The sequence below is a fragment of the Phaenicophaeus curvirostris genome, chromosome 6, assembly GCF_032191515.1.
Source record: "Phaenicophaeus curvirostris isolate KB17595 chromosome 6, BPBGC_Pcur_1.0, whole genome shotgun sequence".
NCBI lineage: Eukaryota > Metazoa > Chordata > Aves > Cuculiformes > Cuculidae > Phaenicophaeus > Phaenicophaeus curvirostris.
The window spans coordinates 36,145,266-36,289,444 of NC_091397.1; the positions used below are offsets into that span (position 1 = coordinate 36,145,266).

At 41.3% G+C, this 144,179-nt stretch overlaps 4 protein-coding genes across 9 annotated transcripts; 1 reads left to right on the forward strand and 3 right to left on the reverse strand.

Moving 5' to 3' along the window:
- Positions 1-7,833: 7,833 nt before the first annotated feature.
- On the reverse strand, positions 7,834-16,633 carry LOC138722051 (succinate--hydroxymethylglutarate CoA-transferase-like). Of its 2 annotated transcripts, XM_069859775.1 has the most exons (6): positions 16,469-16,633; positions 12,625-12,676; positions 12,456-12,529; positions 9,185-9,270; positions 8,341-8,391; positions 7,834-8,141 (listed from the first exon to the last, which is right to left on the reverse strand). In XM_069859775.1, exons 1-6 carry the CDS (start codon positions 16,623-16,625, stop codon positions 8,136-8,138), a joined length of 426 nt encoding a protein of 141 aa, XP_069715876.1. In that variant the 5' UTR covers positions 16,626-16,633; the 3' UTR covers positions 7,834-8,135. The 2 variants fall into 2 exon arrangements, with proteins under 2 accessions (XP_069715876.1, XP_069715877.1); XM_069859776.1 differs by lacking the exons at positions 7,834-8,141; positions 8,341-8,391 and adding an exon at positions 8,778-8,853.
- Positions 16,634-32,445: 15,812 nt separating this feature from the next.
- Positions 32,446-40,559, forward strand: MPLKIP (M-phase specific PLK1 interacting protein). Its single transcript, XM_069859777.1, has 2 exons — positions 32,446-32,832; positions 37,777-40,559. The coding sequence occupies exons 1-2, from the start codon at positions 32,497-32,499 to the stop codon at positions 37,978-37,980; spliced, it is 540 nt and encodes a 179-aa protein (XP_069715878.1). The 5' UTR covers positions 32,446-32,496; the 3' UTR covers positions 37,981-40,559.
- Positions 40,560-59,252: 18,693 nt separating this feature from the next.
- Positions 59,253-106,913, reverse strand: CDK13 (cyclin dependent kinase 13). Of its 5 annotated transcripts, none has more exons than XM_069859789.1 (14): positions 105,678-106,913; positions 95,130-95,735; positions 91,720-91,887; positions 91,327-91,466; positions 87,534-87,704; positions 77,890-78,079; positions 75,306-75,362; positions 72,477-72,578; positions 72,282-72,359; positions 70,004-70,120; positions 68,943-69,074; positions 66,555-66,706; positions 63,030-63,410; positions 59,253-61,923 (listed from the first exon to the last, which is right to left on the reverse strand). In XM_069859789.1, exons 1-14 carry the CDS (start codon positions 106,847-106,849, stop codon positions 61,067-61,069), a joined length of 4,323 nt encoding a protein of 1,440 aa, XP_069715890.1. In that variant the 5' UTR covers positions 106,850-106,913; the 3' UTR covers positions 59,253-61,066. The 5 variants fall into 5 exon arrangements, with proteins under 5 accessions (XP_069715890.1, XP_069715887.1, XP_069715889.1 ...); XM_069859786.1 differs by having other exon boundaries at positions 63,030-63,590; XM_069859788.1 differs by having other exon boundaries at positions 66,501-66,706.
- Positions 106,914-120,544: 13,631 nt separating this feature from the next.
- Positions 120,545-130,248, reverse strand: RALA (RAS like proto-oncogene A). The gene is made up of 4 exons (XM_069859814.1): positions 130,093-130,248; positions 129,062-129,270; positions 125,306-125,480; positions 120,545-122,501 (listed from the first exon to the last, which is right to left on the reverse strand). The coding sequence occupies exons 1-4, from the start codon at positions 130,204-130,206 to the stop codon at positions 122,379-122,381; spliced, it is 621 nt and encodes a 206-aa protein (XP_069715915.1). The 5' UTR covers positions 130,207-130,248; the 3' UTR covers positions 120,545-122,378.
- Between the last annotated feature and the right edge of the window lie 13,931 nt (positions 130,249-144,179).

The following is a 144,179-nucleotide window of genomic DNA, read 5'->3' on the forward strand; positions in this document are numbered from 1 at the left end:
GCTTCTCATCCCCTCATGAAAAGCTATTTAGCAATATTTGTGTCAATGGGATACCTCAGATTTTTTAAATGAACAATTATGTATGTCTCATCATCTGTCTTGAGCATCACAATCATCCAACTATAGATAAGCCTGAGAGTAGTGAATGTCAGAAGGAGTAAAGAAGCTAACTCAAAATAAGTTTGAAGAAAAGATTAGTAGAGCTGACAGATGGTATAGCACTTGAAGGAAATCACGACTTTCCCCTCCTTCCATCACTTGCTAAGGAGAGATTATATATGAGAGTATCAAGAATATCAGCATTCCAGTAATACTTCATTCTGACCAATGTATGAACACCCATGAAGCCATCTTACACTCCCTCCATTTTAATCCATCCTGCTTCTTGGGACTGCAGCATTCATCCCTGTGATTCTCTGTTTCTAAGATGGATCGTGGGAACGCTCTGTCTTTTAAACTGACCAGAAAGCTGCTCAGAAACATTAGCCAGTAGGCCATGCAGTTACGCATCTTTTGAGCTGCAAAGGCAAATGAGAACATGTCAGAACATTTCCCTGGAGCTTAGTATCTCCACATTCAACATTCAACATTCAACATGCTGGTCAACAGCAGGCTCAGTATGAGCCAGCAGTGCATCCTGGCAGCCAAGAGGGCAAACTTCATTGTGGGGTGCATCAAGCACAGCATAACCAGCTGGTCAAAACAGGTGATTATCCTGCTGTATCCAGCATTGGGGCAGCCTCACCTTGAGTATGCTATGCAGTTCTGGGCTCTACAATATAAAAAGGATGTGATGGTCCTTTAATGTACCCAGAGCCAAAGCCAGGGAAGGGGCTGGAAGGCATGTCTTCTGAGGAGCAGCTGAGGAGACAGGTTTGTCTAGTTTGTAGAGAAGGAGGCTGAGGGGCGACCACACTGCTCTCAACAGCTTCCTGAGAAGGGCAAGCGGAGAGGGAGGTGCTGAGCTCTTCTCCTGGTACCCGGTGCACCAGGGAAGGTTTAGGCTGGACAATAGGATGCTTTTCTTTACCAACAAAGTGGTCAAACCCTGGAACATGCTTCCCCAATAGGTGCTTGATGCCCCAAGCCGGTCAGAGTTTAAGAGTCATTTGGAAATTGCCCTTAATACCATGCTTTAGCTTTTGTTGAGCCCTGAATTGGTCAGGCAGTTGGACTGGACATCCTTGTGGGTCCCTTCCAGGTGAACTGTGCTAGCCTATGCTCATCTATGCTAATCTATTCTTCTTCCTACCTCCCCCTTCCCCTAGCAGTACATGCTGGGGAAATCTCTGATGACGCCTCTTCCCAGCCCTGCCCTAGCAGAAGGCATTGAATGGGCAGCCGTGTCTCAGCCCGGGCATTGGCTCAGTCGTGCTGTGGGAAGGAAGCACGTACCTGCTGATGGAGGGGAGGGCTGTGGATCACCTTGAGATAATTTGACCATCTGAACAAATTTGCAAAAAGCAGGTGTGATGTGCAGTTTTTGAAAGCCTTCTGCAACCATCCAGTTGAGCTGGGTTTCCCCAGGACAGCAAACCTCCCACATCTCTGGCACTAGCTAGGCTCAGAGACTGAGCCCTCGGTCTGAAGCATGATAGGCTCCTCCACTAAATGGTTCCAAATCTTGTTGAGGTGAGCAATACCTGTTCATTTCCACATGGATTTCTTCTTTTTTCTCCTTGTGCTCATTTTTAGAAATGCCTGAGCTGCTTCCCATGGAAGAATTTACTCAAACAAAAGAACCTGAGAACAGGAGTACTCTATCAGAGTGAAGGTCCATCTGGCCCAATACTCGGTCTCCAAAGCAGCCCACCATAAATGCTCGAAGGAGAGGATATGAGCATTGCAAGGCTACTTCTGTCAGGGTCCTGGCAGGGCTCACAGGCCTCCGTGCCTGGCACTGGACTCCCCTGGGACCCCCACCCTCCTCACTATCTCCTGCCAAGGGCCCAGGCGAGGTGGTGTCTCAGCTCAGCCTGGGGCCCTCAGCCCCTGCCTGAGCGATGCTGCAGGGGTGCCCATCTCTGCCCCTGTCTCCTGGATGGACCTGAGACATACAGTGCAAGGAGCTGCTCTCCTGGGTGGAGCTCTCAGTCCTAGGTCCCCTTTCCCCTTCTCCTCTCCCTCTCCTCCCTCTCCCTCTCCTCCCTCTCCCTCTCCTCCCTCTCCCTCTCCTCCCTCTCCCTCCACTTGAGCCAAATAACAATGAGATTATTTGCCTGAAATGCCAAAAGATTTCAGCTCCAAAAACTATTTCAAGAACACATAACACAAATGATACAAGTGGAAATGGGATTTTATTTTATGTTATTTTCTGTTATTTTTCTGACTCTGTTTCAGAGCCGATGCTCACAAGCATTAACACAACGCATGTGCAGCCTGATGTGCTCTTTAGTTTAGCTTGAAAAAACATTGCTGGCAGCCTGGCACAGGCAAGCCACGGGGCTACAGAAAGTAGCAGCAGGAATACAGGCCAAATGCTCCCTGTTTCCTGAAGAGCAAGAATGTGACGAATGAGGATCAGGAATGGCCACACACACAGAAGAGAAGGAAGAAGTAGCAGAAGTAGCGTGTGGTACCAGGTGACATTTTCAGAAGCCTAAGATGTATTGATGACAAGCATACTTTTTTCCTTCCAAAACTTGCTCCACTGTTCTTCTTCACTGGTGATGCATGAGAAGCACTCTGGTGCCCGTCCGGTGCTTGTCATGTACCCAGGGAGGGCTGGAAAGCATCAGCTCCTGATGGTGGGGCGAGCCAGGGGCCCTTCCAAGCACAGGGTGGTTTGCACAAGCAAGAACCCGTGGGGAAATGGAGGCAAGGGAAGAGCAGAGCTCACTCCTGCTGAAAAGTTGCAGTGGGCGAGAGCCAGAGAAAGCCAGGGCACAAGCGGTGCCTTGGGGATGCAAGAACAGAGGGCAAGAAGCCAACTGAAAAGGCTCAAAGGAGCCCTGAGTAGGGACTGTGCTCAATGCTACAGAGGAAAAGAAGCAATTCCCCCAGGCCACCCTTGGGGCCTGCGTTGGGACTCTAAGAAAGATTCCTCCCCCCAGATGTGGGGCACGAGGGCCGTGTTCGTGGAGCACGAGCAGCAGGCACCCAGCCAAAATGGCCCAAAGAAGCCCTGGCAAGGGCCTGTGCTCAGTGCTGCAGAGGAAGGCAAAAAACCCCCGGGGAGATTCGCTAGCCCACCGTGGGGAAAAAAAAGCCTTCCTCCCCCAGCTGCAGGTCACAACAGGCCATCTTCATGGTGCATGAGCAGCTGGCAGTGACGCAGACACAGTGGACCAGAGGAGCCCTGACAAGTGGTCACGCTCAGTGCTGCAGAGGAAGGCAAAAAACCCCCAGGGCCAGTGCCAATCTGCCCTGGGGGAAAATTCCTTCCTGACCCCAGAACTGGCGATCGGCTATTCCCTGAGCACTAAGCAAGACCTGCTTCCTCATCCTACAGGCTGGTCACGCCTCCCAGGAGATGCCCAAGCCATGTTCTCCCTCAGCCTTGAGCTGTGTCAGGGGCCTTCCAAGAGCGGCCTGATGGCCCTGGACTGATCAACCTTCTCTGATCCTCCTCCAATCCCAATCTCATCCTCTGCCAGTCCTGTACCTCTTCCTGTCCTCTGCTCCTTTGTCCCACTCTTCTCCTCTAGCCTCCTTGCTTCTGCTCGGCTCCTGTCCTTTTCTGCACTCCTCTGCTGTTCGGTTCCTCCGTTTTCTGTGCTCTTCTGTCTTCCTCCATCCCTCACTGCTCTTCTGATCCCCTTCACAACCTTCTTACCCTTCTCCTCACTTCTGATCTTAGCTTTTCATTCCTCTTGCTTCTTCTCTTGGCCCTTCTACTCTGCTTGTCTTCTCTGCCATCTGCTCCGCACTCTTGTGATCTGTGGTCCTTTGCTTCTCTGTTCCTCTACTACCTGTACTCCTCTCTGGCCCTCTGCCCTCCTTCCTGGTCTCTTGCACTCCTCTCTGTGATTTTCTCTGCTCCTTTTTCCTCCTCTGTGTTCCGCCCTGCTCTCCTACCTGCTCTTCTGTGCTCCTAAATGCACTCATCGCTGCTACTCTCTGCACTCCTCTCTGTTCCTCTACATTTCTCTCTGGCCCTCTTCTCTCATTCCTTCACTCCTTTCTGCACTCCTCTTTGTGATTTTCTCTAATCATTTTTGCTCCTCAGCATTCCTCCTCCATGCTCCTCTTTGTGCTCCTACCTGATCCTCTGCGTTTCTTTCCAGCCCTCTTCTCTCATTCCTGTACTTCTTCCCACACTCCTCTTTGCTCCTCTGTATTCCTCTCTGGTCCTTTGCGCTCCTACCTGTGCTCCTCTCTGCCGTTGTGCTCTCCTCTCTGGCCCTCAGCTCTCCTTCATGCATTCCTTCCGGCACTCCTCTGTACCATTTTCTCTGCTCCTCTTTGCTCCTCTGTGTTCCTCTCACTTCCTTTGCCTCTTCCTCCTCTGCACTCCTCTCTGGTCCTCTGTCTTCGTCTCTGGTACTCTTCTCTCATTCCTTCACTCCTTCCTGCACTCCTCTCCATGACTTTCTCTGCTCCTCTTGGCTCCTCTGCGTTCCTCTCTTTTCCTTTGTTCTCCTCCATGCCCTCTCTGTGCTCATACTTGATCCTCTCCATACCTACCTGTGCTCCTCTCTGCAGTTCTTGTCTCCTCCCTGCTCCTCTGCTCTCCTTCCTGTACTCCCTCCTGCTCCTCTGCACTCCTACCTCTGCTCCTTCCTGTAACTCTCTCTGCGCTTTTTTCTGCTCCTCTTTGCTCCTCTCTGCTCCTCTCTGTTCCTTTCTCCTACTTCATGCTTGTCCATGCTCCTCTCTGCATTCCTACCTGCTACTCTGCACTCTTACCTACACTCCTCCCTTCTGCTCTGCTCTCCTCTCTGCACTCCTCTCTGGCCCTCTACATTGTAAGAGTGAAAGATACCATAAATACCATGAAAGAGTCCAAATAATCTGAAAAGGGGGCAAGAGCAAAAGGCAAGAAGCCAGCTGCAAAGACCCAGAGGAGCCCTGGCAAGGGGCTGTGCTCACAAAATAAATCTCACGGGCCACTATTAAACCAAATAAATTTAAAATGCTGTCAAAGTCAAAAAACAACCTAAAACACCAGAACACCCTGAAAATAACATGAAATAGCATAAAAGGGTCAGAAAACAACCTAAAACACATAAAACAACAAAACCCTTCTCAAAACATCATTAAAGATTGCAAGATACAACCTCTCAAATACCACAAAAGAGTGAAAGATACCCTTAATACCATAAAAGAGTCCAAATAACCTAGGAAAAGGGGGCAAGAGCAACAGGCAAGAAGCCAACTGAAAAGGCCCAGAGGAGCCCTGGCAAGGGGTTGTGCTCACGAAACAAATCTCACGGGCCACCCTTGGAGCCTGGGCTGGGAGTCCAAGAAAGCTTCCTCCCCCTGGAAGTGAGGCACGAGGGCCACCTTCAAGGAGCACAGGAAGCAGGCAAACAGCCAAATTGGAGCCCTGGCAAGAGGTCGTGCTCAGGGCTCCTCAGGAAGGCATTCCCTTGCTCTCCAATCCTATCCAGCTGAAAAAGCCTGACAGCCTCAGGCACCTCCATGAGACAATGGCTCTCCTCACCTCCATCACCTTTGCCCAGCCTCTAGGTGTCCTTCCTCATTCCCCTCCATGGAATCCCACTAGCAGTTCTAGGGCTTCCTCTCTGATGTGCTCAGGCTGCCTGCCTGGCCAGGTCTGGCAGCAGAACACAGGATGATGAAGCTTTCTTTCCCCGCGAGGCATTGTGATGTCAGCGTTGCCGGGTGATGGCCTTGTGACATGGAGGTGACTGGCCCCCGCCATGCACAGCCCCATGTGCCCACTGCCCTTCCATCCATCATCCTTTCGAATAAGGCCTCTGGTCTCCTCACTGCACTCCTTGCTGTGCTCCCCTGACATCAGGCATCAGGCACGCCAAAGCAGTCATTAAATTGACTAAAAATAACAAATGATAATAACTTGATGAAGCAAACTATCCGTATGTTTTGTTTGGGAGGTTTACAGGGCAGGGATGGGGTTGCTTTACTACACAGAGGAGAATGCGTATACTCACACATATGAACATCTACACTCACATATATATATTTATATGTGTATATGTGAGAATAGTTTGCTTTATCAAGTGAGTGCAGAGCACGCGTAAGACATGCTGACCAATCAGAAAAAGGCAATGGAAGGGAAGGAGTGCCGTAAGCTCCCAGCCAACTAAATCCTCCCAAGTCCTTAACAAATAAATAGAAAAAAGTTGATCACTTAAGGCCAAACAATGTCTCATCACTTCAGTCCACAATGTTACTATATCACATACAAGGATGCCACTGATGTAAGAAACAGAAAGCTGTAGTGGTTTTGAAGGCAATTTTAATAAAGGATAGAAACTATAAGAAACAACTTGGCAACGAAACTGTCTTGTCCTCATTTGTAGGTCTGTACTGCAACTCTTGCAGTTGCTTTCAGTTTTTCATTAGTTAGGTTTGGGAAAGAACTTTGGCACAGGAGATCTCTTCATTGGTAAATATTTAACAGAGTTCTCCCACTGGAAATTCCGTAACATCAGATCTTACGAAATAATTATCATACATGCTTGATTATTTAAGTGACATCAAGCTAAGGGAAAAACTAATATTGCCACTGGCAGGAACCGTTTGTCTGCATCTCTGCGTACTCCTACTGCCAGCTACCCTATCTTTAGCATTGTGATAGCTCTACGTTACAGTGGTACAAGAAATCTTACCAGTACGAAAAGGTTGGTAATTCCAGCATTGAGCTGAGGGGATGCTGCTTTTGCATGATAAATGAGGGCAAGTAAGATCCTGCTTTGATTTTAAAATTAGGTGGGATTTCATCTCAACCAAGCACCAGAGTCTAAAGCACAAAGGGTATGTTGCAAATTCTTAAGTCCCCAGACATTCAACTCCACAGACCATAAAAAGGTTCTCCAAACTGCAAGCAGAAAGTTATACATTTAAAACCAGAATCAAGCCGTTATCTTCCCGCACAAACGTCAAGGTGAGAAAAGGGGAACTTCCTAACCACAAAGAGTGGCAGGCACACAAGAAGCTTAGGCTGAAGCTATCTTTTCTCCAGCTCACCTTGATGACCACCCAATGCCCCAGCTGCCCTTAAATCTTCAAAGAGGTCCAGCACACATACGTGGAATCAGTGGACATGATGCACAGTTTTTCTTTCAACATTTTTAAAGGTCAACTAACAAGCCAGTCATCTTACGAGAGGAACATTTTTTTTAGCCCTTATTTAGAACGTGACTAGTTTATCCAAAAACACATCTCTGTTACACCCTGCAAAATTACTCCAAATGACAGCATCTGTTTTCAGAACTTTTAGAAGATAAACATATGGCTTCATAACAAATCAAATAGTTCTGTTCTGCAAAGAGAAAAGGCACTGCAGAATCCTTGACTTACAAACTCAAAAAAATTCCATATGAAATGCATTTTACATAGCTGACACCAAAGAAAAAAGGTCAAAAGCATCAGGCAGTTTAATCTATTTCCATTTCATGCAATATTCCCCCCAAAAAAGAAAAAAAACACTAGCATATATCATTGCAGGACATATAAAGTCTCACTGTGGAAAAAAGTGATTGGAACTGATATTGAAACAAACAGTAACAGAAGCCAGCTCACCCTATCAGATGGGTTAATAAAAACACAGCACTAGCAAGTAGCAGTTTCTCAGTAAATAAAAAAAAGGATGACAAAGCACAAGTTTCATAAGTGAAACAGGATGCTTTTATTTACTTTTCAATGGAAAAATGGATCTCTCTTAAAAGACTATTACATTCTGCACTCAAATACTGGGGTGGGGAAAGTAAGTTTGACCTACAGGACAGTATTTCTCAGAAAGATGTATAGCAACTTAGGTCACACATGCACTGTAACATCCAGAAAACTACAAATAATCCTACAAAACCTACAAATCTCCCCTTTGTAAATTGCTTACCAACTGCATCAGACTAGTTCAGCTTGAAGCTAGTGAAGTAGCACAGCAAGATCAAATACAGCAACAGTAAAAGGAAAGCAGTAGGCTGTTAGACCTTTTCCTCGCAATACTTCATTTGAAGCTTCTGATGGAGGTTTTCATCTAGGTTTTATATCTAAAATCATCAAAAATTACACCGAACATTAAGTCCAAAAGCACAGAGCACAGAGGTTATATACAGTGATTCAGCAAGTTCACTACACACATACAAATTTTAATTATCAGATATCTAATTAATACTTGAAATACAGAGTTAATTGCTCAGCATCAAACCAATACAAAGCAGCCTGAGTTCTCATGCTATCAATACCTACCTCTCTAATTAGCTTTGCTCCTTTTGAGTCCTTCATGTTGATTGCTATACTCTGAGGATAAAAAAAAAAATACAATAGCAATTTATGTGAAAGCTCTTCTGGTGATTACTAGCCTCTTCTAAACATAATCAGCAGTCAAGTTTCACACTACAGCTAAATCAAACAAGTAAATTTAAACACACACCCCATCACCTCCTGCAAAAAAACTTCTGCTGGTACAGCAAGCTGAACTGTCACATCAATGGATCAGGCAAGGACCACCACAAGCCTGACAATGTGCACCCGCGGGTTAGACTGCAGCCAGTTCGCTGTGTGTTTGCACAGTACCTACTACTGCAAGTACACATGGAGACCCCAAAAACATTTGTTTCAACAGCAACAAGCCATTAAACAGCTCAGGTATGTCATGAAACCAATTTAATCCTCAAGTTTCACAAGCTACTCTTAGACAAACTAACTGCGGTATGATGACTCCTCTCCTCCAGCTGCAGCATGTCAGCTGAACTGATGCACCTGAAAAAAACAATCCTTCAAATAAAATAACCCTTACTTTCAAGCAGGGTTCATTTTCAGTCGATTTGCACCAAAAACTGAGGACTGGCAGGGCCACTGTTGCTTTTCGAATTTGCCTCAGCTGACCACAGCAATACACCCAATACATCAAAGGCCTGCAGCCTTTCTTGTTCAGAACTCTGTTTTGCTCCTGAAATTTATCCATTGTAACTTAAGGCTGATATAACTACTGCTCCATTACACATGTTAAAAATCAAACAAAGGAGAAGTGTTATGTCATCAGTTGTCATTACAGTAAACAGACTAATGTTCAACATCACACTCTACTTACCTTTTTATTTCTATTGACGCTGAGGAAATAAACACTTTCTTTCCCAGCAAAAGGTGGGCCCCAGGCTCTTGTATCATCACCAGCTCCTGAAAGAAATACCAACATATTTTCATAGTTGTCCAATATCACACTGACAACAAATAAAAAGACTTCCTCCAACACCATATTAAATCACCTAAGGTTCACCTAGCAGGCAGGAGAAAATTCATTCAATATCTAAATTTTAGGATGTTTATGTCAAAACACCTAAAAATGAACATGATTTATTAAAGTGAATATAGCGTTTGCTAGTATTGAGATTACTTTCAAGCTTCAAAATATTAACATACAGCCACATGCACCCAAACTATTTGGGGGAAGGAGGGCAGAGGGAGGTTGCTTGGTTTTGTTTGTTATTGATTGGTTTTGGTGGGTTTGGTTGGTTGGGGGTTTTTTTGAGGAAAGGGATTGGTTGTTTTGTGTTGATTTTCATTTTGGGAGGTTTTCTGTTGTTTCGTTTAACTTAAGAACAGAGCTCGAATGTTGTTCTTTAAGGCAATCCAGAAGAATCAATCAATCATAGAATCATAGAAGCTCTTGCTTTGCACTGAGTCACGCAGTGCACACTGTCAATAAGCCATTCCTGAAACACTCTGGACACAACATCAAGATATCACTGAGAAACAACAAGCTGCGTGCTGCAGGAACACCCGCAAAAAGAACCAGCCCTTCCAGAAAGGCAAGATGGCATTAAAACTGTTGCAGACACTAATGTCACTGTATCATTTAAGCTTAACTTCCAATTTTAAACTTTTCTTACATGTCAAAGTCTGGCAATCTATTTTAATTAGAATTAAAGTTAAATTTAAGTTCAGATACAATCATCATCCCAAATGCTAGCAAGCATGCACATTCCTGTATGTGTTTCACTACCTACACTTTATCTACTTGTTAACTTCATGCAAGTGAAAACTTTCCTTAGTGCGGCAACGCAGAAGACCGATACTATAGCACAGATACGTAAACAAGCTGAAGGACCTTTGGTCTTACACAGTATACCTTAATTACAACAGTAGCTATATACTACAGTAACACAGTCTACAGCCATTTAAGATCAACTGTGGAAAAAGTTATACAAATATACAAATATGTTAATTACTCATCAACGTGTGTACTGTTCAGCGTCTCAAATAACTATTTTGGTTCAACTGGGAAGCTGGGGAAGAGGCAATATCTCTTCCATATGTTACCACTTTAAGACATTAACACAAAAAACCCCCAAAACCACAGCAATATTTTCCAGTGTGGCTACTCTCCTTTACAGAGTAATACTTCTGTGAAAGTAGACAACCTCTCACAGAAAGAGCCAACAACTCTGATTCTAAAATGTTTGAAATTCGGAATTAGTCTCATCTGAGAGTACAAAATTGATGCAGCTTCTGACCTGTCAGAAAAGTGGAAATGTTTGAAACAATGGTCCGTGATTAAGGATGACCCAAAAGCTGATGTGACAACACTTCCGTTAGACATTCAGTGTTTTGTTCAATGTTCAAATAGTCAATATTTCATATTTAAAATAAAAAAACAGGGAATGTAATGTGGCTTAGTATCTCAAGTGTATAATTATCTTCACCATCTCTTTTCAAAACTATTAATATCAAAAGAAATGAAGTTAAAAAATGGAAACTTAAAGAAGAAAAAATTACAGGACAGTGTGCACCTGCTAAGGCATAATTATATGCCTCATATGTGTAATGATGCATGATGCAAATGCAGGAAATATTCCTAAAAAAGAACCAAATGCCACGCAATTTGCTTCTCTTCTCCTATGGTCTTATGAGCTAAAAGGTGTAGCTATTCCATAAGAACGAAGCAGTTTTGACCATAACCCAGCCCTCAACAACTCTTTATATAAGAGGTGCATGTGCTGAGTGGAAAAAGAAAACCATGGTGTTAAGCTAAAATACATAAAAATAAACTTAAGTCTCTTTATGAAGCTAATTACCCAGAGTTCAAGCAGACTCAGAAGGAGCTACACAAGTTTCTGCACCTGAAAACACATGCTTGATGCTTGTTAACCTTTGACACTTTCAGCACTAGCTTGAAGATGCAAATACAGAAATTTCCCATTTCCAACCAGCTCCCATCTCTACCTACACAGGAACATCAGATCCGGGACTTTAAAAGATACAGCTACCTCATGCAGAAAATAACTTTTGTTTACTTCACACAATTCCAAAGAAAGATTGGTAATTTTTAATTAACAACCTGAAACTGTACCAGCATATTAAAGTTATCTGCAGGAGAAAGCTGATGTAACATGCCAAACCACCTTATACCCTACCAGTCAAAACATTTGCCACCCCGTAAGAGTAGTATAATATGACACAAAAGCAGTGCTAACAAACTATACATACTTTATAAATGCTCATATTAAACTTCTCCCTTATACTAATAAAAATTCAAGCAGCAAGAAGAGCCTCTGTTTCCAAAATTAAAGTGCCTGTTATTTCACCAGTACTGTCATCCTGAGAAATAAGATGCATTCCTATTTAAAATTATCTAAGACATTTTCACTCAGAGGGAACTGAGCTGTAGATTCCGAATTCCCAAATGCTGGAAAGATTTCTATGTTTATCAAATTTTACATGTCAAATATTACACTTCAAACCCTGTTCTACCCTCTCACAAAAGAGCCACCACACACCTAAGCATTCACAAGCCCAATATAAAATCTAAGCAAAGTTCAAACAATTCAAACAAGATCAATGTAGCTTTGGGTGATGGAATAAGGCACTTTAGGAACTCATGACTCAGTACTAGTTCGTACAATAATACCTAAAAAAACAAACAAACCCCAAAACAAAAAAAAACACCCTCAACTTACCTGATCAAACTTCTTACACTATTTTCTAAATACATGCATACGCTTCTGATCAAAACACACAGAGCACAGTGTTAAGCTTCTAGCAAACAGATAATAAATGTATAAGCAAGCATACTAATAACTACCTCTCTAGGACACCAGATATAGTACGAGGATGTAAAATGCTCCCAAAATATGAAAACTGATTGCTCAAAAAAAATACACAAATTTCTATGAAACTCATTTCTTAGCGCAATACCATACACAGTGTCACCAAAAACCAAATAAATGCAGTATTGTGTCTCTAAATGTTTCCAAAAGTTTTTAACCTCGCATTCTCAGTCAGCTATTACTTAAAATAGATAAACAAATCATCGTTAAACCTTCCCACATTCCTATTATATTTGAAATAGATAAACATTTTACCTGGTCTTTCCACTTTGATAACTTCAGCCCCTAGATCTCCTAAATTCATCGTTGCAAAGGGCCCTGCAAGCACCCTGTAATCATAATAAAAGAAATAATCTTCTCAGTTTTTCCTGTAAGAATCTTTGCATCTAGACAGACTGTTCCAGATTACAGACAAAACACAAACCTCGTTAAATCAAGTATTTTCACACCATCCAAGGGCTTTACATTACCAGCACCTGACAAGAAAGAGAAAACAATAGCTTACAAAACAAAAAAAATAATCAAGCATAAGATATCTTCCTCATTGGTAGTTAGAAACACTGTTTTTATGACACTCTCTCAACACCCACCCTCATCTGCCTCCACAACTTTCAAGGGCACTAGCACCTGCAAGACAGCTATTAGGAAATCATAATGCTTTCCGTCCTTTCCTTCTGCCTTTTCAAGGCGACTAGCTCTAAGAAACAACAGCAGCAACAATAAGCATCACAGACAGAGTAAGCATAGTCTAGACCACAGATTTTCCAGCTACCACCTATTGTCTTCTATTCAGTGTATTTAATCACAGGCTAGGGATGCAAACACATTATCACCCCAAGTGGATAATAATTTCATTATTATTACTGTTTTTATTAATTATTTCGAAGGTCACCCCATAACACACAAAAAAAAAAAGCTGCACCTGGCTGAGAGTGCCACAAAAAATTACACAATATTAACTTGTAGTAAGCATCTCTTTTACATCTTTCTCTTACCTGGACAAACACACAAAACATTTTGGGGGCAGAACAAAAAACAACCAATTAATTCAAGCACAGACTGCCTTACAAAACAAGAGGAGAAAAAGACCACAGGCCCCCAAAGGGTGCAAAGTAACGGGGTGCATCTCACAGGTCACGCAGCATTGAATGCCTGTGTTACCTGCTCCATCCTCCCTCCAGTGGACCTGAGCAACCCTTTGGTCACCCCTGTAATCCTTTCTGTTACCTCACTGTATAGATGGTAAGAAGGAGACGGAGATACAGAGAGAATTAAAACCTACACAGACACAAAACAGCATCAGGTGTTCAGGGTGTCTGCTAAAATGTTTTCATTCAGTGTGCTGCTCTCAATGACAGCAATTGCATCTGATTCTTCAAGACATTTTCCTCACTTATTACCAATTATTCCAGACGAATTAAATAAGTTTGGGTTTTTAATACAACACGCAGAACAAGCAGTATGTTGCAAAGGTGCTTATCTAGGAGTGGTCATGTATTTTGCACATTTCAAAGCCTTCGGGAAAACTCAGGCTGCCACCTGGCTCCAAGGCTGCACATCTCATCGAGAGTTCCAGGTGTTGGAAAATACTTGTGCTACTGCCAGGTAAACACCACAGAACCTCCAGCAAAACTTCAGTTTTAACAATTTGGCTCTAGTTGAGCCAACACTTAAGCATATGCCTGTCTACTAAGGAACCAAGTGCACCGTTCGCTTCACAGTGGCATTATTCTATGTTTACAGAGAATACATAAACAAAAGCTTTACTGAAAAACAAAAATCATTTAAGTTAACAAAAAGGGCTCATCTTCCTATATACTTTCCACATCTGTTCTTACCAAATGGCTCGCTCACACTCTTCCTGGGCCAGCATTCCGTGTTACATTTCTCCCAGATACACTACCAGAACAGCAGCTTTTCAGAGCCAGCAGGTTCTCTACCTGTGGCTAATTCCAGGAATTCATCAAGGTATTTCTCAAAGGGGCCTATAAAGTGTTAAGATTAGCCTGTAAATATGCACTTATGCATAACTCAGACTGGTAAACCCTTACTTATCATCATATTGCTCACATTATGGTAACATCTAACGCTCCGTTCAAGGATTAGGACTCCTCTGTAATTGTTATTTCAGAGACAAACAAATAACATTGATGTTTCTTTAATGCCAATAAATGACACTGACGTCCACAACGATTAGCAAATAAAAGAATGAACAAAAGCTTGCTCTTGAAAATCTTAAGGAAAATGCACCTGTTAGTCTCTTCAAACTAGAAGAGCACAGATATTCACAAAGGAAAACTTATGTGACTTGGATTTGCATTCCAGCAAGACACTCATTTGCTGAAACAATTAGAATAGACAGCCTTTTGACTATCAGAGAAACAGCAGTTCTGGTACTCTGGTCCCAAGCAGCACAGTGCTACCAACCCTTTATTCCAGGAATAAACAGAAACAAAACCACAACACAAATAAACACAAGAGTTCAGAATTGATAAGCATTGACTGGGAGCAACTCCTGGGTTGTCTTCCTTCCCCTTGCGAGCCTCCTATTAAGAACATACCCAAAGCTAAACTTTCCCCACAGTGTGCTTTCTGTTGGAATTCCAGCTCAATAGCCTAAATTCCCTAAAATGCAAACTAACATTTTCTTTTGTACTTTTGCTTTTAATTAATCTAGCCACTTGATGATTGAAGGACAAATTCACTCTCCCAGCTCTAACTATATCCTATTGCCAAACTTTCTATTCCCATGATTTACTGTAAATTAAACAGCCATGGGTATCAGTTATAAGCAGCTTTGATGAAAAAAACACTTTTGAAGCACTCATTCCAAAGGCATTTTAAACTCTTGCATTAAGCTCATTAATGTTGTCGGAATGTTGGTCTAACATAGCGAAATGAGTGAGCAGCCAACAGAGATATCATTCTGTGGAACAGTACTTAATTTTCATGCCATATTCCCAAAAAAAGCTGTCCTTTATACTTGTGACAGAAGAGAGCACTGAGAAGACAGATGACTCGCACACCTAAAATTTTTGCACCAATGCAAATTAACAGTAAGTAAACAGATTCCACTCCAATTAGAACACATCCAGCTCCAGGGGAGATCATTCCTCAGGTCTATTGTCTCCACTTTGATTGCGCAACCAATATCTTTTAATTCAGACATGCAGAAACTTACAATCGAGTCCATCACCACTATGGATTAATTCACTGTCAGCAAGTACATTCCAAGCAGGGACACACACCATGTTCGCCTTGAGAAACAGAACTTCAAACCTCCTCTGATTCCAATGCAATCAACGCAATTGTTAGTATTTTCCTACGTTAGTCAATAACAGAAATTTAAAAGCCAGAGGAAAATTAAAATTACTTTGCTGAGAAAAAGTGAAGCCTAGAAGTGGACAGCAGGCACTGCTTCCCTCATCCTCAGCCACAGCTCCCAGATGTGCCAAGTCCACTGCGGTTCACTGAACCGGGGCAACCACCAGCGGGGCAGGGATGACACTGAAAATGCCAGAAAAATAAACTCTAAGATTCATTTTGGTGTTTCAAAAAGCAAGCATCCTTTAGGAGACCTGGGCAACATGATGGAGTGATCTCCATCCATCGTGTGCAGCCAGATGAGAGCTGCAGACAGGAGGTATTCCCCACTTCCGTGCACATGGATTAACTCTCCCAGAAACCTTACGCATCTTCCATTACTTTCCAAGGACTAAGTTTAATGTTATTACGACCTTCACAACAGCCGAATCTCTCGCTAGTTTGGAGGTCTGAAGCCAGCTCTGCCCGACCTCGCCTTTGAGATGGGGAAGAGACTGCGACCAGAGGGGATCGCAGAAGACATTCTGTTCAGCAGGGATCAGACCGCACACAAGGTGCTGTCATCTCCCAAGAATTAACAGTGTCTGGGAAGATACTGCTCCAAAGAAAACACCGTCTCAGAGGAGTCTAACTTGGAAAGAATACAATTACTTAGAGGAAACTTAATTCCACTTCGGCTTAAAGCAAAGATATCGCACTTCTCGTCACAGTGACCGCTTCTGGCGCCGGGACAGGCACCGGCGGACGGAGCAGCAAGGCGACGCCCTTCTCCCACCACGATCTCGCCTGTTCTCTCCCTGCGAGAAGCCTCTAAGCCTCTCCCAGGAGTTCGCCACCCCCTCCCACCCCTCGAAGCGCACAAAGCCCCATCCAGGCGGGACGCAGGGAGACGGAGGAGGAGGACGAGGAGGAGGAAGAGGAGGAGAAGAAGGCGGCGCGGCTACCTGCCGGGGCAGCGCCTCCGCCCCGCTCCCCGCCGCCGGGGCAGGGCCACGCCGAGCTCAGGGCTCCGGGGCAGCCGGTAGCGCCGGGGCACGGTCTCCTCCAGCTCCCACCGCCGCCAAAACAGCGGCTCCTTCTTCCCAGCCCGGCGCGCAGCATCCCCGACACGCCGCGCAAAGGTGCGCGCCCCGCGCAAGCGCTGCTGGCCACCGCCCCCTTCCTCCCCATTCCTCCTCCTCCGGCACCGCCCCCGGGTTGTCCTGCCGCGGGGTTGGAGTCGAGCGTCGCGTCGCTCCTCCTGCAGCAGCCGGGAGGCTCCTCTCCGTTGGCAGGAGTCGCTAGGGCTGCTCTAAGAAGGGACAGTCGTGACGGGGAGGTCGCAGCTCCACGTGGTCCCACGGATGGCCCCCAGGGTAACCGAGTTAAAGCTCTGTCTCACGGGGAATTACGGCGCTGAAGGAAGAAATGATCTGTTGCAAGTTGCTAACCTATTATATATTTCGATAGTACATAGAGGTTTTCTGATTTTAGAACTGAAATCTAGGATTAGCTTGAATAACAACTTTTTTGCTAGCCTCTGCCTGGATACTTTGGCTATGTCAGTATCCCAAACCAAATAATCCAGGTCCTGGAGTTACGTAAGGATCTGGGGCGTACCATCAGAACAGCAGTCTTCCTACTCCGGTACCTCCCAGCAAGGATACTCCAGTGACAAGGTCTCCACCTTCCAAAGCACAGCGTTTCCCTTGAAGTTCAGCATGAGCCTTTTTCACTTGTGTACAGTATCACGAAGCAGAAGCACGGAACACAGGCAGGAGTCTAGAATCATAGAATCACATCATAGTTTGAGTTGGAAGGGACCTTAAAGATCATCCTTTTCTATCCCCCTGCCATAGGCAAGGACATCCCACCAGACGAGGCTGCCCGAAGCTCCATCCAGCCTGGCCTTGAACACCTCCAGGGATGGGGCAGCCACAACTCCTCTGAGCAACGTGGGCCAGTGCCTCACCACTCTCATGCTGAAGAAATTCCTCCTAATGTCTAGTCTAAATCTGCCCCTTTCCAGTTTATAACCATTCCCCTAGTCCTGTCACTTCAAGCCTTTGTAAGCAGCCCCTCCCCAGCTTTCTTATAGGCCCCTTACAAGCTTAAAATAAGAAATTTTAACAAGGCTGCAGCTAGAATCATAGAATCATAGAATAACCAGGTTGGAAGTGACCCACCGGATCATCGAGTCCAACCATTCCTATCAAACACTAAACCATGCCCCTTAGCACCTAGTCCACCTTAAACCCCTCCAGGGAAGGTGACTCAACCACCTCCCTGGGCAGCCTGTTCCAGTGCCCAATGACCCTTTCTGTGAAAAATTTTTTCCTAATGTCCAGCCTAAATCTCCCCTGGCAGAGCTTGAGGCCATTCCCTCTCATCCTGTCCCCTGACACTTGGGAGAAGAGGCCAGCACCCTCCTCTCGACAACCTCCTTTCAGGTAGTTAGAGAGAGCAATGAGGTCTCCCCTCAGCCTCCTCTTCTCCAGGCTAAACCACCCCAGCTCTCTCGGCCACTCCTCATAAGGCCTGTTCTCCAGCCCCTTCACCAGCATCGTTGCTCTTCTCTGGACTTGCTCCAGAACCTCAACACCCTTCTTGTGCGGAGGGGCCCAGAACTGAACACAGGATTCAATGAGCGGTCTCACCAGTGCCCCGTACAGAGGGAGAATAACCTCCCTGGACCTGCTGGTCACGCCGTTTCTGATACAAGCCAAGATGCCCTTGGCCTTCTTGGCCACCTGGGCACACTGCTGGCTCATATTCAGTCAGCTCCTGTCTAGCCTGGTCTCAACCCTCTCCCCCTTCACATCTAGTTTAAAGCTCGGTTTATGAGCTTAGCTAGGTTTTTAGCAAGGGCTTTAGTCCCCCTAGGAGACACACGTGTCCCATCCTTAGTAACAAAGCCTGGGGGTGCGTGAGCCACCCCATGATCAAAGAAGCCAAAGCCCCTCTCCTCACACCAGGCTAGGAGCCAGGCATTAATTGAATTCTTCCTGACTTCCTGCTCCTGTGTATTTAGCCTTGGGATGGAGCAGAATACTATTTGAGCCCCAGAACCCTCCATCATTTTCCCAATGGCCCTGAAGTCTTTCTTAATGGCTTTGGTCTTTCTGTTTACTAAATCATTATTACCAGCTTGGACTACTATCAGAGCATAGTAGTCTGTCTCGTGGACCAGGGAAGGAAGTTTTCTAGCTACCTGCTTCACTGATGCCCCCGTCTTTCTGCTTCATAGATCATTTATAATGATTTATTTCCTTTTATTCCCAGTTAGTGTGGATAAACATTTCTCCAGAAGACAAAACACTAAACCACACTCTGGCATTCACCTTGATTTTCTGGGAGAGGTTGACTTCGGCAAAGTGATCTGCGGCTTCATAGGAAGAAAGAAAAAAATCCATTTCTGAAAATCAAGCCTTTCTTTTAGAGAAACCCATGCAGTTCCCATTTGCTGACTCTCTTCATGTGTTGCAAATGAGTGGGGATGGCCTGAGCCCGACTGTTTCTTTCTCATTACATTTGGGACGTGTTTGCTTGCCTCGTGGGCTGTGTTTTGAATGTGTTTGTTTAGTTTCTCACTGTTTGCCATACTGGCTTCTTTATTCTTTCCCTTCTGAGTTTGCGGCATATTTTGTCTTGCATCTGCATTCTGCTTTGCTCAGCTGGGCTTAGCATCCTGATTGTATGAGGATATGTCTTTTGTCACTTTAACCTCTCGAGGGTTAGTGCTCTGTTGAAGAGACACACTGCAGAGATGAAGTCCAAAAATCAAAACCCTAAAATGAAGTCCTACTGACAGCAAAAAGAAAATTAAAAACAAAACCAAACCCCCCAAAGCGTAAATAAATAAATAAATAAATAGAATTAATAAAATCCATGAAACAGGCGCAGGATCAAAAAAGCTGCATAATTTCTTCCCATGGGCATAATGCAGATGTTATTCAATAAAAGAATCATGTTTAAATATAAAAGAATCATATTTATTGCATTGTATAATCACCGTGGTTTTTAATTCAAGAAAAATATGAAAAATCCAGCTTCAGTAATGCACACCTTTCACAGGAGTCCAGACATTTTTTAGCATAGTTTATGGCCATTGAGCAATATGATCCTCTTATCTCCGGTAAAAGTCTACAAGGTTTATCAGCAGCTTTTGACACAAATGAACTTAAGCTCTGCCTGCTTCTCCACGGAAATTACATGGGATCGGTGGGCTCATTCTAAAGTTGAAAACTATCTGCACTCCCTGCAGAAATATCTGAGAGGGTCATATTGGTTATCTTCCTTGCTTCTCATCCCCTCATGAAAAGCTATTTAACAATATTTGTGTCAATGGGATACCTCAGATTTTTTAAATGAACAATTATGTATGTCTCATCATCTGTCTTGAGCATCACAATCATCCAACTATAGATAAGCCTGAGAGTAGTGAATGTCAGAAGGAGTAAAGAAGCTAACTCAAAATAAGTTTGAAGAAAAGATTAGTAGAGCTGACAGATGGTATAGCACTTGAAGGAAATCACGACTTTCCCCTCCTTCCATCACTTGCTAAGGAGAGATTATATATGAGAGTATCAAGAATATCAGCATTCTAGTAATACTTCATTCTGACCAATGTATGAACACCCATGAAGCCATCTTACACTCCCTCCATTTTAATCCATCCTGCTTCTTGGGACTGCAGCATTCATCCCTGTGATTCTCTGTTTCTAAGATGGATCGTGGGAACGCTCCGTCTTTTAAACTGACCAGAAAGCTGCTCAGAAACATTAGCCAGTAGGCCATGCAGTTACGCATCTTTTGAGCTGCAAAGGCAAATGAGAACATGTCAGAACATTTCCCTGGAGCTTAGTATCTCCACATTCAACGTTCAACATGCTGGTCAACAGCAGGCTCAGTATGAGCCAGCAGTGCATCCTGGCAGCCAAGAGGGCAAACTTCATTGTGGGGTGCATCAAGCACAGCATAACCAGCTGGTCAAAACAGGTGATTATCCTGCTGTATCCAGCATTGGGGCAGCCTCACCTTGAGTATGCTATGCAGTTCTGGGCTCTACAATTTAAAAAGGATGTGATGGTCCTTGAATGTATCCAGAGCCAAAGCCAGGGAAGGGGCTGGAAGGCATGTCTTCTGAGGAGCAGCTGAGGAGACAGGTTTGTCTAGTTTGTAGAGAAGGAGGCTGAGGGGCGACCACACTGCTCTCAACAGCTTCCTGAGAAGGGCAAGCGGAGAGGGAGGTGCTGAGCTCTTCTCCTGGTACCCGGTGCACCAGGGAAGGTTTAGGCTGGACAACAGGATGCTTTTCTTTACCAACAAAGTGGTCAAACCCTGGAACATGCTTCCCCAATAGGTGCTTGATGCCCCAAGCCGGTCAGAGTTTAAGAGTCATTTGGAAATTGCCCTTAATACCATGCTTTAGCTTTTGTTGAGCCCTGAATTGGTCAGGCAGTTGGACTGGACATCCTTGTGGGTCCCTTCCAGGTGAACTGTGCTAGCCTATGCTCATCTATGCTAATCTATTCTTCTTCCTACCTCCCCCTTCCCCTAGCAGTACATGCTGGGGAAATCTCTGATGACGCCTCTTCCCAGCCCTGCCCTAGCAGAAGGCATTGAATGGGCAGCCGTGTCTCAGCCCGGGCATTGGCTCAGTCGTGCTGTGGGAAGGAAGCACGTACCTGCTGATGGAGGGGAGGGCTGTGGATCACCTTGAGATAATTTGACCATCTGAACAAATTTGCAAAAAGCAGGTGTGATGTGCAGTTTTTGAAAGCCTTCTGCAACCATCCAGTTGAGCTGGGTTTCCCCAGGACAGCAAACCTCCCACATCTCTGGCACTAGCTAGGCTCAGAGACTGAGCCCTCGGTCTGAAGCATGATAGGCTCCTCCACTAAATGGTTCCAAATCTTGTTGAGGTGAGCAATACCTGTTCATTTCCACGTGGATTTCTTCTTTTTTCTCCTTGTGCTCATTTTTAGAAATGCCTGAGCTGCTTCCCATGGAAGAATTTACTCAAACAAAAGAACCTGAGAACAGGAGTACTCTATCAGAGTGAAGGTCCATCTGGCCCAATACTCGGTCTCCAAAGCAGCCCACCATAAATGCTCGAAGGAGAGGATATGAGCATTGCAAGGCTACTTCTGTCAGGGTCCTGGCAGGGCTCACAGGCCTCCGTGCCTGGCACTGGACTCCCCTGGGACCCCCACCCTCCTCACTATCTCCTGCCAAGGGCCCAGGCGAGGTGGTGTCTCAGCTCAGCCTGGGGCCCTCAGCCCCTGCCTGAGCGATGCTGCAGGGGTGCCCATCTCTGCCCCTGTCTCCTGGATGGACCTGAGACATGCAGTGCAAGGAGCTGCTCTCCTGGGTGGAGCTCTCAGTCCTAGGTCCCCTTTCCCCTTTTCCTCTCCCTCTCCTCCCTCTCCCTCTCCTCCCTCTCCCTCTCCTCCCTCTCCCTCTCCTCCCTCTCCCTCTCCTCCCTCTCCCTCCACTTGAGTCAAATAACAATGAGATTATTTGCCTGAAATGCCAAAAGATTTCAGCTCCAAAAACTATTTCAAGAACACATAACACAAATGATACAAGTGGAAATGGGATTTTATTTTATGTTATTTTCTGTTATTTTTCTGACTCTGTTTCAGAGCCGATGCTCACAAGCATTAACACAACGCATGTGCAGCCTGATGTGCTCTTTAGTTTAGCTTGAAAAAACATTGCTGGCAGCCTGGCACAGGCAAGCCACGGGGCTACAGAAAGTAGCAGCAGGAATACAGGCCAAATGCTCCCTGTTTCCTGAAGAGCAAGAATGTGACGAATGAGGATCAGGAATGGCCACACACACAGAAGAGAAGGAAGAAGTAGCAGAAGTAGCGTGTGGTACCAGGTGACGTTTTCAGAAGCCTAAGATGTATTGATGACAAGCATACTTTTTTCCTTCCAAAACTTGCTCCACTGTTCTTCTTCACTGGTGATGCATGAGAAGCACTCTGGTGCCCGTCCGGTGCTTGTCATGTACCCAGGGAGGGCTGGAAAGCATCAGCTCCTGATGGTGGGGCGAGCCAGGGGCCCTTCCAAGCACAGGGTGGTTTGCACAAGCAAGAACCCGTGGGGAAATGGAGGCAAGGGAAGAGCAGAGCTCACTCCTGCTGAAAAGTTGCAGTGGGCGAGAGCCAGAGAAAGCCAGGGCACAAGCGGTGCCTTGGGGATGCAAGAACAGAGGGCAAGAAGCCAACTGAAAAGGCTCAAAGGAGCCCTGAGTAGGGACTGTGCTCAATGCTACAGAGGAAAAGAAGCAATTCCCCCAGGCCACCCTTGGGGCCTGCGTTGGGACTCTAAGAAAGATTCCTCCCCCCAGATGTGGGGCACGAGGGCCGTGTTCGTGGAGCACGAGCAGCAGGCACCCAGCCAAAATGGCCCAAAGAAGCCCTGGCAAGGGCCTGTGCTCAGTGCTGCAGAGGAAGGCAAAAAACCCCCGGGGAGATTCGCTAGCCCACCGTGGGGAAAAAAAAGCCTTCCTCCCCCAGCTGCAGGTCACAACAGGCCATCTTCATGGTGCATGAGCAGCTGGCAGTGACGCAGACACAGTGGACCAGAGGAGCCCTGACAAGTGGTCACGCTCAGTGCTGCAGAGGAAGGCAAAAAACCCCCAGGGCCAGTGCCAATCTGCCCTGGGGGAAAATTCCTTCCTGACCCCAGAACTGGCGCTAGTAAGCAAGACCTGCTTCCTCATCCTACAGGCTGGTCACGCCTCCCAGGAGATGCCCAAGCCATGTTCTCCCTCAGCCTTGAGCTGTGTCAGGGGCCTTCCAAGAGCGGCCTGATGGCCCTGGACTGATCAACCTTCTCTGATCCTCCTCCAATCCCAATCTCATCCTCTGCCAGTCCTGTACCTCTTCCTGTCCTCTGCTCCTTTGTCCCACTCTTCTCCTCTAGGCTCCTTGCTTCTGCTCGGCTCCTGTCCTTTTCTGCACTCCTCTGCTGTTCGGTTCCTCCGTTTTCTGTGCTCTTCTGTCTTCCTCCATCCCTCACTGCTCTTCTGATCCCCTTCACAACCTTCTTACCCTTCTCCTCACTTCTGATCTTAGCTTTTCATTCCTCTTGCTTCTTCTCTTGGCCCTTCTACTCTGCTTGTCTTCTCTGCCATCTGCTCCGCACTCTTGTGATCTGTGGTCCTTTGCTCCTCTGTTCCTCTACTACCTGTACTCCTCTCTGGCCCTCTGCTCTCCTTCCTGGTCTCTTGCACTCCTCTCTGTGATTTTCTCTGCTCCTTTTTCCTCCTCTGTGTTCCGCTCTGCTCTCCTACCTGCTCTTCTGTGCTCCTACATGCACTCATCGCTGCTACTCTCTGCACTCCTCTCTGTTCCTCTACATTTCTCTCTGGCCCTCTTCTCTCATTCCTTCACTCCTTTCTGCACTCCTCTTTGTGATTTTCTCTAATCCTTTTTGCTCCTCGGCATTCCTCCTCCATGCTCCTCTTTGTGCTCCTACCTGATCCTCTGCGTTCCTTTCCAGCCCTCTTCTCTCATTCCTGTACTTCTTCCCACACTCCTCTTTGCTTTTCTCTACTCCTCTTTGCTCCTCTGTATTCCTCTCTGGTCCTTTGCGCTCCTTTGTGCTCCTCTCTGCACTCCTACTTGCTCCTCTGTGCTCCTCACTGCTGTTGTGCTCTCCTCTCTGGCCCTCAGCTCTCCTTCATGCATTCCTTCCGGCACTCCTCTGTACCATTTTCTCTGCTCCTCTTTGCTCCTCTGTGTTCCTCTCACTTCCTTTGCCTCTTCCTCCTCTGCACACCTCTCTGGTCCTCTTCTCTCATTCCTTCACTCCTTCCTGCACTCCTCTCCATGACTTTCTCTGCTCCTCTTGGCTCCTCTGCGTTCCTCTCTTTTCCTTTGTTCTCCTCCATGCCCTCTCTGTGCTCATACTTGATCCTCTCCATACCTACCTGTGCTCCTCTCTGCAGTTCTTGTCTCCTCCCTGCTCCTCTGCTCTCCTTCCTGTACTCCCTCCTGCTCCTCTGTGCTCCTACCTCTGCTCCTTCCTGTAACTCGCTCTGCACTTTTCTCTGCTCCTCTTTGCTCCTCTCTGTTCCTCTCTGCTACTTCATGCTTGTCCATGCTCCTCTCTGCATTCCTACCTGCTACTCTGCACTCTTACCTACACTCCTCCCTTCTGCTCTGCTCTCCTCTCTGCACTCTTCTCTAGCCCTCTACATTGTAAGAGTGAAAGATACCATGAATACCATGAAAGAGTCCAAATAATCTGAAAAGGGGGCAAGAGCAACAGGCAAGAAGCCAGCTGAAAAGGCCCAGAGGAACCCTGGCAAGGGGCTGTGCTCACGAAACAAATCTCACGGGCCACCCTTGGAGCCTGGGCTGGGAGTCCAAGAAAGCTTCCTCCCCCTGGAAGTGAGGCACGAGGGCCACCTTCAAGGAGCACAGGAAGCAGGCAAACAGCCAAATTGGAGCCCTGGCAAGAGGTCGTGCTCAGGGCTCCTCAGGAAGGCATTCCCTTGCTCTCCAATCCTATCCAGCTGAAAAAGCCTGACAGCCTCAGGCACCTCCATGAGACAATGGCTCTCCTCACCTCCATCACCTTTGCCCAGCCTCTAGGTGTCCTTCCTCATTCCCCTCCATGGAATCCCACTAGCAGTTCTAGGGCTTCCTCTCTGATGTGCTCAGGCTGCCTGCCTGGCCAGGTCTGGCAGCAGAACACAGGATGATGACGCTTTCTTTCCCCTGAGGCATTGTGATGTCAGCGTTGCCGGGTGATGGCCTTGTGACATGGAGGTGACTGGCCTCTGCCATGCACAGCCCCATGTGCCCACTGTCCTTCCATCCATCATCCTTTCGAATAAGGCCTCTGGTCTCCTCACTGCACTCCTTGCTGTGCTCCCCTGATCTCTGTTGTACTCTATGCTGCTGTTCATTGCTCCTTGCTGCACTTCTCCATGCTCCTCTCCACTCTGCTCTTCTGCAGCACCTCTCTCCTCTAGGCTCCTCTTGGCTCCTCTGCTTTTTTTCCTCCTCTACCTGCCCCTGTCCTCCTCCATGCTTCTGATCCACTTTTTCTGAATGCACCATGCTGCTCCAGTCCACTCCTCTGTGCTCCTCTCTACACAGACTTGTCCTCTCAGCTCCTCGCTTACTGCTCTGCTCCTGTCCTTTGCTGTCCACCTCTGTCCTTCTCTATCCTCTTGCACTCTTCATTCACCAGCTGTGCAAGGCAGTTGTCTTCCACACACTCCAGGAGCCTCCTAGACTGCTTCCTTTCTGCTCTGTTGTACTTCCAGCAGATATCAGGAAGATTGAAGTCTCCCACAAGAACAAGAGGCATTGATCTAGAGATTAACCCCAGCTGTTTATAGAAGAGCTCATCAGCTGCTTCTCCTTGGCTGGGTGGTCTGTAACAGGCTCCCATCACAAAATCTACCTTCTTATGGGCTCCTCTGATTTTAACCCACACGCACACAATCTCCTCATCGCCACAATCCATCTCACTGGTATCCAAGTCCTCCCTTACATAGAGGGCTACCCTGCCTCCTCTCCTACCCTTCCTATCTCGCCTGAAGAGTTTGTACCCCACCACAGGTGAACTCCAGTTAAATGAGTCATCCCACCACGTTTCCATGATGGCAATAACATCATAACCTCCTTGCCCTACAACAGCTTCCAGCTCTTCCTTCTTATTCCCCATGCTGTGTGCACTGGTGTAAATGCACTTCAGCTGAGCTGCTGAGCCTTCAGCCCTCTTAGAGGGAACAGAGTTTGTTCCCAATTGCCTGGTAACTGGAGTAGCTAGCTCCAGAGTGCCTGTATCTCCCTTACCACCCCCAGGTGTGTTCTCCCCCACTTTCTGTGTGGTGATGTACTGGTGGTCCTCACCAGCACACTCTCTCTGAATCACCAGTGCCCCATGTCCAGGCTCGCTCCTGTCTAGCCTGGTCTCAACCCTCTCCCCCTTCACATCTAGTTTAAAGCTCGGTTTATGAGCTTAGCTAGGTTTTTAGCAAGGGCTTTAGTCCCCCTAGGAGACACATGTGTCCCATCCTTAGTAACCAAGCCTGGGGGTGCGTGAGCCACCCCATGATCAAAGAAGCCAAAGCCCCTCTCCTCACACCAGGCTAGGAGCCAGGCATTAATTGAATTCTTCTTCCTGACTTCCTGCTCCTGTGTATTTAGCCTTGGGATGGAGCAGAATACTATTTGAGCCCCAGAACCCTCCATCATTTTCCCAATGGCCCTGAAGTCTTTCTTAATGGCTTTGGTCTTTCTGTTTACTAAATCATTATTACCAGCTTGGACTACTATCAGAGCATAGTAGTCTGTCTCGTGGACCAGGGAAGGAAGTTTTCTAGCTACCTCCTTCACTGATGCCCCCGGCAAGCAGCAGACTTCTCTGTGGAGCGGGTCTGGTCTGCAAATGGGTCCCTCCATTCCTTTTAGGAGGGAGTCCCCAGAACAATCACCCTCCTCTTCTTCTTAATGGAGGATGTTTTTATCTTTTTCTGAGGGTGGTGCAGCCTAGGGAAAGATTCTAGGCTGTTGGAGCCATCATTCTCAGGATTGGATTCTACCTGCAGCACATGGTACTTTTTCACCAGGGGGATCTCAGGTTTTGCTGTCTGGTTGTGGGGAGCAGGTTTCCTTCATCTGGCAGGAACTTGCTGCCATTCCCCACCTCTTGTAACCCCAACCTTTCAGTTTGCAGGTGGATGGTGTTTGGACACACCAGCTCCAGCAGCCTGCTGAGTTAGTGAGAGGGCACTGCTCCACTGGTCCATCTCCCTCTCAAATGTTAGAATGTGACTGTATCTAATTAAGCCATATTACAAGGACTAGCACAATGATAAGAAAATGAAAAGCCATCTAGGACCAAATGCAACCTTGAAGAGGTGCCCAAGGAATCTAAGAGCATGTGCAAGAACGAGAGTTGAAAAGTTCAGCTGTGAGGGAGACCTACGGCCTTCATCCAGAGACCCTTGAAGACCCCAAAGGGCAGAGGGCATGTGCCAAGGGGAGGGCGCTTATGTAAATAAACTCCAGGATCTGATTATAATAGACACACCTGTTCCAGGAATAGTGATGGATATGTGTGCTTTGACTGTATATCACTGCAAAGCCCGACTATGCTTCTTTCTTTGCCTTAAACATTTTGTCTGAAGGCTGCCCATTTGTGTGTTCATTTTGTGGCACCAGCAAGGAACAATGGAGGTGATGCAGCAGCAGAGCTCCCCAAGGATGGAGCTTGGGTTATCACCTGAGGGCCTTGTCTGTGGAGCCGCACAGCTTGGCTCTCACTCCCACACTCACGCTCTGTCTCAAGCATCACTTTGATTGGACCAGCCTGGACCACGCAGCCTGGAAGAAGCTACTGCTGCGACTATATTCCCCAGGAACTGCCGCTGCCATTGATGTGCTGATTTCTTTCCTTCCCCTTCTCTCTCTTTCTCTCTGTCTCTCCCATTACCTTACGGTGTGCATGTCGGATCGGATCCAAGTGACTTTGGTTGCGTTCAGGGATCAGATTGTGATCTGAACAGGTTGGGATTCGTTTCTGTAACTTTGGCATATTTCACCCTGTTGTCTTGGCTGTGCACTCGAGTCCTGGATGCGAGCGTGTGGCTTGTGGGTCCAGGACATGACATTCGACTTTGTGAATTGTACTGGAACTTGCACGCACACTAGGTGGAGAGATCCCCTGCATGCCCAGCGTTACATTGAAGAATAACTTACTACTCAAATTGGCATTGATTATTGAGTCTGGCTTTTCACAGCATCAGCTGCTTCCTTGCTGTCAATGGACTTCACCAGACCATTGATAGTAGCTCTAAGGTGAAACAGAATATGGCAATGATCTGTGTATTATTGTCCAGTCCTTAGTCCACAGGTGAAATAGTTGGGTACCGTCAGGCAGCTCTAGGGAGTGGGTTGCCACATTCATGACTACATGTCATAAATATGACACAAAAATTAAGCCAAAACATCGTGCAATAGGATGCCATTGTGTTAGCAGTATGTACTTAACACCAAGACAGATTGTGACTGTATCACCTAGGTTCTGCCTATACTGAGCTCATTCCGATTCATGTCCATATCAGCCAGAACAGTGTGTGTCTGTACCAGCCATGTGGGTGTGTTCTGTACTTGTCAATGTGCACATCCTTTTGTTTACGCACGGATGTGAACAGCTGTAACATCTCTGTAACTTCAGCTATGTACCATTGCGGTTGTTAAGCAACTCTTAATTAGATAAGGGACAACATGGTATCTCTTAATGATTATAACAAGTCATGATGCGCTCACACCAGCCATGTCAGGTAGGCAGGCCACCTCTAACATGGAAAAGGATCATATACCTTGCACGTGATCACTAAATAGTCTCAGTTAAAAGGATGTCTCTCCTTTTTTTCTTAGTCTGCAGGACATGGGTGGCTCAGCTTTGTAAACAGGGAAGCATCTTGCAGATTTGTGGCAATTATTCCAGCTGCTGTGTAAAACCCTCAGTATTTATACAAAATAGGCTTAAGGTTTTTTGCTGCGACATCTAGTTCCTCGACAAACCAATATTTGATGGCTAGAAATGTGTACATCTAGTTTGGTGTACAGGCTGTGACATACAACATTGCCAAGATGGACTGAAAGTAAAATATTTCTGTCACCATTTTCCGCACTTTGAAGGCAGGGCATTGTCCTGAACACTGTTAGATCCCCTCACTGTCACATGGTAGATTCTTTGTCTCAGTTTGGCTTCACTGAAGGTGCAATGTTACTTACAGAGTAAGCTGTATTTTCAATTGCATATAACTATGGAAGGGTTAACTGGAATTGACCTTTGAATGCTTCTTCCCCTAGCTAAGTACTTTCAGACTATTTTTAGTTTGTGTTAGGACAGAGTGGAAGGCTTGTCATATATGAAAGCTATAGTGTCTCTTGGCTCTGTAATAAGACAAAAAAGCCTGCACAGAGGCTCAGCATTTATTTATGAGGAATACACTGCAAGGGTAAGATGACAGCTGCATCTCAAGAGTAGTTAAAACTTCTGGCTGCTTGAAAATGAGCATTATGAATAGCACAGTCTCAGCAGGGTTGTGTGACAGAGGTCCTGTATGCTGAGGAAGGACATAAGGAAAATCTTCTACATGACAAGTTTGTTTGACATGCTATGTGTAAAAAAAAAATAAAAAAAAATTATGTGGATGCTTAGGAACCAAGAAGCAACTGAGCTTTGTCAACAAGGAATTCATCAGCAAAACTATCCTAGTATAACTCAACGTGTATATAAGTATGTATTTCCAATTTATTTTGTGTAAAAAAATGTTAAAATTAAAAGATGCACTTTTCTGGACTAAGAGTGATCAGATAGAGAAATCAATGCATTGATAAACTATCTTCTGTGGACATGGCATTCCTTCTGTGCATAACAATAATAGCAAGTCTGCCTTCTAGAGAAGATAAAACAGTGAAAGATTAACAAAAAAAATCTAAGTAGGCAGGTTTAGTCTCTGTTCATTTTAAAATTGCAAACATATTGCTCCATGTTTTCACTGGGAGGTTTTAAAACAGTGGAGAGTTCACTGAGACCAGAAACTGACTCATCTCCCTTTACCCATCCTACTCTCCCCGCAGGGAACCTGAATGAAAATCCACCTGTTTAAAGCCAAAGAAAAGCAAGACTTACAAAGTCTTGAAACATCCTGCTTATTTTATTAGGGAACTCCTGTTTGCTGCTGTTATGAAAGGCCTGTTTAACTTTTATACATTGCAATGTCCTAAAATCAAGTAGTGCTTTGTTGTACTGATAGAAATCAAAACAAAACCCTCTTTAATATTTTTCACCTGTTAAGGATTTGCATTAACATAGCTGAGAACAGAACAGGAATGCTAATAAATAACATTGTTCAATTGAGCTTACGTCACTAAACATGAGGTTCTCCTCCAGGAGAGCATTTTCCCTTGAGTTTATATGGGAAGGTTTCATTGCCTGGGCTACCAATCGGCTGAAGAATTGCTGGCAGTTCAAACTGATTTTAAAAACGCCTTTCCATTGAAGTACTCTATATGACTAAATGTTATAAAGACTACAATGACTAAATGTGCTATTGTCTGTGTTTTCGATTGGGATTGCTGTAACATATGTAGTATTTGCAGGCTCATATACTAAAAGACTACACAAGAAAGGAGTAAAAATAAGCATATAGGAAGTTCCACAAAATGTGAGGCCAAGATTTCTTTGCTTTACAGAGATTGATTTTGTTGATTTTTATCAGCTGCAGAACCATGGGCATTCACTTACATCTACAGAGAGCTCAGAAATACCAGGGTTTATCATTCTGCCTGACAGTTTAACAGGCACAGCTGCTACACCTCTCTAAGCCTTCCTGAATTCAGATTATTAAAAGGGGGCTACAGGAAAGCTGAGGATGGGCTCTTTATCAGGGATTGCAGGGACAGGATGAGGGGTAATGGTTTTAAGCTGAAAGAAGGGAGATTTAGATCAGATATTAAGAAGTGGTGAGGCACTGGAAGCAGTTGCCCAGAGAAGTTGTGGATGCCCCATCACTGGAGATGTTCAAGGCCAAGTTGTATGGGTCTTTGAGCAGCTGGATCCAGTAGAAGGTGTCCCTTGCCCATGGCAGTGGGGGTGGACCTGGATGATCTTTAAGGACCCTTCCAACCCAAACTATTCTATGATTCTTTGATAAAACTGCAGCAAACACCCTTTTCCCTTGTGCGTACCTCCCTTGGATCAGTTTTCTTTAACACAGTGCTGAAGTGCTGTGTGATTTTACTTTGCCTTTGTTGTCATGCATCTTGGAAGCTGCCCTATCCACGCGTGGCTTTCTGGGACATAAGTAGGGAAAAGGAGTGCTCTTCTAAGAAGAATTAAGCTGAAGCTCCTTTAAGCAGAAATGAGAGCATCTGTTGGGAGAAGAGAGCATCCATTTGAAGTCTTTGCAGTGCAGTGAAGGCTTTAATTTGTATAAAGTAGTTTTCTGAGGAGCTGTCAACAACAGGTTCTGTGAGTAATGTTTCTTTCAGATGGTTAACTGACACATGCAGTGCAGACAGCGATACAGTCTCTCCCCTTCTAAAATGCAAGGTCCAACAGAGAGCTGGGGCCAGCTCAGAATTAGCAAGAGTTTTGGCTGTTGTGAAGTTCATAGTAACATTGAAACAAGTCCTTGGAAAGTAACAGAATATGCATAAGACTTATGGGAAAATTTACACACGTGCAGGTAAGTGGGGAATACATCCTATCCCAGGTCTTGTCTCCCCGCACACGATGGATGGAGATAACTGCCTTGTGTGGCCCTGGCTTGATAAACGATGCTTGCTTTCTGAAACAAGTCTTGGAGCATTTAGTTGTTGGCATTTTTGGTATCAACATTACAATTGGTCCTTGGAAAGTAATATAACATGCATAAGATTTCTGGGAGAATTTATCCGTATGCATTTAAGTGGAGAATACATCCTTCCTCAGCTCTTGTCTCGCTGCGATGGATGGAGACCACTGCCCAGCCCTAATGAAGGGTGCTTGCTTTCTGAAAGTCCAAAACTCCTTCTCCCGAGTGACAGGCGATAGGACGAGAGGGAACGGCCTCGAGCTGCGCCAGGGCAGGTTCAGGCTGGACATCACAAAAAATGCCTTCACTGAAGGGTTCTCGGGCACTGGCACGGCTGCCCCGGGAGGCGGTGGAGTGCCCATCCCTGCGGCTGTTTAAAAGACGGGCAGGTGAAGCGCTCAGGGATAGGATTGTGGACAGGTGCGGCTGCGCTCGATGACCCGCAACATCTTTTCCAACCCAGCGCTCCCACCGTTTCCCGGCGCTCTCGACCCCGCCCCGGCCCGGAACCTTTAGCAGCCGGAACGTCGGGGACGGGGGAGTGTGGGAGTGGGGCCTGCGCGCGCCACCCGGAAGCGCTGAGGTGCCGGCGGCGGCTGCGCAGGCCTCGTCGCCGCCCGCCATCGCCCGGCAGGGCCCGCAGCCATGTACCGGCCGGGCCCGCGCCCCTCGCCGCCTCCCTACGCGGGCGGCGGGTTCCGGAGCCCTCACTCCGGCGGGAGCCCAGCGCCGGTCTCCCCGCGGGGCTTCGACAGCCCGCGCCTCACGCCGCCCTTCGCCCACCGGCCGGGCCCCTACGGCGGCGGCCCCTCGCCCCGCGGGCGGCTCGGCGGCGCCTCGCCGCGGGGGCAGACTCCGCACCGCCCGCATGGCGCCAGCCCGCGATACCCGCCTCCCTATGGTGGTGGTTCCCCGGCTGGGGCTGCCCCCAACCCGCTGCAGCACAGGCGCTCGCCCGGGGGCTTCCAGAGGCACTACCAGGTACGGGACGAGGCAGGGCTACGGCTCCGCTCGGCGGGCCGGGAGGGAGGGAAGAAGGGAGGGAGGGAGCTCCGTATTTGGGATAAATTCTCCCAGAAATCTTCTGCGTTCTCTGTTACTTCCTAAGGACTAAGTTTAGTTGTAGAATAACTAGGTTGGAAAAGACCTCTGAGATCATCGAGTACGACCGGTCCAGTCTGCCACTAAACCACATCCTTAAGTACCTCGTCTTTTAAGCATCTCTAGGGATGGTGACTCCACCGCCTCCCTGGGCAGCCTGTTCCAGTGCTTGATGACCCTTTTGGTGAAAAATCTTTTCCTAATGTCCAGTCTGAACCTCTCCTGGTGCAGTTTGAGGCCATTCCCCCTTTTCCTATTGCCTGTTTCTTTGGAGAAAAGACCAGCACCCAGCTGTCTACAACCTCCTTTCAGGTAGTTGTAGGCAGTTATAAGGTCTCCCCTCAGCCTTCTTTTCCCTAGGCTAAACAACCTCAGTTCCCTCAGCAGCAACCTCTAAAACTTGTTCTCCAGACTCTTCACCAGTTTTGTTGCTCTTCTCTGGTCATGCTCCAGAACGTCAAACAGCCTTCTTGTAGTGAGGGGCCCAGATTTGAACAATATTATTATGAATTTCACAGTAGTCAAAACTCTTGCTAATTTGGAGCTAGCTCTCTGTCTGACCTTGCATTTGAGATAGGGAAAGGCTGCAAACAGGTGATTACAGAAGGTGCAGCATCCATTCCCTCTGCCACCGTTTTCAGGGGAGAGCGAGACTTGCACTGCACTGGGCAACATATGCCTTCCCCTCCTTCTACCCCTGTAGAGAGGATGGAGTGACCCCTACTCAGTTCAGGAAAGGGAGGAGGGCCCCTGGCCTGGCAGAGGCTTCTTGCGAAGATGCAAGGACTCATCAGTGCAGCGTTCTTCCCTTTTATGTTCTGGCTTGTGATGGTAGAGATAAAACTGAACACTGCCCAGGGAGGTGTCCCTGCCCATGGCAGAGGGGTTGGACCTGGATGATCTTTAAGGACCCTTCCAACCCAAACTATTCTATGATTCTTTGATAAAACTGTAGCAAACACCCTTTTCCCTTGTGTGTACCTCCCTTGGATCAGTTTTCTTTAACACAGTGCTGAAGTGCTGTGTGATTTTACTTTGCCTTTGTTGTCTTGCATCTTGGAAGCTGCCCTATCCACACATGGCTTTCTGGGACATAAGTAGGGAAAAGGAGTGCTCTACTAAGAAGAATTAAGCTGAAGCTCCTTTAAGCAGAAATGAGAGCATCTGTTGGGAGAAGAGAGCATCCATTTGAAGTCTTTGCAGTGCAGTGAAGGCTTTAATTTGTATAAAGTAGTTTTCTGAGGAGCTGTCAACAACAGGTTCTGTGAGTAATGTTTCTTTCGGGTGGTTAACTTGGGGGGTGTGAGTAAACAGTGCAAGTATGCATGGCAGTTCTTGAGATGGTACCGCCTTTATATATGTAGGTGGCTTTATGCAATAGTAGGGAAACATTAGAAGTGTTACATGACACATGCAGTGCAGTCAGTGATAAAATTTTCAGGTGCTCTTACTGACAGTTTAAGGATTAAAGTGTAATAGAAATGAAATCTTAGTAGCAATGAGTAAAATCTTAATGTATCTGCACTGCGTAGTCACCTTTCCATTCAAAAATAGTCTTTGGTTACTTTTTTACAGTGTAGATGACTATTCTTACAGGAGTCTCATAGTTAGTGGTAGGGGATCGTTATGAACCCTCTATATCTTCTATAACATGACAGCAAAGGCTCTCCCAGTGTGGAAGCCTTACAGGTTGCTTAACTTCTGTACGTGTTGAAAAGGCAAAGGATGTAGGGTCTCTGCTGCACATTCTGGAGGGATGGTTTATGTCTCCAATGTCTAGACAGATCAACATACTCAATTAAGATTGTTTTTTTAAAGCCTGCCTTAAATAAACTGTGCAGAAGAATACAGAGGGATCCTTTTGCCTCTAGTGTTAGTAAGAACTGTTTCATGTCAGGATGTGTGGGCAGGAAAAGCCTCGGAGGTTTCATCCTTAGTGTTAAGTGAAAAAACTGACATAAAGTACAAGTTTGAATCCAGTCATAGGCTGTCACAACCTTTTTCTTCTCCCCTTTCCTTCTTGCAGATCTTGTGAATAGTTTAGGAGCACTGATTTGATGGTGCTTTCTAAGACTATGTCTGTAGCTTTGCCTCGGACTGTGGTAATGTGTATGTGTGTACTTTACGTGTATACACATGGGTTGTTTTGCCTGGGAGGGCAAGAGAGGCAATCACAGAGGAGGTGTCATAAACCGGGAGTCTCCATTCTCTTTGGCTTGGGCAACAAGAATCTTGGTCCGTGAGGCCATGAGTAGATACAGGCAGAGTGATTTTTTTTTTTTTTTTTCATTTTCTAAGCATTACATTTCTTGTGAGGTAAATGGCTTATTTCCTTCTCTTCCGTAGATGCTGTGGTTAAAAGACTACAGTGATTTTGAAATGTATGATGCTACAGTCACCTTTGAGCTGAAAATGTTAACTGAAAATATTAATCTCATCAGGAAGTCCAAAAGGCAGTTTATGCTCACTTTAGTGTACTATTAATGACATGTTATCAGTGTTCTGTGCTCAGACTTTCATTTTGTGAAATGAAAGAAAACTTTAAGAAAATATTAAGCTTCATTTTTCCAAAATGTCTGTCTTGAACTTTATGCGGCCAGTACCTTATAGAGCTTTCCACTTTTTTTCCAGAGCTGCCTTTGCTTTGTTGTGTATCTTGAATATCTCCTCTTAGAATTCATTTAGGTGTAGTGTTTCCCTTTCCTCAACAAGAGTTAGTGAACTAGCTAGTAGCAGCAGCTAGTAAGGGATGATAGGTTGAAAACTATTACAAAAAGTAAAAAAAAAACCCCTATCTTGTGAAATAGTATAAGTGTGATGTCTGCATTTCTGTGCATCTGCCAGCAGGTAAAATTACATCAAGTGAAAAAAGCTGATAAAGGGAGTGATTGTCCTCATTTCAAGGCAGCGTTACCACTTTCAGTAACATATTGATAGCACCAAAAGATGGGGTTTTTCTCTATCATAGAGAGATTTGTTTTCTTAAAAAAAAAAAAGTATTGAGCAGAGATTGACTGTTCTTTAAGGAAAGCTCAGTGAGAAAAGGCTGCTGGCACCGGTGACTGCAAAATATAAAATTTTTTTTAAGGTATCTTTGGAACAAAGCGGTTTCTCTCTCACAGAATGGTTTCACTGGCATAGGCAGGACTGTTTTCCTTTTCCACAGGCCTGTAATAGGAATAATCACATTTTGGTTTTTTTAACGCTTATCGAAGGATCTCAATTTTGTATTACATAATAATACATTCCCTAGATTTCAAAAGTGCAAGAATGCTGTTACTGGTGGTCTGCATTATATTGTAGTGAAATTTAATATTATAAAATAAACCCCTCTGAAAGAGTCTTACTGTTGAATTATTTTATTCTGTCACTGGATATCACGGATCATTGTGTCAGTTGAATTTTCTTTTGAGTGCTGCAGACTAGATATAATGTTAAATAACTCCATGCTCAAACTGTTTTCATTGTCAAAGTTACAGAGTCTCCATTATACCTGGTGTTTTAAAGAGTTGTTTGGGAGTTTTTTATTTTGAAGATAGGATGCACTGTATACTACTGCTCTACTACAAATGCTTTGTAAGTAAGACATGGATGTTCCCGCATTTGATTGTGTATCCGTTATTGTCAAGCTTCAGGAGTTCTACAAAGGCATTGAGACTGCCCAAGCAGGGTCCTGCCGCAGCAGACTTTCATGAATAGTTTCAAGGCTCCACAGTTTTCAGTGGAATCTGTTCTGGCTAAGTGTAGGAGCCTTCACCGTATGGCACCACTTCTCAGTTTTATCCAGAAATTTTTCTATGTGATCTATTTACAGATATTCTATAGGGCTTATTAGTCAAATTCAAGTACCTTCACTGCTGGTCCAATAAGTCAGGGGATGGGGAAAGCAACCCTTAATCAGTGCTTTTATGCTCCTTTACAATGTCAGAGGCTGTTAATCAGCCTCAAGTATTCCAGTTCTTATAATCATACAGAATGCAACAAATGTGTTCAGAGACCTAACTACTGTGTATCTGTAATATAGCTTGTTTAACTTTGGCTGAGGCAAATGAATTTTAACAAATACAGTTTTAGACAAATCTTACTCTTTAGGGAAGTGAATGTCAGGTAAAGAACAACGGATAATGCTAACAGGAGAAAAAGGTTATAGCAATTTCCTTTATGTCATAGCTTGCTCTTATAGTTGCAGATTTGTAGCTGGTTTACAGAAACAATTATGGTGATCCTTGATCGTTTGGTTTTTTTTTTAAAAAAAAATCAAATATCAAAAGCTCCGTGCAAAAGATTTTTCTTTTATGCAGTATCTATTTAATCACTTGTTACCATTTTTGTTGCTTGTTTGAATTTATATCAAATAAAGTAACCTGTCCTCAAATTTCACGGAACACTAGTTTGGCTAAAAAAGGGTTGTTTTTCCAGTTAGTTCCTTGGGTTGCTTGTATCTATTCATTTTATAAATTGCTGTGTTAAGTCTGTAAGTACCTAATATCTGACTTCTACTCTCGTAAACATAATCGACTCTTTCTCAGCCTCTAACTCTTTATTCTGTTGAGAGTTAGATGTGTTGCTGATTTAGGCATCATATGAAAAAGGGCACAAGGAGCTTCTCTGTAGTTATGTGCCAGAGTGACGTAAACGAGTATTTTGGACATGGGTTTTTTCCTTACTCTACTCAATTATCAGGAAGATGTGGGTGAGGAGTAGAAATTATCATTAATAGTAAGCTTCAAAGCTCTGCTACGTTAGAAGGAAACTACTTTGGGGGTTTTTTGAGTTTGAATTAGTCTATTAAATGTTTCTTTACCTGATGGTTTTCTTCCGAAGGGATCACCCAGGACATCTACTCCATTTGGTACAGCGCATGGCAGAGAGAAAAGAGTGTCTAATGATGTGGAAAACTATTACAGACCTTCAATGCTTGAGGACCCATGGGCTGGCCTAGAGCCAGTTTCTGTTACAGACATAAACCAACAATACAGCAGTGAGCAAACAACATATACTGGTAAAAAAGGGAGGTATTTCAGCTAACACTTTTAAAGGCCAAATAACTCCATCTTGTCAGGAAAACTTTGGGACAAAATCTGTACAGTTACGTAAGATGAACAGTAATCAAGATCTTAGATAATGCTTTTATTTGATCACATCTCCACCTTTTTATCCTACTTTTTTTATTGCATTGGATATTTTTATGTGTGGGAGGGAAAAGGAATGGTAGGAAAAATTACATTTCTGGCTACAGGGAAGTGCCTACCAGCTTTGAAGAACAAAATGTTCTTTAATCACCAGCGACTGATTTCTGACTGTTAAAACCGGTTTCCATATATTTACCTTTTCCATGCCAGATTGTTAGCTTTTTTATTGTAATCTTTAGGAAATGGTATTTTTTTATGTTTCAGCATTTTTAGAATGAAGTAACTTGGAAATAAAATAAAGTTTTGTAAATCCTTGTTTTGTAATGTGTAAAGATTATTTTAGAACTTCTGTTAAGGTGTACACATTAACACCAATCGTACTAGTGAAATTAGGTGACTTCTGTAAATGTATTTGTATGCTGTAGGTAACCTCTGATTTTGTGCATAGTATTTTTTGTTAATTGTATTGTAAAATGAAATTGAAACATGAGTTTTGGCCATCTCAGGAAACAAATGTATTGTCTTTGGAAACTTTAATTTGTTGAACCAGCTCTTGAATCGTAAACATAATTCTGTAATAACTTCTGTATTTTTTTAAAAAATCTTATTTGGAACAAAATTAGACATCGCTGGATTATAACAAGTCTGTTCAGTGGCAGTTTAAGTCTAAGGAGCACATAAAACATCAAGATTTAATAATGGTAAATGCACATGCTGGATCCATCTGTTAGAATAGCAGCAAGTGAATGCAAGTTTGTTATACCGTTGATGATAGTACATGCATTGCATTTTTTTTTTTTAAGTTTCTTAAAATGTGTTTTTTATTTTTACCTATGGCAGGTGTATTTGCCCAGAGAAGTCTTGGTTTGTTTGCATGCATGCCATATTTTTATACTGAAGAGGAAAACAGTGAGGTTTTTTAGAGCTTGTCTATGCCTGGAAGATTCATTCTTAAATCCAGTAGGAAATATTGTAATCAAGAATAAATAAGAAGTAATTCCAGCTGCAGGCATGTTAAGCCTGCAGTGGATATCCAAATTTTTGTTGAACCTACTGTTATTTGTTTGTTGATCTTGGCTTTTTAAATAGTAGGTAGGGAATGAAAACTTAGTTAAAAATAAATAAATAAAAGCATTAGTTCAGATTTCAAAACATATGTTTTGTTTTAAAGCTTTGTATATACTTCACAGGAAACATTTTTGTAGTCCTGAAGCATGGTTAGCTAGAAAAGCACAGGAAATCACATTAGACTGTTGTTAGTAACTTGTCTTTTACTGAGGTAGAATAGTCCTATGTTCTCCTTTATCTCTTTCAATCTAAAATGTCTTGGTTTAATACCACCCTCATGAACAACTTCAGACTGGAAGAGGGGTTAACATGTTGAAATGTGCTAGCTGACAGTCTTGCACTTTTGTGACCATAATCTAAAGTTTGTCACTTGTCTTTACACAGTTGATCTAATTGTTTTATTATTACACCCAGAAAGGCTCCTTGGTGAACTGGGAACGTGATGCCTACTTGATATCATTAAATCCATATTGAATGGTTAAATCTTCATCCCAGAATCAAGCCCACGCCTTAAAGGCAGCAGTCAGTATTGTTATCTGTTAACATATACCAGCAAAACTGAGATGACTTGACAAGTTGTAGATAGAATTTATAAATCAATTAATTGATGTCATTGCAAAAAGATATACATTTTTCTTTTAAAGCACCCTTGTCAGGTGCTTTAAAGCTCACAAAGAAAGTTACAGGGTGCTTAGCCCAGTCATCTTTTTTGTTACTACTTTCTCTGTAATACAATGCAGTTTACTTTGCGCAGTGTTTGGTGATTTTGGGGAAAGATACGACGTTATTTAAGAGACTAAAGTTTTGATGTGTTCCCAGTTAGACGTGAAGAAACTGGGTTTGGAAAAGAGAAAGGAAAGGAAAAGGATTCATGACAGAAGAAAGACTCTTAGAGATGGGACTGCCTATACTGTAGCCAATATCAGCTCCCCTTGCACATTGCAAGGATGCATTTTTCCACTTTGGCTTTGCAGTTGACCCAGGGATCAAAGCCATCTCCTCTGGTAATAACTGTTAACTCCTGGAACCAGGTGTCAGACATCAACGAAGGTAAATGTTCCAGAAAGAGAATTGAGGAAATAATCTTGAAGCATTGTTTAATCGATACAGGCCTTCCACAATGCCATCTGTTAAACTGCTGCTCCAGTGCACTTCAAGATATGACCCAACAGTTATAAGTACATCATACTGCTAAAGCCTCCAATACCTTGGTCAAGAATCAGCAAGGAATTAAAATGTAGATGTAATAAATGTGCTAACCTCATCATGCTGCACCAAAAACTTAAAAGTGATTCACCTTTCTGGCTTTTCTACAGTTATATTAAAATTTCAAAATGTTGTTGTTGAATAGCTGTAAAATGCATGAACACATGTTCAGAACTATAAATATAATCTACTTAAAGCAAATTTAAGCTTTGCCTCTTCTGCTATGATATCCAGGAAGCTTAAGCACTTCCTTCCTCTCTGATTTTTCTCCGTCCCGTATGGTGAACATTTTTTCCCTCACATGTTTTTAATGCAGCTAGGATGTCATTTCCTCATTTGTTACTGTGAAGTGGCTTCATTAACAGTATGGCTCTAGAAATAGTATTTGATGATTAAAAAGTACAGCACAAATATGTCCTTTCGTTGTGAGTCAATGAAACAATAGTGTCTGTGTCTTGTTAACAAAGGGATTCTTCTGTAATGAACACACTAAGAATACAGGCATTGTTCAGCAGACTTCTTAGACTTAAAGGTAAGTCATTTAACTCCCTTTTTCAGAAGTTTGTATTGATATTTTTTCCTATTACGTTTTGTTTGTTTTGTGTTTGTGTGTGAAGTCTGTCTGACTTTCCCTTAAGTTGTTGTAAAGGAGTTGTGTAACTCGTGACTAACTCTCTTCTAGCACAAGTTCAGTTTCATTTGTTGCTGTTTGCTGCTGTGTTTAAGGGCAAGCTGCATCGCTGCTACATTGTGCTAATATCACAGTAAGATATCTTAAGTCCTTGGGGTACTGTTCTCTTTAACATGGAACACACTGGGTGGGGAGTTACCCCACACTGTATACGGTATAATAATTCAAAGATAGTTCATGTTTGGGTTTTCACTGCACCTTTATGGTGCAGAATATTCTTCTTTGGCACTTTGGAGATACTATTCCACATTGAAATTGTGAAACAACTTAGAATGTTAAAATTTCAATTAAAATAGGATTTTAAAAAGTCATGTCAAACTTAGCAATAAGGAATTGAGATGTAGGGTTTTTCTAATGTCAAAGCTAGCAATGCTCTGCAGGGGAAATGGTCAACAGAATGGGTAACTACTTTTACAGTCAGGTTGTTTTTCTTTTCTTGTTGAAGGGTATCTTTATGTGCTCTTCACTTTATTAAATGTGTTAATTAGATGGCTGAGGGGGAGCATTTGAAATCTGCATTATATAGGAAGTCTACGAGTAGCTGTTCAGTTCCCTTCTAAAGAAAATTATAGTCTGGGTTTCAGGCTGTGCTTTTGAGTAATCTCACTGGTGTCAGAGGATTTTCACGTGCAACCAAGATAGGTAAGTTTTTTAGTGTTACAGTTTGAAAATTGTAACATCCCTTTGTCTGCCAGTGCTTTTTACCAACTCTACAATAAACTGCTCTGTTCAGCAATTGCTCTGGATTCAAGCTCATACATGTGCTTTGATGCCTGAGCCAAGACCGTCTCACAGTGAATTAAAGTTGGTTTTACAACGTTATCTTGAATTCTCAAGACTAACAGTTTTGTTCTCCTTTCCCCAAATCTCGGCACCTACCTTCCCCTCATTTTCCTTGTACTAGAACAGAAAAGAGAGGGTTGCCTATCCCAGTTGGTGAACAATGGTGCAATGTTTTTCATGTGTTGGGCTTTTAGAATCTCGTGTACTGATGTACATAGGTAACTACATAAACTTTTATATCATTTGAGATGGCTCAGACAACTTCATACACTAGAAGAAAGGAAAGAAGTTGTGTTAATGCATAACAGTAGTATAATTCCAGCGTTCAGCAGTTAGTTCACAGTTAATATTTTTGTCTACAGTAACTTTTCATCTGAGTGTCTCACTAAGCACAGATTGAATCCGTTTCATTTTCTGCAATTTTTCACTATACTATGTACTTTGCTGACTCAGAGTTCAAGAACACTTCCTCAACCTGGACTTAAAGAATTTTTACAAAACTAGCTGCTGCGTGTTATACCTCAATTCTAGGCCTTCCCTTTGAAGCATTTTAGATCTGGCTGAAAGAGCTTTATCTCATCCTCATTACTTCATGATGACACTAAGAAACCTTTTCCTAGCCCAGTAATCACAGTTGGGGCCACAACAGGATCATCAAACTACCCTTCCTCTCCAAGAGGTTACTCATAGTTTCTTGTCATTCCAATGCAGTGGAGCGCCGGAGGTGTTTTGAGCCAAATACTCATCCATTTCATTTCACCAGCTTTATTTGGGTTACAGCATTTTAAATCATATCAGTGGTTTGCAAAGGGCATATCCTGGATTTTATATTTTTTCAGTGTTATAGATTCTGTTTTGTAATTTAACTCCTAAAACTGCTGCACATTGTATTCTTTTGCAGTAGAACCGTAGGTGAATTCTACTGCCCTTTGTTCACTGATCTGTGGCTGTTGCACATTCTTTTTCTGAACTATAAATTAAACATTCGTGTACGAGAATGTAGTTTCTGTGGCTAAAAGGCTCATACCAGTACAGTTTCAGAGTGGAATTTTTGATATTATTGCCATTAAAATAAGTGATTCTCTGTCCCCTTTTAACAAGACAAAAGTGAAGCAAAAACTTAAGCAGTTGAGATGCCAATGTGGAAATTGCAGTCTGTGCAGTGTGAGATGGACTGTACAAATAGGGATATCATTACTCTTCAGTGCATCCTCTATTAACCTGTTTCCAGATTACAGCTAGAATAGGTTTTTAACAGTGAGCTGAAAAAATGCTGTCCCACGCCCTAATAAGACACAAAAAAGTATTTCTCAAAAAATACCTTATACAGAGAAGAAAAACTCTTGTGCAGCCTCAAAATTCTTACACGGCCTCACAAACTATGAGACCTGTCTTGTTCTTATTTTTATTCTGGAAGTGCTGACTTCTTACTGATAACTTCAGGACTTCTCGTGACATGAACTTCAGTCAAAGTCATCAAATCGCCATTTAATCTGTTCTCTGACAAGAGTGAAAAGTCTGTTTTACATAGAATATTGGACATAATGCAATTTTACAAAACAGTAGCCTGTACTATTCACTGGATTTAGAAAGATTTTGTAACTAGATTAGTGTGTATTTATTTCTCAATTTTTTAAAGTAAAGTATTCCTGCATTTTGATTTCAAATGTCAGTATTTTTTGGCAGTTAAAATGTGCATTGAAGTTCTCCCACAGGATTAATTCTCCAATATTAAAATTTGTTCCTGGGTTTGCCTGTTTCTGACTACTCATTTTTTCCAGGTAACAGTGACAGGATTAATGGGGTTTTTTTGTCCATCCCTCCTCCCAAAAAGAGAGAAGCTTAATTAATTTCATTTGAATGTCATTGTTAATTGAAGCATCCCCCCTCCCAAAAAAAAGTTTAATTAATTTCATTTGAATGTCACTGTTAATTGAAGTAGTGATGGTGGTTGCATATTATTGTACAAAAGAATCTGAGGCTCCTTCCTTTCATACTTGAAAAAGGATACATTTCCCAGAACCAGCAAATGCAGCTAGCTCACTTCAGCATGCTAGGTCAGAGCTTTTACAGTTGAGATGCTGGGATGGAAATCATGGTCTGCGCAGTGCCAGATGGACTAGGCGAGGAGGGACATCATTGCAACTTGGTGTAACCTGAATTAGCCTGTTTCCAGATAGCAGCTAGAAGGGGATTTTAACAAGGACAAAACAACCAAGACCTCTTCCCTCCCACATACATGCAAATGCGCCTCAAGGAGTTTTTCTGAGTTTCTGGTGAGCCACTATGTTATTGGGGTCAAGGATAAGAGAATTTAGATTGTTCTTTCATATGTTCAGTAGTGACCGCATCTTAGGATCCAAAGAAATTGACATCACATCCAGCTGAAATTTTTAAAACGCTTTTTTTGAAATGGGCTGGACCAAAAGTCTACGTGAACTACTCTGCTTTTATGGGCAGTGGTAGTGCTGCTTGATGCGGTGTTAAAATAACACTTAAACCTTCTGGTATCCACATGTATTTTGCCACAATCTAATTGCTATGTAGTCAGGATAGTTAAAAGCTGTTAGTGTTGGGTCAACAAGTGTTTGCTGTGGGTTTAAATCTTTGTAGTTTGCATGAGGAAGTTCCTAGGGGTTCAAACTGCTGAACATGATGTTGGTGCAACTATTAGTATAAATACTAATAAATGGAAGACCAAAACCTCTGATGCCAATGCAAGCTGTTCCCTTTTCAAGCATCACACAAGCTAATGCTGAAACAGGGAAGAATAATCCAGCTAATTGACAACTTCTGTGGGTGACTATACAACATAAACCACAAGTAACAAAGCAAACATAAGCTTTAAAAAACGCTGATTTCCAACTGAGGAGTAGTATCAACAGTTATTGGATTGTAAGCAGGAGTTGCACAGAACTTTTAAAGTGAAACCACTTCTTCCTGTGGCTTAATGAAGATTTTTAGGTTAATGTAAAATAAGACTTTGAGCTGTGTTCCCTTTACAGATGTTTGGAATATACGTGTTACTATTTCTACAGTGGAGTTTGCAGAAGAGAATAAGTATCTTCACCACTTGTCTGTGAAGTCTAACATCTTTGCGTAAGTCTCATTTCATCAGTATTTTTTCAAGCTGAGGTAAAACACTGCATTTGAAAGTCTCGGGGACCTTCAAGATTGAAGAATTAATGCCTGCAAGTAGTCCAAGTGTACAACTGGGTTGGTAACTGTAAGAAGGCACCAAGGGTCCATCTATCAATTACTTGCCATTCCACTTTCCTAAAGTTATTTCCCTTGTTTTAATAGCTTCCTGGTTGCTCTGGCAATTAAATTACACCAGGGAAGGTTATTTGGTTGTTTATTTCCAGATGTTAAGAAAGCAGCATGTGCACAATGGGTTGAGAAACTGCTGTAACTTCTCAAATGAATGAACTGCCAGATTGTGTCTCTGTTGAAACTGAAGACAGCTCTCACTACCAGCAGTGTTCCTGTACTTAGAATAGCTTCTAAAATCAAGTTCCAAGTATGTAGTAAGGTTGCGCAAAGAACCTTTATGTCTCCCTTTTCAGGGTATCTGTTGCATCTGGTTGCATTTTTCTGACACTATTTAATTTCCTCTCAGAATAATTGGTGGGTGTTTTATACATTGACTCTCCTGTTGCCTGTCACCCTCACTAGTGTGAGGACAGGAAGAAATAGTTACTGTCTCTCAAACAACTGGTAATAGCCTGGTTTAATTTCTCTCTGCTATTAAATCTCCCCAGTAAGCAAGTGACACAACTCTGTTTTCATTAACCAAATCTCTGTCATTTTTCTCCTTACAGTTTCAAAATAATTTATTCTAATACATCAATAAACACATCCACAAGGCTTTGTGTACTCTGTATCTTGGGCAAACAGTTTAAAGAGACTTACCAAAATCGAGTAGGGGATTTTTTTAATGCTCTAACGAAAGAAGATTATTGGGGGAGTCTTATTGTCTCATTTTCCCCCTCCTTTTTTTTTTTCTCAGAGTTGTCTGTACACCAGTTATAAGTTAACACTTTTCTGCTTAGATTTTCCATGGAAATAAGCCTGCCTTTCCTGCCTCTTCCATTGGAATAGGCTTGATCCACCCTTCAGGGCTTTACTACCAGTAATTGTCTGCTGGAGGGCTTGGTAGAATCAGTGCTCCTCTACCACCTAACATACCCAGTACACTAAAGGACCTGTTTGGGCACTGGAACAGGCTGCCCAGGGAGGTGGTTGAGTCACCTTCCCTGGAGGTGTTTTAAAGATGGCTGGATGAGGTGCTGAGGGGCATGGGTTAGTGATTGATGGGAATGATTGGACTCGATGATGCGGTGGGTCCTTTCCAACCTAGTGATTCTATGATATTGCTGGAGGTGATGGAAGTATGTCAACAAGTAAAATGCACAGGCATCCTCCAGACTCATCTAACATCCTGTGTAGGTTGGACTTGGTTGTCAGATGTGCAAGGCAGACATGCCTCTGCTCTAGTGGCCAGCTGTTTCTAGATTAAGAAAAAGTTTTCTGAACACGCAGATAAGTGGTGCTCAAATCTGTGCTGAACATTGCAAAGATGCACAGTTACGCTTGAGAAGACAACAGAAAAAATGTGTAGGAAAAGGATGTGGGAAGGTACTGTCATGTTGACCCCAGTTCTTCTTGGTAGCTTCCCAACACAACCATCTCTTAAATACTCCTATTTCCACTCAGCATATCGTTGTTGGTAGTAAACCAAGTTGGAAGGAGGAAAAGTTCCTCATAAAAGCATAAAATCGGGTACTCTCAGCAGCCACAGAACATTAGTGTTTTTAAATCCATGAATGACAAGAAAGCAGATGTGCGTTTCAGAGAGAAGTGAGTTATATCAGCAGCAAAATATAAAAAGTCTATGTGCAGAGACCTTTCCTATTCAGTGTATTTTTCATCATTTACTGTCCCTTAACAAAAAGATAGTTCAATTTCAGACAAATCCCAGTTACTTCACTGCTAAATTCTACTTCAGAATCTTTTAAACAGCCAAAAGATGTGCAGAGTAGCTGTTCTCCATTTACAATTGTAATTTTTCCAGTGGGTAGAAGGGAAAGAGGGTAACTGTATTGATATATCAGAGAAAAAGAGCAGAAACATATCTAATCAAAGTATATTCCTTTACCACAAGTAGTGTGTTGCTATGTAAGCATCCCAAACCAAATAATCCAATTCCTGGAGTTACGTAAGGATCTGGGGCGTACCATCAGAACAGCAGTCTTCCTACTCCGGTACCTCCCAGCAAGGATACTCCAGTGACAAGGTCTCCACCTTCCAAAGCACAGCGTTTCCCTTGAAGTTCAGCATGAGCCTTTTTCACTTGTGTACAGTATCACGAAGCAGCAGCACGGAACACAGGCAGGAGTCTAGAATCATAGAATCACATCATAGTTTGAGTTGGAAGGGACCTTAAAGATCATCCTTTTCTATCCCCCTGCCATAGGCAAGGACATCCCACCAGACGAGGCTGCCCGAAGCTCCATCCAGCCTGGCCTTGAACACCTCCAGGGATGGGGCAGCCACAGCTGCCCTGGTCAACCTGTGCCAGCGCCTTACCATCCTCATCATGAAGAAGATCCTCCTTACGTCTAAATCTGCCCCTTTCCAGTTTATACCCATTCCCCTAGTCCTATCACCACAAGCTCCTGCAAAAAGTCTCTCCCCAGCCTTCTTGTAGGCCACCTTCAGGTACTGAAAGGAATGTGCTGCAAGGAATGTCGAAGCAGTTCTTTTCACTGGCATCTCATTCCAGCATTTAGTGTCTTATAAATATGCCTGATTTCGTTGGTTTCTTATGTGCGATCTTGCATTTCACTGCATTAAAATATTAAGGTGCATGCTCCATGATCCTCTCCATTCCCTCATCTCTTAGTGCAATGGTTAAAATAGCACCTAAATGAAAAATTCCTTGACTACCCCAAATACAATCACTGTAACACTCCACACACAAACATTCCTAGGTTTTAATCATTAGCTACCACATCTTTGATGTCTTTGCATTTGCATTTGTTGTCCCACAAGCAGAAAGATTTAAATTAATTCACCAGTTTTTCTTGATATTTCCCTCTCCTCTCCCAAGCAAGGCAGGCCAGGACTATTCTGGCCTCACATAAAGGCAGAAATCTGCTTGCTGTTGCTTTGTCCTTCTTTTAAATTTGTAAGAATACAAAGTATCGCCCAGTGGGATCAGGCCAGTTACCATCTAGCCAGGCACTCGTCTCTCCAGAGGTAGATGCTGCTTTTAAATGCCTCTCGTAGCTGATTTGATAGCAGATTTTCTTACAAGACTTCATCTATTTCCCATGCAATCTTGGTGCCTGTGTTAGCATTCTGAGCAACTAGCTGGCAAGATAGCAGCGCCCCTCCTGGATAGTAAAAGGTGTTCTCTCTCTTCATCCAGTGTAAGTTTTCTTAGATAGTTATAATAAGGCTGATCAATGAGAGGAGAAGACTTTTTATGTAGTCATTTTTTGGACAGTTAGAACCTGTCGTCATCTAGTCCAGTGCTCATCTACCCGCCTCTGGGGACAGAAGCAAATGCTGTTGAGAGAGAGCATCTCCCAGGCCACTTTCTGCTGGCCCTTCACATTCCCAGGCATCCCGGGGCACAGATGTCTGTCTACTCTTTGTTAATATTCTTTCATGGACCTGTTGACTGTGTTTGTATAATTCTTCTTTGAAGCCAATGATTTTAGATCATAGTACCAAAACCAATTTATCTCTCTCATAAAAAATTACCAAGTAAGTCCAAGTTTTCTAAACTGAAATCAGCTAAGCATGTATGGGAAATGTGAAGCACAACAAACGTTTATAGCATGAGGACCTTTCAGCTGAAGTTACTACCTGGAGGAAAAAAAAACACACTAATTTCAAAAAAAGTGTGGTATTTTGGTAGAAATTACAACTCTCCATCTCCTGTGTGTCTATTCAGTGCAAATGACTCCTTTTTATCAGATTTAGGAATCGGGCCTCATCTCTGATTATCTTGCCTCCCTGCTGCTCCAGACAGGCCAGTGTGAAAGATCTGAGCAAACAGGAGAACAATAATGCACATTTTTAGAAATAGCTTTAATCCCTATATTCCTTTAAACAGAAATTTACCTTACAAATATGGATGTTGCTTTTAACATAAAGTTAAACCAATGCATTAATTACATTTAGTTAAGCATCACATCAGCCCTTAGAGAGGCTGACACTATTATTCCATCATTTCACAAATAGGAGAATTAAAGAATAGCAAGAGAAAGTGTCTTGGTTAAGCCTCAGTACAACTAAAAGACAGAAGAGGACCCAGTGTTTTGCATCTCCCCCACTCCATTCCTTAAAGCTGATTAATCAATAAAGATTTCAAAGCAAGTTTCAAATTCATCACCTTCCTGGGAGGAGGGATGCCAGCAGAAAGGCAGCTGTGCTTTCCAACACATACCAACAATAAATATTAGCTGTTTAATTTTGTAAGCATCTCTCTCTGTGCCACAGCTATTCATTAGATGGTCCGGATTCTGATATATCTGCCAAATAACTTTTATTTTCCTGAGCATTTTTCAGCTTTGCTCTAAATAATACAAACAGACTCAGAAGCATTGCTTTTAACAAAAGAAATCCACTTCTTTCATTGTTAGGACACAAGGACTTGGAACAATTGAGAATCTCCATAATTTCTTTAGTAATCCACACATCTGTGAGGTTCACAGCTCTTAAGGAGAGTTGCATTTCAAGTCTGCCCTGGACAAAATGAGTATGCCAAATTGTACAATTTTTTTTTTAAATTGAAGGTAGTTTTATAAAAAAAAAAAAAAGGGGGGTGTGTGTTAAAATTGTATTCAAAAGCAAATTCTGTCACTGGAGAATTAAGTGGAAATCCCTGCTGAAGCTAACAGGGGTTTGGATTCCATCCTTTTTCTGACCTAAAATCCGCAATGACAGCAGGAGCAATTTCAAACTAAGGTAACAGTCTGAAGTTCTCATGCACAGCACTATAGCAATGGAGGTCACAGACTCCTAAGAAATAGAGGATACTTGTATTATTGAATTTCAGTGCATATGGAAGTGGTTTATGCTGTAATCAAAAGTGTAGCCCTTTCCAGTGGAGGATTCTCAAGCAATTATCACAGAGTAAACTAGTCTTCAGCTCCGCTAGCCAGTAATTTAATGAGGCACATATTTTATGACCAGTTTTTTCATAATGGAAAGATGCCTGATCTGGCAAAGCATCTGCTCACTCATCTTGTGGAGGCAAATGTGGTTCAGCTTTTCAGATTAATGAATGAGAAAGCTACACATGACACTGCTCTAAAGTACCTAGTAATAAATGTTCTGTCCTTCAAACCAGAAAAATAATTCATAATTTCACTTTCAGAGTTGAGGTTTCTGTTCTTCAAGATTTTTGGTTGGTTTGACTTTTTTTTTTGACAGAAGCTGTAAGTGGCACAATCTCTTTCTAGAGCATAAAACTGTTATCATAATAATTATGAGTGCTTAATGGATCTTATTTTTACAAAGCTACAGAAAAATCAGACCTAAAAATATTAATGCACCTCTAGTCATGTTCAATCTGTTGAAGCACTGAATTTAATGTTCCAACAATATGCAATATATTGTAGGATGTTGATGGTGTTTTGCAGAACACAGGGTTTAAAACAAGCACTATAAACCTGTTTTCTTGCTTCTTCTGACTAACTAAAGAGCATTTAATGCCAACTTGAGCTTTTTCATTCCCACTTACGAGCAGTTTTAGAACTGTTCTGAGGAACAGTAGGAGCTGCCAACTTTTCCAGCAGAGTTTAGTGCACCCACTGTACAAATGAACTACCAAGAAGAGATCTAATCCAATTTGTTGGGTTTGTTTATATGCTTATGAATTTCATAAGGCTATGGCATGTGTTATCTCTCTTGTCCTGTGGAATCCTCCAGTGGAGTCACACAACTTGTCAAATGTCATGGAACCAATTGCTAACCTATTGGAAGAGGTTGAGCCAGTCTCTGCACAGAAAAGCGCATGCTTCTATGTTCTTTGTGTTCATTTTGCTTTGTCAAACTGTTGTCTCAGCGTTGTGTGTTATGTTGCTCAGTTATCCCTTTTTCCTACAGCAGAAGTTGTTTTGAATCTTGATTGCGCTTAAAACAACTAGAAATAGAGCCCTTCAAATGGAGTGACAGTGAAGCATCTGCAGTTGATGTTCTTTCTCTTCTGTGTGTGTAATCCTGACCTTTTCGTGTTATCTGCAGCCTCTCCTGTTGTCAGGAAAGTTTTAGAAGTTTTCACTTAGGCAATATAACTGATCCCTCTCATTCTCATTACATTTTTCTTCCCACTTCTACAGAGGCAAATGATGACCTTACCTCATATTTAAGCTACCAGCGTTCTTGTTTTGTTAGACTGCAGTGACTCTGTTTAATTCTACTGGATGCTGGTTACTCCTGCTCTGCCCTTGGTACCACAAATATGTCATACACTTGAAATATTTAGACAGAAACATATTTTAACCAAGACAGGGGGAATGTCTCACATTGGGACTGTCTCTCAAGTCATCATCTGGTTTTAGAATTTGATGGAAATACATATTCAATAAAAGAGATTGTTTAGGTAGTCATGCCAGTTTCACCAAAAGATTTTGGTGAAAATTATGTTTTCTTTAAAATGTTGACATTTTCTCAAACATTTTTTCCATTCGTCACTTCAAAGAGAATAACAGATGCTTTTAAACAAATGTTGCCTCAAAAAAAGTCATTGAAAAGAATCATTTATTTTATGAACTACCTGCTGTTACAAGGTATGGCTCCTTTTAATTTTTTCCATATGAATTTAATGCATACAAATCCACATTTAAATGCATTGTATGTAATTATGATTTCATATAAATTGCACACCTATGTGCCCATACTCCAAGCATACTAAAATAATAGGGACTTATAGTTAAAACTAATTTCCTGTCACAGACTTCACATTAGTGTATCCTTCATGCGTTTCACATTTATCTTTTCCGTAAAGTCAAGAGCACCTTGTTTTCATCACACTGTAACTATCTGCATTTTAAATAAACCCAGAGAGCACTGGATTTCAAATGCAGAGTTATGTTTGACTTACTGCTTCCCGTATTGAAGGACATAATAAAAATATGGTTAGAATAGAAAAGTTCCATGGTGCAGAAACCAATTGAGGTATGAGAAATGAAAAGGAAGAGCCAAGAGGCTGCGAGGTGGCAACAAATGACAGGCGCTTAGATAAAGCATGCAGAAGGTTTCCCTGGATGTCAGTGAAGAGTTTACATTCTTACAGTTAAGACTTAATGTTGTACTTAAAAAGAAAAAAAGAAAAAACCAAAACCGAGCCAAACCAAAACACAGAAAAACCCAACCCCAAACTGGAGCCTCCCAGGAGATCAGTTGAAAACGGCAGCCGTCTCCGGTTTATCTGATGCTAGAAGCTGAAATCAATTTGAATTTCTCATAGAACAGGTCTGCAAAATTCTGTGGGATCTGGGTTTTGGTTTTGGGTTTTTTTTGTCATTGTTCCCAAGAGGCAATATTGTCATTGCAAGTACAGTTTGCAAATAAAAATTACTACTAGTGCCTGCATGTCTTCTTTCACTGTCTTGCATAATTGTGCTTGCTTGGAAGTCTCAGAGCAGGATCTGCAATCCATAATAAGATAGAATGTGGGGAGAAAAAAGTGCAGAGCTTCTAATAAAGTCTGCCTGGTTTACAGTAATACATTCCTGATGTGGAATCACCTGACCATCTGCAGATAAGTTTTTAACTATTATTTACTACCCCACTTCTCATATACATCATTAATAGATTTCCGTTCATTTCCTGTGTCATCTGTAGTTCTTGGTCTATTTTTACCCCTGCAATGAACAATTTTCACCAAAAAAAAAGGAAAAAAAATGGTCACAATTAATCTTTGTTCTGCAATAGCTGGATAGCAGGCAGGAAGGTGCCTGGGCTACCAGGCAGCCCACTGTATTCCTTATATTGAGGGCAAGGACTCCAGCCCAGAGGTGACATGAGTTTCCAGGAGTATTTGAGAGTGAGGGAAGGTTTCAGGGCTGCACAGGGGTGACTTCAGCTGCTGGTTTTGTGCACTGCACACAGCATCCTTCATTTTCTAGTATAAGGATGTGTTTTCATTTGAAACTCTAGTGCAGGAAGGCAGGGGGAATGACCCTCTCATGTAACACCCACATATTTTTTGCCATGAGGCCAGCTGCACAGCCGAAGTCGAGTTCTCCATCATATACAGCTTTGCAGGACTGTAGGTCAGAAAGTCCTTAAGTGAAGGAAGAAGTTCAGCATTTTTCCAATGGTCCTTTAGTGCTTACTAGCACCTTTGAGAAAATCAGGCAATGCTTTTATTCTGATGTCAGTCCTGAGGGACAGAGTACAACTATTTAGTCATAATTTATGGACAAGCAATGAGGCACAAAGAGGCTAAGCAACTCGTCCAGGATAGAACAAGGAACAATTACATCTAACCTAAGCGTTGGTGCTCTGCCTTCTATTTTGGAAACCATCAACATCCACTGGCCTGGTGATGGAAAATGGGCAACAGCAAATGCTGGAGCATCCAAACCCCACTTTTTCCATAAAGAATAAAAGAAAGTGACATAACAAAAGGTAACATGAGCAATGTTGTCATTAAAGGTGCTAGACAGCAATATTTGGGGCTTTTACACTACTGTAATCTAAACTTTCTGCAAGAATAGCAAGGTCATTGGAAAAGCACTTTGGAACTTCCTCCAGTTTCTCAGAGCAGAGGACCTCTGGTTTACCGGAGCTTGCAATTTAAAGACATTTAAAGACAACTGGTGTGGCAGTACAACCCCTGGACCACCTGTGTGCTCATCTTTGCGCTCACTGCTGTAACCCAGGCAGAACAAACAAGAGACACCCATGTTCTGCTCCTGACTTCACTGTAGGCATCCTGCACAACCTCAGACAAGCCTTCTTCTCCCAGATTCCCATGTGAAAATCAACATCATTCTTCTAAACCCCCTCCCCTCCAACATAATGTGAAAAGAAGGGTCATGGCGGGCATGGAGGGGTCAGCCCCCACAGCCTTGAGCCGCTGAGAGCAGCTGCAGGATAAAACACAGAGATGAATGAAACCGCTGCGCTGTGCTTGGGTTTTGTCATTTCATCGGTGGGTGTTCATACCCCAAAAAAACCTGCTACAGAGACTTAGCATTTCTGTGCCCTGTAATGTGCGCATTCCATAATGGGTCACAGCCCACGGCGGCAGCGCCTGGAAAGAGGGAGGTACTGGGGACAGCAGGGACCATGGAGGATTCCTGTACCCTCAGCTTGCCCTCTCCTGTAGCCAGGTAGAAGCAGCGCTGCTGATGGAAATGTGAAGCCACTTTGTAGCCCACGTGAATCCCATTTCCACTTCGTTTCAAATTCTCATCTATTGATTTTCTCACACTGAAATACAAGATTTATTTAAAAAATGAGAGAGGTTGTTGTTGGATGAAGTCCCAGACGTGGTGCTTTGTCTGTGTAGAGGCTGAAGTGTGTCACAGTGGAAAATGTGTGGAAAAAATGCTGGTAAACAATGCTGGCCACCTTCGGGCAAATGCATGGGGAATCTTTGGCTTCGTAAGCATGGGAGGAAGGCACTGCCCTTACATTTTACCAGAAAGACACACTGAGCTTTCCACTGTTAAACACAATTTATATTCCCCAGCTAGAAATAAAAGTGGATTCTGCCAGTGAGCGCATTGCCCAGGAAAGCCGAGTTCAGCCAGACAGGTGAGGCTCTTTTCTCACCTGTACAAGTCAAATGCTGACTGCAGAAACCAGTTAATCCCCCTGGGCTCCCCCAAGGGCAGCACACAGCGGTCAGATCTGCTTGCAAGTACCAGAAGCTCCCAGGCTGGTTTCAGTAATGCTCACTCTCAAGTACTCTCTTTTCTACCCAGCTATGGCTCTGCTACACTGTATTTTTCTAATATTGAAAAAAAAAAACCTCTTCACAAAACCTCTTTGCAAGAAGTCCTATTAAAGACGCATTCATCACGTTGTGGCAATTTGTGATATCAATAGTACGGCCAAAGTACCCACAGGGGAATTTTTGAAGCGGAATCGAAGCTGTGCTGTGAAAAGCGATCCAACTATTGCCTATTAGCAAGGGCTGCAATACCTGAAGAAAAACATCACTGTAGGCTCGGACTCAAAAGTTCCTTCTGAGTTAAATCACACTGACGGCAAATTTTCTCCATGGGCAATAAAAAGCCCCAAATAAGCAGCCATAATGAGCAAGCGGCTTTAAAAGCAAACCCCTCAAGCTCCGTGGAAGTGCACACAGTTGACTGGGAAAAGAAACAGTTCCTCTCATTTGTCAAATGAAGGTCTCTCTTTCCTTGTTTGTGGCCACTGCCAAGAGCTCTGACTTGCATTTTCTTCCACGTAACGGGGGAGTTCGGTGGTTGTAATCCCCTTCATCCGGATAGCCGGTCAGAGCTTATAGGCACTGCTTAAAAATAGAAGCAACCTAATCCTAGTTCAGCTAATTTAACACAAGTTTCTGCAAAACTGCAAGGTTCTTCCAAATCTAACAGGCAATAAGTTATGGCTCTGACGCAAAATGTTTTGCTTCCTCTCCTGCCACCAATTTCACAGATGCATTCTTTGCTCTGTGTCGATACAGGCTGTTCTGCTGTAATTGCATCCCCTCTTTCACTTGATGCTAATGTATTTACAGCCGAGGATGCCAATTCACATGCAGACCCCATTGGAATTATTACTGGTACGTTTTGTTTCTGCACAGCTTGGTGGCAGTATGGCTCTAACAGATGAATGAATGGGATGCAGCACTGTTCTCAAACCGTTACAGGTTTGTACCTCATCATAAACCAGAGCCAACTTCATGTCACTAGCTGAAATAGCAGCCTTCATAAGAAAAACTGAGCAAACAATTAGGAATTGTTTCATGCATCTGTCCAATCTGCTATGTGCAAGTCAACATTCTACATAATACAGCCTGAACTGGTCATGGGAAGACAAATCCAGGCTTTCATTGCAGCTGCCACCCAAGTATTGTCTCCAAAGTGCAAACGCTTTGGGCTACAGCTACACATTTTGCCAGTTCCGTGTCGAAGGACACCAACTTAACTGGTGCTGGCCCGAGCACCTTCCTATTGCCCCTCCACCACTGACTTTATCAATGACAAGTTCTTGAAGCACTGGCAGCAGCACTAACCTGGAGTTTAAGAGAACTGAAGCCTTTGGCAAGGGGCGTATGTTTGGATGTAAGCATAGATACAGCAGCAAACTCGCAGTAGAAGGTGTCCCTGCCCATGGCACGGGGGTTGGAACTGGATGATCTTTAAGGTCCCTTCCAACCCAAACCACTCTATCATTCTATGATATGAAGAGCAGAGAAGGCTCAGGCATTCAAAGCACAGTCGCTGAAGCCACACTCGATTGACATTGCTTCACCAGCAGTGTGCAGATGTAGCCAGACACTAAAAATACCAGGCTCTTTGAGTTTGACTTCCCATTGCATCTAACACACACACACTGTACACTTTAAAGAGCCAGTGGTGGGGATAAATTGCACCTCTGCTTGGACAGCAGTAAGAAAAAGTTAAATTACTCCTAAAGCACCATCCTGCAAAGTTCAAAGGCACTGGGAGCAGTGGCACTGGAGGGGCCCAGCTCCCTTAGCTGTGCCCCAGCACCCTGCCTGGTTCTGCTCCACGACACTGCACCTCAGCTCCTGGCACTGATACTGCCTGTTGCTGCGGTTTTCCTGTGACTAAGTGCTGGCGCAGTAAATATTGTATCTTTTTTAATAAATTTGAGAATTTTAACACACTGAAAATTATATTCATTTGGCTACCAACAGAAATAAGTCTGTTTAACTCAACTTTATTTCGAAATGTCATTTGATAACCAGAGAGGGAACACAATGAAAGACTAAGTTTTTCAGGTATTTTATTTACAGGCCGCACAATACATTTTATATACAAATGGCTTAAAATAACAAAGAGTAAGCAAGCTGTAGCATAACAGTTTGATTATTTTAAATTAGGTTGTCTTGAAGTAACTCCTGCAATAAAGTATTCTTCACCCTGATAAGCAAAAGTTAGTTCGATTTTAAGTCAACCCAAGGTCATTTTTAAATACAGAATTCAAATCAAGTTTCTGGCGATTCCTTAATCTCATGACACACTTCCGCATATATAAAACATCCCAAAACTATCAAGAAAGGAAACAGCTAAAATTTTCCCATGTAAAAAGCCGTGTAACAGAAAGGACTGGAGAAACGTAACACACTTGTGTGCTTTATTAAAGAAAAGAAGAATGCAAGAAATGCATCTGGTATTTTTTCTCGTGGAAACAGAACTCATGTTCTGTGATCTAATTTGCCTGCAGACAAGAGGTATTCTATGTTACTTCTGATTTTTTACTGCACAATCGTCTATTAAAAATACTCATCCAACTGTAAAACTTCACCAAAACTGAAGGTGCCTCCCGCACCAAGCAAAAGGAGAAGAGCACTCCAAACCAATGTAAGAACTTACATCACAGCATCTATTGCTTCTGCTTCTAGGAAGCACTTTACACTACCACGGTACGGAGACACTTTGACATAGACCATGATATGTGGAAACATTAAAAAAAAAAATAGGAGAAGCTTGCCATTTAAAAAGTATTTTTCCAAGAAATTATATTAACATTTAAGGATACATGTATTTTTATACTTCTTCCCCAACACTATTCCTTCTGCTCAAGATAAAAACTGATCCATGATAAAAGCCTTTTCCTTTGGCAGATTTTAAGCACTGTAATAGTCTAAGTGTTTTAAGTCACGGTCACAGAAGTCCAGTCATGCTTGCTTTTCTTCCTCCCCATATGGCTAAAGACCACTTAATATAAATAATGAAGAACTTGCTACTTGATAGTCCATGATTACAGTATTTTGCTATGTTTATTCAGAAATACAAATACACAACACTTACTTTTTGATGTAGCATCCAGGTCTCTGCAGCACACTTTGGAATTGCAGCACAGAAAATGTAAACCCAAAGGAATGGGGGGAAAGAGGGAGTAACAAAAGCCACAGCTCCACAGAAAAATAGTATGGTTTCCAGCATGTCTACTGCATCAAAAATGCAACAGCCACATAATGTAAAATGCCAAACTAGTACAGACTCGCTCTGCTGAGTTAAATTTGTTTAAAATGGTAAAATTCCAAACTGACACAAGCACCTGGACATGTGATTTAATTCAAAAGAAATTTTGATAAATACCACACAGGCCCAGTACAAAATTACTGTGGACCTACAGTCCTTAGATCCAGCCAGTTCCCTGGCTGCTAATCTGCCCAGACACAATTCTCAGGCTAGGGGAGTGCAGCTGCAGGTAGAAATCCTCCTGCTACGCACCCCTTGGGCAAAGGGAGAACAGAGCTCCTTATCCACCCACAGCCTCTGCCCATTAAGGAGAAGAGGCTGTCAGTGAAAGAGTAAAGGAGATCCCCAGGGGTTGCAGAGAGGACAATCTCTTCAACCACGTATGGAAATGTGTCAACTTTCCCCCCAAACTACACCAATGCTGTCATCCCAGGCATATAAGTGTTCAAAGTCACTGGCTAATAATTCTCACACTGAATTAGGGGAAAGAATTCATTGTGCAGTGCATATCTGCCACAATGTGCCTTGAGTCCGGTTTCTGATTCATCTGGAAGTCAACCGTCTACTGCATCTCCTTCTCTCTCTTCATAGTCAGGATTATTCCTGCTGGGTTTTTTTTTTCATGGCTGAAGACTGAAATCCATGTTGGCAGAATGATGCGATTTCAAAAGTACTGCTAGTCCACAAGGAAACTGCACTGTTGTTTACACACATGGAGGGAACTCACTTCTCTGCATTGAGGCAAAGTAAATGCCTTCAAAATTTACTTCCAAGAGGGAAGCAAAAGGAGACATGGTGTCTTCCTTGCATTTCTGTATTGGAAGTCAAATCATTAAGACGTCCGAGATCTACGTTTCATTTTAACTTACCTGCTTTTTTAGCAAACTGGCACCTGCAGCTACATTTGAAGTGCAGAGTAACATCAGACTGCACATCTTTAGTGAAAATAACTGCCTAAGAGCTCTGAAAGTCCTTTGCCTGATTCTGAAAAAAACAGTCAAGTGTGTATTGCTGTGGGATTGGTTCTTTGTAATAGTAAATAAAAAGCCTTAGCCGACACTGTTAGCACCTAAGTGGCACCAATGATTCTTGCCTTTAACATTTTACTAGGAGGAAAATGCTATAGGGGTGTCCTTACTCAAGGAAAACTATCCAATGTGCTGTCATTCACACATGAAGCTTTTGTTTTTTTCTTAAGCACAAGCTGTTCAGGTCATAAGTGTTTGTTTCTGACCACGCCACTACTATTTTCCAATCGCAGGCTTTTCTACCGTGTCTAAATGAAGGCAACTGCCAGACTTACACGGACATCGTGAGCAGCATGACACTCTCCATTTCTCATCTGCCAGATCCTCAAATGCTACCCAGTTTATCGAAATGAGTTTCTCCATGGTCTACAATGTATTAGTTAGCTATATCGAACCAGGATCATCAACTAAAACAAAAGAAACACACCAAGAAACTTTGGCTTCTATTCTGAAAATCCAAAAAGTCACTGACAAGACTACATTTGTAATAGTGTAAGTAGAAATTTTACTTTTTAAAAAGTAATAATTAAACACTCAGTTACACAAGGTACCGATTTGTCAACTGGATAATCAGTTGGAAAGATGTTTCCAATATGGGCTTTAAAACATTCTTTTACGTACATGCAGAATATAACCACATCTCGTCTCTGTAGGAGAGATACCTCTTGTTGCCAAAGGAAAAAAAAACCCAACTAAACATGCTGGAAGCTGAAATTAATGAGGAATGGCTCTTGGTAAGAGTTTTAACTACAGTCATTTTATCAGTTGCTCAGAGAGACTAAATTCCAATATTAAAACGTTCTGTGGAATAGCAGATAAAGAATTGGCACAATCACAAATTTACAGAGCATTAGAACTAGCATCAAATATTTTGCCGTTGCTTTAAATACTGGCCATTTTTCCTTTGGTTACTTCCTATAATGCAGTAGTTGTGGTAAAGAGAATTCAGCATCGGCTTTTCACACAAAGTAAAGTGATTATTTGCTGTTGATATTTAAGAGGAAAAAAAACTTATTTCATCACTTGGTAAGGACATATAAGGTATAGTTTATTTGGCAGAAGAACTGAAACACCTACAACAACTCCAAGCGGGAGCCGAGGAAAAACTGCACTCTTCATTCTTCCTCACTTTCATTGTTTCTCATGAAGTTCAATTTGGAAATTACAATTTTGTCAAGATGAGATTAGATTTCTAAATAACTGGCCCACCTGAAGTAAACAGCACAAGGTTATGACCTATATGAGTCACTATTATTATCTGAATTTTCCTGTTAACTACCTAGGTTTAGGTGTTATTTTCATAACGATCTATAAAGTACTTCCCAATTTTTGCAGACCTTAAGCTTACATGTTAAGGCACTTACCATTCAAGTAACACAGTTTTTATATAAACAAGCCTGGGAGACGGAGAGAACATTTTATCAGAACATCCATTCTTTTTTTTTTCCCTTGAAAGAAAAAAAAAATAACATTGACCAAATATTTATAAAATTTTGCATCAAGAGAAAGGTATGTGTTTTATTATCTGAAATGAGCACGAAGTACACCTTCCACAATAACACTGAGAGCAGTGCAAAGACTGACAGTGACCTTTGACTAAAGGTAGTTCAGTAAAAAGAAAAATACCAAATAAATCAGTGCCCTGCTTTGATTGTTGTAAAATCTTTTTTTGTACATAAAAGTTGGTCCAAACTTACAAAAAAGCACAAATGTGCATAGTTCAGAAGATCTGAAAGAGTGCCATAAAAAGCTGATGTCCCTAAATTTAGCATCCACTTAAAACTGCCAAAATACAAAATAAAATTCAGACTAGTTTGTGAACATGTACAATCAATTAATCTAGTTTTCAGACAGCATGGATTTTAAGCATTTTTAATTTTTCCTACTGTATGCAAGACCCTTTTCCACATAAAAATAAAGCTGTTGAATTAACATTATTCAAGTCTGTTGAAGTGCTGCTTTAAACTGCAGCTAGGAAAACAGAAAAAGTTTTTCCAGATAAAAACGATGTGCCTGAGGAAAAACAGATACTCAATATGGTAATCCTCTGCCTCGCCCTCTCAGTCCAGATGTGCTAATGTGTCCCCTGTATCCTTGGGAATAGCCCGGTCCTTGGGCAGGAGAAGACCAAGTCTGTCCATGCAGGTGGCTGATGCCACTGGGATTTTCCTGTAAGTTACTCCCATAGCTATAGTTGTGCATCTTTGTGGGTAAAGAGTGCGTACTCTCTGGCCCTGTGGAAGCATCACTGCTGCTCCCCAGAACCGGGATTGGGCCGTGGCTGTATTCAAACCTGTGGTCTTTATCTCCACTAAATAGCATGGGGCCAGTGTTGAGGTAAATGTCTCCATAACCAGTAACTGAGCTGGGAAAGGATTCCGAAAAGGCCGATGGAGGAGGGGCACCACCAGAGTGAGATGAAGAAGTACTGTAGTTATCCAAAGACTGAATATCTGAGTTTCCAAGGAAGCTCCTCCTTTCTAATGCTCCTGATGATCCGCTTCCTATTCCATCGCTACTGCCGTAATGGGCAGATGAGAAGGAAGATGATCTAAAGTTATCCTTGTAGTCAGGGCCTGTTACGTAGGAGTCTCTAGGCTGATAATCCACGCTCGTTTGTACTGGCTCCTCTGTTGTTGCCTGAGCTTGATGCTGAGCAAGCAGCTGCAGAAGAGCTGCTTTCACTCCTGCATGAGGATCTGTTCCTGAAGAGTTAGTTATAGGCAAATGCTGGTTCTCTGTCCGATAATCAAGGTCTTCATCAGTGAGAGGCGGAGGTTCTGGTGGCTCTGGAGGACGCTGGTCTGGAGGCAAGATCCGAGGGGGTTCTTGTTCAGGTGTTCGATTTAGAAGCCTCATCTCAGACTGCCTAACCAAATCTTCTTGACCTAAGCAGATGAAAAAAAAGAAAAGCTATGGAATAAAACATGCAACAAAAATACCAGAAAGGAAAGGACTCTTTCCTGGAATGATACAGAGGTTTGTTACTTCAATTCGTGTTAACTTATTAGTTAAATTTATTGGTAGTTGGACAGATTCCTCTGGATAAAGTAACAGGTCAGTTGCCTCAAGAGGACAATGCAGATTTCTCCTGAAAGTAAATTACCAGGCAAGTAAGTAAGAAAAACAGTACAAGTTCCTTGAAAAAAAAACCCAAACAAACTCAAAACAAAACTCAAGCAACACAAAATCTCTAGAAAATTCGAAGAGGGATCAGAACAGACTTGCAAACAGGAATAAAAGTCCAGAGGGATAAAAGGCTACCCTACGAAGGAATAGCAAAACTTAAGGTTAAAAAAGTGAAGTGAGCAAAAAAAACCACCCACCACCCAAAATACCCTCAAACAGCCCCAAACTGCTTCAGGCTATTTCTTTCAACACCTGAAAACACCGCAGAGCAATTCGTAGGCCACCATCTAATAAAACAAAAAGAGCAATCAAAAAAAGATATGACAGAGGTCTGAACTTTGAGGAGGCTAAGGAAACCACTATCATACCCCAGTGGAAACGTTTAACTGTGTTTGTTAGTAACAGTTATGGGTAGCCACATAGAGAATCTGACACTAAGAAATTGCTGTAGCCAGCATTAAAAACAAAAATAAAATACCCTCCCCTACAAACTGGTGTTACCTAGACACAGTCAAGACAGGCAAACTCCATCTATGAATTCACTACAGATGATTGTCTTCACCATACACATCCCTAAGAAAAAAACCAGCCCCAAGAATAATGATCAGTGTAACAGTTTAATCAGAAATAGTACCAGCACTTGTGTAGCTCTTATGAGTGGGAACCATCTTTTGCTCTGCGCGCATGGCCTCTGTTACAGTAGGACACATTCTACAATGCAGACTCAAGATGTGACAAAATCAATTTAACCATCTGTCTCGTACTCAGAGAGACTCATAAGATTAATGTGTTAACTCTTATCCCCAAACTACTAAGTCTCCACCGCTCAAAGTAGCTGCTGGTTAGCAAGAAAGATCTTCAATACCTGCAGACGTATATAACGACTTGATCAGATGTGGGTAGCCGGGTGCTGGAGATTCCACGTCGTCCCGGCTGACAGACACAGGAGTGCTGGGCTCTGGAGGCTGCCTGAGTTGTAATGACATTTCATTTCCTGATCCATTTTCTTTCTCCTCCAACACAAAATCTTTTTGTTTTGTTTGCTGAGCCTTTATTAACTGAGACAACAGAACAGCAAATGCACTCTGCACAGCTGCCTGGGCAGCATCAGTCTCAACTTTAGGCTGACTCAGCTGAGCAGGTGGTACAGGAGGCTGCGTGACAGTCGGCTGTTTTAGAGGTTCCTGTTCTGGTGGTGGTGGTGGAGGTGGCGGCGGCTGCTGCTGCTGTTCTGACTGTTTCTCACCTGCTGACAAAATTCCAGCAGGAAGATTTATTTTATTTAGTTGCTGCTGAGTCTCTGGATTTACCTTAATATTCAACACTTGGGCAAACTGTGCCAAACTAACACTTGTTTTAGACTGTAGCAGGTTTAGCAGGATTGCCACTTCATTCTGGTTTAATTGCTGTCCAGTGCTTGTTTTTGCTAAAGACAAAAAAGGTGGTTTTAAGTATTATTTAGAACTGGCATATTTCAGAAACTCAAAAGTAAGGCTAATCTAGCACGGCTGACAACTGGCAAAGCATGGATTCGGATGAGACAGAAACAGAATGCTTGGGGTTCATCTATAGGAAAGGGAACAGTAAGACCCAATATAAAGGAAGTTACTTTGAAGGGATGCACACACGCACTTGGACAGATGAGAAACATCAAGCTAGAGCTCTATTTTCCACAACATAACTAAGCTGGGGCTTAAGGCCTCCAGCTTTAGACAGCTGTAAAACTTCCAGTTCCCACAGAAGTTCCTATCTTTGACATATCACATCCCTCTGTTAAAAAGTGGCCACCTGCAAAACTCATTTCCAGTCATATTCTGGCCCATTCTAATTCAGCATCTGGACTCTAACACCTGCTCAAGTGACCAGGCTCTAGATGATGCGGAAGCTTGTGGTATAAATGCAAAAGCAAGTGCTGAGTTTGAAGGACAAGAGGCCAATCATTGAGTAGCAAGAAAATACAGGTTTGCGATGATTATACAATATCTTGAATGAATGGAGTTTGCCACAAAGAAGAGCTCATGATGATACAGGGGAATATGAATAAGGAAGTCAGAACATCAAATTAGTTTTAGTTTCAAACATCCACTGCGATAGTTTATTTTGAAAGAAAGGAAGCAGCATGGATTTCAACATGCCTTATGAGTAGATGACTGGGGGAAGAAAGTAGTTTAAAATTAAAAAATGAGAATGTGACTGTGCTAGCAAAGCCCTGAATTTTTTTAACCCAAATCAACATGAGCACACTAACCTCTCCTATCCCTGCCATTCTGCTAATTTACCAATATAATAATTCATAGCAGATTCAAAGTCATGCCTGAAAAAATAGTCTCACAAAAACAGTCTTGCAATGCAAATACTTAAAAAGAGTAGCACAGCTGGAAAGTGCTGCAAAACCCACAACACACTACCCTATTTCTGGATGTGCACCAGGATACAAGCACTTGGAAACTACTCAGGTAGGATCCAGAAACTTCTACAATTTTATATGTTAATATAAATATAAAAATAAAATAATTCTTTTATCTGGCAGCAGAGGGAAAAAAAAATCCCCTTCATTTCTAATGCCTTGTACTGCTGGCAGATGTCATGCTTAACAGCTGATTTTTTAACATCTGAGGATGGTAAGCTCAACACTCAACTCAAGACTCCCAGCGAAAATTCAGCAGAAAAATGTCAAGTAGGAAAACTAATCTACCTATTCTATACTTTTTGGTTAGTTTCAAGTCCATTGCAAAAATGAACTATACGCTGGAAAATCGGTTAGTATCTACTAAAACAGAATTACTGAGTTCGATATAGCTCCTGTTAAGTTGCAAGTCCCATTCATGGATCTGAACACTAGCAGCTGATCCAAGGTTTTTTAAGCTCTTTCTTTGGGGCGCTCAGAAACAAATCCAAGTTTTGTTTAAAGCATGCATTTGCATATGGAGTTCTTTAGTGTGCCTTAGCAATGATATCTAAGGTGCCTTGTGGCTTCCAGAAGTGTTTTGCTTAATGTAGAAAACAGCTCTGGGCTGAACCATTTAAGCTCCACTGAAAACTAAACTGTCTTCTTTTCTAGCTAGATATATTTTTCTGTATACATAAGGGTAAACAGCAATTAAGGTCTGAATGATTCCTTCTCCATTTCTTTAGTTTATTTTGCATGGGTAGTATTAATGACTAAACAGTATTCTTTCATCAGGCTATCCGTTATAAAAGCAGAAAGAAAATAACTACTATCTTTTGGACTCCAAACCTCTATAGTTTTCATTTGCAGGGCAAAAAATGTAAGGGCTACAGAAAGTCATGCTCAAAAATGCAGCCAAAACTTTAGCCTAAACATACACAGTGGCAGAAGCTCACAGCTTGCTTACAGCAAGGAACAGGGTGAACAGGAGCAAGAGGCAATAAATTGCAATAAAATATAGTCAAAGAACTATTTCCATGCATCTTTGCACAGCGTATTTGGACCTCTGCTCTACTGTTAAGTGAAGAGTTGATTCAAGACCATTAGTACTAAAGAATTTCCAGGTCCTCTGAAGGCACTTACTGTTTTTCTTCAGCTAAACTCTTCTATCAGAGCCTTCAGATTTATGGTCACTTTGTACAAGTAAAAATTGTCTAAATTAAACTTATCAGGTATACATTTGGTATTGCTACTCTGCATATTTCTAAATATAATGAGGGAACTATCACTGAACTGCTGAGTACCTCAAATGGTGCCCACATAGGAAATCATTACTTTACTCTTCATATTACACCCATAAAATTGGTCTCTAAGCAAGATACTTTGGTTAAGTTTCAGAATTAATGGCTATGCAATCTATAGAGGTAGCTATTTCTTGTTATACCAGGTTTTGGGGGGAGGTGGGTTTGGTGTTTAGTTTTTGGGTTTTTCTACAAGTTGGCTCACCTCCAACAACTTGGAATGCTGAAGATTAACATAATAACATGCAGAGGTAATCTGTTTCATTTGAAATGATCACTGTTCCAAAGTCTGTCTTCTGAACAGTTTATCAATACCAATAATGCTCCTCCAATCTATGAAGACTGTGAGGAACTTAAGGCAGCAGCTGGCTCGTGGCATTATGAAGAAATTACAGATGAGCAAGAGATAAAATCCCCTCAAAATACAGAGCAAAGTAGTTGCTCTGATCAGACTGAAAAATTAAGTAAAACTTAAAAAAGCACCTAGTAACCAAAAATATAAATCTTTTGTAACAAAGATTTAACTTACAATACTGTTCCTCCCTCAAGAATCCAGGAGACGTCAGTACTTTGAAAATAACATCTAAAATTTCTAGAGGTGCAATCCAAGTAGAAGGTTATTATAAGAACCGAAAATATTACTGACCAAGTGCTACACTAGAGTTGCCCTGAGTTTTGAGTTGGGAAGAAGTTTGCATGCCTTGTGGGGTGTTGGTTCTGCTCTCATCCATGCCTAGAGACAGGTCCTTCCTAGGGACTTTAGCTGCTGTTGAGTCATCGGTCATGCCCATCTGCTTCTGTCTTCTGCGTTTCTTACTCCACAGCTCGTGGCAATCCTGCCACAAAGGAAGGCTGCAAAGAATAATTAGAGATAATCAGTTTTATCCCAGATTTGTTTATTTTTTTTAAAACCAGGCAGGTAACATAAATGCTTGAATTATACATAATGTAATGTAGACGAACCAAGTGGAGCTCAGTAATGCATCAAAAAACACTGAAAGCTAGCAAAACCTCAGATCTGCTTTTTCTGGCTGTAACCTTTTAATTGATTGCCTATTTCAGAAGCACAGGTCCCTCAGGGAGAAAAGGGGAACGCATATCTTAAAATGATAATCAATGTTGCTTCCCTACATTATTACTTATGAAAAGCCTAATAAATTGTCTGATCCATTACTTCAAAATCAATGCTGGATACTGGCTACAAATCAGAAATTCCAGAGTAACAGAAAACAGAGTTATCAATATGAAAGCATTTGTTCAGAGTCCAGGTGACCAATTTATTTTGTCTGCTTATAAAAGTACTTCTACCTAATGAGTTCAAATATTTGTCCACAGCAACAGACATGGCTATCTAGTGTTTATGGTTGTAAAGCACAGAAAACCAAGAAAGCAGGAAAATAAAAAAACCCACAGAATAAAGAGTTGCTGGAATAAACAGCCCTGGACACTAGCAAAGTTAGGATACTAAGAAGAAAAAGGGGTATCCCAGTCCTTTAAGACATATAAAAGCAGAGGGAAAAGTCTCAAGAGGAATTGATCTGCCACCAGTTCTGTCCTTCTATTACTGTTTCCTGCAGGCATCCCAGTTCAGATTTCCCAAGGAACACAAGAGATCCATCCCATAGATAAAGGAAATAATGAGATAGGCAGTAAAAATAGTGCCTTCTGTTCTATTACATATTAGTAACTGTCTGAGCAGTGATGGATGACAAGAGCCACTGGAAAGGCAATTACAACAACTACTTCCCCCCCCGCCCTCCCCATACCACATCAAAGACCTGCCAGGCATTTAGTCAAGAACAACTGGGAACAAGTAAGAACTCATTGTGAGAAGTATCCTACAGCCCTCGCAGTCAGCACCATCACTTTCTTTAAATGAAAAGCTGTTTCTTCCCAAAGCAGAACTTCAGTCTTTCAAGAGAAGTCAATGCTTTCCTGGGCGCACACTGTCAAAAGTGTTGTTCCTCTTAATTTTTTAGAGCACCAATGACTCATTTGTTTTGAATTTCCATATCTTGGCTTCGAGAAAGGATGCACTACCAAGCCCCTGAAAAAACCCGAATTATCTCCCCTTCACTTACTTGAAAACGTACACAAGCAATGTGCTGTACAAAGTGGTTCTGAGATATTAGCGAACAGACTACGATTGCTGATTATGGATACTCAGACAGTGATACCTATGGTCACATTCAGGCAATGAAATCTCTCAGCCTCATCCATCAGGAGCATGAGGAAGACCAATGTGTACCTAACAGGTAACTCTCAAAAGATTTTTAATAAAATTCTTAAGATAAAACTCAAACATTTTTCCCAGGTGGTAAGTGATTAAAAAGAAGTTAGTACAGGGCTGCCTTGAAGGTACAATTTAATCAGACGATATTAGATGTTCTATATTCTTACAGTTACCTTTGAGGGAAGACTGAAACCTACAGATTCTATAATACATTTTCATTGTCTTCCTCAGGGCCTGTTCCGACAGGATTTGTACTGATTAACGTGACAATTAAGTCACTGCAAAAATCCTACCAGACATTGCAATACAGTTCCTCGCAGAGAAACCAACAGAAAAAACCCTGCACAAAGTATTTCACTTCTGCCCCCTGTAAAACCAAGAATCTTATCTGGCACAGGAAACTGTTTATAGTATTTCACCTTAACTCTCAGGTACCTTTGCAAAATTCTATACCCAGTGACATCCTACCATCAAAGGAGGTAATTCAGATTCACGAGAGAACTCAAAACCCTTGGAAAAAGTAGACACTGATAAGCAGAGATAAAAGGGAAATTAAGGGGTTTCAACATTAGAAACGTCCATAAAAGTATATTTTTCAAAGTTACTGTATCAGGAACTAGTTCTAGGAATAACAAATGAAGCAGTTCTCAGATCTTCCAAACCACTGCTATCATGGTATAAGAGTCACTCAGTTACACAACTATTTTAGTGCAGAATCACCATCGAACAACTGCATGCACCAACTGCTTTTTGTTCTGCCACCATCTGCTTTAACTGAAACACAATGAGCTTAATGAAATCAGTGCATATTCACATTTTGTAGACGTAAGGACCGTTACAAAGGAAACTACTTACTCTGGAGGAGGCATTTTAGATGGTTCCACATCTCGCAAAAACTCACACTGAAGAGCTTGTTCAGCTGTGCAGCGCTTGCTGGGATCCAGAGCAAGCATATAATCAAATAAATCTAATGCAGCTGGAGGGATGCTACAAAGAGCAAAATGGAGAAAAAAAATCACATTTTTATTTTGAATCACACACTTCTGTGCTAAACGTTAATAAACACATCCCTTCCAAAATAAGTAATCATTAAGTCCTTAGATAAGTTACATCCTAAGAAAACCCACTCAAAACTTGAGCTTAGTAGTAAAGGCAAAGATAAATTTTACCTCTTATTACCTGTACAAGCATATAATCCAGTATTTCTTTATTTAATTGCTTGAAACACTGTCCTTACAAAAAAGCCCACACCCATTTAAGCCAAGACTGTTACTTCACATGTTGGAATTTAGCACCCGGAGAGCTGTAGTTTTGATTGGTCCACAGAGAAAAACTGTGTTGCTATAAAGGCAGAAGTCTTATTAATATGAGCAGGATGATACACTTCTCCTAAACCCACAGTAACTGAAGGAGGGGAACGAACCCTTTAAAATAAGCTTACAGCTGGTTTTTGTAACTTTCACATGTGATGTTCACACAGAACTAGTCCAGTGGTAGTACTTCAGAATAATGGTTCAGATAACTCCTCTCTGTTCAATGAATGTATGACCCAAAGGACTGTAATGGTAACCAGATTACATATTTAGCTGTAGCCAGTTGTCCTAATAAAAAACAATTAAGTACTCTGAGGTCTTTTCTGGACAACAAGCAGGTGTATCAATCATGTAAAACAAATGTTTCCTTAGGTGAAAGCTGACAGGCAGTTCAAGTTTTAGGCATTTCTTCCCCTTTCTTGAAGCTCCTATTAAATAAGGGTTAATACAAGCTCTGTGGGTATCATAGGAAGGTTAAGAACCTAAAGCCATTTTTCTTTATACTTAAATCTATGTTTATTCTCCAGAAAATAGTGGAGTTCATAAAGTCTCCAGGAGAACTTAATGCTATTACAGTTGACTAAACTAATTCTTCATCCTTACAAAGCAAACTCTTCTCTCAGTTTTCGACGATACTGCTTCTTTGGTTTCATTGTGTTGAAATAAGCTAATTTTATAACATCAGGCCACACCGCTGGACAAGGACTCCCGCAAATTCGGCTGTACCAAAAAGAAGGGAAAGAAAGGGCATGAGATCCAAAACCACAAGTGAGCACAGCTGTCATTTTGTTCTTGCACAGACAGTCAATACAAAAATACAGGTTCTTTTAGCTAAGATTTCTCTACGGTGCAGTGCCCGACACCGTAATAATGATGAACTGCCTACAAAAGGCAATCACCCTGCACAGGCTAACCTTAAAGTAGTCCGCTGTTTGTCTCATCCCATCCCAGAATTCCTCCACAGAAATATTGTGAAAAACTTAATCAACTGTGTCTGGACAGGTATATGACTTCGAGAACTGGGTATCTCAGGTTTAGAGTGCTCCTTAACTTTATGACCTTAGCTCTCAATGCCAGTAAAGAATGTGACACCAAATGGCTGAAAAAGCACTTTTCACCAACAAATTTAAGACTTAAGAGAATTTAGTTGACACAGAAGACACAAGAGGGATGAAGTGGACCCACATTAAAGCTTAATGGCAGAAGCAAGATCTGACTCCCTAGGAAACGTATATTTTTTTACTTTGGTTACAAGTTTTAAATATCAAGACTCATCTGTCTCCACCAATGGGAGCTGTGCATTCTCATTCCTCCCTCTTTAACCTCACCATTTTTGTCCAATCGAGAACTAAGTACATGTTGACCCACACCACACTTCCGAGCAGAAGATCTGAAGAGGCAATTTACCACACTTACGAGGTTTAAAGTGTTGCAAGACATCTAGCAAATACATTTCCCTAGTCCACTCCTCCCATTTAGTTGATGTAAATGGTTACTTAAGAGGTCTAGCGATATAGGAATCACACCCCAAATACTACGCAAGCCACTCTGACTATATTTGTTGAGGTATGCAACTTTGGGATGGAGTGGGGGAATTTCTTTTTTCCCCGTAAGAATTTACTTCAGCTCTATCTTTGAATGTTAAAGTTAGAAAGAATAAGTGTAGTGCTCTTGACTGCAATATGATGGTGGTAGAAATGTTGATAAAAATTGATATACTGCCTTTAAGCAGCCAAAAAAGCACAGTAACAGAAAACAGGAAGAATGAGTTACGAAAGGTACCTGCTAGCCTCCTTCCAGTACAAGGAAATAGCAAAATTTCAGTTTGCTGTACTAGAGGTACAACATAAAGACAAAACTTCAAATGACAGCACTGTGATGTGCTTTAATGCCATCTAGCGCTCAAAAGCAAAAATTCCCAACCCATGAGTTTAGTTCTCCTTAACACTGAGGATGGCTGCTGCTAAGCTTCACACCTCCCAAAAACTTCACTTTTCCAGGCCAGCTAATAAGACATTACACATAAATTCTACTGTTTACTTCGTTTTGAGAAACACCTCAATATATAATTTTGTAATCTACTTTAAAAATTAAATGAATAAAAAATGTCGACCATTTATAGTTCAGGTTCTAAGATCTACTGGCCTCACCCTCTTTCCTGTGTTTCTAGGAAGAGGACTCTCCTCATTTAAGAGGTCAATTATGATATCACAATAAAGAGCAATTTTTGCTTGCTGAATAAAGCGGGGGGTGGGGGGAAGGCAGGGAGGGAGGGAAGATGCACTGGTTCCATTGAATTATATACATATCATTCCTTATTGAGATAAGGAAGGAAACACTGTTTTTACCTCCATAAAGTGTCAGGCAGTTTGTAAGGGAACAGAAATATTCCCACAAAACTAATAGAGCCCAGATGTGTATGTAGAAGGCTTGAAACAAGAAGTCAAGGCTAGTAGCATGCAAAGTACCTGCTCCTCCCAAATCCCACTGACTTGTCCTTACTATTGTCCATGTTTCCTTACTTTTGTCCATGTTTTCATTTTGATTTGCTGAAAGGAAGTCATCTTAAAAAATAATGGGGATTTTGACTACTCTCCATTTACAACTTCAGTAATGTGCAACTCCAGCTGCTCTACAGAGCGCCCTCTTACAATTCAGCTGTACCTTGCTAGGGTCACAGAACAGTCACAAAAAACCCCTCTCTACGTCCAAGCAAAAGTCACTTGCTTTACGTGCCCCTCAAAACCAGTAACATCTCACTCAAGGTGATGACTGAGTACTTGTAAACGTTTGCTATGCACTATCCCCGATTCTAACATTAACAAAAAAAAAAAACCTGACAGTTTGAGGCACCTACGATGTAGCAGTGTTTGACAGTTACCTTATAAGTTCCAGTTGAGCAAGCTCTTGATTTGCTTGAAATATTGGCTTTTTGGTAAAAAGCTCTCCCAGGATGCAGCTGTAAAACAGTTTTTCACAATTCCATCACTATAACTTTCAATATAGACTGATAAACATTCAAGGTTTATTTTTGGCTTGTTTTTATGCTTGCTACACTTCTGTACTGAGCTCTTACCCACAGCTCCAGACATCAATAGCTGGCGTGTATCTTTCTTCTCCAAGCAGAAGTTCAGGAGGCCGATACCATAGTGTAATAACTTTGTTGGTATACGGTCGGCTGTCGGGGGGGGAGGAAAAAGAAAGAACTATCATTTTACTATGATCTCATTTCTGAAAAAGTGATACTTTGAGGACTTTACTTCTGCAGTGCTGTTTAAGAACATTACAATCTTCCCCTCCCTTTTTCTAATTTTATCCTGCAATGCTGCAACTGCACAAAATAAAACACCATTGACTGACCAAGGCTATCAAAGGACTGACGGAAATAATAATCACATCGCCATCTCCATGTAAATCCTGTATCTCAATTTTTATTCAGATAGGCAATACGGTATGTTTATTAGATTGCTAGTAATTTCAGGAGAAGGACTTGCTTGGATAAAATCAGTAATTTCTGGGAAACTATTGATTATTAGAACATTGAATATAGGGCCTCTACAAGTGTTCTGAAAAGATGAAAGAAAAGGCAATTTCCCTTCTCTAAGTAGGAGCAAAAGAGACAAAGCCTTTTCCTTGAACTACATACTTCAACAATTTTGATTCTGAAGCCTGGAACACTTCTAATATCTTCCTATATTTCACATCATCTTTAAATCCCTACAGCTCTAACCAGCAGTTTTGGTCATTGGGAATGATCCTTTCCATCCTCACATTAAGGTAAGGATTTCCACTCTAAGACATGCTTTTTGTGGACAGGCTGAGATATAGTTCAGAACAGAAGGCAGAAAACAGATGTTAGGCTTTGGGGTTTTTTTTGCAAAGCAAAGACTCTTACAAGTGAACCCAATATTCTTTTGGTTTCAGTAATTCACTCTTACCAACAACATTAGGTAACTCCAAACAGAAAGAGGAGTAACATTAAGCGCAGTGTGCGTACAAACATCGCAAAAAGTCTAACTAGTTCTTATAACAAAATCAGTGGAACAGGTATCATTTCTGCCAAATCACCCAAGTCTTTTTTCTTCCATTAAGAAACTCCCCAGTTCATTTTTAAAATGTAGTGTGTTTTTGGAAACAATCCCATCATTTATCATATTTATCTCTGAAGCAAGCATTCCTCTATGAAATGTTTATATGGTATGGACTTTCACTACAGATACACCACTCGTATATATTAGAATACAGTGCTTTTTATTTGAACAGATGTTTTCTTACACAACCTATTGTACCCCCTACTCCAGACATATTAAATCCAGCAAAATAACATTTAAAGGAGCACATCTACAACAAACAATGGGAAATTTACTTCCTCTCCATTATGCTTCTACTAAATTCTGTACTCTTTTGAAAAGTACAGGATTCTAAACAACAGTAAACCAATTGTGAAGTACATGAATTTAAAAGAGCAGCTATTATACACTTGCTGGTATATATTATGTCTGTTACTGCAGGTCAGCAGCTACTCAGAAGGAAAACAAATGAAAAAATGAACTGTCAAAAATCTACTAATGATATTCTAATTATCCTCCTCCCAAGTTCAACTCACAATTCTATTACTGTAATTACAGTTTAAGCTCGGTTCCATTTATAATGATGTGATAATGTTATTTGATGTATGGCAATACCTGTTATCTGCACTATAAAGACACTGAACTTTGAAGCATTCAATTCTTAGCAGAAAATTTAAATTAAAAACATACATTTAAAAAAAACACGATAAACCATAAAAAAAAAAAAGTTAAATCATTTTGGTGCACTTGAAAATAAGAAGGTAGAATGACACCAATTCCTTTTATTAATAATTAAGTACATCTAAACCAAACATTAATTACCCAGCAGCCAGTTAAGATTACCTTACCCTGCTACTATAATCAACAGTTCTCATAACTGTACTTAAGCATACGTTCCTGAAATATTAGCTCAGAAAACAGTGGAACTGTTCAGTAAGGTTCAGTAACAAGCTCAGAGCTCTGTGAGAAAACAAAAAACTCATAAAGCTAAATAATAAAACACTAATATTAATAGTGATATTATTTCCCAAAGTAGGCATACAGAAATCAAATGAAGCCTAGGTAGCTAATGCTCTCTGTATTGAGCCACTCGATGTATATACTAGTGTAATAAGCATTCAGCTTGAATTTTGAAAATTCAGTTGCATATGGTAAATACACTATTTTACAATATAAATACTGAAGCTCTTAATCATAAGAACTGTGCACCTGTTTCCTGGAACACAAGCGTAACGAAGCCAAGAACAACAGAAGCACAAGTCACAAGAAGTTTCAGAACAGTTTTTATTTAAAATTGTATCTCTGTTTCCAACAGATCCAACACCACTGACTGCCTAAAGAACACAATGAACCTCTTCAAATGTAAGGTTAAATCTTAAACAAAAGTAATGCTTTTCGAAAAGAAATCGTACACTAATTTGTGTCAGAGAAAAATTTTGCTTTCTCTAAATGAACTTTTCCTAGGTGTACCAAGAGAAAGAACATACTTTAGGGTTACAGGACCAGAAAATAATATTTTAAAAAATATCTACATATTGATGGAACCTACTTAGGATGGCAACTTTTCATTTGCAATCAATATGACTGCTCTCTACTGTTATTTATCTAGAACACTTGGAAAAGCAATAAACTTGCACAAGCAACACACTTGTACAAACAGTTTTGTGGTTTTATGCAATGCAAGACAACACACACTACTTTCCATTTCCTAGGTAATTACTTGTATTACAGTACAATAACACCCCCTCTAAACAAAACAGTCTTCTGGCCCTCGTAATACTTAAGAGTTATGCAAGAAGTCCTGAATGGTTTTTCACAGTATAGTTATATCTTACCTTTCCTCTGAGTTGTAGAGACGAGCAAGCCCAAAATCTGCAAGCTTTATCTGCCCTCTGGTGGAAAAAGCAAAGAATTATTTAGTGGTTAATCCTGTTAGATTTCCTCCCCAAAAACCAGGTGAAGTCTGAGATTTTGCAACAGCTGCAACTGAATTTCACCAAACCTCATTAATGAGCAGTCATTGCCTTACAATCTATGCATCTCTTCAGTAAACAAATACACTAATTTACTGAATAGCAAAGACACACAAGCAAAATTAGGAATGTTCATCAAATGGCATTTACATCACCAGGTGTTAGTGAAAATTCACGTGTATACTGTAAAGTATCCAAATCAGTAACTGCAGTAAAAAGAGTGAGGAAACTGCTATTTTCTTATGCCTTACTGCTAGCACAAGCATTTGTACAACAAACAACTATTAGCAATCATACTTCCTTCTAGGAAGCCATCAAAGCCCTGTTCTGCTCTTGTAAAGTTTAAATACAGCCTTTAAATCAGGGCGACTGATCAGATAAGGGCTTCTATTTTTGCCATCAGCCAGTTCACTCAATGACGTAACTCCTAACCCCTTCTGAGTTTTCCCATATATGAGGGGAAGAGTAGAAGATACAGAGCCCTTGCCTGGCAGCTTCCACAGCTTAAATGCACTGCTCAGTGACCAGAAGCCCACACCATCTGTAAAGCCTGGATGATTTAAGCAGAAAGCTCTCCGCAAGCTTCTCTAACACATGAAATGAATGTTAGAATGTTATACGAGTTTTTTGTTTTTCCCATACTTACAAGCTTTTAAAACTCTCATCACTTTCAATTACATGCAAGTGCCACTTTCAAAAGGTATTTTATCAAATTAGGGAAAGACTTGCTGATATGTGTAAGAATGACGATTTTGTAATAATAGAATACATAGGTTATAGTTCCCATTCCATTCTTTCCCCTCAGATGCGTGTCTGGAATTGCTGTAATGCTTGGAGAACTCCCATAATGTTCCCCTCATATTTACATGCTTATTCCTCAGCATATTCATGGAAGAGCAATCAATTTTTGAGCAAAGAGATTTAAATTGCATATCTAAAAGAAATATAATCCACATGTTAGGCTCCAAGCTGTAACCGGTAAAGGGATTTTGGAAACACTGGCTCAGAATTATTCTCATAAACTATGAACATTTTCTTTTTCCAATGGAAGCGCCTAAGGATGCTCCAAAATATCCTAGAGGAAAAAACTCTGTATCCCAGATTGGAGGAAGAACTGTACAACAGAAAACTCCGCCTCTACACACTTTTCTCCCCTGTCAGGCTACACCTGAGCTTCTGGTTTCCTAAAGGTGCACAAGCACAGCCCCAACGCTGGAGATCAGCAGGCAAGCGAGGGCACAGCAAGTGATACGGAGGCATGTGTACATCTGTTGAGAGTCAGTATCATAATCTGGCAAGACTAGTGGGATCAGAGCTGAAACAGTCTAATGTTAGTCTGTTGTAAGAAAAACAGAAGGAAAAAATGGAAAATTTTATTTGGACAAACTGGGACAAGACCAAGGCCCTACCAAAAGAGATCTTTGATCCATTTTGCCCAGGATTTCCTCTACAGCAGCTAAGTAGATTTTTAGGGAGAACATGTGAACCTGCTCGTTTTGGGGCTTATCTTCCTTCAATTGTATTAAGGATTGTTAACATTGTGTTAAGGATGCCAAAACAGGTACTCCTGTCTACAGCCTTTAGCAGTAGCTACTTATCCTGTCCATGAATGCATCTCATACCTTTTTCAGTACCCCTGTCTACAGCCTTTAGCAGTAGTTACTTATCCTGTCCATGAATGCATCTCATCCCTTTTTCAATCTCCTGACACCACACTGAAAAACTTTTGTGACATCGAATCCCAGAAGGTGCCTGCCTGGTCTGTAAAGATACTCCTTCTTTACTGTTACAAGCTTTGCTCTTACAGTTGTTCCTAGTACTGCTGGATTTAATGAACAACAGTTCTGCATGGAAGTTATCCACTACCTTCACACACTTTATTTGCTGCTGTTACACACTGAACAAAAGTATGTTTATTAATGATTTGTAATTACAAGCAGTTTAAGTAATAAACTCTTTTCTCTATTTGACTATGGCTATAACTGTAAGCCAAAACATGTCTGAACACATCTGATGAAATACTCTTCTAAAGCATTATCCTGACCGATGAAGATGATGATCTCACAACTGCGTCACAAAGAACCAGCCTAGCCACACTTCAACTTGAAATGAGATTACAAAAAGAATACACGTCAAGTGCTTATTTCCTAAAATTCTGTTTTAATATACTTGAACTCAGATAATCTTCCTCCATACTCTGACCTAAAAGATTCAAGTTTTTATGCTGCTGTTTTAATGCAGGCAAGTTCTGGCAAACAATTGCAAGGTCCAATGTTAGGCAACAAAATTACCAGATTATAGAATTTTACAATTTATTTTAAAGGAAGTAGGCAATCTAGAAAAAAGTTTTGCTAATGAGTTAAAGCTGGCAAACTACGAAGATTAAAAGAAAGACTTAAAGATGTTAACATACAATCTTCTTACATACTTGAAGTTATATCCATACCTATTATTTAGTAGAATATTTGAACATTTGATATCTCTGTGCAAAAAGTTCTTCTTATGGCAATAGGCCAAGCCCTCCATCAGCTGCCTCATAAATGATTTAATATGATTTTCATTAAAATGAACCAAACCAGATTCCAGCAGTCCCATCAAGTCATGATCCATATATTCAAACACCAGGTAAAATGCACCTAGGAAAAAGAAAGGGAGAGGGTAGGAAAAGCAGAGAGAGAAAAACTGATTTAATAGTGGTCCAAAGCATCGCAGCTCCCTACTTTTCAAAGTCAGAAGTACCTTTCACAGAACCATGCAATATTTACACCTGTGCCTTATCCAAACAGCAATGAAATAGAGTGCACTGAAACTTTTTCATAAAACCTTTTCAGTGTAAACAATTATATTGGTCAAATGTTTGTGAGAACAAATATAATTCCACCACACGGCATTTTAATCTAGTTACACAAGTACTCTCCTCCCTATGGCTCTCAATCTCCATCCATTCTATTTATGGAAGAATTAATTGGATTAATATTCCCAATGTAAAGTTTGGGGAGAAATCTAGAAACAAAATACATATAGCAAAGGTTCATCTGTCAAGATTCAGTGACTGATTTTTTTTTTTAAGCTTTCAGTGTGGAACTGGGTTAGAAATAAGCCTGCCCTTCTCAGACTAAAAGCAACAGTAAGACAAGCAAAATGACAAAGCAGAACTAACCTACTAGCAACAGTAGCTCTGCAAAGATGAAGTTCACATCCCGCTTTGCCACATACATACATTAAGCATAACAGAATCTACTTTTACCTCACATTAGCCTCTGTAATTCCACAAATAAAGCTATTAAAGTCATGGCTCTTCGACATATATAAGCATTCTCAAAGAGGGAAAGTACCGAGTGCTTCAGAAGCAGCAATAACCCATCTACAGCAAAAACACTCCCCACACAATCTACTTTATCACTTAATTCTTATACTTCTTAACCATGTGGCAGAGGAGGCAGTGCAGTCCTTGCAGAGCACAGATGGCAATGCAGAAACCATATTCAAGTGGGCCCATCTTCCATTTTCAAAAGCCCTCCCCCCCGCCAAGCCACCACAAAAAGTACAAATAGCTTCCACCCAACAATAACTCATTACAGGTTCTAGTTCCTAACTAAGTAGTTTCAATTCAGAAGCCAGTGAAAGTCTTGAGCAGTAAGAAGTCAGCTTGCCAGAACATGTACACACACACACACGGCCAAGTTCTAATGAATAAACTTGTTTTCTTGCATAGTAGCTGAAAAGGGAAGAAAGAGTGCTCAACTGATGTCTTATTTAACAAACAGAAAAAAGATTACTCTCATAGTTAAGCGTCAAACTTGGAACAAAGATCAGCTTAGAACAGTTAAATGACAGGCCATAGAATAAGACACTCGGGGTTCATTGCTTTTAATGTAAGTCCTTTTTTCCTGCTCTATGTTATAGAGAGGAAGCAAAATACTGATCAGAAAATACCCCTGCTGTTGTGCACAGAGCAGGTGGTAAATCAGGTAGGTACAACTCAATCCTACCATTTGAAAAGGAAAGAAGGAAGCATTGAGAGTCATACAGAAACAAAGTCTGCTGTGTTAATATTTGCATAACCGAGTTCACTAATGCAGTTTACCAGTTACGAGTGGTAAAAACAGAGGCCCATGTCTTTTAAAACAAGACAGCTGGCAACCTGGACTACTTGTGAAGTATGAACCATAACATAATTTAAAATGCCCTGAAACAAAACACCTGATACTAATACTGCAGTTCCAGAATAAGACCTTCAGAGGACATCAGCTCAACAAAACTGAACATCAATGATCTTTGTATCCTCTTGCTCTGGAATACAAAGCAAAATTAACTGTCATGGCAGCAGGCTACACTCTGTGTACATGACATGGAAAGAGCGCCTGGGAAGGGTCAGTGGGATTGCAGACCTGTTTGGTGAGAATAGCTGAACACAGTCATCTTGTTTATACACAAAGCAGGCTCCATGCCTTGAGCAATTTCCTGCTCTGCCTACTATCTCCTGGGATTTTTCACCCCTATTTATAACCAGCAATCACAACTGGTAACTTCATGGAAGAAGGAAAACTAACAACAATGGAGACAATCAATAAATAAAACAGAGTGGCACCTGGAAGATAATATCCAATTATTTATATTCTCTGCAACTTTCATTAAGAAACCTACACAAGAACAGTATATATACTAACTGTTCCTTCCATATCAGAACAAAGGTAAACCCACAGAGTTATTATGTTTGTGCATTACTACATATTTCCCACCTACACATTATACAATGTTGCTTTCAAAACAAAAACTGTCAAAGCTTAATGATCTTCACTGCTTATGAGAAACTATAAAATTAGTCTACGAGCCTTGGCAGTGTAACCATCAAAACCTGATTTTCAGTATTACTCAAACTATATTTGGAAGCGATTGCAGCTGTGATAAAAAGGTATTGAACGAACTGAAGTGAAACTTCTGTCAATTTATTTCTAGACAAGCATGGTGCCCTTTTCTGATAGAGGTCTACAGTTTCAGTAAACAAACCGGTTAAATTCTCCTGATCACACCAAATCTTCATAGACTCATCAGATCCAGGGATCTGATCCTTCACACCAGGGAAAGAAGTCACATATATTCACGAAGAGGAAACAGTCATGGAAAACATCACAAGTGAACCATGCACAGGCATAAGTCTGGTTATTACAGCATAGTCGTTTGAGTTTACAGTTTAGTTTAATCAAAACAAATGCCACAAAAATTTCCATTTCTCAGAAAGGAAAACGTAACAGATAAAATAATCCTTCTTTCCTTTATGAGGCCAAGGTGTTCGGTAACTTGGAGGTTACATTTTAAAACAACCCTTTGTTTCAGGCTAGCTTTGCCCAATATCCACAGTTCTGGGAGCAGTGTCATAAACCATAATATCTAAAGCTTTGTTTCAGTAAAGTGCACACAATTCAAATGAATTCAGAACAACTTATTTGACTTCAACATTACTCATGTAACTGCTCTTTTGTTGTAGACCTGCACTTCCCAATAAGCACTTGTGAAGTGGGAAGCAGCCTGCAGTCCATTTCTGCATGCTGCAACCAAATACCAACAGCGAGTTTGTCCCTGGAGTGCCTGTCCTGGTTTCAGCTGGGAGAGTTCATTTTCCTCCCAATAGTTGCTCCATTTTGGTTTTAGCAGGAGAGTAATGTTGACAACATACTGTTCTAGTTGTTGCCAGGTAACATTTAAGTTTGCTAGGGTAGACCTAGCTTTCTTCCCAGCAGCTGCTGGGTTTTTTGTATTTAGTACGGAAAGAGTGTGATAACAGTGAAGTTTTTAGTTGTTGCTAAGAAATCACAGAATTTTGATTTCCCATGTTCTGCTAGCATACAGGTGCAGAGCCAGGACAGCTGACCCAAACTGACCAAAGGGATATCCTGTACCATATGATATCATGCTCAGCAATAAAAGCTGGGGGAAGAAGAAGGAGGCCGGACGGGACACATTCGGAGCTTTGGAGTTTTGTCTTTCCAGTAATTCTTACATGTGATGGAGCCCCGCTTTCCTAGAGATGGCTGAACACCTACCTGCTGATGAGAAGTAGTGAATGAATTCCTTGTTTTGCGTTGCTTGCATTCATGGCCTTTGCTTTACCTATTAAACTGTCACTATCTCAACCCAGGAGTTGTCTCATTTCTACTGTTCCAATTCTCTCCCCCATCCCATCAAGGCGGAGTGAATGAGCAACTGCGTGGGGCTCAGTTGCTGGCTCGGGTCAAACTATGACAGTGCCCCATTTCCTTTGCTAATACCACACAGCTCATCTCGATTCCTTCCTCTACTGCAGTAATAAGAAAACCTAATGCCACTGCATATCCACAGAGCAGCAACTGGAACAGATGAACAGCAGTAACATTGCCTACTTCTGAATATGGGAGATAGCAACTGTTAGGAGGTACACAGTAAATAAAGGAGACTCGCATGGATGGAAAGAACCCTCGCATTAGTCCTTTTGTCTGCCCTTAGAAAAATTTATCTTTTTGACCATTTTCTCAGTTAAGATTGGTAAGGGTTAGAAAGTAAGATACTGGTTTAAAATAATTAAAAGATTAACACATCTCCTCCTTCTGTTCATATATTTCAAGTCATGCAGCTCCAGCAGCAGTAGATTTCTTAACCAAAACACAGAATAAGCTGAGGTATAATGCTGTAAAGCTACGCATACAAAACGCGCAAGTAAATAAAACATGGCACTGATGACCTGTAATACACAAACAATTTTCTGAGGGGCCATAAAACCTGACAAAACAACTTTGTGTTTTTGTGACACAGGCAGGCTCTGGATTACTTTTTGGACTAGCATCAAATCACACAGATCCAAAGCAGGACATCAAGTTACCCATTTGTTCCCAAAGATACAAGTGCTTTGGGCTGGGTGAGGTGGGGGAAGGTGGGAAGAGCACAGGAGAATGATCCAAAACCCTACATAGATGACAGCTTTTAAGCAACTATTTTCAAAATGTCATTTCATAGGGAAAGCATTTCCGGTTTCTCAAAATATCTAATATGATTAGATACAGACCAGAGGAACCAGGAGACCAGAGGTGCCTTATTTTGTGCAAATTTTAATTCAGTCCTTGTATATATGGATTACAATAGTATCTTGAAAACCAAAAAAGCTTAGGGAAAAAGATCCCTGCCTCATTCAGTGCATGGTATGTACAACGTGAGCTGTTGAATTGGTTTTTAATATTTTGTTCCGTACTCACTGTTCAGAATGAGGCTCATTCAGATTTTAATTTTGCTAACAAGCCTCCTCAGCTTCTTCTATGCAGTACATGTACATATATATTTTTCCCCCTTTATTGATTAGAGGTAATTGGATTGTTTTTACTGTTCCATTTCTTTAACATGCCTCTTCCAGTACTCACGATACACTGTATACCATGAGTTTTAAACACAATTTTATCAGAGCTTGAAAACTAAAGAAGAAATTGTCTAGCAATTCCTTAAAGTTCCTTATATTAAAGTTCCTTCAACAGCCATTCATCTTCTTTTCACTCACATTTTACAAACCTATTTTCTAATTTGAGAAACACCAAATAAAGGCATAGTCATTGAATCAATCACCTTAGGATTATAGAAATAATCACTGCTATAATAATTTTTCAATTTAGATTTTAAAAAACTTCTTACTGAATACAAATTTAGTCTAATAAATGCACAACAACATTTTCACCCAAGTTCAACCACAGTCCCGTCTTGAAAAACATTCAACCCAAACAGTATGTACATGGAAACATGTTCTGAAATAGGCGTATCAGTCAAGGGCATACTGAAGCCCTGGGTGTAAATACCATCCCTGTTTCATCACGTAGTACAGGGAAATAAGAAACTGAATAAAAAACTTGAAGTGGAGGAAAAGTAAACCAAGCATATCAGAAATCTTGGGTTAATAATCAGGCATTCTTTTCATTTTGCCACAACATGGATCAAGTTGAAAAGACATACAATTAGGCCTGCACTCATTTCAGGCTGGAGTCCAGTGCAGCACGCAAACAGGAAACAGCACTCAAGCACTCACACTCTTCCTGGTAACTTAGCTATTGCTTGAAAACTATTTGGGTAAGAAGTTTCTATCACTAGCTCAGAGCAGCAAGGCACACTGTAGATCACTAGAGGTTTCTGAAATTCAGATCAGTTTGGTTTTAGTAAGCTTCTCAGGAAACCCAGATAAAACCAGCTGGGATATAAGTAGAGAGAGAAGCCTGTAGTGAAATACTCCCTGAGGACTGTGTGATCACTATCACAGACTCCTTCCAAATGATAAGCTTTCAAACAAAGTACTCCTCGATGGCTATGAGAGAGTAACCTGCTAATCATACAACAACATATAGAATCAGTGTTCTTCTGACATGTGTACTACAGTATTGCCAAGGTAAATACCAACTTCATGCCTAAAAAGGTTTGTTAATTTGTACCGCAAATCAATCCAAACATTAATCTATCTAAAATAAACCTTAAAATGAATTTTAGAAACACATACAATCCAGATAGATTATTCATGCACAGGAAAAAAACCCCAAGAAGCTGCAATATTAACCAGATTTTTTTTCCCTGGAGTTTCCCATGCAAAGTTTTATATCCTCCCCTGGGTATGCAATTGAAAACGCCTCTTCCAGTCAAAAGGAGGAAGAGATGTCAGTCAGTACAAGTACTGGTTTTACATTCACAGCAACTACAGCTAAGTCAGGCACTCAACACATGTTTAGCAAACAGAGATCACGGCAATCCCAGAGCTACACTGTTGACCACCAGCAAACAGCTTCTACCTGATAAAGAGGCAACTGAGAAAAAGGACCATCTCAGGTGCCCAAAAAAAGAGACACATCCCAGTCTTATTAAAAGACATGACTCCCTGAGAAAACAAACCAGAGCTGACAAAAGCTCAGCGTAAGAAGGGCCTTTTTTCCAATGATTCACTTAACTGATAACGTGGCTCAATTAACTTCACTTATGAGGTATATAGATTCAAACATACTTAGGACATAACTCTTTGTTTTCCACTTCTGTTTTAAATCCCGTTTTCTTCAATTACTGTTGCACAGGGAACATCACACAAACTTTCTCAGATAAAAAAAATACCGAGAAGATGAAAAGATTCTGCCAAATAAAATCCTCCTGCTCCACACTCTGGTCCAAAAGGACATGAACTGAATTTCATGAGCGTGAACTCAAATTAAAACTCAAATGAATTTGAACTGCCATCAAGCAAACAAAAAAGAAAATTAAAGGGAAGTTTAGTTGCCAGCAGGCTTGGGCACTAACAATATCAAGGCTGCTTCTACTACTGTTGAAGACTGAAACCCACAAATTGCTCCTGCACTAGCTCACTAGAAGAACATGTTTTCAACAAAAATAACCAGAGTTTTGAGGTTTTAGGAAAATATTGAATGGAAACTATAGCTTATCAGTGCTACCAAGTCAAATGAGGGTTTATGTCCCAAGAGAAGCAGAAGAGGCTTAAAAATTAAGAAAAACAAAAAAGAACAAACAAAAAACCAAACTGAACATACTGTTAAGTCAGCTGTTATGCAGATAAACACACAAGACTGAATACAAACTAGGAGTTACTATGAGTTATGTTCTCCTCCCTAAGCTTGTGTGTTCACCTCTCTCCCTCTAAATGACAGATAGGGAAGAAAAGCCTGCACAAGAAACATGCAAAATGGATATCTCTTCTTGCCACACACAAATACACTTTTTTACCTGGTGGGTAATCATTACATTACATTCCAAACAGTAATCAGTAATGCTTTTTTTAATGGCTGGTCTACAAAGAATAAAACCAATCCTATCTATTAATGCTGTTCCTACTGTTAAACTAACAACCCAACCTGGCCAGGATAAAACAGAAGTACTTTTCTTCCACTCTCTTTAAAAGTAAAATGCTGCTGAAAATATTGAGACAAATCTGATAACCCTGTGTCTTCCGAACTTTTGAGTATGTCACTTAAAAATGTGTAAGAATTCAAAGCTGACAAACCAAGCCACAGCAGGTTTGCAGGAGAACATTAATATCTTGAAGAGCACTCTTAAAACAAGTACTGTACAAAGCGTGCCCAATATGTACGTAATTGTCATAAAACCAAATGAGCTGCATTTTAAATTACTGAGATCCAACAAAAAAAACAATTAGAACAAACAAACAAGTGAATAAGCAGACAAGTAATAGGTCAGGCTATGGTAGTCAGTCTTAAGCATAAAATTAACTTTACTCATTTTTTAACAAAAGGCACGTGCGTTGGCAGAAATTTCCCACTTTTACAAACAGGACATCACCAGGGTTTTGCAAGAGTTCTATTCCAAAGCTAAGATAAGCACACAGCATACACTAAGCACAAGCATGTTCATCAGAAGGCAGAACACTTTGCTTCTATAGTAAGCTCTGCCTGAGTAAGACTTCACTCCCACTTTTATAATGGCTCCTCCTGATGCCAAGCAGCCCTCTTTGTTTGCAATGTTTTACTGTGAAAAAGACCAAACTCCCTTCCCATTTGCATTTGTTCCCTGCATAGACTACAATCTGGGAATTTATAGCTAAGACATTATGACCATCTCACAATGAACTACTCACTAGAGAAATATAGAATGCAGTGCCTGAAAAACACCACCAGCTTCCCTCTTTACACGAAGAAATCATAACAGCAGTGTCATTATCATGCTAATGCGTTCAAGAGACTATCAGAACCTAATTTTAATCTAGCATCTCCAGAGAAGCCCCTTCCCCTGCAAATTTTCTAAAAAAGTAGTTGTTTTAATAAGCTGTTAAATAAGAATGAGAAAATAAATTGAAAGCAATATCAAAAGCACAAAAACAGAGTTGGACAAAAAAAATTAAATGAATGAGATACAGTTTGAAGTATACAAAAAAAAAATAAATTTAACAATTCGGTCCTAAACATGGGACCAAACAGGAAGAGAGAAAATTAATGAATGAGTCATTAAGTATTTGTCAAGGCTCAGTGTGGTCTCATTAGCCAAGGAGGTTAGACCTAATTAAAACTCAGTACAAGAGTCAGATGAAAAGCCTAAAGAGCCTGCTGCAGACTGTCAGGACTCAGAATAGGTGCTGACCACTAAACCTGCACAGGCTGCCTATTTTTAAATGCGTCAGTGCTGTACACCCTTCAAGGTATTACACTTTCTAAAGATGCTAGGAAAAAATCTAACTAATTGCTGTTTAATTTTGACAGACATCTTCTGACTCACCACATCACCTGGTGTTTCTGCTGGCTATGCAGCGTGCACAGCGCTGGTAGAAACTTGGGGAAGAAAAGCAGGGAAGAAGCACAGGTACCACGTTCCAAACACCCTCCTCAGAAAAACCATGCATAAAATTGCCCACAGGACAACCAAATATCCCAAAATAATAGGCTTCTAAGACTTGGACCTGAAAGCAAGTGGCATCCATAGACAAAGCGACCACTGCGTGACTTCCACTCTTCTTGATTCTCTAGGCTAAGGAGGCGGGAATAACTCAAACAAGCCAGATTTAATACTGAAGGAACAAAAAGAATGAAAGTCTGCATGTCTTCTATTTGCAGAAACACACCACCACCACACAAATATTGCTTTTCATTATCTTCCTTCCAGCCTTCAAGACACACATGTCCAACTACTAAAAAAGTAACTGAAGCCCCAATACGAATAAAACCAAGGCTACAGCAAAAAGCATCTCTCCAGCACTGAGCCTGCAATATACTAAATGATATAAAAAAATACTATGAGGAAAATAAAAGACAAAAAAAAAAATCTCACAATTAAGAACTTCCTGTTGTTGCCGGCCTCCCTAATCCATGAGTGTCAAGGAGTCAGACATCTGTTCCTCTCCAGCAAAACTGAAATCAGTACATTTCACAAAACACATGCAAAAATATTTCTATGAACAAAAGGCAGAGCTGAGTTAATTCAAGGACTTCAAGTAGTAATTATATCAAAATTAAAACTCCTTGTCAAGCATCACTATTTGTAAACGTATTTTTTAATGATGTTTAACTTAAAATCCAGCACGGCAGATTGCCTTATTAAGAACATGACCAGAAAGCATTACCCCTATGTTAGTGTACATACCTTTGTCCTTCTTGAAGTCCAAAGCATCTTCCTTATCTGTTACTATTTCCTTCATGTTGATAATGCTTTGGTGATTAAGCTGTCGAAGAATCTTAATCTCCCGAATAGCTGTAATTGGAAACCCTTCTTTTTCATTATCCAGACGTACTTTCTTTAGTGCCACCATTTCCCCTAAGAGAAAATTGAAATGAAAGCATTAAGATTAGCAATCAAACTATGGAATTTAGTATGAGGTTTGTTCATTTGTTTTTAAAACCCTTTCCATTTGTTAAAATTTCTGAATAGACTAAACAGTGAACATTTTAATGCTTGCACCAAACATTATGCTGAATGGTAACAGAATTAACCACTGTTGGGAAACATCACATGAAGAACTGAGATTTTTTTCAGCTACCCACTGTCAGGTCTGTCTTCCTCCTCCTGCATCCCCCACCCACCTGCACCCTGATATTCCACACCATGTCTATTGACAGGAACTATCAACAGCAGCTTTAGAGACAAGAGACCTATGTCTGCTCTGGTAGAAAATCTTGAACTACATAGTTCAAGATATAAGGCAGGTGACTAAAGAGTTCTCAAATTCATCAGGATACTTACTGCAAGCAAAAGTGTCATTCAAGTTTACAGTGAGGAGGAATTTTCCTTTTTATTTTACTGCAGGCTGGGATGGATGAAATTAGATTCTGCAAAATGGCAGAAGCATGAACTACTTCTGATGGAGGATATCTGAAGACTATATGTCAGCTCAACCACTCTGTTCTTAGTTTGTTGCTGTGCCTCAGAAGTTCATCCACAACACAGTTACTTTTGTATGGCTCTAAAAAGGACTATTTCTACATCAGTGTATGAGACAGATACACAATAGATGCATGTATTACCACATGACACATACACTCGCTATGAAAGCCCATTGCGCAGCTTGTTATAAGGTATCTCAAAGGCAATAAAGCCACTCTGCGCACAGGACTTGCGTTCAAAGCTAATGGAAGGTCTGTCCTAACTGTATGGACCCATTCAATACAGACAGTGGCAACTTCTACTGGAAGTTAAAAAATGACTGCCACATATAAGTAATCTGAAACTTGCTAAAGAAGCAATATGGTTACAACAGGACGAAAAAGTTAAATGTGCGCAGAACAGAATCCCAGGGTAGCTGGAAGAAGCTTCTAATGATGATGTGATAATGTGAAATAGTTCCCAAGGCAGAGCTATAAAATAAAATCTGACAGTTCAACTTAAGAACTAAAAGTTTACCAACAGACAAGTACAGATAAAGAATAAAGAAGGAATGATCACAGAATCACAGAATAACCAGGTTGGAAGAGACCCACCGGATCATCGAGTCCAACCGTTCCCATCAAACACTAAACCATATCCCTCAGCACCTCATCCACCCGTGCCTTAAACACCTCCAGGGAAGGTGACTCAACCACCTCCCTGGGCAGCCTGTTCCAGTGCCCAATGACCCTTTCTGTAAAGAATTTTTTCCTAACGTCTAGCCTAAACCTCCCCTGGCGGAGCTTGAGGCCATTCCCTCTTGTCCTGTCCCCTGTCACTTGGGAGAAGAGGCCAGCACCCTCCTCTCGACAACCTCCTTTCAGGTAGTTGTAGAGAGCAGTGAGGTCACCCCTCAGCCTCCTCTTCTCCAGGCTAAACAACCCCAGCTCTCTCAGCCGCTCCTCACAAGGCCTGTTCTCCAGCCCCTTCACCAGCTTTGTTGCTCTTCTCTGGACTCGTTCCAGAGCCTCAACATCCTTCTTATGGTGAGGGGCCCAGAACTGAACACAGGATTCAAGGAGCGGTCTCACCAATACCGAGTACAGAGGGAGGATAACCTCCCTGGACCTGCTGGTCACGCCGTTTCTGATACGAGCCCAGATGCCATTGGCCTTCTTGGCCACCTGGGCACACTGCTGGCTCATATTCAGTCAGTTGTCAAACAACACCCCCAGGTCCCTCTCCTCCAGGCAGCTTTCTAGCCAGACTTCTCCTAGTCTGTAGCACTGCACAGGGTTGTTGTGCCCCAGGTGCACGACCCGGCACTTGGCCTTGTTAAACCTCATGCCATTGGACTCTGCCCAGCGGTCCAGCCTGTTCAGATCCCTTTGCAGAGCCTCCCTACCCTCCAGCAGATACACTCTTCCACCCAGCTTAGTGTCGTCTGCAAACTTGCTAAGGGTGCACTCGATGCCTTCATCCAGATCATTGATGAAGACATTGAACAGGGCTGGACCCAGCACCGAGCCCTGGGGAACCTCACTTGTCACTGGCCTCCAGCTGGATTTCACACCATTTACCACCACTCTCTGGGCCCGGCCATCCAACCAGGTTTCCACCCAGGAGAGTGTGCGCCTGTCCAGGCCAGAGGCTGACAGTTTCTCAAGCAGAATGCTGTGAGAAACTGTGTCAAAGGCTTTGCTGAAGTCCAGGAAGACCACATCCACAGCCCTTCCCTCATCCAGCAGCCGAGTCACTTTGTCATAGAAGGCGATCAGGTTAGTCTGGCAAGACCTGCCTTTTGTGAACCCATGTTGACTGGGCCTGATCACCCGGTTCTCTTGCATGTGCTTCATGATAGCACTCAAGATCACCTGCTCCATGACTTTCCCTGGCACTGAGGTCAGACTGACAGGCCTGTAGTTCCCTGGATCCTCCCTGCGGCCCTTTTTGTAGATAGGCATGACATCAGCCAGCCTCCAGTCCAGTGGGACTTCCCCAGTCTTCCAGGACTGTTGGAAGATGATGGAAGGGGGTTTGGCCAGCACATCCGCCAGCTCCTTCAGTACCCTAGGGTGAATCCCGTCCGGCCCCATAGACTTGTGGGTGTCCAGTCGGGCTAGCAAGGCTCTGACCACCTCCTCTTGGATCACGGGAGCCTCATTATGCTCCTCTAGCTCCTGGGTTAGTACACAGACGGAACGACCCTCCTTACAACTAAAGACTGAGGCAAAGAAGGCATTAAGTACCTCAGCCTTTTCCTCATCCCCTGTTACTGTTGTTCCTTCTGCGTCCAATAGGGACTGTATGGTCTCCCTAGTCCGCCTTTTATTATTTATATATTTGTAGAAAGATTTTTTGTTAGCTTTCACTGACTTGGCCAATCCAATGATATAATTACTCTGCTCATTCTTCTGGGAATCAGAGAGAAGGAACTGAGGCTGGTATGTTATCCTACATAATTCAGTTACTGCTGAAGTAGAAAATTACCCAGCATTCAAAGCATGCACAAATAAGCCAGAAAGGCAAGCAGTCACAGAAAGAACTACTAACTGAACATAAAATGATCAAGCAACAGACAGCACATATGAAGAATTGATTTCAATACATTATTTGCTTAGAAGTAGTAACAACATTTTTATGTATCATAGCAGTGACTGCTCACTCATCTGAGCAATAGTTTAACATGAAGCTAAAATTAGCTTCTTTCACTTCCATCTCTTTACAAACTCCATTATTCTTTGTCAACCTGTCTTGGGTGTGACTTTGTTTCACCAGAGTATTCGCCCTCTCTGCACCCTCCCTAGCTCAACTGCATACAGCATCAAAACTCAAGTAATAAGCATTAGAAATTGACTACACAGCTTGTTTTCAGCCACAACGACACAAATAAACATTTTTCCAAGGCAGAAAAAGGTAACTTCTGATTTAGGCAAATGCTAGAATTTAAACTAAACTAACAAAATAACAACTAAAGTTTCCACAAATTAGAGGACGGACTATCACAAATCTTACTCAATATAAAAACAAAATACCCTTTAGAAATGCAGGAATACGTTTACTTTTTCGAACTCACCTGTGTCTTTATCCCTGGCTTTGTAAACTTGCCCATAAGTGCCTTCACCGATAATACCAATGATATCAAATTTATCCACACAGCGCTTTCCCCAGTCTATTTCTTTTTCTTTTGTTTCACCATGTCGTGGTCCACATATTCTAGAAAATGACAAACATTTCTAGTAATATAGCCAACACCCAAGAATTGCCTTAACCTTGCAAAAAACCCTCAACAGTAAATACTGATAAGATTTTATTAGATAACTAGTTTCCTACCATTAAGTAGCAATAAACCATGCTAATATTAAAAAAGTCATTACAAAGCAGAATTCTCTTGAAAACAATAGATTTTAAAGAAACTATTATCACTTCTACTGCTTGATAGGCTTTAAAAAAAGTCTAATAAACATACTTTGGTCTTCTCTTGCTGTGTAACTGAACTGCTGGTTTCTTTTCTTCAGGACTTTTGGATACATCAGCTCCTCCAGGCAACTCAGGTGGAAGTGGCAAGTCTGCAAGCAGATGGCGAAGTTTCTTCTCCGCTTCTTTAACCGACTTCACCGAAAGATTCTCTCGTAAACTAATAGAAAAGACACAATCTTGCTAATAAGTTGGACACAGTAGAATGATATTAACATATATAACAGAAAACCTATTTGAATTATTTTTTTAAAACACAATCTAGGCTGGTGATGCATCAACATTTGATATCTCTGCTCTTAGAATCTGCAGGACTTGGATTTGCGCTTTACTAATGGCTCACTAATAGCCATGCATCTTCTAGAGAGCTAACTATCAAAATTCTGCAGAAACTATGAAATCAGATCTTTGTAGTGAAAGCTGAAATTAGATGACACAGCAAGCCTTACAAGGCCAGATGACTTCTGCCACACAAGCTTCTTCTTAAGCTTATGGTCTAGACTATTAAGAATATTTAGAGTCCGTGTGCTGCCAGACATCAGAAGTGCAGCAGTAGTCTGAAGTGTAAGTGTAGTCTAACTGGCTTCTCTTAGAAAAGAGAAGATAATCCTAATCCAGTTCCCCGTAAAGTTGGTCTCCAGAGACACTAAACTTCGCTGTTACAGTAACACTGCAGGGCATTACCGGACAAATCCACGCCACCTCATTTACAGATTCCAAACTCATACATTTCCTCAAACACTCCAGATTCAACTTGCTTCTAGTGAACAGCATGCAAATCAAGTGAAAATACACAAACAACCCCCCACATTTTTCAAAAACACAGTTCCATTTTACCAGGATTTCCTTTAGTTTAGCTAGATTTGTGCAGCTATTATATAGCCAGCAATTTTAAAGACAAAACCATCTCTAAACTTCATAATTACACAACAGTTGCTCTCCCACAGGACTCTCATATAGTATTCTCCTTAAATTTCAAACTGTCATTGTACCAAGAAAACTTTCTGTCATGCTTCGAGGGGACACTCTCCAGGATAGCTGCGTTTGCCAAACTGCACTATCCTACTGTCAGCATCCTCCTCTGGGAACCTTTTCTGGAAGTTTTTCTGCAACTTCTTATCTACTTAGTCTCATAGACAAAGCAGGAACTTCTCTAAATGGAAAGAACTTGCTGCCTTCCATCACAGCGAATGCATATATTCCTTCTTACATTAATTGCAATTATCAATTCTTATTTATTTAAATAACGCATTCCAGTGTCTTGCATGGCTATGCCACGCCGTGAAAACAGAACACTTTAATGTCTTCTACCACTTCTCAAGCTGCAGCTGCCTGAATTTAAAGAAGCGCCTCAAGGAAGCATATACTGCCCTCTTCACAAATATAATGGTTAGCACGCTATAAAGAATAAACCACCTTTGGACAGTGCATGTAATTATCATGGTAAAGAAAAATTCTTAATTTTTAAGTTCATATATTTGTATTTCTCTCACAATTTTGCCCCCAGACTTCCAGTATAAGTGAAAGCACAATGTATGAGAGGTTCACACAAGAATTTTAGAAGTGGTACATAAAAACAGAGGCAGCCGAGAGCAGCTTTTTTTTCAGGTCTGTTAAACCACACATCATTGACCACTAGAAGTTTTTGCTTTAGGCTTGCCTACGCAGTGGGCTTGCAACACTGCCGTTCCTTAGGTAGTTTATTTCTGGGTTTTCAGATTCTTACTGAAGTTCACAACTGACACAACATTAGGAACCAGACAGTTCTGCATAGCAACAAGCTTTCTTTGTTGGCACAATTTCCCCATAGTAACTCTGAGCCCAAGGCAAACCCTTCACCCTCCTCCCTCCTAAAAAACATTGATCATTTTAATTTGATGACTTAAGCTTTACCATGACTTGTAATCATAACCATTCTGATATGAAATTTATAACAACCTACAGGCAGAACTAAGCAAAGCATAAATGACATTATTACTCGTTATTTATCTTTCTAATGCAGCTATTTATAAGCATTAGGCTTTTTCTAAAAGGAGAATGAGCTCACTGCTGATAGAACCACTTAATTGTAGCTTAGCTCCCCTCAAATAAGTCTCAGAAATCCTGTTTACCTAGAGAGGATGGCTTTGACATAAATTTAAATACAACCACACACTCACCATACAGACATGATTCTGAAAAAGTGCAATGACATTTGCTAGACTGCTGAAGGGCAAGAAACAAGATTTCTTTTGCTACTACTGTCAAAAAAAAATCTAATGCCTTATTAGGTTGTATTTATTTTTGAGGGCCTCCCATGCATTTAACATTGCATTAAACTACTGGCAAACACAAGAGAAACATCTACAATTCTGGTTATAACTACTTTTACTAATCAAAGAAACATCACACACTTCTCAAAGAACAAGAGAAGGCAGGCTAGTTTCATAGATATGCAACGTAAATAAAAGCACTTTGTATTGTTTGGAATTTTTCTTTTGCAACTTGTTTTTTTTACGAAGATATAGCACACTTGCATCAGTTTTTACTCCAATGCTAATAAATCTTCATTTTGCTTGTTGTGAGAAGTTGATTTCTCATATAGACAAGAGGCATATTACACTGAGTAAAAACAAAAGTAACTTCTCAATTTCATCACCAAAGCCAAAAGAAAAATAGTGAATTATCATTCAACAGTATAATTTTCCAACACAAATCACAGTGCATATTCTCCATTAGGACTATGAAGAGACTTAACACAGTCTAAACCCAGACTACACCTGGGAATAGAGACATGAATTTCTTCACTACAGATAATTTTTGAAGTGTAAAAATTGAACACAAATGACAAGACATGAGCCTCACTTCCATTTTAAAGATGCAAAATGATACTGATAGCAGAGATAAATTATGCTAAAATAAGGTGCAGCCATAAAAGCAATTCCCTTCCAGAGAAGAGAATATTTAGCTCAAACCCCAGTTAATAGAAGATTTTTCACATACTGCTACTGAATTCAACTTTTCCACAGAAGTATGTGCTTGTTCCTACCAAACCTGGAATCTTGAATCCTTGAATGCATCCTACATTAGTCCCAAAGCTATTATGTACCAGCAATTTAAAATTGTCTCTTTAGTGAACTTTTTATTGAAAGATTCCTCCTAGACTAAATCCTCCTCTTTTCAAGAACCAGTTAAATTAATTTTTAAGATCAAATTCCTTCAGTTCACTAATAATTGCCATGTTAAACAACTGAATAGCACAAACTACCTCATGTATCAGCCTGATCTAGCAAATAGGATTAATATTATTTCCCACAATACCTGTAATAATAAAAGTAAACAATAACTGACAATAACAGACATTAACAACTATAATATAGAAAAAGAAACAATCCCAAAAAGCAAATCTATGCTACAACTCACCTATCAGGTTCTTTATCTTCAGGCAGCGTTGGAGGCAAAGGCAAGGGTGGCAGTGTGGAGGTCGGTAGTGCAACAATTCGATCCTTCTCCTTGGTTACTACACTTGGTGTAGTCGGTTTGCTTTTCTCTTTTACAGCGACGGGTGGCGGTTTTACAACAGTCACTTTGTTCTCTTTTACTGCTGTAGGTTTCTGCTTAGTAACTTTGTCTGCAATTAAATTATTTTCCCCTTTAGTTTCAGGAAGTGAGACTTTTGCTTTTGCCTTGTCATTTTTCAAATTTGCGCTGCTTGTAGGAGAAGGCGTAGGCTCAGTTTTTATTTTCTTCAGGTCCTTTACATTGTTCACTTGAGGTGCACCTGCAGCAGCATCAGTGTTTCCCTTAGTGGGTGTTGAAGTATTGGAAGCTTTTGCACTGGCTTTGGCTGCCTCAGCAGCTCTCGCTTTTTTGTTCTTGTTCAGCTCAGCAGCCAGGCTACTCTTCAGAGTCAATGTACTAGGAGAAATACTCGAGTGACGACTTCTGGATCTAGATAACCTGTGTCTGCTACGAGACCTTGAGTGCCTTGACGAATATGGACTTCTGCTTCGAGATTTTGCTGATCTCCTGTTTCAAAAAAGTTAAGATTTACCCAGTTAAGAATTACTCTGGCTGTTTTCTCAGTCTAGCTGCCTTTTTGACAAACCACTTTTTTAAAAATCAACCAACGTCACCACGCTTACAGAATAAACAAAATCTATGAAATAGGAGACACCATGCCTTAAAAAAATATAGAATTAATAAATAAAGATTTTATATCTAAGCAGGTTGTTAGAAAATGTTAATGCTTACTTAGATGTAGTTTTTCCCATTAAAGAACTACAAAATACAAGTATACCTATAGGATGGATATGTTCCTTTTTCCTCACTACTTATCACAAATATTTCTCCTTTAAAGAAAATCTGAGCCTATGCAACTTGTGCAAACACCATCAGTGTATGCAGTACTTCAGAAAAAGTCAGCTGGCTGCATAACCAGAACTCAACAAAATTAAATTAATGTCACAGCAGGGCAGGAAAAATCTAAACACAACTACTAAGCAGTAACTGTAGCAATTAAAGTGCCACTTCCACAGTTGTCACAAAAATAAGTAGGCAAAAAACACTGACTACTAAAGGCTGCAACAGAACCAACTCGAAAGCTGACAATAAACCTTAGCTTTCCTTTTTTGATATTTAACTGCATACTTTTCCCTAAAAGAACAGAGGTACCCGATACTTGTTATAGCTACTAATAAGCAAACAATTCACAAGTAGGCCTATGCTATGCCAGTATCAGAATAAAGAGACTAACAGAAAAAGAAATAATCTAAGCCATCTAGAAAATCACAGCAGGAAAACAACCTAGATTGAAGGTGGGGGGGAAATCCTAACAGTTAGGAAAGCAAACTTTTACTGTGCAAACCCACTACTTAAATGGTTTATTTTTCATTCAAAGGGATATCCTAATTTGCCTAGTAGTTTTGATTCAATTCTTTATTAAAAAAAGAAGGGGGGAAGTGTAATTGAGGTGGAGGGCATGAGAACAAGTAAAACAGCCTAATCCACTCCTACTACACAGAAACATGAAATAAATGAAATTAAAAGTGAGCACTTTAATCCATTTTACCATACTAAGAATCGCAAGGGTATTCACTGTATTTGCAAGCATTCTCTTCATTAAAGTTTAATGAAAATCTATTTTTTTCTTGTGTATATCATTTAAAGTGGAGGAAAAAGTAAAATCAGGATTAAAAAAGCATTCATCAGCTGACAAAGAAAAGAGTACCAAGCAGTGGCAATAATAAGACTTCTTGGAGATATAAGAACTTCAGAATTCAAAAGCAAGCACCAGTGTGTGGAGGCTGCCAAAACTCTGGCAAAAGACAACAGCCACCTACAATCACTATGGTCAGGACTATCCATCTCTACATCAAATTTAATTTTAGTCACAATTAAAATAATTCAGTTTTAATTATCAGCACAAGAAATTACATTCAATGCTTCAACTGAACAAATACTTAATATAGTATAGCGCTGTTTCTACTTTGTGTGTAATATTTACTAATTTCCAAACTTACACTGTTTTCCTGCATTATAAAATGTCTTCTTTATAAAGCAACATAAAAATTCATCAAAATTAAGTAAAGATTATGTAGGAGTGATTCAAAACAACATGTGGGTACACACACTGTAGCACAAGCTTCAAAATTGTACAGGCAAAATCAAAATTGATCCAAATGGTGAGAAACCCTTGAAAGCAAGGGCACAGTGGGAATCAAACCCCACATGAGGGCAGGTCTTGGAAAGAAACACAGTTCAATTCTATACCAGGCAGCAGGATGCTAATAATAACACTAATAACAACAACAATAATAACAATTTTACACTCTTCATTATTATTTTGGAAATCAAAATACCAAATCCCACAGAGGCTGGGCCAAACTGGAGAAAAAGCTAAAAAATGCCAAGTTCCATAATACAGAGTTATCACGGGGTAGCAGGAAAAAAAAGGAGGGATGAGACTATCCAGACAACACATACACTTAAAATTCTAGGTCACAGCTCTCACCGCACTGTTAACTCACTTTCTGAGAGGAATTATTATCTCAAACAGAGCTAGGCTGCTACAGATCTGTACTGGCTGTACAATCAGTATAATTACATTTCTCCAGCATCAAGCACAAGCTAATAAGCCCCCATTAGTCCTAAACAGACTTCTACAAATGTTGTATAATTTGTGAGGATGTCACTGACCTATCTCAGAAAACATCTGTTCCTACATCAGCCATATTAAATTGACACTTGCTCCAGTTACCTGTAGAGCACAACCTCCATTCCAAGGGCCTCACTGCAACCTGCCTTACCTGTATTATTTTTTTATAATATGCCTTGAAGGTCTCAAAATCAGATATATTTCTTTCATAAGTGAAATTTCTGGGGTTTTTGTTTTTGGTTTTTTTTTTTTTTGAAAGGTGCTGTATGTCAGAAACAGAAATATGGACACAGTAATACCACATGCACAAAAAAAGAGCATTAGCAGCTTAAAACACTACAGTTGCTGAGACACCATACTGGTTCTTAAGACTGTTTCTGTGCTACTTTGGTTCAAAATAGAACAGGTTCGTTTAAATCACTGCACTGAAAATGTAATGAGAAAATCTGTTCAAATTAGTGGCTGCAAATGCTTACTCGATCAGCTACCATAACTTGGTGGGGAAGAGGCAGTTTTGAAAAGCTGTGGCAAAAATAAACTAATTCTTTGTACTTTCTTCAGAAAACAAACATAGAATCACTTAAATCATAGAATCACTAAGTTGGAAAAGACCTTTGAGATCATCAAGCCCAACCATGAAGGAAGGGACATATAAAGAAGGCAAGCACTGGCAATGGTTTAGTATTTTGCCCACATTAGTCAGGAGAGTCCCAGATGTGGACGCAGACTTCTACTAGCTTAGCAAAACCCCACCATTCTCCACACCCGGTTTCAACACCCCAAATGACAACACTACAACCTTCTGAGGTCAGAACTGCATCCATGTGGGAGATTGTAAATACTCAGGCACAAGGATGTTTCAGTTCCAGTAAATACTATAGCCCTTAACAGCAGACCAAAACACATTTCATAGCGAGGCCAAGTGTTAATATCTGCACTGGTTTCATTTTTCCAAAGTTTTTTCATAATTTAATTTACTGTCAAAAAAAATAATGTTGCATTACATAGTGCAAATTTGTGCTAATAATGAACTAGAACTTCTTTTGGCATCCCAAAGACCTCTCCAAGAGTCCCTTGCTGTACCACGTGCAATGAGCTGGACCCAAGGAAGTTAGAGCAAAAACATTAATGCCTTCATCTAAATCATTCTGAATATTAAGTAAAAGGTAGCTTTGTCAAAATGCTAGTTATTCAAGTTACAATGATAATATCTGATGTTTTCATACACCAAATGTCCTTTTCAAATATTCAACTGCCACTTTCATCAGCACTGGCTTAAAAGGTCCCAAGAGAACTTTCCACACTAGACAAAACTTACATACAAGTTTCTAGCTATAAAAATGGCACAAACCCAAAACTATGGACATTTACAAGCTTTCCCTCAGAATAATATACAGAACTCGGAGTGGATAAATACTGCCTTAAACACAACAAAACCAGCCAACTTGCTGTTCTCAGAACTAACATTCATTTGCCATAGAAGATAAAGACACACAGCAACACAGAAATGGGCTCACACAATAGCTTGTGCCTGCTGTTTAACAGGACAGTAACTTTTTATTGCAACCCTGAAAAAGACAGTAGGAAACATCTGAAATACACAGTGTTCTCCAGATCTTCCAACAGACTTCTATTAAATGTGTGTTCATGCATGCATACGGCCATACATAAAATGCCCTATCTGAAATTAATTTGCCACCAAGGAGTTTGGTTTTAACCTAGTAAACAGGAACAAAAGAACAGCGGCCACAACCACACAGAAATGCATTGCAAACGGCAAAAAAATCCAACAAAACAATCCAGAGGAGATCAGAAAGCTTACTAATCCCAAGGACTACACCCAGACCTCCCAAACCAAAAGCACCAGCATCTGCCGGTAAAATACACGGGGAGAGACTACTCAGAAGCCCCTGTTTGAGTTTCTTCTGATGTTTCTTCCTATTTGCACTCAGAAGTTCTGCCTCATTTACAAGTACCTTTGTCACGCTCATCCACTGACAGTCTTCTACAAGCACCCTGAATTCATATCACACAAGTCTATATCCCTACAGAGATGTTAACTGCCAGACTTCAAGACATTCGCCAACCTTCATGACATTCGTGAAATCACTTCTGAGCCATGTACAGATTTCAGTAAGGTTTTTTTATATGGGGGATGGGAAGAAAAAAACGTTAAAAAATTTGCCCAAAAAACTTAACTACCAATAGGTCCAGCCTGCATTAGAACTAAGAAGCTCTTTACATAAAGCTGCTTTTTTCCTTCCCTAAAGACAGCAACAAAGGAGACCAGGAGCACAACTAGATTAGCTGCAAAGAGAAACTGAAGTAATTACATAATATTATGTCTAGCTATAAAACGAAGTCAGAAAAAAAGGTATGACAAGAGGCAGATTTTAAGAAACTGACAGAGGAAGAAACCACTAGGAAGAAAGTCACCTCAAAACCAAAACTCAGCACTGCTTTCCTCCATTTGTCAGAAAAACAAACAAAAAAAGCCTTTCCTCCCAAGAAATAAATAATAAAAAGAGCGTTGGTTTAGGTATCATAGTTTTTTAATATTTGTTCCTGGCACCTTCGATTTTATAAAACAAGAATTTGTTTTTTTCTCTGCTTTACTAACACTATACAATTATTCACTGTGTAAAATCCTACTTAATATATCAAAGTGCAATTAGTTACAAATTTTGAAACTGTTCTAATGTTCCTCCTTCTCACAAGGCAACATCCCTGTTATACTTCACTGGTTCACTTATCAACTGCCAAACAGTAGGCTTATTAATGGACTTAACAAGTCTATTGATATAATATCACTTAGATTCTCAAACATAGAAGGAAAGAATTCCAAGTAGTGATTTAAAGTGTTACATTTGACTCTTGATATTTGAAAGCAGAGAGGGAAGAAAAGTTAAGTGTTACACGTCAGATTTCCAGGAATACAGGTTTTGCTCAGCTTACATGTATTTTTCTTGCCATTCTACTTTTCTAGGTGCTTCTTTCTTTCCTATTCCAATCCTTCCTTTATTCTAACACAAAAAGCATATATTTTACTGACAGATCAGAACAGTCATGCGTTGTCTTACCCATGTTTGTAAATTTGAAAACCTCTTTTCTTCTTAACCGCTTTAAGAGCAAGATAAATCCTTCATGCCTAGTAGCAAGCTACACGTGCTACCCAAGCACTAACACTATCATGCTCTGAAGGTATCAGAACCTACAGAGTCAAAACAAGGGAACTGATTTTGTCAGTAACTTTTTGACAAGACACCATCCTCTCTTCATGAGAGTAAGAGTGGAAAAACAAGAAACTGAACAGACTGAAGGACATTAAAGTACCCACTGCAGATGAGCTCCTTCATTACATACCTGTGAATGCTGCACTACTGACTAAGCACTGCCATCTTTCCCCTCACAGTAAGGCCACAATGTATTTGAAGAGGGAGACTTAAATTTTCATCAATTGGCTTCACCACAGATCTTCTAAGACACGTATAATATCTCAGTAACATAAACCACCTTGACAAAACGTTTCAGTTCATAGTACAGCTTTGCCATGTTGCATTAGCAGGCTAACATATAATTAATTTCTTTAAGCCATTAACACTAATGCTGCTCTCTCACTCAATACCTTTTATCAATGAATTTCAGCTTTCCCTCAGTTGCTTTGTGCACGAACACTACATAACTTGCCTTGCTTATTCAAAGCATAAATCTTTAAAAGGGTCTCCAATACATACAACCTAAATACAAAAAAAATCTGAACTTCAGTTTTATTTTTCTTAAATCTGCTTTATAACTCTGTATTTTCAGAGAAGAACTCTGCCTACAAAGAAATCAAACAGCAAAAAATTAAGCCAACTCAAATGCTGTGTTCTAAACACAGTAAATGTCAGGATTTTTCAAATTAAGGCACATCCCTCCTTAAGTTAAAAAAGCAGCACAACAAGGAAAGGCACATCGGCATGGCTGGGCAAAAGGCTAAGTCCACTGCCAAGTAATGAAACAAATCTTAATAAATTCAGAATATGTATTAGAGTGAAAGCTTCAATACGCACTGGAAAAATTAGCTATTCCAAGCAGCAAAAACCTACTGTTTCACATCTTAAATTCTGCAAAACACAGTTTTAAAAAAAACAAGAATAGAGCTTTATGTAAAAAAACATCTGTTTACACCAAACGGGAAAAAATGTCTGAAAAATCTCTCCTACACCTTTAAGTCCAAAAGCAGCAGAATTACTGGATTCAAAGTTATTTTCATACCAGTGTATGAAACCATGTCTTCTCCATAAAGAAGACATTTACTAGCTGAATACGTATTTTACCATTTTCCCTACGCTTGTTTTGGTTTTGCACATAAATGATCCATATTTAGCAGACAGAGCCTTACTGCTACAGACTAGCTGCAGTTAAGAGAATGAGATGGCTCTGTAGTACCAGTTCGAAAAGAAATCTTGTATTTTTCCCATAAGCAACATCCACGCACACAGTAGTACTAGGCTCATAGTGCCCCACTCACTCACTTTTATCTAGGCAGATGGGTAGGCGTACCCAAATTTGGAAAGATGTGATTACTCATCTATACAGCTAACTGAATTAAATGTGTGATCACATAGCATATGACCTGACTGAACTTATGAAAAGCATTTCTCCTCTTCCTACAATTTCATCCTAAACTAGTACCCAAAGAGAGACTGCGTCTGCTTATTTTGTCAACCATAGGGGTTTCAGGTTCTTTTTTCTGCCTCTTTTTTTTATTGGGTTTTTTTTTGTTTTTTAAAATCCAGTCAGCTTTTCAGAAGAAAAACCTCTTACTTTCAGTATTACGGAAGAATCTCCGTGGTGAAAACATGCACGTGCTACTTTAGAACAGCTGTGTTGCTATCCACAAGAAAATACAGCAATACAAACCCACCAGCAGCAAATAAAGTTTTGTCCAACACATGGAAGCAGCTCAAACAACCAGTTTGCCCAGAACACAGACGTTTACTGTTATTGTAACGGAAAAGACAGTCTATCATTCAAAAAGAATTTTTTGAGCGTGGAATGCATATCTAGCATCTACTTCTCTTCAGAACCCACATCCAGGCAACATCACCGAAAGACAGTAGAATCATTACTGCTATTCAAAACTCCTAACTCACAGCAACCACACTGTTGCTGTGGCTTGAGAAAATGAGGGATTTAAATGAGAGAAGCTGACCTCACTTGCTTCTCTCCAACTGTTTACTAGAAGTTTCTCCTTAAGCAGCTCAGAGACCTAGATGAAAAAACCCCAGCACTCTAGACACATGAGCTTTCCAAGTGTGCTAGAACAATTTCATCATCATTTTCTGCATACCAAAATAACTAGATAATTTACATAATACTGCAGAAGACACATACGTGAGATACAGAATGAAAGAGCAAAAAGATCAGCGGCCTGGAATGCTCAGTCACATATGAAGTTCCTACTGTCTTGACATCATTACAGCTGGATACAAGCCCAGAATTAAGTCTTTAAATCATCTAGATGAAGACAACAGGTGCTGTAAGAAGCTGTTGCCTTCATGAAATTGTAATATTTTATCAAGTCTAAGGCCACTACACCATTACCTACATTACCTACACATTACAGCACAGCAAGAAGTTTTCAGAGTTTTGGGTGCAGTACCACAGACCCAAGAAAAAAAAAAAAAAAGCAATTATGACAGTTTTGCATGGCTGAAACAACTGTAAACCTCTCATGTTTATTTCCTCACGCCACTGCAATACACATAATGCATAATAGCTGTACGCGAGCAAAGAAAAAACTAGCTTGCATTTATCCACAACAGGCAAACATTATGAGCAGCTGGGCTTATCTTCACTTTTGGTTTCTGCCCAAATGACATTTTTACAATGAATGCCACAATAGGACAGACTGACCTTGCTTTCTACATATAGCAACCTCTTCTCTCAGCCATTCCAACACCTCTCCAATAAACCAGACAACCTAACATTTGTTAAGTAATTTATCTGCATATAGTTAAATATACGATGTAAATTACAGTTTAACTGGAGAAAGGCAGGCCTGAAGTCAGACAGCTAACTCCTGGAAACTTCCTGTAGCCCACAAAAATTGGGAGATTTAAGCTCTCTTGCTTCGAATCACAGACCCGCTAGCATAACAAAAAAAAAGAAACAAAACAGTCCTACAAGTTTCGTTCTGCAAATCTCCCCTATACAAGATTTCCTTCTACTACATCCGTCCCTGCCAGTCAGGGCACAAGGTCCCTACGCTACCTGGACTGTCAATCTGACTAACACAGCTAGTCTTACGTGCAAACCTAGCGTACATAATTTTGCTTGCCATTCTTATCTTTCTTATTGGAGGATATACACATCTACAGAAAATAATCTGTTTCCAAAACTGTTAAAGTCAAACTGCACACATAATATTTACATTATTCTTTACTCAAATAATCTCAACAGAGTATCCTTAACCACTTGTTACAGGCTCTCGTGGAACAACAACTGGAACCACAAGGACGAAGTGCTGTTTTTCAGAGCACCCAATGTTTTCTGCTTGAAACATCCTATTGTTTACAAACCTATTCTATACAACTATAACTTAAAATAATCACTGTTTTGTTCCAAAGGCACCGTTGTTCTATCCCTCGGAACAAAGCAGGGCACAGGTTTGCTACTTTGCTCTTTAAACACTTTTTGACACACACCCAAGACAGCAGACTCTACTGAGAGCCAGAAACAGCTTCAGCATTCTCAGTGGATGTACTGTGGGACACACAAACAGTAACCAGTGCCAAGTGGTCATCAAAAACAACAGAGAACAGTCTCAAACAACCCACCAGGTAATGCCTTGTGAACAAAACTCTTGCTAGTAGAGCAGCAAATCTACCAATACATTTAAAACTGAAGCCCAGATGTAAGCAAGCCTGTAAACAATGAGGTAATAGCAAGATTCCAATACAGAAGGTAAAAATCTTCAGTTACAAATACGTATTAAGCAGATATTTTAAATACCCAGTGGTTTTGCTGCAAGTTAAACTATTAAGAAGAGCTTTAATTCCACAGAACTGTTTGTATCTGAATGGACAGATATCATCCATATTTCCTCTGAATATAAAATTCAAAGTGTCAGAGGACTTTACGTTCTGAGTTCCCACTAACTAACAGTAAAAAAGAGATCTATAAGTACGCATAAAATACATATGTAAATTGGCTGGGAAAAGAGCTTACATACGTTTCCAGGTTGTGTAAAGCAGAAAAGACAACGTAGTAGAACTTGACATTGAGCGCTTTTCCTAGCAAAACAGAAAGCCCAAGTCTCTCTACAGACCTCTGAAAAGAACACTTCTAACACACATTGTCTCCCAACAGTCTGCTCTTAAACAGAAGTATTTGTGTTACACCAAACAAATATGTTCAAGGCACATCCTTCCATACAAGGGAGCAGGATACATAAAAAAGTACCTGCCTATCTCCATACTTTAAGACTGAAAAGTCAAAATCGGTCCTCAAAAAATCCCGATCTCCAAGAATTGTCTTCATTCAGTGGTTCATCTGAAAACGTTCTCGTGCCCTTCGAGATTTAAAAAGCCTTATTCCGGCTAGGTGGTCTCTCCCACAGAAAGAAAGTGGCTGCACAAGCGTCAGGGACGGCCGCGTCTCCCTTTCTCCCAAAGACTGGACAGGAGGATCTTTGTACTATCCTGCTCCCCTTCCCCCCGCCGCAGCTTTCCAGCGGCGACAGGGCAAGCGCGAAGGCTTTGGTGGCTAGACGCGAGCTTGGCCTCCCCTTCCCGCCCCCTCCTCCCCCCCCCAGGGCCCAGACTCACCGGATAACGGGGCTGTAGGGGCTCCGCGACCGCCGCCAGCTGCCGTAGGGGCTGGGCGACACATCCCCGCCGCGCTCGTAGGAGCTGTGCCGGCTGTAGCTGGGGGAGCGGCGGCGGCTGTAGGGGCTGAGGGGTGAGCGGCCGCCCGCGGGGCTGAGCGACTTGCGGCTCCGCTGGCTCTGCGAGGAGCGGTGCGGCGGGGGGCTGTCGTCCCGGCCGGGGCTGGGGGACGAGCGCTGCCGCCGGTAGGCCTTGGGCTCGGGCTTGTCGTCTCGGTAGGCCTTCGGCGGGTCTCTGTAGGCCGACGGCGGCTCCTTGGCCGCTTTAGTCCGGCCGCGGCGCGCTTTGCCCTCCCGCTCCTTCCTGCCGCCGCCGCCGGGCGAGGCGAGGGAGCCCTTCCTGCGGCCGTCGCTGCCGCCGCCGCCCTTGAGTCCCTCCCGGTCCGGGCCCCCGGCGCGGTCGTGGCGACTGCGGGACTTGGAAGAGGAGGACGAGGCGGCCTCGGCGGCCGCGCGGCCCGCCGCCCCCTCCTGCTGCGCCTTGTCCTCCCCCCGCCGGCGGTGCTCGCGGTGCCGCTCCTTGGAGCGGCGGCTGCCGCTGCGGTGCTCCCGGCGGGACCGGCCGCCGCGCTCCGCCTCGCTCCGCTGGCGCCCCGGCGAAGAGCCCGGGCTGCCGGGGCCGCTGCCCGCGCCCCCCGCGCCGCCGCCCACCAGCCCCTCGGACTGCGAGCTCACGTCGTCGTATTCCTCCACCAGCGCGCCCAGCGCCGCGCTCCCGCGCCGCTTCTCCGCCTCGGCCGCCGCGCTGCCCGCCCCGCCGCCGCCGCGGCCCCGACGCCGCTTGTGCCGGGAGCCCGAGCGCCGCTTGCCCCGCGGCCGCTTCCGCTCCCCCCCGTCCCCGCAGCAGGAGGAGGCGCCGGTGGCCGCCAGGAAGAGCAGGGACTGCGGCGGCAGCGGCGGCTGCAGGAGCGGGGGCTGCAGGAGCGGCGGCTGCAGGAGCGGGAAGAGCAGCGGGTGCGGGGCCGGCGGCGGCGGCTGCGGCTGGGCCGCGAAGCGCTTCCGCCGCCGGTGATGCAGCCGCTTCTTGTCGGCGGCCGCCGCCTCCGCCGCCGCGCTCCCCCAGCCCCGGCCGCCCCCGCTCCCACCGGCCGCCGCCTCCGAGGTGCTCGGCATCGAGCTCACTCACGGACGAGGAATCCGAGCCCTCCGGGAAGCCGCCTCATGGAGTGGGGGGAAGGCGGGGGGGGAGAGAGGGTCGCCGGCGCCTCGATCGCTGCTTCGCCGTGGGGGGGGGGGGGGGGGGGGCGGCCGGAGGCTCGCGCCGCCCCGCGACGCGGAAGGGCCGCGGCCTCCTTACTCCATCCCCGCCCGGCGCCGCGGGGGGCGGGAGGAAGGGAGGGAAAGGCGGGGTCGGCGTCAGGCCGGATCCGCGCCGGTTTTATCTCCTCGCCCCCTCCCCCCCGTCCCGTCCTCTTCTCTCCGCGCTCGGCGCCGGGACCGGGCGGGACGCGCGCGGGCACACACGCACCGGGGGCGCGCGGCGCTTGCGCGGCGGGGGGGCGAGGGGAGACACAGCGCCGCTCCCCGCCAATCGCGCCCGGAGCCGGCAGAGCCCGGCCCCGCTCTCGCGAGACTTCGCCCCTCCTTGCGAGGCACCCGAGCGGCGGCTCTCGCGAGACTTCGTCGAGAGCGTGTGTCCCTGTCCCCACGGATGTCGCGAGACTTCGTCGTGAGCGTGTTTCCCCTCCGCTCGGCTGTCGCGAGATTTCGCTCCCCCCCGCCCCCCCGTCTCCCGCGAAACTTCGCCCCTCCCGCGAGATCTCGTACCTCTCGCGAGGTCGCCCTCGCACGGGGCCAAAGGGCGCTTCCGGCGGCGGGAGGGGACGAGGTGCTGTTTCTCCTTGCAGGGACCGCGGGGCGAGCTATGTCCCCGCCCGGACGCTCAAGTCTAGGGCCTTGCCACCACCCTGCCTTGCTTGTGTTCGGGGAGCGCTGGCGGCGTGCGGGCGCTGCTGCCGGGTGCAGGGGGCAGTGCTGGCCCCAGTCAGAGGATCGTGGAATGGGTTGGGTTAGAAGGGACCAGAAAGATCATCCAGTTCCAACCCCCCTGCCATGGGCAGGGACACCTCCCACCAGACCAGGCTGCCCAAAGCCCCATCCAGCGTGGCCTCGAACACCTCCAGGGATGAGGCATCCACAACTTCACTGCGCAGGCCAAGCCGGTACCTCGCCATTCTCACAGTGAAGAAGTTCCTTCTTATGTCTAGTCTAAATCTGCCCCTCTCCAGTTGGTACCCATTGATCCTCATTCTATCACTACAAGTCTTCGTGAACGGTCCTTTTCATGTAGGCCCCCTTCAGGTACGGGAAGGTAGCTATAAGGTCTCCTCTGAGCCTTCTCCAGGCTGAACAACCCCAGTGAAGTACTTCCTTGGGGCCCTACACCTGCCCCATTCAGATCATCTGCCTGAGCAGTGTAGCAGGTATTTCATTCTGCCTACCCGTGCAAAGTGTGTTGATGTTTTCGTAGCGGCTTTCAGTGAAAAATGCTGTAGTAGAATGTAAATTACTTGTAGAAACTTCGAAAGTTGTAGAGGAAAAAACCACAAGCCCAAGCTTTCCACCTTCCCCCAGTTTGCAGTCTTACTAGCCTAAGAGCATTGCATGGATGAAATTGGCATTAGAGGCATGAAAGCCTCTAAAGCTCCAAGAGTCGGCACTCCATTTTGGAAAAGCTGTGAGCAAGATGCCATGGTGGACAGAACATCAAGTTTGCAGGGGCTTTATTCATTGTTTGAAGAAGTGAGAATGACTGTGGTTTTGAATGTTTTTACAAGAGGCACTTAAGGGTTTTGTATGTATTTCTACACTGAAAGATGTAACACAATTATTTGAAGTTTTGTCACCTGAGAAGACAAAATTCAGCAGAGGAAAGCTATGGAGATTTTCTATGAATTGAATCAAAGTGAAAGGCCTGCATAGAAAGGCCTGATAAGAAGATGTCTAAACTCTCCACCAGCTAGCCAAAGCGTGAATTCATGTCCAATCAGTGATTTTCATATGAAGGATTTAATTTAATAACTAAGTTTTAGTTCCATTTGGTAGCAACTCTGTTTTCTTCTGGTCAAGGTCAACACAAGCAAGTATCAAACTGGTGCCCACCCTACCTTACAGGATACCACACAGTGATAACAGGTCTCTCTGAGGCCTCAGATGAAGTCCGGGGCCTGAGCAGAGCTGTGGCAAGCAGGAATGTACAGCATCTTGAGATCTGCACGTTGAGAAGTGATGGATGAAGACATCCATGGAGATGAGCCAAAGTACTCACCTGCGGGCTTGTGTAAGCATAATGAGACCACTAAAATGTCATATACTAATTTCTCCCTTCAGGGAAATCTGCTGAAAGTTTGGTATTTATAATATTCTAATAAAGAAACATAACTTGAGGAATACATTTGCAATTTTCAGTTGAGCCAATTCGTGTATAGGCTGTTAGCTCACCAGAATTTACAGCATGGTTAAGTGAGATGAAAGAAAAACTACGTTTTCTGTTCTCAGGCCTCCCCCTCAAATGTTTGGAGTCTGAAAGGGAAGCAAAAACCCCCTCCAAATTCACAGGTGAAGGAAAAAATTATTTTTTCTCTTAGACAAAGGCAGTAGGTTAAATTCAAGGTTTAGTGATGCATGCGAGAAGATGTAAACAGACTGCAAAGAAAGATTTCGTTCTGGTTGAGAAAGTCCTTGGTCGTTGCTATCGTTTAATGATCAGCAGGGTTGCTAAATAGATATTTAATAGTGAACAGGTATTGGAGTGTTTTGGTTTCTCAGCAATTCAGTTAAAAGCAGTGATCAGAGGAGACCTAATAAAATACTTGTGAGGTACCAAGTTTGCTACTGTTGTGCACAACTGTCACACAACCCTGCCATAAATCTAAGAGAATTTAAGTGCTGGTGCATGGTATCACTAAAGCCATTCTGACTGAGAACATCCTCAGTCTGATTGCTGTTAATGGCAAGAGGCATAAGGCAGATTTAGGGTTACCATTTCTTTGTCCTTTGTTTTACTTTTTAAAGTCAATATAAAGCAGAGTATCTCACGTGACCAGGTCTCCTATCTGCGCATGGTTGCGAATTGGGTAAAACTAAACAGTATCCTACAAATAACATAACAAAAGCTTTTTATTTTTCTTTAGCAAGATCATGGGAGTTACACCCATTGCTAATTTACAGTATTCATATGAAGTGGCCTGGTCACTTCAGGGGAAGTGATGCCCTTCATCCTTCCTGGTTTACCCACTATACTAAATACTGTTAGTTCCCAGTCACCAAAGCAAATCCAGTGAATAGATCATGATCATAATTGACACTGGGTGAATGTCAAAAAGAGAAATACTGGGTGATTTCTGTACTGTGAACTATGGAACTTTATTTCTATGTGGGCAATGCTCTTCTTCAGCCTGACAGCGGAACCAGGAACAGGATAAAATTGGTTTCTCCACCCAATCAGCATTAGCTGAACCGCTCAGGATATTCTTCAGTAATAAAGCGATTCCTTCCTGAAACAGCCTATAGACCAAGAGAGATGCTGGAGAGTTAATCCAAGCCTTAGGATTGATCCTAAAGAACAGTTTTAACATTAATCTTATTTTGTTTCCTCTTTCTTAACCCTGCAAAGGAGAGCGGTACCCTGGCCTCCCCAGCCTCAGCGCGGGGCCATATGGCACTTTGCCTTCCTTATGGTGGTTCTTTGACTCAGCTATGAAAGTGGAGAACGGTAACGCAAGACATTAGCAGTTCAGTCACACTTATTATGTCTCCTATGAAAATGAACATTTGCTAATTTTTTCTGATGTTTAATAATACTCAGGACACAGGCTATTTTGATTTGCTTTAGTCAAAGTAGTTGCTAGGCGAGAAAAAAAAAAAGCACAATGTGATCAAGGAATGATAGCAGGGCCAACTGAAAAGGGAGCTCCAGAAGGCAGTGTAGAAAAACCTACGGCTAGGTAATTTTTCCTGGTTTTATTTTGTGTAGGCCCTAATTATTAACTTGGTGGTATAAGAATGCTTGCTGAACTAGCATCTGGGAGGAGATCACTCCTGTTACAAAGCATACTTAACTCTGATCAGGAAAGCAATTTCATTGGTTCCTGTAAAACAGATTTTGGCACTCTTACACTATTGAAAAAAACTTCAGTTTAGGGTATTTCAAGTTTTCTTCCGAAGTCCTTGACTTCTGATTTCAGACTCTAATAGAGTCTCAAGCTCCTTCTTCCCTTTATCTGCCCTCTCTACCTTCTGTGTTTCCGTGATGGGAGCTGCCGCTGTGCTGCCTGTACTTCTGCTGAGCTTCTTGAGCTGGTTTTATTTCATTAGGTATGTCTGCCATGCCATCTTGAATGTCATCCTTAGTGCTTCAAAAGTAGAATTTGTTGTTTTCCCTTAGGCAGTTAATAGTCTTCTGGCTACCTTGCGTTTACCGACCTACTAATTATTTTCTATGTAAAACGTGACTTAAAAATAAACAAACCCCTCACCTCTTTTCCACTCATGTATTTCAATACCTTGAATCCCTCCAACCATTTCCTCTTTTTCTTTTTTTCCTAAACCCAAGCAAAAGTATTTCTTCTGTCCAGGTCCTGTACATCATCCACTTCCAGCAAGACTCTTTTTGCAAGTTTGTTATTTTACTCCACCCTTCATCTCTCCAGTCCAACTCACATTTCCTACAGACATTGTCATCAAAGCATCCGTTACATACTTCTCTAGTTATGCACACATACACATACACATACACATACACATACACATACACATACACATACACACTTTCCTTTGGGTTTCCTGATGCGTGTCACGCAGAAAACAACCATGTTCATTTTTTATCTTCTTTAATGATGTCCCATAGAATGGTAAAGGAAAGAGCCTGGTAAGCTGGCCCACCTTCCATTTCAGGAAGGAAAGTCACCGTCCAAGAAGGATTACTCTGACCTAGACAATGATGCTTTTATACTTTGTGGAATTATGTTTATTTACGATCGCATTACACATAATGAAAATTCTGTGCAGCTTAGGGGTCAGTAGCAACATACTTCATATCTTCCCCATTGTGCAAAGCGCCATACTTCCCAGACCTCATCTGTGACTACTATGGAATACCTTATCTTTCCATAGTGGCCTGGAAGACGTTCTCAGCTTTGCTGATATCCTTTGCTGCTCATTGTGTACGTGAATATTGTGTGACAGTAAAGAGATTCTCCTGTGCATGTTACCAACAACCCTACATCATAGAGACAGTTGTAGAGACTGTGGATAATTACACAGCACAGATCTTGACAACTCAACATAGGCTGCAATTTCTAATTGACTCCCAAGCATTCACTAGAATTTCAGGAGCAAGATTATATTGTTTGAAGGCGTTGTGTGATTAGCAGTAGAGCGCTGGTGGTTTTGCATGTGGAGCGAGCCTTGTGACTTGTCAGAGAAGGTTCTTGACTGGAAGCCAAGCTGCTAATTGCACCAAGTTTACTCAGCCTGGAAATTGGCTACACTAGGTTGTAGAACAATTTGCCAACAGCAGTCACGTCAGTTTTGGCAGCTCTCAGCCATCAGGCAATGGTGGCATAGGATTTGACAGTGAAAACCTGCAGAAATTCATAGGTTCTTGACATAACAAAGCAGACCTGAAGCAGATTCCTTTCAGAGAACAAAATCCTTCGGAAGTGTTGGAGGCAGTGATGGCATAGTGCTAACTGTTGGATTCCCAAAGAGCCAGAAAATTTGAGATGTGTTACAACTCGTTTCTATCAGGCTTAGCGGGAAAGAGTGAATAAGAGGGCAAGATTAGATTAGAAGATACATTTTGGCAGTGGTGTCCGTAGTGGTGTGACAACCAGTTGTCTGAAGAGGTCAGGTCTTACTTGTTCCATAGCAAGCTGAAATCTTATGCCATAAGAATGGTGCTTGCAGGTATCTCTTATCTGGCAAGGTGTCATTGTATGGTTAGCATATGAACACAGTGGTAAACACTGGATGAAAACACACTTGGAAAGGTGCAGCCAAAATACTGTCAGCTCCAAAAACACTGGGGTGCCAGCTCTAGAAAATGAGGCCTTAGAAAAGGACTTCCCTGGCAGCCATCCCACGGAGGGAACTTGGGCTAACACTTAGGTAATTTAATTTAAAACAAAACAAAACCAGCACCCAAGTTCTGGATTGTTTTTCCCTCAAGTACTTTGTTGGATCTACGAGAGTGCATTGAGGCTCCCAAGAGCCTATTCCGAGCAACTGACCACCATTTTTGATGTCATACAATTGATGCAAATAGTTGCTGAGCTAGTCACCAGGAAGGAGGAGGCTGTGCTACATGCTTCATGGGCAACATTATCACTTCTTTTTTTGGTAAGATTCTCCTTGCACTTTCTTCCTTCTGTGTCCTGTCTTTGTCACCATGATGTGTAAGGTCCTTAGCAACATCCTTCTGGTGCAGGACAAGCTGTAAAGCCATCAAAATAGAGGTAGGAGGAGTTTTCACTAGTTTGAAGACTTTTATTTTTCAGCAGAATTCCTTGTAGCTTGTTTGCTGACCTGGTAGGGATCTTTTTTTTAAATTACATTACCTATGTGTTTTCATCCAGTGTTTACCACTGTGTTCATGTGCTGACCATACACTGACACCTTGCCAGATAAGACATAACTGCAAACACCATTCCTATAGTATAAGGTTTCAGCATTTTGTTGTTGTTGTTACTTGGGATGGGGGGGGCAGTGGGGAAAGGTGTCTGCCTTTTTTCTCCTAAGCAGTAACACTTAGTTAGCATACTTGCAAGTTTCATTTCCAGTCTTTCAGTATCAACCTGCTTTTTCCTCTTACAAAAACAATATCACTCCCCAAAGCAGAGAGCTAGACAATAACATTTCTGTGGCGTCTCTAATTTCTGGTGTGAATTTGATTGTCTCAGTATCCTAGGGGGCTTGGATGGGTGGGTTTTTTTGGTTTTTTTTTTTTTTGGTTAATCATGGAAGTCTTAAAAGATAATCTTATTTTTACTCTCTGAAATACAGTATGCCTTCACTCATCTTCTAACCATTTTACAAAAGCAGTCCAAGGTCTACACATTCTATCTTTTATTGAGTTGTTTCTGTTGGGCACGTTGGGGCTTTTTTGTTACTACCTCTGCCATTTATTGACTGCAGTTGTATTTGTATCTTTCCCTAAGATTGTCTGATGACTGAAGTGCTGTCATTTGTGTTTCCCAAGGCGCTGTGGAAAAGCTGGCAGGATTAAACATGCAATGTTTGTTCTTCCTAACCAGAAGAATGTTTCTAGAAACGTGGAATTTGGCTGTTAGGGGAAAAAAAAAAGAAAAAAAAAGAGAAGGATAAAGACCTGTATATTGGTTAACCAGGAGACGAGTGGATTTACCAGAAAAACGGCAGATGCAACCCATATACTGTAAAAGAGTTGAGACAGATAAATGCTGTCTTTAAGTTACTGTTAGGTAATTGAGAAGGTGTCTGTTCTGGTTATGCTTAGAGAAAGATGAATTCACAATAAGAACAGAAAAAGCTATGGACACCATCAGTGAAACAAAGATCTTAATTTAAGGGGTGACGGCAGAGCATGGTTAGTTGAGCATGACAAAGGCAAGGAGGAAATCAGTGTTCTGCAAATTTAGCTCAAAGCTAGGAAAGGAGATAAACACCTAGAAAGAACAACTGTTTGCACCAAGAGACCAAGTTAGTGCAAGCAGCTATAAGCAAACTGTCAATAACACAGCCGAGAAATGTATGGGTTTTATTCATTAAAAGAATGGGGGTTTGGAGTCATCTCCTAGTAGGAGAAACTGAACTGAAATCCAGCAGGGGATGGAGTCTGACCAGTTTATGAAATGGTTTTCACTGTTTATGAAAGTGCTGTAGTTGCCTGTGATAGTTGGACCCTGAATTTAGTGAAAAGGTAGAGCCTTTTCCATTGTGTGCCTTCACCGCCAAAACCTGAACAGTAGTGAATTAGCTTTTACATTTGTCTACCATATGAACCCTTCCCCACTGAGATAGTGTTCAGATCTTCTGCTTGAGAAAAAAAATGAAGTAGAACCCTGAGGTGGACTAATTGAGAGAGAAGAAATTCACTGCTCTAGAATGGTCATCATTAGCTTTTGTATCTGCAAGAAGAATGTTGCTAGTCCTCAACTCTCAGCAAGTTTTCCCTCTTGGAATATCAGGAGAAAATGAAACAAGATCTTCCAAAGTTTTTCCTAGGGAATATGCTTGTCTCTCTTAACATCTCTTCTCTTCCTTTAAACAATATTTCCAAAGCAACAAAAAGTTCTCTTCCATGCCTTCAGTCTTCCATTTCCTTTTTTTTGGACTTAATTGCTAACTAGCATCAAACCAAGCAGAGCTTTCTGGCTTTTCAGCCCGTGAAACATCCCTTCCAGAACAGACTCATGGCCTGCTGATGGGAGGCACTTGCACAGTCATCATTCAGCCCAGCTCCTTTGGAAAAGCAATCTATTTTCTTCCCAAAACTGTCAGGCTGGAACTTAAATGTTTGATACCAACTTCGTCCATTGCTGAAGCAGTCTTAACAATGGATGAAAAAGTATATGCTGCCTTCCACAAACTCAGAGCACATAGTCCTTTTCATCCCAGTTCACTAATATTCAGAGCAATCACTCCATTTCGTAACTCAGTATGCACTTCCTCTGCCAATGGAGCCCCCTGCTCGGATGTTCCAAGATGTTGTAGTTTAACCCGGCAGGCAGCTAAACACCACACAGCCATTCACTCACTCCTCTCCCAGTGGGACTGGGAAAGGATTTGAAAGAAAAAAAACAACCAGCACACCATAGAACTTGTGGATTGAGATAAAAACAGTTTAGTAGGACAGAAAATGAAGGAATAATAATGCTAAAAGAATACACAAAAGAAGTGATGTGCAGCACAATTCTTTACCACCCACTGACCCATACTTAGCCAGTCCTCCAGGCAGCAGCTGCCGACCCTTTAGCCAACTCCCCCTATTTTTATTCAGCATGACATCATCATATGGTATGGGATATCCCTTTGGCCAGTTTGGGTCATCAGCTGTCCTGGGGGTGTGTGTGCCCTCCTGGCTTCTTGTGCACCTCTGGCCTCCTTGCTGGCAGGGCAGTAGGAGAGACTGAGAAGTCCTTGACTTAGTGTAAGCATTGCTCAGGAACAGCTAAAACAAGTGTGTTATCAACAGTATTACCATGCCAAATCCAAAGCACAGCACTGCCCCACCTGCTAGGAAGAATATTAACTCTATCCCAGCCAAAACCAGGTTACAAGACCTTGACTCACTCAAGCATGCTGGAACCAGCTTACTGGAACCAGCTGAGGAAGCAGCAGGCAACATACACCTTCACATGAAGGCCTGCTTTGCATTTGACACCAAGCACCTGCTCCCTAGAATAAGAAGGGCAGTGCCTGGTTTGAAGCCATCGTAGCTTCCTATACAAATGCTTTGGCAAGTTGCGTTGCAGAAAAGTTTCCCTAGAGGTCAGCATAGCAAAGAGCACAAAAACAGAGACAGAATTTGCTGCTGCTGCAAGAAATACTCTGTCATCCTCCAAGAGCCCTCGCCGACATTGCCTCCGAGCTGCTGCTCTTCGGACAGCTCCCATTTCTAACATGGAAACAAAAAGTGTTCATGCCATTGCCCACCCAAACTGGGCTGAAAGCTAACATTTTTAACAAATGCTGCTGGCTGGGAAGGTGATAGGATGATCCTACAAATAAAGTGGAAAATTCTGCCTCAGACATTATGCATATTATCTTGCTCTTCAGGAAAGAGGGACTGCTTGGCCTGTGTTCCTGCTGCTCCTTTATGCAGCTCTGTGACCTTCCTTTGCCAGACTGCAAGGGATGTTTATTCAATCTAAAGTAAAGAACACACCAACCTGCTCCTGGCTATGCATGCGCATTGCATTAATGCTTGTGAGCATCAGCTTTGAAACAGAGGCAGAAAAATAAAATATAATCCTTTTTTCTACTTGCAAGCTTTGTGTTATATGTCCTTGAAAGTATTTTTGGAGCTGTGAAACCCCTGGCATTTCAGGCAAATAACAATCTTATTCAATTATAGTGAACACAGGGAATACCATAGAACAGAGCAGTTATGCTGTGTGCTGCCTGGAATTCTGCACAAGCTCTGACCTAGGTCTGAGGGCTCCATCCAGGAGAGCAGCTCTCTGCAGTGTGGGTCCCCGGCTCATCCAGGAGACAGGGGCAGAAATGGGCACCCCTACAACATTGCTCAGGGAGGGACTGAAGGCCCCAGGCTGAGCTGAGACACCGCGTCCCCCGGCCCTTTGGCAGGAGACGGTCTGGAGGTGGGGGTCCCAGGGGAGGCCGTTTTGAAAAGTGAGTGTAAAGGAGGAAAAAAAACTCCACAAGAAATGAACAAGTATTGCTCTCCTCCAAAAGGTTTGCAACCTTTTAGTTGAGGAACACGTCCTGCTTCAGACAGACCTTGATCTTTGAGCCTCACTAATGTCAGAGATGTGGGGGTTTGCCCTCCTGTGGAGCCCCATCTCAACTGGATGAACACGGGTGGCTTTCAAAACTGCACGTCACACTGTTTCTGAAAAATTGTGCAGGTGGTCAAAGAAGTGAATAACAAAGGCAACTATCAGGAACAACTAACTTTGTGATTTTGTCTTGCCACTTCTTTTCTGATTTTGCTTAAAAAATAACAAATGCCAACTGTGATAAGCATTTATGAGTGTACTAGTGACGATCTACTTGTAGTGTGAAGGGTCAAAATACTTGTGGTTTTAATCTCCTTTTATCACACAGGAGTAGCAAGATCTGAACATCAAAATGAAATATAAGGTAAATGAAAAACATGCAACATTTTCTTCTGCACTCCATAGTCATAAGGGTACTCAGGTGAAAAGACGACTGTGTTTTACAAAATATACCTTATAGGAAGGGGTTTGCTGTAAGTCATGAATTCTTCTACCTGCCGATATGGTAGCAATCAGAAGAAGCACTTAATGGACCAGCTGCAATGTCCCATTTAGGTTTTCACATTGCCCTAGTGACAAGTGCAGCCATTCCTGAAGTAGGGTGCAACATGGCCTGATCTCTTTTTGGTACAAAAAATCTGGTATTGCGAGATCGGCTCCGCAGTAGTGTCTGTGGACCACTGCCCTCCAGGTAGGACTGCATGGGCTTGTTCGTTAGCAGCCACGCTGTAGGTGCCGTATCTATAGACATGGATAATCAGTCACGAAGCTTTTAGGAAGTCAATGAAAAATATCCATGTTGCATTGCAGATTTAAATAACCCTGCAAAAGTCGAAGCGGTGGCACACCCTTATTATCATCTCCTTTGCCTTATGAATGAAAAAAAATTACTCCTCATCCAACAGCATAAGGGCAGTCAAATTCTCCAAGCTTCCCTCATGTTAGATGCAGCATAAGTCTGTCACAAGCAGCTAAGGGCACCTAGCACCTACCTCCTCAAGTCAGTTCTGACAGAGGAGTTACAACCACCCACGGCAAAGCCTGCTATCTGCAGACGTGGTGTATTATTTTTAACCACTCTTTTGACACTTCCCAAGGATATTTCAGTAGGCATTTTGGCAGTTACCAGATAAAACAGGCAGGTTACTTTTAGGCTCATTCTTTAGGGATGACTATCATTTAATGCGTTATTCTGGCAGCATTTCAGCCAACAGTTCTCCTACCTTTTTTGCACTGACCCCCCCCCCCCAATAGGTTTTACTTCACAAAATAAGCAAAAAGTAGAAATAAATACAACAGAAGCATACCACGTGTGCTGATCTCAGTTAAAGGCAGACGCCAATTCATTATTTCCAGGACAGCAGTTAGCGTCTAAAATGTAGCACTCAAACTGCTGGTTACCATCATGCCTCTGCATGACGTCCATTAGCCTGGACATCCATAAGTCACAAGCTCCATCTTACCAGGATACCCCTCCTTTGTGCCTGGGATATGGACAACCAACAAGCCATCACAACATCAATCAACAGGAAGGTGGAAAATAGATGACTTCCAGCCTTCTCCACTCATAAGAAGCACGGAAAGAAGAATAACTCTGTGTTACTTTGAGATTCCAGATCTTCTTCCAGAACTTCAGCAGAAAACGAGTGCGTGACTGCTGTCACAGCTGCTACAGTCTGTCCATGAGACTTCTCCCAGCTTGTCTCCAACCTCGTTTTTACTCTATGCTCACAGCATAAGCACAGGAGGCAGTATTAACATCATCAGTGGCTCACAGGCTGTAGTTATTTATTGCCCACCCACTTCCAGTGAGGAAAGAGAGCCAGTTCTGTGAAGGCAGATGAGAAAACACAGGTCCAACAATACTGGTGGTGCTGCCTCACCTGTTAATAAAGTAAATACCTGAAAACTGGTAGTCATGTTGCCAGGAAAGAGAAACAGAGAGACTGCTCATGTGCGTTGCAGCTTGCCACTGGCAGCAGGAGCACGCCAGAGCTTTGTTCCCATCCCTGGCATGCAGAGTTTTGGATCCTGCTCCTCATCTTAGCTCCTAAAGCATTGCAAAGCCCTTCTGAACTTTCACTTGGGTTCTAGCCACTTCCTAGTTTCTCCCTTTGCCCTCCACATGCTTCCTCAGCTGCTCATGTACAATGGCTGCTTCCCAGCAGGTGATGCAGAAAGCTGCTTGTCTCCATGCTCTCCTGCCTAAATACCATAAAAACCAGAGAGAAGTGGATGAGGGAAAAAAGTGTGATTGCTACCAAGTTCAGTAAGTGTATGTAGATATGTATTTCTAAATCAATGTTCCAGCACGTCTTCCTCCCCTGTATCCAGCATAGCAAACTGGTTCCTAAAGAATCTGTAATTAACCTCCAAATGATGCTCCAAGTCATGTATCCACAGACACCCAGGTGTGCCACCCATGATTACCTTGGTAGATGGATGTAGTTCTACTTACGCCGATGCAGCTGCAGCCACCTTTTTCACAGACCTGATGCAGCAAAAGCTGCCTCACTTACTCTCTTTGTTATCAAATGACAGCTTTTGTTCCCAGACCTGGCAAGCCTCCTGCTGTTCCCCTGGCTCACCTATCTCCCTCCATAAACGTTGATAGGCCACTGTTTTCTGCATGTGTTTTGAAATCAGCACTGCATTGTCTGTTTAATATAAAAACCACCACACTTTTCTCAAAATGTCAGTTAAGGAAAATTAAACCTGCAGTTAACACCAAATCACTTAGGAACTGGTATTTATGAAACCACAAATTCCGGCATGAGGCCTACAAAAGTGACTGAAAGTATGACACCCTATCTGCCACAGACTTGTATTTTTTCTGAGAATATTTCCAAAGTGGTTCTCATAGAAAAAAACTTCAGTGGTATATTCCTAAACGTGTATTCTCCCCCTCACCTCTGTTCAGCTAAGAGCAAAGGAAACAACTGAGCGATGAAGTATTTCCCAGGTTTTTGACACCTTTAAGTGCATTCTAGAGTCTGCTCACTTTTAGCACAGTTAGAAGTTGGGAAAATATCCTTCCCTCCATTCCTCATTTGGAAAGACCATGTCCTATTAATAAAGCTGAAAATGGGCAAATGTTTCCATTCTTATGGAACAAGCTTACCTCAGTTTGTTTGCTGTTTTCTGATGGTCTTTGTTATAACAAGAAGGGATGAATTAGCTCTGGATAAAAGGTAGCACACTGAGCTCTTACAAAATAGCTTTTTATCAAACTAATTAGCTTTAATCTACAGTTTGTTCACACACCAAACAAGAGGCTACTGGAATATTTAGGTTTTACTGCTTGACAACTGGCACCAGCTAGAGCAAAGTTTAACACCAATATTGTTATCGATTAACACTGCACAAGTATTTTTTAAAAAATGGAAGTTTATTCATAATCTTTCAATGGCTCAAATAGCAAATAAAAGGACAGGATAAGGCATCAGCCAAGAGAAGTTTCACATGTCCGATGGCTTCATAACACCTCAGTCCCCAGTACACAGGTTCCAAAGCAAAGTCACAATGTTAGTGGTTAGACTCCCTGGCTAAATAGACCCAAATGAGTACACAGTAAGATGAAGATTGGCTCATTTGCCATAGTTACATGAGTAACTTTAATTCTGCACTTGGCAGTCTACTAAATGCACGTACAAAATTCCTATTGATAAATATTTAACACGACAAATATAACTTCTAAGACTTGAGTCCCTAAAATGTTTGTTAGCATGAAAGTTAAATATTACCTAGTTTGCTTGAGCACATTTTAAACTGTCAGTTATAGGCTTACACATGTATAAAAAGTATAACAGTTTGTGAAATTGATCTAGCCTGCCTTACCCCAGAGGAGTTCAAAACCCTCAAACATTCTGGTATATTTTTAGCTAAGATGCAGCATACTAACCGTGTGCTAGTGTTCTTGCTGTTCTGAGGCAACAGAGGCAGCATGTTTTACTTGGGGATTTTGGATGCATACGGTAAATATTTTCTGTATTGCAAAGCATGTTTGATTGCTCCATATCAACATTAACGAGAAAAAATGGCTACAGTGTTCCCCATTTGAAAATCAACATAAACTGAACAGTAAAAAAACCAAAGAGCTTCAGCATAACACACCATGTTCCCATCGCTGAGTGTTAGGAACACAAAAGAAATTAACTGATGACACCAGAATTTCCCAGACAACATCTTAACTCAAAACATATTAGCATTAGTGAATCAGCTCCACTCCACCCAACTCCAGGGAGTTAAAACCCAAGGAACATCTAAACAAAAAATCTACTTGCAAAAGGAAAGTTTCAAGGTACCAGTGCGTTAAGTTTTAAACAACTATTCCAGACTTAGATGTGCCATAGGCTTATGACTTCTGCCTTTTATGTATTCTGACTTTTTATCTTTAAGATACCGTATTGTTTACCAAGTTACAGATGACAGAATATGCTCTGTATTATTCACAATACCAGGGTATTGCACACATTTAAAGAACAGACACTGCTAGCAGACAGTTAGCAAAATCATTCACATGACCACACCCTGCAGAGAGGGCAGTCTTGCACTGATGCGCAGGGAGAGTCTCCATGCAACAAAGTTGAAAATACACCCTTGATTAAGCAACCTGCTATGTTTAGATTTTAAAATTAAGGCATATTCAAATGTTTCCATGTAAAAGATTACATCACTCTTCTAGGTTAATCAGGTAATGCAGAACCATATATAATTTTCCCCAATGTAACTGTTCGCATATACGTTATTCTTTTCTAATTCACATAACTCCATGGCAAAACAGCTGCATACCGCTTTGTTAGGTATCACGTACACAATTGTAATTTTCAAGGCAACAAAGACAAGATGAATTGACAATTACCAGTGATAAAAAAGTATGCTTTACAAGAACCCACAAAGTGATACTTCCCCCCGGTCCCATTCACTACTAAAGAAAAGACTCCCTATGAAACACTACATTCAGAAGAAATGTGAGAAGGTAGGCAATTATGAAATGGACTGAACTTTGCTTCTCTTGAAGCCACATCATTTTTTTTTCAGTGAATTTGACTTTCAGTGCAGCTCCAATTCATGCTTTTAGTGGTACATTACAATTTCCAACATGTTAGAATAATTTCAGTCACTTAAGCCTTCAAGGGCATGCTTATAAATTATGGTTTTAATTAGTACGGTCAGGGTAGGAAAGGACTTCAAGGTTTTGATTATAAAATGCAACATCTTTCTCTGATCCTCTTAGCTAGGCTTTTTCTTTTCTTCTTCCCATTCTTTTCTTTGCTGTCTTCCATTTTCCTGGCTCTAATTTCTCTCATTAAATCAAAAAACACCTAAAAAAAGATGTAAGAACATAAATGCAAAACCAATCACAGACATAGAACTTAAAGCAAGCTATCACTGATTATATTAATTCCAGCTATTAAGAATAAGGTAATTATATGCAACCAGTTTGAGCAAACAAATATTAATCCAACAAATCTTTCACTGGTTTTGAAGTTCATATGATACAATCCTGCTTATTTCATGGTACCATAACGTCCCCTTGTCCTTCTCATATTTGCTTATGAATCCTATCAGATAATTTTTCACAAGGATTGAAGAGTCACACTAAAAAATTTTGGCTGGTGATGAATTATCTACATCTTACTGAGGAGACTAAAAGAAATCAGTTTGTTTCAAGTATTTTCAGTGATGAGTTGTAAAGGCTGAAACACTGAACACTTCATGATCCGCAGTGTCCCATGATGCAGGTCTAAACACAAAGTGACTAGGAGAAAGAAGAATCAGCATTTCCCTTAAAGCAAATCAATCATACAACTGCATAAACAATTCTTTAGATCAGGCAATCTCAACTGCCATCTTACAATCTCAAAGCACACGTGTACTTCATTTTCATCAAGTGGTTTAGTAGGAAACAAAAAAGACGAAGCTGGAGATGCATCAATGACTTGTTTAAGAAAGATCCTGCTGTCAGTTAAGGCTTTATGACTGGACTGCTTAAAGCTACTTCATTCACTTGAGAAGCAGATCTTGACTTGACTTACAGGAAGCTACAGTGAATAATCATTTTATCTTTATAATTTTATTGTAGGAAATCAGTTCAGCAATTCTAAGACTTTTCTCTCTCAGAAGATTTTTCCTAGTTATGTGTCAGGGGACTTCATCCTTTTCTGTGAAACACTGACAGTGCAGGGGTCAAAAAACTCCTCTACAGAGCTCAGTAGCTTATTTGCAATGACACTAATCTTTTATTGACTGCAGCAAAAGCATCAACCTTCATTACCTGGGATACAGAGAAAATCAATGTAACTAAATATTTCCATCAAGAAATAAGATTGTCTCTAGATTGCTAAGTTTGCCTTAAGCTACTTGCTTGTAGTATTCGTACTAACGGTACGATGCAACCGTCAACTTGTTTCAGCACCGATACTGTAACTACAGTATTTAGCTGCCTGGGGTATGTAATTTTCTAAGAAAACGCTCAGTGGGTCACCTTTGCCAAAGTGACTGGACACCTATTGTTTTCCCCAACCCAGCAAACCCACTATTCTGGAATTTAGAGAAGCCAAATTTCTTAAAGAATAGTAACGTAAGTTCACATAACAAACCTTGCCACTTTGGATGCGCCACAGCTAAGAATACCTGGTATTTGCTAGTGCCAACAAAGCCTCACATATGCATGTTGAGCCCTGATTCTATATGATATGTGATAATCTGGATTCATAATGCCACCATCTCCAAAAAGAAAGCTGGTGCTCTCAGCAGCCTATCACATGTGTGCAAAAGCTATTGATTAGTGAGCTATTAAAATATAGACATACACACAGACTTTTTCCCCCAGCTGCTAAATGATAGCAAAGTGGATTTTGAAGAGCTGGGAATTCCTGAATGACGATAACAGGTAGATGTTGACTACAATCATGCACCAAATCTAAAAGACGTACTAGTTTTTTTAATAACAGCAACAAAATCAGAGCTGTATTCAATGAGACTGTATTCTGCTGCATTTAATTGACTTAATTTTCTCCGCAGAACACTATTAAGTTCTTACTGTAGCACTGAACAATCAGTTTCTTTACAATGACAACTGACAGGAGACAACAGTCAAGTTTAAGTTATTGCAAAATAGAACTCACATTACAGCTGTTGTTTAAGTAAGGATTTACATTAGAAAATTTTTCAATGTGCGATCAAGTCTGTCATTAGCTCCAAAAGGAAAGGTTGGCACACTGAACTAAACTTATTTCTTTTGTCACACATCTGCTACTATTGTAGTCTACAAGACTGAGTGCTACTCTGAATTCTGTATTCCAAGAAGTCCTGTCTTTTAGACTTACAGCTGAAATACTTACAACTATTCTTGGATGATCTTGGAGACGAAGATTCCCTGTTTTATCCCCAAAAACTCATAAGGCACTTCTAGGCTATTCAAAGCTTAAAAGAATTCATCCATTTTCCATCAAAGCAATGTACAACCAGGCATCTGATTAGATGAGGGAAGAGAGGGCTCCAATCCCTCCCTTACCTGTTTTTGTAAGCTGTTTTCTTCTAGCTGATGATCAGATAGCATTCCTCGCTGTTCAGAAGCAGACTGTCTACTAGTTATAGAAAACACAGTAACAAGTCTAGGTCAAAGTAACTGAAATAAGGTATTGTACCGTGTCTCCTTCCAGTTTAGGATGTGATAAACTTGTTATGCCTAACATTTTCACTGATCCTAATGGCTACAAACTGAAGAGGGGCAGATTTAGACTAGACACAAGGAACAATTTCTTCACGATGAAGGTGGTGAGACACTGGCACAGGTTGCCCAGGGAAGTTGAGGCTGCACCATTCCTGGAGGTGTTCAAGGCCAGGTTGGATGGGACCTTGGGCAGACTGATCTAGTGGGAAGTGTCCCTGCCCATTGCAAGGGGAGTTGGAACTGGATGATGTTTAAGGTCCCTTCCAACTCAAACCATTCCAGGACTCTATGATCCACATGAAGTCACCTTCTCACAAGCTAAGGGCGATAAGCTCTTGATTTAAATTTCACAAACGTAACTGCTAATACAATGAACAAAGCACGACCACAGAAAACAAGTAGAAAGTAAAAACTGATGGAGAGATTCTTTGTATTGAGTCCAGTTATTACCTTGTCAACATTAGCTCGTGTTTTTGCAGATGTTTCCACATAGTTAACATTCCACTGATCAGCTCTGTTTTTTGCTTCCTCTACAGAAACTTGCCTTTTATCTTCCAAATCTGATTTATTACCAACTAGCAAAAAAGGAACATTCTCATCTTCTTTTACTCTTAAGATCTGCTCCCTGGAGTAAAAGAAAAAAATAAACAAAAGAAAATTAAGCTTTGCATGGAATACTATACTTAGAACATAATAACTCTTCCATCTTACAGTGAAAACCCACTTATTGCTTTTTACAAAGCTTACGTAACAGTAAAATCTTAAACCTCGTTATAACATTATATGAAGTACAGACAGAGACAGCTAGCTAATCCTTCAGGAGGAAGAAGGAGGCGAGCCAGGAAGAAACAAAAAGGGTAGAATGAGATTGGTTTAAGTGAGAATTTATATTAATAAGGCATTCCTTTTAATAAAGGAGTTACTTGAGAGAATTTACCACTGTCTTTATATTAGTATGTTACTATCATTTTTAAGCTATCCAAACTTCAGGTTCACACTTGTTTTTTTCCTAATAACAAGCATGTGCTATTTTTAATGCTGATAAAATGGTCTATAGTACACCAAGAGAAATCTCTTCCTTCCAGGAATCTTAAGTAAATTATATTCAGTGTCTGCAGAGATCTTCACTCAGTTCTAAGCCAGTATAAAGATACAAATTGTACATGCATTAGATTTTCCGGGACAGACTCTTCTATTTGAAACTAGGATGAAGGATTTAAAGTTGTAAGTGAAACTCAGTACCATAAATGGTTTGATACATAAGCCTTCAATGGTTAAAAAAAAACCCCAAAAACCAACAAACCCAAACCATTTTCTTTTAATTGGAAATGCATTAAAAGTACCAGGAAAAGCAGTTTCCCTGAAGACTGATATTCTCTATTCTGTCTCAGAAAGGAGTATAAAGTTCACAGTGAAATGTAGCCCTGTATCATTGAGTAATTTCTGAAATATTGACAAAAAAAGCAGAGAAACAAATTCCTTTTGCTGACTGAAGCGAAACCTATCGCCAGATTTAAAGCTGAATGGAGAAAAGCTGAAGAGAGTTAATTAATTGTTATTCTATATGGCCTTGATTTGGTGTATGGTAGGATCCTCCTGTTATTATGAAAAGCTCTGAATAGTATGCAGTCTTGTGGAGGAAGTCTACTCACAGGGCTAAGAAACTGCAGATAGCCAGTAATTTTTTTTATGGCAACAAATATGTACTTAAGTCAGCTTGTAAAACCACATTTCTCTGAGATGTTGCTAAAGCAACATTCCTTTCTCCCCCACAAATATCAGTGCAAGTATTTTAACAGGGTCCACAAGTACCCAAGTTAGTTAGAATAGTCAGTGGATTAGGAAGGGTGGCCAGAAGAAAACTCAGTGCACCACTGCAGTATCTGTGTAAACAAGACCTCTGATAAAAACTAGTAGCTCTCAACACTAATTATTCAGGCAATGCTGATTTCGCCTTGTAAAGAGTTGATCTAACAGCAGTTCAGATGACATTCTCCCTTAAGCCCTCTCTGAAGGCTGATATCTCCTAAACAAGAAATGTCTAATTCAGGATATTCCAGCTAGAAATCTAGAACTTAAAATAAAAAAATCATTACAGCCAGACCATTTTTACTCAATGAAAGATCACATTTTATCAAACTGCCTTTCAAATATTTAAAGGCTTTGTCATTGCAGGTCTGCCTTCTACTAAAAAAAAATGACTTGGAGCAATAGCTTTGCAGAGCACACGAGGAACACCATTGAAAATATTGAATAAGCAAACAGCTCTCCTGTTGGAGTTCTGCCATTCCAGCAGAACAAAATCTCATGAAAACAATCAAACAGCCAAATTCTTCTTGTTACTTTCTTTCCTAACTGTCTCTTAAGCAGAATTCCCTCAGGCTGCTCAACAATGCCAAAGGTATTTTAACTGACCTTCACCAGATACTGGTTACTCTGACACAGAGCAGAAATAATGTAATTTTTCTGAGTCACATCTTAGCATTTAGCCTTCCACAGTTTCAAAGGCAACTTGAAAGTCACTTTCAAATTTAGATTGAGGAGAGTTTTAATCTCTTCACTGAAGGGATTTTTTCCTCCCATTTTTGCTGTATCAGCATGTACATTTTCAACACTCAACTTTGATGGAAAAAGTAGTTTTTCCACAGCCACAGCATATGGTGTATTTTGAAGCATTAATTGAATAGGTCATTTTGCACTCTAGAGAAACTCAACTACACTGAACAGTCTTTCACTGTTGACAATACCTAGCATAAGACTGCAAACCAATCAAAGCCTGCCTCTCCCTCCCAAAATATATAAACACACACACATAAATATACAAATTAAAACGAAAGAACACCACAAGAGGAAAACCTCACTTTCTCCCCTCTCCACGCATCTTCCTCCTCCCTTCGACATAATATTAAACATACTTAGTGCTAATTAAGTTGAAACGTGACAGTATCTCCGAGAAGTCTTATCTCAGTGGGATGTGGAAAATGTCTTTCTACATTAGTTTCCTTGATTTTCCATCAAATGTTCTCTCCTTTTCATTCTAGTTCAAACTGGTAAAAAAAATAAATCAAATATCTGGTCTCTTTTGTCTATTTTGAATATAATTACAAGTGATTTAAACAGGCTTTCTCTCTCAACAAAAATGAAATACCTGTAATATACTGCCGGTCTGTTACTATGACATTGGCTTTAATAAGCTATATGCCTAAAAATCATCTTAGAAAACCCTATCTTGTTAAATCTTTATTACATCAGAAAGATCCAGTTCCAAATTTTGTTTTGACCACATTGCTCCCTATTAAGTAAAATACTGACTTTAATGGGAAGAGTGAATGCTATGCAGAACTCTAAGCAGGACTTTTGTCTTGTAAATCCAAAAATTTACATCAGTATCTTCTACAGAGAAAAAAAATCCATCCAAGCAGAACTGAAGAGACAGGTTTAAAGCAAGCCATTACACAAAATGCATAGCTACTACAGCCTATTCAGATACTTCTCATATCTGTTGCTCACAAAATCATCAAGAGGTGGAAAGACTTGTGTTGTTGATACTATGTTTTTCACTTTCCCAGAAAACAATGTGCATACTTCACATTGCCTAAGACTTTTCAGACAGACCTCACCAGCACCATGTTCTTCTGTGCAGGTTTCAATGGAAATTTGGTCGCGTCATCTTTATAACTACGAATTATTCTAGTATAGCAGCTGGACATGCTGCTACAGCTGCTGTTTTATTCCAGGTGGTGCTTCACACATTAAGAGAAACACAACATAATCCTCTATAGGAAGCAAGAACTGAAAACGACAACTATGGGGAATATGTGGTATTGTACATACATTACTTGCAACCACACAGTCTATAAGCAATTTTTCTCACATCTGTTACTTTGCACAGCAGTATGCCTACTCACAAACACTACTTCTAAGTACAAGTGCCAAGCAACCCTGGTTAACAAAGGGCAGAAACCTTCCAAATGTTGCTATGTATCTGTTCTGTGGTAATCGCCTTTTTGGTATTCACAAAGACAGCAGCAAAGAAGTATCTGAAGTAGTACAGATAGCAAAGGCATCTGTTCAAAAGATTACGTGACTATAGTAAGAGCTGTCATCCAATCTGGACTATCATAAGGATACTAAGAAAACCAACCAAACAAATCACTTGCAATTACCTCACTGTAATTTGAATAATTACCTTGCCTTGAAACTTACCTGAAGTCTGCAGTCGCTGCAAAAGATTCTAACTCTGTAATGGAGAAGACGCACAGAAAGCCTTCTCCACTTCGGAAGTAGTTGTCTCTAATTGCAGCATAGTCTTCCTGCCCTGCTGTGTCCAATATATCAATTTGAACTTCTTCCCCGTCCAGAACCACCTTTTTCCTGTAGCTGTCTGCTTTGGTGGGCTCATAATCTTCAACGAACTAGAAAAAAAACCAACCCGTCATGATACAAACCCATGCCTGCGTAAGGCAAATGCCTCTATTTGCATATAAGGATACAACAAACTTCTTATATGGTTATACAAACTAATAAATAAGCATAGGTATTTATGCTATGAGAAGTACTCAAATGATTCGTAGTTAAAGCAGGCTTTCTATCAGCCCAAATAGTTTACAGGTTTTTGCTTTCTTCTGCCTGGAAGGAAATTTTGGAGGTAACTGCAAAACATCAATGTCTGTGCACTGCACAAGCCTCTGCTTCTGGTCAAGTACAACATCTGGCTGAATTCCATTATGCTGTCAGGCAGTCCTGACTGAATATATTTAGTATCAATTTTTAAAGGATACTGAAGCCATAACTTCTGCGTGTTAATTTTAAGAATGACTTTCACAAGAAAAAAAAAAGGAAACAAGTAATAGATTTTCTTGCCTTTCTTCAACAGCAGCATAAAAAAATGGAAAAAAAAATGGTCATCATTTCAGGTATTGTGCAACTCGCCTAAGTGAAGAAGCTTTGAGCTATAATACCTAAATAAGTTCTAATAGGTTTAGTGAACAATGAGAAAACATACTATATGACAGAGCATCTAGTTGCTCAGAAGTCTGAAAAATGCCAAATTACTCCTTCATAGCTATCTCTAGAGGGCAAATGGCTAATCTCAAGAAATACTTTTGTCCAATTTAATTGCTGACTTTCATACCACATCAAACACATTTAGGCCTTTTCAGATAATAAGTGTACTAATGAATGCTTAAATAACATAGCAGACATCTCCTGAGATACTTTCTAGAGCAGGTTCTTACCTCATCGTACATAAACTGTAGTGTTAAAGCAGATTTTCCTACACCACCGCTTCCCACCATGATGACTTTGTGTAAAGCCAATGAATTCTGTCCTTTAGGCTTATTTGCAGCCATCTTTGGATTGCAGAAAATTCACAAGTATAAAACGAAAAAAATCTAGAAGAAAAATATTGCTTCATTAGTTTTCTCTTTGTTCTACCACATGCACTGTTTAAAGTGGATTTGGTTTAAATCCCCACATATCTAAGGGCTTAATTTCAGTACTGTTATATTCAGTGAAAGCTATCTGCTTTTTCACAGGAAGCCATTCCACAAATTACACCCCGCTCATCTTTTTTTGTTTGTAGCAAAGGCAAAAGAAAGCCTTCACAATTGGGAAAGGGCACAAATGGTTTCACAGCATCAAGTGCAATTAAGGGAAAAAATTTACATTTTGGTATGCAGTGTTTTCTTTTAGAGACAACAGTATTTATCAAAAATTCTCGTTAGTTTACTAAGCAAAAATTAAAAGGAGGAAGATATAGTGAGCCAATACCATATAAGAAAACATGAGATATGACAGCTGCAGCAGAAAGAAAACAGACATTTGAACGAATTGCCAGCTTAAATAGCAAGCACCAAAACACAGCAGCAGCAGCAAGGATTAACCACTCTACTTCTTCAGACAAAAGCAAGCAAATGTGTCACTTACAGCCTAAAAATACCTAGTTTCAAGAAGTCAATCAGGAACTGAAAGAATAATTTAGTTTATGCAGAGTGGAAAGATTCAACTTGCTCTCCTAGGCTACAAGTGCCTTTATTCCATATATTTAGAACAGTTGTGTCAGTCCCACAACTGCTTGCTTAAACAAGTCTCTGCACCTCACCAATACCTAAGAGCTCTATGACAGTTAATTCATACAGCCAAATGTGCTCATGCACAGGTACAAAATGTAACAGTTTCATTAGCTTTTCTTAAAAATATCACATTATCGTTCTAGCAGATCTCCAACTATCTTCCCACACCTTTGTTTCTTTCCCTACCTATCCCAACAGTAATAGAACAGTATTTGTGTTACATGAAGATGGAATATTTTGTTTGATTGTGCAGTTCCTAAGACATAGTAAAGTCCCCGCACAGTGACAGAATGTACCCTCTACCAGAGATTTAACAAGCTCCGATGTCCAAACCCATGACATCTATGTTACAGAAGACTTAAATACAAGAGACATCTATGATAACAATTTAGAACCTCATGTAACTTCAGATCTTGTTAACTGGAAAGCTGAAAAAGAGCACATTCACATAGCAACACAGTTTAGTTATACACAGAACTACCAAATAATACAGCACAGTAACAAGATACCACTACATCACTACCTTTACCCATCATGATCATTTGACAATCTCACACTAAAATGATACCCTTCTGCATAATGCATCATCCTAGTGTGCAGCTTAATCAGAATGGGAAGCATGGTGATTTTTCTAAAACTTATATGAAAATCCCTAGTTGAGGATGTGCACTAATGTTCTGTTAGCAGTAAGGCAGTTATGTGTAAAAGCAGGTTGACTGAAGCTTCATTAGAGATTAAGCCAATTTTAAAAAACAAAATGAAACCCCCAAAAACTCAAAATCACAAACAAAAAAACCAAACCGGTGTACTGGTTTTGGATGGGATAGAGCTAATTTGCTTCAGAACAGTTCATGTAGTGCCATGTTTTGGATTTGTGTTGCAAACAACAATAACACATAGATGTTTTTGCTATCACTGAACAGCGCTTACCCAGAGTTAAGGCCTTTTCTGGCTCTCATGCTGCCCTGCTGGAGTATAGGCTGGGGGTGGACAAGCAGTTGGGAGGGACATGGCTGGGACAGCTGACCAAAGGGATATCTCATGCCATAGCTTAGCAATAAAAGCTGGCAGGGAATTCTGCCAGGGCTACCATTGCTCAGGGACTGGCTGGACATTGGTCAATCAGTGGTGAGCAATTATTTAGTTTATTTTTACTAATCACTTGTGGGTTTTGTTTGTTTGTTTTAAAGCTTATTAAATTGTCATTCTCTCAGCCCATGAATTTACTTACTTCTACCCTTTCAATTCTCTCCCTATCCCACTGGCAGGGGGGTTGTAAGCAAGCAGCTATACGGTGCTGAGCTGCCTACCAAGGTTAACCCAAAATCCATGTGAAAACACTCTCTGGATCACATTAGTAACACTGCCCATTCTGCTGTCAAATAATTCTGAAAATGCAACTGAAAGTTGCTTACATTGTTTTCCCCAGAAAGATTATCTAAGTGAAATACGCATGAGTAAGCTACTGCACTAATTATAGAGATAGACTGGAGAAGGATAATTAACATTATGTTACATTTTCTGTTAAAAAGGAGATGTATGACAACAAAAAATAAAATATTTCTGGTTTGGCCACAGTAACTTAAAAAGAACCATTGCTTTATTTTGACTGAAGAGGGAGTATGAGAACATGAAAATAGCCCCAAGCCATGTATACATTTTCAACCTACTACACTGCATTTTTAAATACTCCACATTGTTTTGTCCTTGCACTTTTCTTTTAAAATGAAAAATGTAACCTGAAAGTCATGCTTGGTTTTAGTATGTATTTCAGACTAGGCATACAATTCCTTTGAACTCCAGTCATGAACTGACAACAGCTCAGTTTGTCAAATTTAGATTACAATACATACTCTCAGAAGCACAGAAACCGAAGCACTAGCATACCTGAATATGGCCTGTACTAACCTTACTAAGGAATAAAACAGACTATTCTTCTGTAAGTATTTCAATACCAAAACATATCCAAATGAATTCAGCAGGCCCTGTGACAGGTGAGTTCGCGCAAAATCAATACTTTATCTGAAGAAAAAAAAAATCTAACACACAATAGTAATGTTTCACCGTGATATTTGTTGTAAATTAACTTACCAGCTTTACCTAGAGCGAGCCATGTGAAAATACATATTTTACTAGGAGTTGCAATTCAACAAGTAGTGTCCCAGCGTGATAAAGAGAAGCTGCCACTTTTTGTACTTTGTGCAACAGTTGACACATACTGGAAAATCCAAAACAATGTCTAACCAATAAGATCCCTCTAAATAAACAAGTTAGTGACAATGCTCCTTTTCACTAAAAATTCTTTAACCAAAAATATTTTGTGGCAGCCAGTCATTTTCAGAAGCCTTTATAACACCCTTTCAAAGAAGCATAAGAGACCTGAGGAAAAGGAGGAAACTCAGAATTAAAACAAACTTGTCCAACCAGTCAAAGCAGTATCCTGAGTAGAGTCATCAATAACTGTCAGAGAACAACGTTCTAGTAAGATATTGGAGATATCACAGACTTCAAATCTTAAAAATAAGCTTGTTCTCAATACTCTGCCACATTTTTAATGTGAGGAGCCTGAGGGAGGTCCGCTTGCTCTCAAGTTCTTCACAATCCAATAAAGACATAATGCTGGTAAAATTCAGGCCTGCTGAATGGTAGAAAATGTGAAAGGCAAGAAAGGGAAATAAGTTACCTAGGAAGCACACTCCAATAGCATGCAAATGACAACCCAGAGATACTGCTTCACAGCAAGCACTCTGCCAGTAAAAAACCTTCACAGTGATATGTTTCAAGCCACTGCCACATACTTCTACCTGCTTCAGTAAGCTTTCAGAAGCAAAGATCATAGATTCCAATTTTAACAGTAAAGCACCTGAGATGAATTTTCATGCAAAGTTAAGGTTTTCCACCCTTAATTTATGTAGCCTGACTTATTTTTGTAAGTAGTATTAATTTGGGTCATATCTAGTTTCTGAAATGCCCTACTTCATGATAAAACTGACAGACTGTGGCAAGAACCCTATTGCACGAAGCTCAAAAAGGCATCCTTTCATATGCTGTGCACTGTGATTATTATTTTTTTTAACCTTCACAGAGCAAAATGTTTGGGGGTCAGAAGATAAACACAGGCTTATCTGAAGTAGAATTCTACGTTACAGCAGAAAGGTTCGCACAGAGCCAAGTAGGGTGTTGTCAACGTCTGATTATCCATTTACACATGTCAGCTTTCCACCACACCCACTGGTAATCCCCATCATAGCAATACAGCTGATGACATACATGAGGGTTTATTTCTAAAGGGTTCTTTGTGTAATCATACAAGCTGGAAGGGAAGTGAGAGCTTAACTGACTCAACAATATACCGTCATACCTTTACTAGGAAGGGTGAGGGCACTGTCTAGTGACCTCACCTCTGCTGCAGATAAATTCCTAGGAAACTGTCTTTTCCCAACATGCTTGAGCAGGTAAGGGTACAAAAAAATGAATTTCAGTGGCTGCTCATCCAAACTAAGCAGTTCTCAAAGCTCCAACAGCTCCTTATTGCCTACTTGCAGTTAACCACCCCCGTGATTCTGTGCTCCATTTCATGGCAGGCTTCTAGTTGGAGCCAGGATTATTTTTGCAGAGCCAGGTTAGGGTACAATTAGATTTAATAGGAACTGCAGGAGTAGGAAATATAATTCACGTTAGCATCAGTAACGGCATCTTGTCCAACAGTCTAGAAATCTGGTCAATGGAAAGAAGAGTAGGTAACTAAACAACTTAAGATCATCCTACATGATTAAGGTCATGTAGCAACAGGAACTTGTAGCTGAAGTTGTAAAACTGTTGACTGTCTTGAGTGACTGGCTTCTATCTCTATCAATGTTAACTTCTCCAGAGTTTCATACCTTACACAGCAGGTCCCCTGTGCAAGAAATACAGTTTTGTCTCTAATCCCCTATGGGTTTAAACACAACATTCAGCTCCACCCACCAGAGGAATGAGCTAATTCATTCCTGTAACAAAACTTGGATGCAGTAAGCATCATGTTAACTTCTACATAAAGTCTTGGAGCATAGAGTAGTTAGTTATCCAGACCCACAAGAGTAATAGAGATGATCAGGTGCCAGCACAGAAAAAGGTTTTCTTTTCCAGGGACAATATTTTCAGGGAAGATATCTTTGCAGATACATGTACAGATGAATTAAAAACCAAACCAAACAAAAAAACCCCAAACCAATCTCATGAAGCAGGAATCCTTGATCTCTCTGCATTAATCTATTTTGTCCTCCCACCCACTTCATTAGCTCAACAAACTGAGACCTAAAAATATGACTAAGGGTGAAAAACCTTATGGCTCTTGTCCTTTCACTCCTTTTGCTCATCTGATTAAATTCAGAAGATTCCTCCTAAGTTGTCTTATTTCTCAGATGGCTTTTTTCTTGCAGAACAACTTGCTCCAAAACAATTAATCAAACCATGCTTCCTTATGTATCTGTACCATTTGTCCTTTGCAACCCTCCTCAGTGCAATAATCCTAACATTCACACACCAAAAAGGAGTAAAATAAAAAATCAGCAAACAGTAGCTGCACACCAATCCAAACAGGGCAGCAAACACCCAACTCCAATTGCTACCTTTCCTTCACAGGGAGCACTGGCATAGATTTCTCCAGCTTTTGCCAGCAGTACATATTCAGGAAATACATGGCAACAGTCATATCCAAGACACCTAAACCTCTGTTGAAATGTACCCCAAAACTGGCCAAGAATTAATGAGAAACAGAGCATATTAGACTAATTTTCTTAGAGAATGTAACTACAAGAGGTCAAGAGGCTACCCTGTCCATTTTGATTCCCTGGCGTCTCGTAAATGCAACGTTAATGAAAGCAGATCAGGGAAGCAGAAGCATCACACCAAAGGCGCAACACTACAGGCACAAATTCAGCTGGCATCTTCTGCAGTGCTATACATAAAACTGAATGCAGGCTTTGTGAAAACGCAGTTGTCATTACCAGGAGGACTTTGATTTGCTGCAGGCATTTGTTTGAAGGGGACTAGTTAAACACAGCTTTGTGTTTAAAGATAGTTGGTACAGTTACTGTAGTAGATTCTAGATAATAAGCAGGGATAGTGGTGCCTTTCTTCAGTTACAAAACAATGTATGTTATTTTTATAGCCCTCATAAAACTATGACATCAAAACTGAATTCCAGTTAGTTTCCTTTCTTTTCAGAGGAGATAACATAAGGATTTGCAAGACTGTCACATTAACCTCATTACCCACTCCCTTTTATGATGAGTAACTTTCTTCCCTGAAGACTGTTTTATATAATAAGCATCAATTACAACCGCTAGGTGATACATCACAACACCTGCTTTTACTGTTTTTTTACTGAGTTAGAATTTGATACATTTGAAGGAATAGGAATAATTTAAGTAAAATATTTGAGCTAGCTACCTGCACAATATTAAGAACTACAGTTAGCATGCTTTGACCCGAGTATTTCCAGGAAGGCAAAGTATTGTATCAATCACTTGCTGAACAACTGAAGAAAAATTTAGTCATGGAGGTTCATGTTCCTCTACACAAATAATTCAATAAATCTTCTTAACTGAAGAAACTACTACCTGCAGTATTTTGTACTTTATGGCTCCAGAAATATTTGCTACAACTGAATTGAAAAGATATAGTAATTATTTGACAGTAACCTCATCTTCTAAAGTAAGTTTGAATACTCGCCACAAAGTGATTCACAACTCTGCTGACTCGCGTGGCCTACAAATTACAAGTTCAGCTTTCTGAGGAAAAAGCGCAGGGCCAAGGATATTTAAAAGCATCAACGTATTTCATGTCCCCAGGGACCATCAAGCAACATAATCTTATCTGTTATTAAAGGATCACAATTTCATCCAGATGCTTCACTGATTATTGAGTCCAATAGTTTCAGTTTGGTTAACAACAGCACAATTATGCTTGAAAATGTATTGCTTGAAAATGTTCAGCATTGACTAGCATAATAGATGCAAAATATCTGGAAGACACCTCAGGAATGACTCAGATATTCCTGCAACAAAAATGTTCCTGGAAATGGAGGGAGGCAACTCCAAGCAAGCAGAGCCTAACCCTCCCAGCAGATGCTTCCAATTACAAGATTCAAACCAGATCAGCAGAAATACCCCATAACCCAGAAATAGAATACATAAGGACACAGAATGGGATATGTGATGCCAGCTGTTTTAAGAACTGGAGGGTAAGGAAGTTTTTTTAGGTTAGATCAGCATTATTGTAATAAGTGTCATTTCATGTCTTGAGATTAACTGGTGTTTTTATTACAGATTAAATATGCAAGATCTGTTACATTGTGTGGAGCTTGACATCAGTATTTTATTAAGGTAGAACAAATATTTCAAATACTAAATACTCACTATAAATTTTAAGTAGTTACCTAAAGAAAGAGGAAACTGAATCCAACCATTCAAACCTATCTTAGAGTCTCAACAAACAATGAAACAGGCTGCCTGAACATCAGCCTCAGAACAAGTTAGAAACACTTTCAAAATAAGTCTTTTCCTTTCTCCTGACAATAATCCCTTGACATAAACCTGTTTAATTAGGAATTAGGAGTCATAGCTTACCATGACTTTTACAAGCAGTTAAGCCACATTCAGAGTTTAGTAAGAACTCTTCTTTCCAATGCTTTCTACTGCACACCATAAAAGATGGTTTGTCTCTCCTATACCCACAAAACAAATTTCCTAAGGTGACTACACATACACTAACAAAAGCAAAGGGTAGAAAACTGGCTAAAGTTCTATCTCTCAGCAGAGGCAAATGTCCTCAGGCAGAAGACCTACATTTTCCAGCTTCTTGAGACAAGTAGTTCAAATTGTAATCCTATACAGGCACTGAAACTAGAAGAAACCACCAGTGATCTCTTCACCAAGTAACAGAGGCCCCATCCATCCTATAAAACACATCACACTGCTATAAAGCATGGTGGCCCCCACACACTCACAGTTGTGTGCTCTTAAGAGATCACTGCAGGAATTGAGATCCCTCCAACAAGAAGTCACTAAAACACTAGCAAACAGTGAACAAGTTTATGGCCTTCTGGCAGCCTCCCCAGTGCTCCACACGGCCTTAGTGCCTGTTTCTGGGCACAGCCATGAACCACGCAGCAGCTTCTAAAAGTGAGAACAGACATTTATTCCATATGCTTTAAGTCATCGCTTCAGCATTTTCTTACCAAAAAGCCTCCTTGGCATCCTGCTGGAAGACTTCTAGGGAGGCACTTCCATAAAGAAATTTCTTGAAACACACATGGAACAGCAGAACAAAATCCTTACAAACAGCAGAAACAGTCTGGAACAAAATCAAGGTCTTAAGATTTTAAACTTCACAGTATACTGAAAAGAAAATTAAGCAGCTACATTACTGTCCACATACAGAGCTGACAAAACACACAAGACTCAAGCCCAATCATGTGTGTCTGCAAGGCTGAATCTGCCAGTCTGACTGATAACTCCCATATCCTTCCTTCCGATAGCATTGGTGTTTGTAACAACTAGGTGATAAAGCAGTTCAGAAGTCACTCTAGACAAAAATTAACCTATAGTGGTTTTTGACAGATTAGCTACCTAAACAAGCTTGTTGGCAAAACCAAAAAAACACACAGCTGAGCATGGAGAAAGCAGAACTGCAGCACCTCCAGCCCATAAACAATATGGAAAAACACCACAAGTGCTGTGAGGTTCCTCAATGACAATTTAGCACCTGTTGAGGATATCTCACTTTCTATACATTATGTGATGGAAGCATTCTAGATATTTGCAATGGTTTATCTAGACTGATCCAGAGAGAGTGGGAAAAGCAGTAAACTCAAGCATAGTACTTAGGTTAACACCAGCAGCAAGCTTGTTTTCATAGTTCAATTGACTAAAGTTACACTGTAAAGTAGTTTCGGTAATTACATATTAACATGAGTCTACAATATTGTTTCTGTTTCCTCAAGTTAGCTACTTGGTTTGTGCCCTATCTCAGTCTATTCTGATCACCTAGACAACTTAGTTTTCTGAGGCTGACAGTGTTGAAGCATTGCTTTAACACGAAGTGTAAGAGTCACGACTTCTCTCAAAATTAAATTTCTAAACACAGAGCTCTAATTTGGAATACTAACAGAGCACATTCATTTTGTATTGATTTAACATTATATACCATGAGGACAGAATTAACAGTAGTGGCAGTCATGGCAGAAGAATGAACAACTACGTGTCACTAGCCTGCCAAAGCTATCCATGCTAGAGACTTGCAGGGATCCAGAGGCAAGACAGATACTATGGTACTTCAGCCAACTTCCTAGCATACGTGAAACCGAGGAATGAAAGAAAAACAAGAGGGAGACATCTGCAAAAGAAGCTCCCATACCAAATACCCATAATCAAGTCTCTTGACAAAAGTCAAGTTACATTCATTGGAGATGCCATCTAAAGCAGCTGCCACTACTGAATTATTTTCAGCATTTGATATACAAGACACTTCCCCACTGCCCCTTTGATAAAACGAAAGGGGCAAGGCACAGCCTACAGTGATGAATTTTATGAACACAAGATAAACAACTCAGAGTCTTAAGCTAGTGCTGTTCAACTAAGGACTGATGGAAGCACTTCACGGACACACTTAAGCTCATGTCACCCAAGATGTACTAGTTACAACCATTCCCACCCTGTGCTTCAAGTGCAAGAAAGCAGATTTGGAAGCTCTTGACCAGTAAGTCAGGCGCTGCTCACACTTGTACAGAGCTGCTGTTTCCAGCCTACTCTGGAAAAGAACAAAACCAGAATTCCCTTGAAGGCGCTATGCCAGAACTTGCAGTGTGAGCCTTAACACATCACTTTTAGTAGTTCAAGAGTACTGCCTTCAAAAAGTTTCTCACAGCACATTCAGTATCAGAAAACAAGCTTTTTTGTCAACCACACATGACAACATCCCTGTGTCCTTCTTGCCCCTGTACACTTACACTTCAGATTCCACTAAAGAAATTTAAGGAATATTTAAACGTAAACATTTTGACTTGGCCTGATGAAATAAAATCTTTGAAGTCTCTATAAGGCTTCCAAAAGACATATTTGAAAAATATAAGCTTGCCAGAACAAGTCCATAAATCAAGTTTTCCTCTAACACAAGTATCTCATTAATTGTTAACAAACTTATAACCTTCCTTTACTTCGAAATCAACAACATCACATGTGCATTTTCTAGGAAAAAAAACCCGGATATCCATATGATCACTTTTTACAGAAAGAAAAGATGACTTAAGATCCACGCTGGCTAAACCCCAAACTCCACCAAATAGTTTCACTGCTTCATAGGCAGGAAAGTTAACTTGTGACAAACATAGAAACAAATGGTATCGCTAAAGCAAAACCAAGCTCCTGTTAGGCTCATGGCAGGCCGCCCTCAACACTTAAGGAATGTACGGGATACCATCCGTGTATTGTAGTTGGTAGAAGCAGTCTCGTTGTGTTGCAGGCATCTTACTTCACAGTGAGACAAGTTCTGATGTTGATAGCTCAGGGAGTTTATCCTGCTCAAAACAAGTTATTTAGCTTCGTTAGCCATATAGTATTATGGTGAAAACTCACAAGAACACCCTGAAATTCTTTCAAGGTATTAGCACAGTCAGAATGAACACAGAAGCCTTGTTTGAATAACGCTCCTATGAAATTCTTGACATAGAAAAAGTATAAGCTTTCAAATAAAGCTTTTTTGAGGTAGGCACGGACGACTTCTGTGCGGTCAGTGCCTAGCTGGATGAAGTTTCAACAAAAGCAGAGGAGGAATACCAAAATACGCTATCCTTCACATTTTATTAGCAAGGTTCTCACAATGAAGGGTGCAAGGAACAAGTGCTCCAGGAGGTGCAAGCATGTTTGTATTAAAGAGCACAGCACAAATGGTGCAAACACACAGAACTGAACACAGATCATTAGCAAGAGATAGCAAAAAGCTAGTACCACCAAATTCTCCATCTTGTCTTCACAAATACAGGCAAACATTCTCTCTCCCCCCAGGCAGACTGCACCAGCCAAACAGAACCTAATAAGATAAGAGCATGTTGGATTTTGCATTTAAAAAAAATACTTCTATTCCTCTAAGGAATCATCCAGCTACAGGAAATAAATTTCATTAGTGAAATCTGACTTGGCAAAGTAAGTTACTCCATTCATTCTATGACTTTACCATCTGTTTACTACCCAATTACAAATGTGTAAGTACTATTTTTTTTTATTGCAAGAGCGTTACTTTTGTAGCCATATTTTGTTCTGATAACTTCTCCTGTTTACATTCTATGCAGTGCAAATTCCTCCTCTGAAAATCCTAACCATTCTTCTCTTTTACTCAAGAGAAGATCATTTCATATGCATGACTCAATGAGACTAGTTTGCAAATACACTTGTAATTAACCTTTTGAGCAGGTGATTCAAGGACACAAGTGGTCATAGACCTGATGTCACATGTTAATATAGCATTCTTGAAGTTAAAATAGCTTCATGTGATCCCTCCCCATTTTCAGATGTTGTTTATTCTAAACCCACTAAAACTATGATTTGAAAAATTGGTAGTCCATCTAGCAGATCTAGAAGACTCAACCAAGCAACTGTTTTTGAGTGCAATACATGCTTGCCAATCATCTGATACATGGCAGAGTTTCATGACTATTTCATATATTATGGGCATAAAGCAGGCAGTGGCTAGAAACAGATGCCGCTCAGTTCATGAACTTATGAAATTATTAATATTCAGGTTAACTTATCAATTTCCACATTACGTGCCAGTGCAAGGTGGTTTTGATCTTGCCCTGCTTAAAATACTGAGTAGACTTTTTTTGCACAACCACAGAGGACATGTCTGAGTTAAATGCTCTAAAATTGTAAAGTAGTAACCTTTAATTTGTTTCTATTTGAATACTTTTAGCTCTTATTAGGAACATAATTCAGAATGTTGCAGAACTGTTAAATGACTTGTATTCTTGTAAATGTGGAAGTTCTAACAGAACAAGATATCTAAAAAATCTTCTTTATGCAGCAATGTATGTGAAAATCATGGATCAGCTTCTTAACAGTCTAAAATGAATGCTACACTTGCTTCTACCTGGGTAACTAGGCAAAGTGGCTATCAAAAACTTCTGACACAACCTAACAGTCTTAGAAAAAGCATGCTTATCAGTGGCATACTACTGCACATCACTAGATGAGTTTCAAGCTTGTGTGTGTTTTCCTATGGCCAGACACAGAATGTAAAAGCTAAAGACACTCCAGGTGTGGTCACAGACCAAATCCACTTTATTTTAAAGGTCAGACTCCCTGGGGAAGAACTACTACAGAAGTCTGTCAATGGTGAAATCTTATCTTCGTCAAGATTTAATTGATTTAATTCTACACACATTGCAACACTAAACACCACCAAGTGTGAACTGTAGTCCCTTCTGTACATACACATTTCTAAATTCCAGTGAGAAGTACATGACCCAATACCCTTTCAATGTTGCATGGTATAATATAATATCTCCTCTGGCTTACAAAACCTTCACTACTGCTGACTTACAAAAACATTTTATTTCCAACTGATCACTTGCATGCTTCCAATTCAGCTGTGGTACTTCTAAAAGTATAAGTTCTCCACAGAGTCAGAAGCTAATTTTACAGCTTTTAACTCGAGGTGTTTGTTTCTTAATGCACACACACCCCGAGTTCTGCATAAAGTCTGGAAAAGCTAGTGTTGTTAAAACTCACTCCTGTTGTTCAGATTATGGTCAGCATGGAAGATCTTAGTCCACTGAGAAACAGAATTTAAGTTCCTGAAAATAACTCCTTCAAAGTAGTGACAACCCATCTATGTAACTATGCCATCCTGACTGGGTTTGTTATGATCATTTCATTATTTGATCATATTTTATTTCACTATTCATATATTTTTTAAAAACATCCTAGTATTTGGCCACAAGACTGTTTCTGCTTCAGTTTCTCCTCCCAGAATGACTTCCCTCTCCCCCCAAAAAAGTCTTCTCTCCTACAATTGCAGTAAAACTTATTAGAAAGATTACAACAGAAAACTTTGCTCCTGAAGCAACAGATTGTTTTCTTTGAGTTTTCCAAACTCTACTTGAGACCATCAGAACTAATTTGCTTTTGCAATGCTCTTCAAAATACTCCATCCTGAAGAAAGTCACTTAAACTACGCATGGTCTCAGTTCTCACTCACACCCTGCCAAGAACGCTTTTATTAGATTGTTTCATGCTTCTAATCATTTTGACTGCAAAAACTATAAAGCTCAACCTCTGCAAGACATAAAATAAAACAGATATAGGTTAACTTTCATATAATTTTAAGAAAAATAGTTGCTGTTCTGCTAAAGCACATGCCAAACCAGGTTATCTAAAAAGATAAACTTTTCCCAATAAGATTCAATGAAAAACTTTAAATTTAGAGACAGGACAGCAAAGAAATTTCTCAACATAAAAATCAGGATTTTAAGGTTTTTTAAATAATTTCAAAATCAAGCATTTCATATATCCCTCTTTCGTTCTTGGACAAAGTCAAGTTGAGAAATTCCACCATACTATAAAAATCTCTAAGTGTAGCTGTAAGACTACGAGTAAAAGTTAATGACTGGCATTGAGCCAGTTGCTGGAGCTTATGAATACAGGCTTTCCTAAAATATTTTGTGGATCGGTTACTGGCCTCCAAGAACACCATCAATCTACAAATTGCAATCTCCCTAGCTTTGAACCCAGGAGAGATCAGCTGGCAATACCTGCAATGTCTTCTTTCACGAAGCCCAGAGACATTAAAGAAATGCAATGTATTTTCCCCTCACAGTAGCTGCGGAAGCGTAAAAATGTTGAGATTATGACTTAAGATCAAAGTTAGTATCAAAATAAAACGTAAGAAAGAGGACTGAGACATAGCTTGGATTAATAACACCACTAAGTCCAAAAGGCAACAGCTCCTACTTAACTCTTGTTACAGAGACACACCCAAGAGAAGTTCTTCCCAGAAAGAACACTGCACCTGGAAAAAACACTTGGTTAATGTCACCTTTTTCAATAATTAAAATACAAGTGCATTTGTTTCAGAAATAACTGTTTCAAAACTGTTCCTTTATGTTACACTACACACTAAACCAAACCCAGTACTGCTGCAAAATAAAATAATAATTCAGACTAGCAGCTTTCTTACTGTTCTTTACCACAGTCTCTTCATTTTTCATTATT

Coding starts and splice junctions, on each gene's coding strand:
- LOC138722051 (XM_069859775.1), bottom strand. CDS start 16,625: ATGCTGCGCGCCGGGCTGGGAAGAAGGAGCCGCTGTTTTGGCGGCGGT. Junction 12,677..16,468: donor CGGAGGCGCTGCCCCGGCAG/GTAGCCGCGCCG, acceptor CTTTCTTGTCAG/GTGCTGGTAATGTAAAGCCC. Junction 12,530..12,624: donor AAAATACTTGATTTAACGAG/GTTTGTGTTTTG, acceptor TTATGATTACAG/GGTGCTTGCAGGGCCCTTTG.
- RALA (XM_069859814.1), bottom strand. CDS start 130,206: ATGGCTGCAAATAAGCCTAAAGGACAGAATTCATTGGCTTTACACAAA. Junction 125,481..129,061: donor GCAGCGACTGCAGACTTCAG/GTAAGTTTCAAG, acceptor CTTTTACTCCAG/GGAGCAGATCTTAAGAGTAA. Junction 122,502..125,305: donor CACGAGCTAATGTTGACAAG/GTAATAACTGGA, acceptor ATCTTTTTTTAG/GTGTTTTTTGATTTAATGAG.
- CDK13 (XM_069859785.1), bottom strand. CDS start 106,849: ATGCCGAGCACCTCGGAGGCGGCGGCCGGTGGGAGCGGGGGCGGCCGG. Junction 91,888..95,129: donor GAAGATAAAGAACCTGATAG/GTGAGTTGTAGC, acceptor CTTTTCTATTAG/TTTACGAGAGAATCTTTCGG. Junction 91,467..91,719: donor CACAGCAAGAGAAGACCAAA/GTATGTTTATTA, acceptor GTCATTTTCTAG/AATATGTGGACCACGACATG.
- MPLKIP (XM_069859777.1), top strand. CDS start 32,497: ATGTACCGGCCGGGCCCGCGCCCCTCGCCGCCTCCCTACGCGGGCGGC. Junction 32,833..37,776: donor GCTTCCAGAGGCACTACCAG/GTACGGGACGAG, acceptor TTTCTTCCGAAG/GGATCACCCAGGACATCTAC.